At 37.0% G+C, this 144,179-nt stretch overlaps 1 protein-coding gene and 1 long non-coding RNA gene across 7 annotated transcripts; both read left to right on the plus strand.

Moving 5' to 3' along the window:
• Nucleotides 1–21,490: 21,490 nt before the first annotated feature.
• On the plus strand, nt 21,491–98,540 carry KIF20B (kinesin family member 20B). Of its 6 annotated transcripts, XM_058543510.1 has the most exons (33): nt 21,500–21,581; nt 23,692–23,845; nt 24,208–24,355; nt 32,578–32,664; nt 32,781–32,897; nt 33,377–33,515; nt 34,122–34,306; nt 36,289–36,325; nt 36,917–37,144; nt 38,152–38,263; nt 39,716–39,787; nt 39,884–40,030; nt 40,713–40,875; nt 41,392–41,679; nt 45,129–45,268; nt 45,553–45,691; nt 46,646–46,874; nt 47,961–48,013; nt 52,435–52,585; nt 61,524–62,760; nt 63,115–63,253; nt 68,468–68,587; nt 70,308–70,368; nt 79,001–79,126; nt 79,791–79,918; nt 81,847–82,002; nt 85,677–85,853; nt 87,460–87,570; nt 89,957–90,154; nt 92,498–92,599; nt 93,006–93,156; nt 96,734–96,876; nt 98,289–98,539. In XM_058543510.1, the coding sequence occupies exons 3-33, from the start codon at nt 24,209–24,211 to the stop codon at nt 98,364–98,366; spliced, it is 5,361 nt and encodes a 1,786-aa protein (XP_058399493.1). In that variant the 5' UTR covers nt 21,500–21,581; nt 23,692–23,845; nt 24,208; the 3' UTR covers nt 98,367–98,539. The 6 variants fall into 6 exon arrangements, with proteins under 6 accessions (XP_058399492.1, XP_058399493.1, XP_058399494.1 ...); XM_058543509.1 differs by lacking the exon at nt 23,692–23,845 and having other exon boundaries at nt 21,491–21,581; XM_058543511.1 differs by lacking the exon at nt 21,500–21,581 and having other exon boundaries at nt 21,632–23,845; nt 81,916–82,002; nt 98,289–98,540.
• A 19,452-nt stretch (nt 98,541–117,992) lies between these two features.
• On the plus strand, nt 117,993–133,211 carry LOC131406799 (uncharacterized). Its single transcript, XR_009220351.1, has 3 exons — nt 117,993–118,354; nt 130,716–130,837; nt 133,139–133,211. It is a non-coding gene; the product is annotated as an uncharacterized LOC131406799 (long non-coding RNA).
• Nucleotides 133,212–144,179: the final 10,968 nt, after the last annotated feature.

Here is a 144,179-nt window from a genome sequence, read left to right on the forward strand (position 1 = left end):
TCTTTGAATCCTGACTCTGCCTCTTACTATTGTGGGGCTTTGGATCAATTGGTTACTTAATTTTTGTAGCAGGAACATTTTTTGAGAATCAGTTTTTCATATTTTCCTTACCCTGTGCTCACCACTCCCTTTCTAAGAAGATTCTTGGTATTTTCCTGCCTCAGGGTTTTTTTGCACAAGGAAAGCAGACATTTCTATGGAGCAACATTTATCTTATAAAAGTTCAAACTCTGCTAGATTCTGCTAGGTGTTCCTAGGAGAGGAGAAAGGGAGACTCTTTGAGGGCAACAAGAAGGAAGAGACAAGTACCGCTCTGTCACTAAAAAGGGGATGTCTGGAGGTGACAGAAATCCTGAGATCTGAGTACCCTCAGTGCAGTGGCCAGAGGAAGAAGCGAGTACTCAGAGAGGATGGCTGTGCAGTGAGGTGGGCCGTGAGATACTGAATCCTGGGACTGGGACCCCAACCTCTCAAAGATCCTTGACACCACAGGTCACACAGAAACCTGGAGGGCCCAATCCAGAGGAAACATTTCTTTTGTGGGCCTCTAGAAGATACTCATGCGCATAGAAGAGAGATGACAGGACAGGCCCTCTCCACGCTTTAGCACATTGAGCAAGACCCAGGATCCTGAGTCAAGTCCTGGGAGGGAAGCCCCCAAATGGCTGATGTCATTTCTTGCCATTCTAGTGAGATCATAGCAAGAGTTGGTTCTAATTAAATTTAAGAAAATAAAATAACTGGACATTCCTTACACGTTTGAATTTGAATTTGTGCACATTCCTGCCATGTCTCTCTGAGCCTCTATTTCTTCATTACATCCTAGAGATCAAAACGCTTGCCTCATAGAGTCATTGTGAGGGTTAAGCGAGGTTAACATGTGAGGCCTGGGAGAGGGCTTAGGCATATTTACTAGGTGCTCTGTTGCTGTTGATTCTCTTACTTTTTTTTTTTTTACTTCTTTCTCTCCAAGATGGGACTGCCAGAATGAATGGCAGAAGCTGGTATCAGGACCTATGGAAGGCCTTGGCCTGGGAAGATTGAGGGGCAATGTTTTTAATAGTAATAAGAATGATAGCTACCATTTATTAAGAATCTATTATAGCCCAGACACTCCCAGAGTATAAATCATGTCAGTGGTTTTAAACTGTTCTGCAGCGTTCTAAGATTCCATGGAAGATCTCAGGAGCTGCAGCAGAGAACAAAAGGGAGACCAATGAGTTCACATTCTGGGCTGCTTCCTCTGCTTCAACTAGATTGGTTTTGCTTTTACCTGTTTAATATATTGACCTTCTACATAAGATTTCGTTTGAAAAGTAGTATGTTTGTTAAAAATGTTTGAAAACTTCTATTGCAATATTGGATCAACAGGGCAGTATAAACAAACATGTTCATCCAGCTTTCCTCTCCTAATCTAAACCCTAAAGCTAACTGAAAGAACACACATATGTAAATAGATATATAGATATTTGAAGATCATGCTGACTTACAAGATGAATTGCTCTAAATGGACCAACAATTCTGGGGACCTGCTGAAAGACAGAAAGTAAAATTGGAATAACACTGAAGGAGGGAACTACTGCCCAACATTAGTGAAGAGGGCACCTGTATGTTGTAAGACAGGCTTCGGTATTGCTCCAAGCTTGGAGGAAGCGAATATGCGGAGCAGGAGGCGGTCCCAAACCAACATCCAGTGTGACTTTCGTAACATTACAGTGGTAGGAACAATCAGGCAGTTCCTCCTCTCCTCCTTCCACCCTTGCTATGCAGCAAACAGCAAAGGCAATTCCAAGGAATGGGGCCACTTGGGCATTACAAGCAGGATAGTACTCAAGAGGTGTGTGGACTCCAAAAGAAAGCGGGAGTTCCCGTGTCCAGAAGAGGAGCTACTGATCCACTCAGTCTGGTAGTGTGTCCCACCTCTGCTCTATAACCACAGGAAGTAGAAAACAATAAACAGAGGAGCACTCACAGACACACAGGCAGGCTAACAGGTAACTGAAAATGCAAGCATAAGACGCAACTATGAATCTGGTTGGAGGAAAACTGAAGAGGAGTTCCACAAGGAGAGAATGGAGGGAACGGAGGAGAGAAAATATTAAAGAAAAATACAATAGAATGAAATATCTCAACGTCAACGAAAGACATGCAACTTCCAATGAAACAGCCATGAGTGCTGCTTAGAATGAATAGAAAAACAAATTTAAAAAACCCCAGGTCACACCTACACATTTGATGGTAACATTTCAGAAAACTAAGGATAGACGACACTTTTTTATTATACCTAGATAAAGAAATTAACAGCTAGTGTAAAGCATATTATTTCGGAGAGAAAGGAGAACACTATCTATTATTAGAATTTTGTAAAAATTACAGAAAAAGCCTGATATAACAAGGGAATAGGGTGCAAAAATTCAATTACATAAGGCCAGTTCCTAGGGTCACAATACAAAGTTTAGCGTCACCTGGTGGCTGGTTGTTCACTCTGGCTAAAATATCAGCGGGGCCGACTTTTACTCATGTGCCTGGCTGCGATTTCCAGGGCAGCAGAGAGACTCCGGGTATCTCCCAGTTAGTTCAGACCTGTTTCAGTGACAGACCCTATGAGACCAGATAATACTGAAGACACAGGACTTCACATCCCCACTTACCAAGATAGATTTGCTGCTGTTTCTCTTCCCGATGAGTCTATCGCTCCCTTCTACCTCAGGCCTCTCCTGCACAACTTTCGCTCACCTTGATCCAAGAACGGTGCTGAGTGGAGAATGGAAACCAATCGCCAGTCAGGTTATATGAGTTCGCACGATGGTGAGGGTTTACTATACTTTATTAGAGCAGCTAGCAGAGAGCTGGGGCGTGAGCTAATGGGAAATAAGAGGGGCAGTTCTGATGGGGGAGCGGTGAGAACAACAGAGAAAGGCAGGCTCGTCTGGCAGAGGGGCTGCAGGATGTCTACCCAGGACCTGGCTGTAGCAAGTCCCAGAAGAAAAGAGGATAAGCTGAATGCAGTGTAGGAAATCGATTTTGTCAGATCAAACAGGATTGATATGGGAAAATGCTCCCAATATAGTGTTAACTAAAAATAATGTGGCCAAAAAACTCTTTGAGTATAGTTTGATCCCTGAGTGTGTGAGTTTTCTTTAAATCTGCTATAAGCCTGCTACTGTGAGGTGCTGAGGACAGAGTAGAGAACAGGAATGAATGCACAGGATTTCTTCTCTCATAGGGCTTACAGTTTAGCACAATAGATAGCTTTGAAAGTAAACACATGGTAAAAGTGATTATCACTGGTCGTAAGATTAAGGGTGAGTTTATTTTCTTCTCTAGAAATCATTTTGCATGTTTTCTACAATAGCTATGTATGCCTTTTATAATGAGAGAAAAGCCATAAATCTTCCATTTTAAAAGAACAAACACTACAAAGGAACCAAAACAAAGGAGACCAGGCTATAGAAAATCGATTTACATTCATCAGGCTAACAATAGCTTTATTTATAAAACAGAATGCCAATTTTATTTATTCAGCTCTGTTCAAGGTGTTACAGTAGCAGCTGAGGTTAGACACAGGGTTAAGAATAAATCCTTAATCAGAAGAAAGATTAAATTATTGTTTATGTGTAAATTATTGTTTACGGCAGAGGGAGTCAAGGGAATGGTTGGCAGACAGATAAGCAATTAATTATATTTCTTTGATGAATAAATTAAGGGCTAACTAGAGGTGTATGTATTTTATAAACATGCAATGTAGTTTGTTGTAGCATAACATTTTCTATCTTCCAATTTGGGAAATGCTTCAATCTCTTGGATGCAGATTTAGGAGGCACTCTAGTGCATATTATTATCAGCAGCACATTGCCAAAGCATCTCCTAGGGTGATAAAATTTGAAGAATTCTTATTATTACCTACACTAGGCTGATTTATTAACTTCAATGTCAAAACGACCCTGTGCTACATTTTACTCTTAAGAGTAGGGGAATGGAATAATAATAACAGCAGTTACATTTAATGAGCATTTACTTTGTGCCAGGTATTTCACATTGATTATCTCATTGGATCTTCACAACAAATCTCTAAGGTAAGTACTACAGGTCCACAATCTCTTATCCAAAACCCTGGGGACCAGATGTGTTTTGGAAATGAGAATTTTTTGGAATTTAAAAAGAAATTTGGAATATGGTACATATACTATAGACTTTGTAACACTCCAAATGGGTGTGGAACACAATATTTCTCAGAGAAATGTATGAAAATTCATACTAAGTGGAATAAAGACCATAAATAATAATTTATTTACATAAATAAATTGGCAAATTTATTGGCAAATAAAATTTGTTAGTAAATAAATTTATTGGTAAATGAATAGCAGGATAAATATAGACCATAAGCTCCTTCTTTCTTTTGTCGCTTATGATAAAGCTTCTTATGTCTAAGGAAATATTTTAGTAAAATTTTTATACTGATGAAAACTAACCCATAATACATGCAGTAAATATTCATCACTTCTGGTTGCTTGAAAATCTTGGAGAAAATGTTACAGTGGTGTTAATGAAACCAGGTTGGAGTTGGACATCTGATGATGAGCCAGAAACAGGATCCTCAAGTGATGAAGAGGCATTACCACAAAGGGCCTTTTTAAAGACTTTCCTCAGTGTCACTTGCCTCCTTAACACAGATTTCTGTCTAAGCAGTTTCTCTTTAATTGAATAAATTGCCATGATCTGTTGCTCACTGATAAATGCACATCATTCAAGGCTAGCAATTAATCCATCACACATTTTTACCATATGGTCTATGGAGACTTTTTCACTTGTGCTCATAATGTCATCATCATTACTACTACTATCTTCATACTGATCTGTACTTAACACCATCTCAGCAATTTCCCCATTAGTCAGAGAATGCACAATGGGTGCATCATTATCAATGTTCAGCATTTCTTCAATGTCAGCTTCTTCCAACTCATTTACACCTTCGGCTGATAAACTTTTGGCATAAGCAATGAGTTTTGATATCATCTTCTTCTCATTAGAGTCTCTAAATCCTTCAAAATCTTCATCAGGCAGGTCATTTTCAAACATCACGATAGCCCAAAGTCTGTGCTTACCATTAGGTAATGCTGACTTATCAACATCATTCCAAGTATTAGCAACTGTGATGACGTCCTTAAGACTAAATTCTTTAAGGAAGTCTTGGATTTTCAGGCCTCTGTTAACTGAAGCAAGCATGCTGTTCAAAAAAAGTTCTTGTTCTTCTTAAGCATAGAATTCCTTGGTCATCAGGCTGTATTATGGATGTTACATTGAGGGGAAAGTAAATGCTGAAAACATTACTTTTCACAAGAGGTTCAGAAGGGGGACGTGCAGAACAGTTGTCTACAAACAATAAAATTTTGCAGTTGTCTTCCAGTCCAGCTTGCTTGCTGAAAACATCACTTTTCACAAGAGGTTCAGAAGGGGGACGTGCAGAACAGTTGTCTACAAACAATAAAATTTTGCAGTTGTCTTCCAGTCCAGCTTGCTCGCAATGAGCTCGCACTGATGGCACAAAGCACTTCTTGAATTGATCAGAAAAGATTTCTCTTGTTATCGATGCTTTCTTGTTTGCATAATAATGCACAGGTAAATTGCATACACCTTTTAAACACCTTGGTTATAGGCTTTTTCCAATCCTGCCAATTTTAACTTGTGTGTGCCTGCAGCATTAGCACATCTAAGAACAATCAACCTTTGCTTGGCATCCTTGGAATCTATTGGTGCCCTTTCATCAAGTATCCTTAAGGCTTTTCTAGGAATGGAGCACCAGTACAGAGCTGCTTCATCAGCATTGTAAATTTGTTTGGGCCTAAGGTTTTCGTCAGATATTACCTTAGCAAATTCATCAATGTAATTTTCAGCCGTTTCATGACCAGCAGAAGCTTTTTCATCACAGATTTTAAGATACTTGATACCATGATACTTCTTAGATTTCTGCAGCCAGCCTTCTGAATATTCACACTCACTTTCAATGTTCAGTTCTTCATGGTATATTCTAGCTTGTTTCATGACCAACAAACCAGTCAGTGGAATGTCTTTACTTCTTCGTTGTCGAATCCATTCAGTCAACACACAGTCAAGATCTTCATTTTTGGCCCTATGTGATGTTTTTCTATTTTTCGTTAGTTCTTGGTTATCACTGTCACTGTAAAAGTTTAACACCTTGTCTTTTTGTCTCTTTAAGTCACATATGGTGGTGGTTCCCACACCATATTCTTCAGTAAGATGTCTCATAAACCCACCACCATCAAGCTCCTGCAATAACTCCACTTTCTAAGCTACTGATAAAGACAAATCTTCATTTTCTTGTTCTCACTATTACCCACAGGCATGTCTTTAACTCTTCCGGGCATTTTCACAGTGCACTTAACCCCCAACTCACAAAATGTCAGCCAATAGCAGAGGGTGTATCACGGATGGATATGAGTGCTGAGACATAACCGAAGCTTCGTGTTTGTCCACAGCAGGTTTTGCTGCCAAATAGTCCTGGTGCCAAACTTATAAAAACACTTTTTGGTTTTAGAGGGGTTTTTGCTTTTTTGTCTTTGTCCTGTTTTGGAAATGTGGAGTAGAGATTGTGGACCTGTATTAAAAATATCATTTTAATGGTGAAAAGACTGAGGCTCAATTAGTAACTTGCCCAAGGTTATGCAGCTATTACTTATCTTTTCTGCTTCTTTTCAGTCTCCTAAAATTTGGTCACTTTACCTGACCAAGAAATTTTTTTTTTTTTTTTTTTTTTTATTGTTTGCCAAGCTGATTTGAGTTGGCATACTTTTAGCAAAGGAACTTGATACTCTTGGCTATTTGACTGACACAGTCAGTAGTTGAGCCCCATGCCAGATAACGTGAAGATTGCCTTGGCAAGAAGAGGTTAAGATAGCTAAATTTATAGTCATTGAATATAGATGTTTCTTTTTGTACTATTGTTTGATACTTATCTGACTAGTTACTTATTGCCCCACAATTAGAAGTCAGGAAAAATGAAAGAAAATAGCTCATTTTAGATATGTTCCAAACATTCCCACAAATTTCCCCTAAATATGCACTCATTTGAAAGGTTTTGTTTGTTTTTTTAACCGTTCCACAAATTGTACATCCCAACTATGACTCAGAATTGTTGTTAACCAAGTGCAGAATTAAAACCTATTTTAGACATTCTACTAAAATGTTTCCCTCAACTTAGAATTTATTAGAATTTTGAATGACTTTTAAGCTTCTGTGGTTTGGATCCTATTTCATGTGTTATTTTATGAGTTCTTTTTGGAGAATCAGCTTTTCTTCCTCGTTCTCATCATCCCCATATTTGTTTAGATCTTCACCAAACATCTAATACGACAATTGTAAAAGACGGAAATCTGTTGACCGAGTCCCACATCTTTCTCTCTTTTCTCATTTGCTGCAAGAGCAGTTCTTAAGGCTGAGGGGTTTATAAAAATGAGTAAAGCACAGTTCCAGTAATCCCTGGAGAGCTTAAAATCTAGTATACAAACATGAGAAATGAATAAAATCCAATGAGGATTCTCTCCATCAGGACGGGAACAGATCATATTTGTTAGGTGGGGCTAGATCCCTCTCATATTATTTTTCTACATTGGTCTCTCCTATTAGATTATAATAATAACTAACATTTATTGGGTACCTTCTGTACACAAGAGAAGCTGGCATTTAAGAAGCAGCAGACTCAGAAAGGTCTGTTGACCTTGCCCAGTGTCACAAACTTCTAAGTGACCGAGCCCGGAATCCACCTGTCTGTTTGACTATAAAGACTTACTTATTTTTCCCCCTTACTTCAATATACTCTTTCCTTTGCCTTGAGCAAACATTTTGCATTCCCACCTCTCCCCTCACTATAGTCCATTCTCCTACTTATAAAAGAAAGGCATACTCTCACTTATCTGGAAGCGTCTTATAGTGTAATTGTCCCAAGGAGCAAAAATCTCCTGGTTGCCCAACAAAGGACAATTCAAATGATTGGTTTTTGAGAAGCTTCCTTGAATAATTAATCAAAGCACATGAAAACCTGCCTAACGCTTATCTTTCTGATACATATTTCTGTTAAGGGCAAAGTGCTGCTTTAGAACCAGGGTATTTTGGCCAGTATTTGGATATTCTGAATTAAATTAGAATGAGTCGTAGGGGTAGCTGTACTTTTGCCCTTTTTGGACTACTATCAAAGAACGCAATGCTCTTGAGAGAGAGTTCTAGGATAGTAAAGCAAAGGCAGCTTAAAAAAAACTTTTTAAGGGAAAGCAATTCCTTTCAGCTATTTGAACAATACTCATCCTAACGCTTGTCATCAGCTGGAAAGAAAAGCACCTCCAAATAGCCTATACAGTCCTGGTAGCAACAGTGAGGTTATTTTTTAATGTAACTGGACTCTGTTTTAGGAATACCAACTTTTTAAAGATACATTGGTTAACATCTACAGATAACATTTTTATAAGATTTCTCACAGATTAGTTGTACATCATCCTATAGGAGAGTTAAAACCTATTTTATCAAATCAGATCATGAGAGATTTATTCTGATTATAGTTCATTCCCATTTTATTTCATCTTCTGAATTATTTAATTTTTACTATCTCCTAATAACAACACATGAATTTGCTAGTTGCTGGACCACTCAGTTATTAGCTATGTGACAGAGATTGGATATACGCTTTCCAATCAGGTTTCTTCTTCCTGAGTGTGCAGGAAAACCCCCTTTCCCATTCTCCCTTGCAGTTAGATTGGGGCCACATGCCTGGGTTCCTACCAAAGGAATATGAGCAGAAGTAATGCACACCACTTCCAGGCCTGGTTATAAAACCCTCTGGCACCATTATTCAAGCTCTTTCTTTCCCTTTTGCTAGGGCTATGGAGGTCAATACTGCAGATTACCGGATGAAAAGAACCAAGCCACTGTTTTAAAGGCAGCTTCCCAGGAGAGTCACCATACATGAAATGAATGAGAAATAAAACAGTGTGGAGGGCCTGCCCCGTTACTTAGCGGTTAAGTGCACGCGCTCCGCTGCTGTTGGCCCGGGTTCAGATCCCGGACGTGCACGGTCGCACCGCTTCTCCGGCCATGCTGAGGCCGTGTCCCACATACAGCAACTAGAAGGATGTGCAGCTATGACATACAACTATCTACTGGGGCTTTGGGGGAAAAAAATAAATAAAAATAAATAAAACAGTGTGGGGTTGTTTTTTACAGCAACTAGCTTGAATTATTCTGATTAATATAAACAGTATATACCTTTATCTTTTATTAAACACGTAAGAAAAGTTTGGTTATGACGTCTAATGCAATTAATGACTTTATCCCTGATTTTTAAGCATGCTTTTTATTATATTCAGAAATTTAATATCAGAGTTCAAATCATACATGTGTACATTTCCTAAACAATATCATCTCATAGTTCTTGCTTCATAAATAACTTCTACTTTTAGCTGGATACCACGCTGCATTATTACAAATTAAGTAATGAAAAATGTATTACTTAGTTTTAATTAATTAATGTAAAATTAATTATATTAGAACTGTATCATTTTAATCTTGACTGCTTGTAGACATATATTATACAACACGGATTCTTTAACATTTCTCAGTGTTTTTGATACTACTCCTTAAAACAAAATTAACACATTAACACATTTATTTGAACTAAAAAAAAAAAATCAAACTTTTTGACAGAAAATGCTTATTTGATTAGTTTGACAATGAGGACTGGCTTTGTCAATTAGGTTATATGGCAACATTTTTCTATACATTCAATAAATAAAACCTTTAAGATTTTGACGTAAACATACTTAAAACGTGATAAAATAAGCTTTATAAAAATATTGTATTAGCACCAATATTGAAATTAATATTTCCAATTTTTACTGAGTATATTGGTTTAAATGAAGTGCCACTGGGTGACAGATGTCTGTGTAATAAAACTATTTATAAATTAAATGGTCTCTAATTCATAGCTTTCAATGAAACTAAAAAGAGGACCTAATTGAATTTTTAGCTGATAAATCTTTAAAAATAATTTTGAATAATAAATCACCATTATTTTGGCATCTAATTTGAAAGAAGTTTAAAGAATTAGGTGAGGTTGTTATAATTAAATTCTTTCTATTCCTATAATATTTTTGTGTCTAAGGTAACTTGATGCTTACATCTATCAAAATGAAAAACAGCAATAGAATAGAAATGGTACTCTGTCTCATTTTAGACATAATATTCTTCCATGAGTAAATGAACTAATGGAAAAATTAATCCCCATTAATCTCAACAAGAAGTACACTGCTGAAAATTTCTACTTAGATGTTTAGTAATTATGAAAAATATTTAATATATTTATATTGTTTTACCTACTTGTATAATAATAATAACTGTCATGATAACTACAGAAGTGTGTTTTTAACTTAGAGAGAATTAAAAAAATTAAAATCTATGTAAGGATTTTTGTTTGAGCGATGTGATAAGGTGATCAATAAAAGCCTGTTGAGTACAAACATTTCTATATTAGAAAACTTATATTAGGGTAAAATTCTAGGGGAAATGATAAAAAAAAGGAGTTCAGGAAGAAGAAAGGAACCAATGCTACTTTTCTGATTGTTAAAGAAGAGCTGGTTCATGTAATTTAAAAAAATGTGTGCTAGTCTCAAAACTGCTAATATGGGATCATACCATAGTAATTATTTATAACTTGAAATTTTTTCTTATGTATCTATTTTTTAAAAATTGGTTATGTTCTGACTATTCATATTCTGGCTCTGCCACTCACTAACGATGAGTGCTTGGGCATGTCACGATTTTTCAGGGCCCTGGTTTTCCCCCCTATAAAATGAGGAAGCTGAACCAGATCATTTGTAGGCGTCCCTAAGATTCTATATCTCTGTGACTGAAGACTCAGAAATATTCCCTTAGATGACTGAAAGCAAAAAGTACCTAAAAATGCATTGCTTTTCTTTTTCCTTCCCACTTTCCTTCTTCCCTTCTTACCTCCCTCTTGTCCTTCCTTCCTCCCAATATCACTAAGGCCCTGTTGGCATAAGCAAAGACTGTATTTTTGGAGGGATTTACTGAAATCAGTCTCATTATTTATCAATTAATTACAGTAATTCAATGGCTTCCCTTAGCCAAAAATAATCCAACTATTCATAACATCATTATTTTTCCTAGCAATTGAAATCTGAAAAGCATATAATAAAGATAATATTTTCTAAAATAAAAAGATCATATTGACATGATCCTACTTTCTCCTTCTGAGTAAGTTAGAATCTTGAAATAGCTCATCAGAAATAAAACTCTTTGGAATAAACAGATTCACCAGAAAGTCTGCAATTGTTGAAGAACATGTATGTGAGGTCCACTAGCATTGCCTTATGCTATTTTCAAAACAATGCAAGATATGATCTACAAATAGTGCCATTTTTGTTTTAAATAGTTCCATTTTGGTAACGGAATGTTGTGGTTTTTCATATTTGCTATGTTATGAGCAGTGGGAAAAGGTCTTGAAATCTTAGCGCTGAGCTTTTCTTTCTTGCCCCACTTCCATGTAGTCAGATGCATCCCATGTTGACTTGTGGAGACTGAAATTGTTGTATCAGGGATATAGAAAAAGAAACAGTTAATATTCAGTTGACTGACTTCCAAAAGAGGGCAGAGTAGGGGAGGGAGCCCAAGTGAAGAGATCGTTGCTGGAGATGGATGCTAGCCCTGAAGAGTTATTTGGAAGGCAGGCCGGTGCCTGCAGACCAGTGCCACCTTTTGAGTGAGCATGCCACTTTGTGTAGAGAAGGCAGAGGTGCTGTTGTCACCACTGTCAGGTCATTACACAGCACCCGTACTCGGTCTCTTGGATCATCTAGGTGAAGGATGTCCACTTGCGCCCTAAGACTGTGGTAGGCTCCCACTTGAACAGCTCTCTGTGGATTTCACCCTTGTCAACAGGACACTCTTTTCAAAACACCTCTTCAAAGTAGTGTGAGTTCCTTCACCACCAGAGGACACCGAAGATGAAGTAGAAAAGTAGAAGCCCCAGCTTTGGCACTTGGAAGGGTCTGGACAGTGGAAAACCCATTCCTGGTTACATGTTTATATATTTATACTGGAGAAATACTAGGGTCTTAAGACCAAATGAGATGGCATATAAGAAAGTGCACAGTATTAATTCATTCATATATTCAAGTAATAAACTTTTATTGAATACCTAATGAAAACTATATTTCTATTTAGCTTGTATTTTGAACCAGGCCCTGTGCTGGGTACAGGGATACAATCATCATCGTCCTTAAATAAATAATAGGATGCTAGAGGTCATAGGATGCTAGACATGCTTACGACACCTGCAAGACTTCATTCACTGAATGAATATTTATTGAGCACCTGCTTTGTGCCAGGCACTGTTCTAGGTACTAGAAATATGGTGGTGAACAAGACGGATGAGGTCCCTGTTGCGTAAGCTTACACTGTGGTGGGGAAGACATAGTGTAAACAAATAACTAAGGCAATTTTGATTATTATAAGTGTTATGAAGAAAGTAAAATAGGCTAATGTGATAGAAAGTGACTGGCTGGGGGGTGAAGGGAGCAACTTTAGGTAGAGTGAGCAAAGATAGCCTCATGGGGGAGAGTATGTTTAAGATGAACAATGAATAATGAGAAGGAATTAGTCGTGCAAAGACATTTGGAAAGGACAGACAGAGAGAACAGAAAGTGCAAAGGCTCTCAGGCAAGTACCAGTTTAGTGTGCTCTAGAAAGATAGCCAATGATGCAATCTCTACAGGCTCAAGAGTGGAGAGCCTCCTAAGGAGGTGATGGGGTCTTACAGCCTGACACACTAAGTGCTTAATAAAGAAATGCTTCTTTTCTTTAACACATTACATTTTTTTTTGTGTGTGAGGAAGATTGTCCCTGAGCTAACATCTGTGCCAGTCTTCCTCTATTTTGCATGTGGGATGCTGCCACAGCATGGCTTGATGAGCGATGTATAGGTGCGCACCCGGGGATCCAAACCCATGAACCCCAGATCGCCACAGCAGAGTGCGTGAACTTAACACTATGCCATCAGGCCAGCCCCAACATTTTTAAAAAAATGTTTATTACAAATTTAAAAATAGCTTATTATAAAAAGCCCCCCTTCCAGAGCTCCACTCCTGCTTCCCAGAGGCAACCACTCTTATAATTTATTTTTAGTTCTTTTGGCAGTTACTACACATATATTTGAATAACATTCTCCTAATGTTATTTCTTCATGCATCAATTATAGATATTATCTATTTATTTCCTACAAAGACAGGTAAGCATTTAGCTCAAGAGAGTTATGGTTATTTTTTCCTCCTCTACTGGCTACCTATAAAATAATATACTTAAATTTCTATGTTCTGTTCTTTCACCTCTTGACTCCCACATTGTAAGAGTGAGATATTATAGACCCAATCCTTCCTGTTGCTTGTCTTCCACCACTTTTCTCTCCATGTCTCTGCTGGGCACAACTTCCTATGCTTTATAGAATATAATTCCCACTCCTTTCAGCACTACACACAGGGCCCTTTATGATCTGGGCCCTAACTACTTTCTTCATCTCCTATCATTATCCACTTTAGCTATACTCACAGTCACATGGAACTATATACTTATGGTTTTTGGAAACTTTTGTATGCTCTTGTCTTTTTTTCTCATTGCCTCATATGTTTTCATTGCCTGGAATGGCCTCCCTCTGCAATTCACTGGCAAATCCCATGCATTCATTTTAGCCTACGTGCCACTTTAAGAAATTTTCTCTGGTAGATGTCATTTATTAAATTAAAAAATATTTATTGAATGGCTGTTACGTGCAAGGCACTGTTCTAGGCATCAGGGCTATAGTGTTCCAAGACAGACACTCATGAGCTTGCATTCTAGTGACTTAATAAACAGACAATAAAAATAACCGTTATGAAACCTACTATGTGTCAGGACTGTACTAAATGACATATATTAATCTATTGTAATCTTTGCAACTTTATGAGACTCAAAGAAGTCAAATATCCTTCCTGAGGTCACTTCCTATAAGTGGCTGAGTTTATTTTCAAACTTAAATCTGTATGATTTCACAGCTGTTATTCTTAAGCTGCACACTACTCTTATTACTCGTTGTACTCTTCTATCATAGCATTTGTCATATTGTTTTGAAATTGTGCATGGAGTTCTCCATACAAATCACAGGATATAAAAAATTATTTGTGTGACTATGTTCTCAGTTTTCTCAGGATGGTACAGAACTAGTACCATTCGAGACACACAGGAGAGAAACTAATACATTACATACAATGGGTGCCTTAAGGAATTAGGGATTAATTCTCTCTTAGAATCCCAGATTGAGAAAGGCTGCTTTAGACTGAAGGCTTCTTAAAGGTAGAGACATCTGCCACATAGTGGGTGCTTGATAAATTTTTGTTGAACTTGTTATTCAAACCTTTGTAATCAATACATGCTCAGTTTTTGGATTGAAAAACTATTTACGTTTAGTCCTGCTTTTGGAGGTAGCTTTGCAGCAGGAGCTAGGCACTCAGTCTTCTTTTACTAGAACTCCAGGGGTGTGGGTCCAAACTTTGAGAGGCAGTAGAATGCAGTGGTTAATTACACAGACTCTGGAGCCAGACTACCTAGATTCCAATTCCAATTCCATTCTGTTTATTATTTATATAAATTTAAGAAGTTATTATTTAACATGTGCCAGGCACTTTAATAAGAACTTTACAAATATTACCTGAATTAATCTTCTTAACACCTCTATGTAGTAGATACATTTACTATTTCTTAATAGTTCCATGCCTCAATTTCCCCCTCTGTTAAATGGAGGTAATAATAATAAACTACCTCATAGGGTTACTGTGAGGATTAAATGAGTATAAAGTGCTTAGAATAGTATCAGGCACAAAGAAAGTTAGCTATTACTACCAGTAGAGGCTGTGACCAGGGCATGAAATCAGCTTGATGAAACAATTTTTCCATCTTACAATAATGTTCACTTCAAGGGCACAGATAGAATTACTTAGAATGAGGACTAAATCTTAAGCACCTCCCAGTCAAGTTGGTTCTGTGTTTCTAAGAGAAGACTCAGTGGTTGGTGTTGAAATGGAAAATGTAGGAAAAAATACCTCTGAAATTCGTCCAGCTTTCTACATCTGCTCTGCCATCTCCCAAGTCCACATTATCATCAGATCTTGCTGAGATAGCTGCAGTAGCCTCCTAACTAGTTCCACAGCATCCCTCTTGGTTGCCTCTATTCTCTGTCCCAAGAGATTAACCTTTTCAAAACACAGAGGCAAATTGGATTGTACTGTGCTCATTCTTAAAACAGTCCGTTGGTTTCTCATTGTTCTTAGAAGAAAGACTCAAATCAGTAATTTAGCTGACTAAGTCGTATAGAATCTGGCCTTGGCCCATCCCTCCAAATTCACTCCTGGCCATCCCTCCCCACGGTCTCCACCCTAGCTACAACAGCCTTCATTCATTGTTCAACAAATATTTAGTTGATCACCATGTATTTATAGTCATTGAGGATGCATCCGTGACCAAGAGAAACACAGTAATTGTACTCATAGAACTTACATTTTAGGAGGTGGGGGAACAACGACAACAACAAAACCCAGACAAATATAAAATCGCTGGTTGTAATAAGTATGAAAATGGAATTGAGCCTGCAAATAAAAAAGAGGGCCTATTTGAGATAAGGTGGACAGGAAGTCTTCTCTAACAAGGTAATATTATAGACAGGATCTAAAGGAGGAAGAGAAGTAGCCATATGATGAATGAGGAAGACAGAATTCAGGTGGGGGGAAACAACTTATGCAAAGGTTCATATATGCTGGAAAGAACCTGGTGTGTTTGAGATACTGGGAGCAAATCAATTTACCGCACAAAGTAAGAGGGGAGTGAGGTTGGCTAATCCTACGTGCCAAATCCTACAGGGCCTGGTAGGCCACTGTAAAGAATTAGAAATTTTTTTCCCTCTTCTTTTTATTTTAGAAAATCTCAGTTATTTTAAAAAGTTGAAAGAGTAGCACAATGTACACTGTTATACCTCTCAATTAGATCCACCAATTACTAACTTTTTGCCACATTTGCTTTTTTTGTTCTATTCTCTCTTTCCTATTTTTTGTTTTCTCTCACATTCTATTTTGTTTTTATTTTTTGCCAAATCTTTGGAAGATAAGTTGCAGACACTGACACTTTGCTGCTAAATACCGAAGCAAGTATCTTTCAAAAACAAAGACATTCTTCTATATAGTCACAAGTTACCACATGCAAAAAATTTAATACTGATTCAGTATCATCATTTAAATATGGACTAAATATATAGTCCATATTTAAATTTCTCCAACTATCCACAAAATGTCTTTTGCTGTTACTTTTTAAAAAAAAATCTATGAACCAATCAAGATTCATGAATTTCATCTGGCAATGTTTCTTTGTCTCCTGACTAAAGCAAGCCTCCACCTTGGTTTTGTTTTTCTTTTTCCCTGACACTGACATTTTTGAAGAGCCTTGGCCTGTTTTCTTATAAAACGTTCTACGTGCTTTTTTCTTCTCTGATTGTTTCCTCGTAACTAGATTCAGGTTAAACATTTCTGGCACAAACAGTATTAGGTGATAGATAGACTGTCCCATTATTGGTGATACTGTTTCCTCACTTGGTTAAGGTATGTCTAATAAATAAACCTGACATTGTAAAATCACCTTTTCCCTTTATAATTTTTTTTTAAATTTTATTTATTTATTTATTTTTCCCCCAAAGCCCCAGTAGATAGCTGTATGTCATAGCTGCACATCCTTCCAGTTGCTGTACGTGGGACGCGGCCTCAGCATGGCCGGAGAAGCGGTGCGTCGGTGTGCGCCCAGGATCCGAACCCGGGCCGCCAGCAGCGGAGCGCGCGCACTTAACCTCTAAGCCACGGGCCCGGCTCATCCCTTTATAATTAAGAATTAATTTCTAGGGTGATTCTTTGAGATAATGTTAACGTCCTGTTCCCCAACAACCTTTCAGTCAATGGTTTTAGCATTTTTCATCCATTGTTTTAGCATTCATTGATAAGCCTTACCTTATACCAAGTTTTATACTGGGAACTGCAAAACGGGGATTTTCTATTTATTATTCTTTTTGCATCAATTAACTGGCATTCTTGTGTAAAGAAGAGCTTTTCATTTTTATTCCCTTTCCCCTTGTCTCTCATGAAAGGATTTTAAAAAAATTAAATGTTTTAATCTCTTACCACCATTATTTTTTTTGATGTTCAAATTGTTTCAAACTTGGTCAGTGGAACCCTATCTAAGCCAGGTCTAGTGTCCTTTTGAAATGACCCCATTAATCTCTAATGACTTCTCTGCTTTCTGACAAGAATGTTCCAGGCTCACTTCATAATTTTCCTCCTCCAGACCTGGAATCAGCCTTCTCTTCAAGGAGCACTGGTTCCTTTTAGTGATAAATGGTATTTAGAAACCATCTGGACAGCTTGGCAGTAGGTGTGCTCATTGTTACTGGGGTGTCAGGACTTCTAGGCCTCTAGGCCCTCTGAATGGACCCAATTAAGATAAAAAAAAAATCACGACTTCATTCTACTACCTCCAAATCAAATCCAACACTATGGAGTTCTTCCTTACCTGCTATCATTCCATATTTGTTATTTCTCTTCTCCCATAATGAGAACTCAGGTTCCAAACAACATGAATATATTTGTTCATTTGCTTTTTCCTATAACATGCATAATACTTTCAAAATTACTACACCAGTACCCCTTTCAACACAAACCTACTAAGTGATTGATTTCTACGGGCTTCTTTTTGCTCTTACACTGTATCTCACAACTCCTAACTCCAGTACATAGAGTACTGTCTTCAAGTTAATTGAACAAATAGTTTTCCTCTGTATGATTATGCTAGCAATTTGATATATAGGTAGGCTCACTTCTTTCTTTGTATTAAATTTTAGGGCTTGCTTTTATTTCCAGTGCTATAGATTTAATTTTTTCAAAAGGAAAAGCTACAATTTTTTTTTTTTTAAAAGTTTACTCACAGAAGCCAGACTCCCATCACTAATTCTTGCAAAACCTTCCCAAACCCTATAGGTAACCATTCTCAACTAATTTTCTGATTTATAGTTTTTGTATTTCTTTCTTCAAATATAAGCCAAAAATGTATATGGCATATATATGTATGTAGATTCTCATTTCTCCTTTTTTCTTACATGAAAGTTAGTATACTCTGTATATTCTTTTGCACCATTTTTCTTTACTTAACAATATAAATATGATTTTATTCTAAAAAGTCATTGAAGGGTTTTAAGCCAGGGAGTGACATGATAATTTCCAGTTGATAAGATTAGTTTGGTTGCTCTATAAAGAATGGAGGGGAGCAGGATCCGAAGCAGGGAGCCCAGTTGGGAGGATGTACTGGTCTGGGGAATGAAAAGGAAAAAAGTATTTATTTCACTTATAACACTAAAGTACAACAGGTACGTTTGTTTATGAACTGGATGAAGGTGGTGAGGGAAAAGGAGGACTCAAAGATGATTCTTTTGTCTTCTGTAACTGGGTAGATACATGGTGGTGTCACTTACTGAGATGGAAAATAGACAGGAGAGGACTTGGGTTTTGGACAGAAAAAACAAGGTCCCACATTGAATATATTAAGTTAGACATATCTGTTACATATCCAAGTAGAGATATTAAGTGGGTACTTAGATATATGCATCTGGTTGGAACTCAGAGGAGATGTCTAGGGAGGATAAGGAATTTAGGAGTCATTAGTATAAAGACATTTAAATCCAGGAGTTGATGAGGCCCTTGATGCAGGCCAAGAGGAAGACTGCTGAGGGGAGAAAAAGTGGGCTCAGGACCAAGCTCTGAGGACTCCCATAACTTAAAGCTTAGGTAGAAGAGACAGAAAAGGAGACTAAGATGTGTGGCCAGTGAGGTTAGTAGTGAACAGGGAGAGAATGACCTTTTGCTGACCCAGAAGCAAATGAAGATTGTTTCAAGGCCGAAACATTTAACTGTGCAGATGAAACATTCAATTGTGTGGAATGCTTCTGCGAGCTAGACTAATATAAGACGGAGAATCCATTGGATTTTGTATTTATCCTCCCCCTGTGCCTGGTATAAGGTTCCCTATACCTGTTATGCTAACTCCTCTTTTTTTTTTTTTAATAATTTTATTTATTTATTTTTCCCCCAAAGCCCCACTGGATAGTTGTATGTCATAGCTGCACATCCTTCTAGTTGCTGTATGTGGGACGTGGCCTCAGCATGGCCGGACAAGCGGTGCGTCGGTGGGCGCCCGGGATCCGAACCCGGGCCGCCAGTAGCGGAGCGTGCGCACTTAACCGCTAAGCCACAGGGCTGGCCCTCTTTTTTTTCTTTTAAACCTAGTTAATTCCTAATGACCCTTGGAGATTCAGATCAAACATCATTTGCTCAGGTTCCCCTGTGACACAGTCTTACAGCTCTTAAGAACATTCCCTTCTGGGGCCAGCCTGGTGGTGTAGTGGTTGGGTTCCCACGCTCGGCTTTGGCAGCCCGAGGTTTGGAGGTTCAGATCCTGGTCGCAGTGTGAATTCCGGGTGCGGACCTAGACACCGCTTGTCAAGCCATGCTGTGGCAGCGCCTCACATGCAAAGTAAAGGAAGACTGGCATAGATGTTAGCTCAGGGACCATCTTCCTCACCAAAATAAAAAAAAAAGGACATTTCCTTCAAACCACTCAGTATAGTTTTAATTTCTCAATTATTTATATTTTTTAACTTGATTGTCTCTCCCATTAGAATGTAAGCTCCTTGAGGGTTACTGTCTGTTTTGCTCACTCTCCTCCACTGTTTCCCTAACTCCTATCCTAGTGTTTGGCACATAGCAGGTTCGCAATAAATATTTGTCGAACAATAAATAAATGTAGCACCTGGAGGGCTCAAAAGCTAGGAATCAGTAACAGTTAGTAAAAGCAATAAAGGCATTATAAAGTATGACAGGAAGCCCGGATTTAGGGGTAGACCTGCCTGAAGGAGCCATGGACACTTTGACATAGAGGCCACTAAAGACTTGAGTTCCAGCCTGGACAGGAAAACCAGTTATTATTTTCTTTTTCCTCCTTTCTTCCCTTTTACATCGACTTTCCTCGTGCATTTTTACTCCTGGCCCTGCATTCTCTTCTCTACTCCAAACTGGCTCACCTCACATAAGATTATTTTGTGGGGAAAGAAGGCAAAGTGAATGAGGAGATGGTGGGAAGTTAGTGAGGGATGGGGGAGGCTATGGAAGATAGATAGAATGATAAGGAAAGGAAGACAGTAAGCTCATCAAACTAGGTATTCTAAAATGCTACTAACCCAGGAAAATACCGGAAAAGAAGACCACATGTAAGATGGTGGGTCTTGAAATCATTCAGCTGAGTTTAAAACCCCAGCTCCACCATTAATAGCTGATGCCTTTGGGCAAATTACTTGCCCATATGAACTCAGTTTCCTCGGCATCTATAAAATGAGGATAATAACAGCACCTACTTCAAACGGTTGCTCTCAGGATCAGTAAGAAAATCCATTTTATATGCTTAGCACCACGACCGGCACAAGGCAAACGCTCAATTAACGTTTGCAGTTATTTTTCTTTAAAACGAAGTACAGCCGGAGAGACGGTCTAATAGTAAATACTTGTTATATGAATGTAATAATATCACACTCAAAAGAAGAGGATCACTTTAAAACAAGCAGAGATGTACCAGCACTTAACATTTTGGGCACTGCAACGACCTTGCCTATGCACGGAAGACAGATTGTCACAGTATAGCGCCTGACAGCGGTAGCTGCTTTATATATTCAGAAAGGCAAAAGAAAAATAAAAAGAAGAGAAGTAAATGCTTACAAAAATCTGTTCCGGGAAAAATTTATTTCGTCCATGAGGGCCGCTGCAGACGACAGATCGGGTCATGCAGCGAGGGAAGTGACGCTGCGGGTGCGGCAGCGCTCGTTGTAAAGGACTGCCAGGTGCGGAGCCTGTTTCGGCCCGCAAGGACAGGACCCGGCGGTGACTAGCCCGCCGTTCCTCGGCCGGTCCCTAGGGGAGTCACGGGGCTAAGTGTGTTGGCACCGGCCTCACTTCGGAGCCTTCCCCACGCCTGTCTGTCTCCAGGATGGAATCAGATCGGCGTCCCAGCCAACATTGATTGGTGCCCATCGCAGCCGCAAGATAGCGCCCTACCTTAGGCTGCGCGCCCAACCTGGAGGAAAGCTCCGGCCCTCCGCACGCTGGCCGCCCCCCAGCCCGCCTCCCAGCCCGCCTCCCAGCCCGCCTCCGCCTATTGGTCGGCCGGCGTCCCGGGATCCGCCCCCAGGTTTGAAGGCTTCTTCCGGGAGCGGGTGGAAGGCCCACAGCGCGAGCCTGCGGTGCTCCCGGGTGTCTTTCCGGAAGCTCCGCCCACTCCCAGCGTTCAGTGCGGTGCCCCGGCCGCCATTGTTTGAATTTGAAAACTAGAACGTCGCGGTGCGCCGGACAGGTGCGGCAGACCAGGAAAAGTTTGCAGGAGAGGCGGTGGCCCAGGTGAGGGTGCGACGAAGGCGGTGAGTGACTGCGCACTTACCAGGCCTGAGGCGGGGAAACGGCTCTGGTAGTGTGAGCCCCTTCTGACGGGGCTCGTGACGCCGCTGAGGTTACTCTCAGGAACTGGGTTGCGGAGCAATGGGGGATCCTGGGGCACGGGGTGCAGTTCGGAGAGTTGAGCCCTACTGCTTGTGTTAGAGTTTAAATCTCGTCTCCACCGCATATTAGCTGAGTGACGCAAGGCAACGTATTTAATCTCTCTAGAGGAGCTTCCTCATCTGTTAAAGGGTAATAATAATGGTACCTTCCTCTTCGGACCCTTAGGAAGATAAAACGATGATAGGTAAAATTGTTTGAAACAGTGCCAGTATATAGTAGGCACTAAGTGTTTGCAATCATTAATATTTTTGTTGTTGCTGCTAGTAACAGTATTGCCATTGCCGAACCTAGTATCCTGAATTCCTAAGGTGAGCGCTTTGCTCGGCAAGAGACATGATCTCTTTTTGGGGGGAGCCCTGCTGTGGCCGTTTGTGCATTTATTTCCAGGCTGCTGCCCGTGCCTGGGGCTTGCCCTTCTTGGGCTTTGCAGTGCCAAGCGGAAGGGGGTGTGTGTGGTCAGTGCAATGAGTGCTGTCATCCCCCGTTTTAGAAGGTTTCCCCTATCTCGTTTTACTTTCTGGTTCAGCGACTCCTGCCCGGCACAGCTCGCTAACATCCTTGCTGAAGGACTAGTGGACACAAGTTCATGCCTTATGGGTTAGCTTGTTTTTAATCCCTGCTTAAGGTGATCAAATTCAGGTTTGTTTTTGTTTTTAAAACAAGGTAGCATGTTTACCCAGAAGCAGCATAGCAGTGTATATGTTTTGTTAGATCTTTAATACCTGAGACTTCAAGTTGAAAAATAATATCAAGAACTCATCAGTTAGTTGAGTAGACTTTTTGGGGGGCTATATTTTGTGGATGACATTCAGAAACCTCATTCAGTAGCAGATTTTGGTATTTTTCACCAGTTTTCAACCATGGACTCTCACTGGAGAGAAGATAAAGATGTAATTTCTCAGTCATGAGAACAGCCTTCTGAAATGAGAAAAGAGGTTTTGAACCCTGCTGTTGCTAAAGATAATATCGTTAAAAGAGTAGGACCAATTTTTTTTTTGATATAAAGAATTTTATTTATTATCATTATTTCAGTCACTAGACAGTCACCACATAAATCTCTGAATTTGTTGTAGGGAATAAGAGTCGTATAAGACAAGTTCCTTGCCCTCAAGAAGTTTATAGCCTACTTAGGGAGGCCACACAGAAGTAGAAGTTAACTAAAAGTACAGGAAGTGACAGTACATCTCAACAATTTTATGAATGTTAAGAAGCAGTTTCTTCTTTGAAAACTGAACATATGAACAAGTATAAACTACTATAACTTTTCTTAGGAGGTACAAGGTTCTTTTTAAGTAAGTAATTTTATAAAAGATTTATCAACACTTTTTTTGTGTGAGGAAGATTAGCCCTGAGCTAACACCTGTTGCCAATCCTCCTCTTTTTTGCTGAGGAAGGTGGGCCCTGGGCTAACATCGTGCCCATTTTCCTCTACTTTATGTGAGACACCTGCCACAGTGTGGCTTGATGAGGGTGCGTAGGTCTGCGCCCGGGATCCGAACCTGTGAACCTTGGGCTGCCAGAAGTGAAGCACGGGAACTTAACCACTATGCCCCCGAGTTGGCCCTAACACATTTTTTTTTTAAATAAAAAATGAATTGAAGGCAGAGAATGAAGCTTACCTTCTGGTTTCCTGGACATTTCCATAAAATCTGAGTTACGAAATGTCAAGCCAGTACTTTAATGTTTTTGTGGACTTTTCCCCCATGTTCTAGAGAAGTGGTTATTTGTTACTCTATCAGATACCCATTTTCTTAATTTTCACCCATAAATTTCATGTTTGAAATAGTGTATCAAACCGCATTTAAGTAATTTTCGCATTTTCATGACATCACTGATTATACAATAAAAACAAAAGCAATAAAGATATTAACCTTGTTTAATTGTATGGTTGGTTGATCCTGTAGTTTGCTGGGCCTTGTTGAAGATGTGTAATATCTTTCGTCTTTTTGAGATTTACGATAAATAAAAAACGAAAACAGCACTATTGTATTGAGTTGGGGAGTTTCAGGGCTGATCCAGGAAAAAGATAGGACCACAAGGTGGCAGTAGCACATAAGGAACTTGGAACTTGGTTGGGATAGGATTTTGACAAGATTGCATGGGAGGTAAGTCCCCCATAGCATGAGACCTTTACTATTTGATTTCTGAAAGGATTTCAGACAGAGATTGAATTTTTTATACTGTCTTTATGAAATCTCTTTGGATGAATCTACCATAGGTTGGATTATATGAATAGTAGTGGTAGGCTGTGTCCAATATTTGATTCAGAATCTGTAAATAATTTGATCTTTTGTCTTTTCTATGGATCATCATGTTATAGATGAAGCAGTCTAATGTTTTCTTCTCTGGAAATCTAGTTATATGGAGAGAAGTAGTGGGTTGGACTCATAGACTTTTTTTTAAACTATGGGTGGCTTACATCCTGATTTGTTAAGGTTGTCTAAAGAAGTTACTGTTATTCTTGCAGAATGGAATCTAATTCACATCAAGATGGGGTGCCTAGACCATCTTATGTTTTTAGTGCTGACCCAATTGCAAGGCCTTCGGAAATAAATTTTGATGGCATTAAGCTTGATCTCTCTCGTGAATTTTCCTTAGTTGCTTCAAGCACTGAGGTAAGTACAAAAAAAGTATTGTGTTGATTATCATGATTGAGTGGAAATGTGTGAGCACACACACACTTGGGGACAGGGATGGCTAGAACAGAGCTTTCCAAACGTGGGTATAAGGCACCCTTCTATCTCAGTAATTTTTTCTTGGTGTCCTAAATACATGATATTTCCTTTAAGTAGTAGGTCCAAACAGTAACTATGTATGCCCTAACCTAGTACCCATTGGAAAAAAACATTAAATAAAAAAAAACATTTAATTTCATTCTTTAATAACCACAGTTATTTATTAATGGGATTTGTGTGCCTTTGGGGCACTGCACAATTTCTCAAGCTTTAGCATCAGATTAGACATTGCCACTCTCATTTTCTAGTCCTCATTGTTTTGGGGCAGTACTTACTTATCACAGCAGCCACTGGAAAATCCAGCTTTGCAAAAATATGACATCATCAAAAGAAATAGTGTCATCTAATGTTGAAACTGAACTACTCGAGCTAATAGTTCATGGTATTCGGCATGTGTCAAGTACTGCTGTGATTCCTTCAAAAATGTAAAATATTCTACTATGCCCCTTGGAATTGCAAGCTGTAGTTTAAAAAATAATACATATTTTTAAAAATCAAAATAACTCAGTAGTGTTTAAGAAATAAAGGTCTTTCCACCACCCTACCTACTACCACTATAATGTTTGCTGTGTGTCTTTGTAGGTTTTTTCTTATACATTTAGTTTTCAGTCCATTTATATTCTAGTGTTAATCTTGATGCCTTAGCAAGAGGGACTAACCCATTTTATAAAGAATGATGGAAGGGGAAAGTGAGATATAGGGAACATAAATAAAAGAATAATACTTATTTAATATCCATCATGTGCCAGGCTCTTTTACTTTAGCTAAATTAAAGAAAGAAAGAAAAGGGAGGAAGGGATAAGTGCCTCTTGGTATATAAATGGAATCGTACGTTATGAAGTCTTTTGTGTCTGCCTTCTTTCACTTAACACAAGGTTTGGTAAACAATGGCCTGTTTTTGTATTGCTTACAAGGTAAGAATGGTTTTTACATTTTTAAATGGTTGAAGAAAAATAATGTTTCATGATGTGAAAATTATATGAAATTCAACCTTTGCTGTCCGTAAATAAAGTTTTGTTACATGACAGCCATGCTTATTGGCTTACTTATTTTCTAGGTCTGCCTTTTCAGTATAATGGCAGAGATGAGTAGTTGTGACAGAGACTGTAGGCCTGTAGAACCTAAAATATTAACTCTCTGGCCCTTTACAGAAAAAATTTGCTGACCCCTGACTTAGCATGATGTTTTTGAGATTCATCATGCATCGTGTATCAATAATTTGTTACTTTTTATTGCTAAGTAGTAGTCTATTCTGCAGATATGCCACCTTTCCATTTACAATTTGATGGACATTTGGATGATTTCCGTTTTTCGGCCATGGCAAGTAATGCTACTTTGAACATTCCTGTGCAAGCCTTTCTGTGAACCTGTATTTTCGTTTCTCTTGAGTAAATACTTAGGAGTAGAAATTGTGGGTCAAATGGTAAGTGCATATTTAACTTCGTAAGAAACTGCTAAACTGTTTTCCAAGGTGGCTGTATGAGCACCAGCAATGTATGCAGATTCCAGTTCTTCTACCTCTTTGCCAGCACTTGGTAATTTTGGGAGTATAGTAGTACCTTATTGTGGTTCTGGTTTGCGTTTCCCTAATGAGCACTTTTTCAAATTTGTTGGCCATTCCTATACTTTCTTTTGTAAAATGTCTCTTCAAATCATTTCTCCATTTAAAAAATTAGGTTATTTGTCTTATTATTGATTTGTGAGAGCTCTTTATATTGTGATACATATCCTTTATCAGATTAATGATGTCTTGATTAGCAGAGGTTTTTAATTTTAAAGAAGTCCAATTTAACTATTTTTTCTTTTATGATTTATTTTTTGTCCTCTCTAAGAAATCTTTGCCCAAGGTCCTGAAGATTTTTTTGTACATTTTCTTCTAGAAACAATTATAGGGCTGGCCCCGTGGCTTAGCGGTTAAGTGCGCGCACTCCGCTGCTGGCGGCCCAGGTTCGGATCCCGGGTGTGCACTGATGTACCGCTTTTCCGGCCATGCTGAGGCTGCGTCCCACATACAGCAACTAGAAGGATGTGCAACTATGACATACAACTATCTACTGGGGCTTTGGGGGAAAAATAAATAAATAAAATTATAGAAACAGTTATAGCTTTCATTTTAATGGTTATATTTGTTATCCATCTTGAATTAGTTTTTGTGTATAGTTGATGTAGGGGTCCAGCTTTTTTTTTTTAACCTCCGTATCTAATTATTTCAGCATTATGTATTGAAGAGACTTTCTTTTCCCCATTGAAATTATTTTGGTACCTTTATTGACAGTCACATGACTGGGTATCTATGTGTAGATCTGTTTCTGGATTATTCTCTTCCATTGACCTATTTGTCTGTCCTTATGCCTATACCTCACTGTCTGTTTTTTTAGCTAAAATTCTTGAAATCAGGTAGTGTGAATTCTCCAACTTTTCTTTTTTAGGAATATTTTGGCTTTTCTAGGTTTTTTGTGTATTTGTAAATTTTGGAAATGACTTAACCAGTTTCTGCAAAACAGCCTATTGGGACTTTTGGCTGGGATTGCATTAAATCTATGAATCAGTTTGGAGAGAATTGTCATTTTAATAATTTTGAGTGTTTTAATCCAGGAACATGGTATATTTCTCCATTTATTTAGGTCTTTAAAGTCTTAACAGTGTTTTGTACTTCTCAATGTAGAGGCCTTTTATGTCTTGTTAAATATGTTCGTACACATTTCATGGTATTTGATGCTATTGTAAGTTATATTTTTAACGGCTTTTTTGAAGTATTAAGATACCATAAACTGCACATATTTGAAGTATAGACTTTGACAAGTTTTGACATATGTATATACTCATGACACCATTACTACAATCAAGATAGTGAATATCTCTATCACCACTAAAAGTTTTCTTGTGCCTCCTTGTAACCCCACCCTCCCATCACACCTCCAAGTAACCACTGGTCAGGATTCTGTTAGTATACATTAGTTTGCACTGTCTGGATGGAGTTTTATGTAAATGGAATCATAAAGTGTGTACTCTTTTGGTGAGGGGATCTGGTCTCATTTGCTAAGTGTAATTATTTTGAGTTTCATGCATGTTGTGTGTATCCATAGGTCATTCCTTTTTATTGTTCATTGTTTGGATATGCCACAATTTGTTTATCCATTCACTTGCTGATGGACATTTGTGTTTATAGTTTTTGGCTATTTCAAACAAAGCTTCTAGAAACATTTGTATACAGAGCTTTTTCTGGACATATATTTCCTTTTTTTTTTCTTGGATAAATACCTAGGGATGGAATGGCTGGGTCGTTTTTAAGAAACTACCAAACTTTTCCAAAGTGGTAATAGCATTTTACATTTCCAGCAGCAGTTTGAGAGTTCTTATTTATTTGTTTTCTTTGTGAAGAAGATTAGCCCTGAGCTAACAGCCAATGCCAATCCTCCTCTTTTTTTTTTTTTTCTTTTGTGAGGAAGATCAGCCCTGAGCTAACATCTGATGCCAATCCTCCTCTTTTTGCCAAGGAAGATTGGCCCTGGGCTAACATCCATGCCCATTTTCCTCCACTTTCTATGGGATGCCACCACAGCATGGCTTGACGAGTGGTGTGTTGGTCCGCACCCGGGATCTGAACCTGTGAACTCCGGGCTGCTGAAGCGGAGCATGCGAACCCAACCCCTACACCACTGGGTCGGCCTCTAGACTTTATTTTTTAGAGCAGTTTTATGTTCACAGCAAAATTGAGCAGAAGGTACAGAGATTTCTCATATATCCTCTACCCCTACACATGCATAGCTTCCCCCATTATCAGCATCCCCCACTAGAGTGGTACATTTGTTACAGTTGATAAACCTACGTTGACACATCATTATCACCCAGAGTCCATAGTTTACATTACAGTTAGCTCTTGGTGTTGTACATTCTGTGAGTTTGGACAAATGTATAATGATATGTATCCCCTATTATGGTATTGTACAGAGTATTTTCACTGCTCTAAAAATCCTCTATGCCCCACCTGTTCATCCCTTCCCCGCCCCCACCAACCACTGATTTTTTTAACTGTCTCCATAGTTTTGCCTTTTCCAGAATGTCCCATAGTTGGAATCATACAGTTTGTAGCCTTTTCAGATTGGCTTCTTTCGCTTAGTAATATGCATTTAAGGTTCTTCCATGTCTTTTCATGGCTTGGTAGTTCATTTCTTTTTAGAACCGAATATATTCCATTGTCTGGATGTACTACAGTTTATTTATCCGTTCACCTACTGAAGGATATCTTCATTGTTTCCAGGTTTTGGCAATTGTGAATAAAGCTGCAATAAACATCTGTGTGCAGGTTTTTGTGTGGACATAACTTTTCAGTTTTTTTGGGTAAATACCAAGGAGCACAATTGCTGGATCATATGGCAAGATTATGTTTAGTTTTGTAAGAAACTGCTAAATTGTTTTCCAAAGTGGCTGTACCGTTTTGCATTCCCACCAGCAGTGAATGAGAGTTCTTATTGCTCTCCACATCCTTGCCAGCATTTGGTGTCAGTGTTCCAGATTTTGGCCATTCTGATAGGTGTGTAGTGGTATCTCATTGTTGTTTTAATTTGCATTTCCTTGATGACATGATGTGGAGCATCTTTTCATATACTTATTTGCCATCTGTATATTTTCTTTGGTGAGGTGTCTGTTAAGGTCTTTGGCCCATCTTTTTAATCAGGTTGTTTGTATTCTTATTGTTGAGTTTTAGGAGTTCTTTGTATATTTTGGATAAAAGTCCTTTATTTGATATGTCTTTTCCACCTATTTTCTCCCAGTCTGTGGCTTATCTTTTCATTCTCTTGACAGTGTCTTTTACAGAGCAGAAATTTTTAATGTTAGTGAGGTCCAGCTTATCAATTATTTCTTTCACAGATCATGCCTTTTGTGTTGAATCTAAGAAGTCATTGCCAAACCCAGGGTCATCTAGATTTTCTAGGAGCTTAATAGTTTTGCATTTTACATTTAGATTTGTATCCATTTTGAGTTAATTTTTGTGTTTAATAAGGTCTGTGTCTAGATGAATTCTTTTGCATGTGGATGTCCAGTTGTTCCAGCACCATTTGTTGAAAAGACTGTCTTTGCTCCGTTGAATGCCTTTGCTTCTTGTCAAAGGTCTGTTGACTGTATTCATGTGGATGCACTTCTGGGCTCTCTCTTCTGTTCCATTGATGGATTCTTTTCTTTTGCCAATACTACACTTTCTTTATAGTATGTCTTGAAGTTGGATTGTCAGTCCTCCAACTTTGTTCTTCTCTTTCAATTTTATATTGGCTAGTCTGCATAGTTTCTTTATTTTAGCCATTCTAATAGGTATGTGTTGGTATCAAATTGGTATTTTTATTTACCTAATGACTAAAGATGTTGAATATGTTTTCATGTGCATATTTGCCATTTGTGTATCTTCTTTGGTGAAGTGTCGATTTAAATCTTTTGCCCATTTAAAAAAAAATTGGGTTGTTTTCTTATTATTTTAAGTGTTCTTTATAGTTTTTCCAGATACATCTGTTTATCAGCTATATCCTTTGCGAATATTTTCTCCCAATCTATAGCTTGTCTTTTCATCCCTTAACAGTGTTTTTTGAAGAGAAGTTTTTAATTTTGATGAAGTCCATTTAATCAATTTGTTCTATTATGGATTGTGCTTTTGGTGTCATATAAGGAATCTTTGCCTAACTCAAGGCCACAAAGATTTTATTCTATGTTTTCTTTTAGAAGTTTTATAGTTTTAGTTTTACATTTAGGTCTGTGATCTGTTTTGAATTACTTTTTATATACAATGTGAGATGTGTATCCAAATTCTTTTTTTTGCATATAGATATCCAATTGTTCTAGCACAATTTGTTGAAAAAGCTGTCCTTTCTGTACTGCATTTCCTTTGCACTTTTGTCATAAATCAAATGTCCTTATATGTAGACGTTTATTTGTGAATATTCTGTTCTGTTTTCCTATCTATTTGTCTTTCTGCCAGTACCCCACAGTTTTGATTACTGTAGCTTTAAAGTAAGTGTTGAAATCAGGTAGTGTTTGTCCACGAAATTTCTTCTTTTTTGGAATTGTTTTGACTATTCTAGGTACTTTGCATTTATATGTGAATTTTTAAATGAGCTTATCAATTGCAACAAAAAAAAGCCTCCTGGGATTTTGATTCTAACTGCATTGAATCTGTAGATCAGTTTTCGAAGAATTGACATGTTCACAATATTGAGTCTATCGAATGATGAACAAGGTGTATTGCCATTTATTTTGAGCCCCTTTAATTTTTCTGAGCAGTGTTTTGTAGTTTTCAGTGTATAGGTCTTTTACATCTTTTGTGAGATTTATCCCTAGATATTTCATAATTTTTGATGCTATTGCAAATGGTATTGCTTTTTAAAATCAGTTTCTGGCTGTTTCTTCCCAGTATATAGGAAAATAATTGATTTTGCATATTGATCTTGTATCATGCTACATTGCTAAACTCATTTAAAAGTTCTAGTAACTTTTTTGTAGATTCTTTTGGATTTTTGTATGTAGATGTTCATGTTGTCTGTGAATAAAGGCAATTTTATTTCTTCCTTCCCAATCTGGATATCTTTTATTTTTTTCTTTTCTTTTTTTTTTTTTTTTTTTTGCCTGATTACATTGTTTAGAACTTGTAGTATAGTACAGAAGTAGTGAGAGCAGAAATTCCTGTCTTGTTACTCGTCTTAGATTTAGCCTCTCACCATTAAGTATGATGTTAGCTGTAGGTTTTTTGTAAATGCCCTTAACAGGTTAAGGAAGTTCCATTTTATTCAAGTTTGCCAAGAATTCTTATGAATGGATCTTGAATATGCATGTCATCAGTCAAATACTTTTTTTACATCTATTAGAGATAAAAGTTTCTTCTCATTTATTCTTTTAATGTAGTTAATTACCCTAATTGATTTTTGAGTGCTGAATTGACCTTGCACTCCTGGAATAAACGTTTTTTGGTCAGGATGTATGATCCTATTTTATATATTGGCTAAAATTTTTGTTAGGAAATTTTTGCATCTATCTTAATTAGGCATATTTTGTAATTTTTTCTGAGGGTCTCTCTCTCGGGTTGTGGTGTCAAGGTTATGTCAAACTCAAAATTAGTTGAGAAGTGTTCTCTCTTTCTAATTTTAAAGAGTTAATCTGTGACTTGTATGATTATATCTTTTAATGTTTGAGAGAGAGACCAATGAATTACCAGGGCTTGGATTAATTTTTTTTTTGTGTGGGATTAATTGTTTGAATGAAAGTTGAATTTCCCTAATAGATAGAGGATTATTCAGATTTTCTAGTTCTTGTGTCTTTTTTGGTAAGTTGTGTTTTTCAAGTAATTGTTTCCTTTTTAATTTTTAAAAAAATTTAAAACATTTCTTTAAAATTATTTAAAAAAAATGAACTAAGCTCATTTCTTCCCCAAAGAAGCAGCAAAAAAATTGTAAATGTGTGATTGAATTGAGTATTTGGATTAGTAGACTATTCTGGTTATTTGTGATTTATTCTAGTATGTTCTGTGTTTTAGTGACTTAGAGCCTTGTTATTTGTATTAGTTCTTTTTTTCCCCCCAGGGGAAGATTCTCCCTAAGCTAACATCTGTTGTCAATCTTCTTCCTTTTTCCTTCCTTCCCCCCCATGCAAAGCCCCAGTACATAGTTGTGTATAGTTGTAAGTTCTTCTGGTTCTTGTATGTGAGCCGCTGCCACAGCATGGCTACTGACAGACAAGTGGTGTGGTTCCACGCCCGGGAATCGAACCCGGACTGCTGAAGCAGAGTGTGCCAAACTTTAACTGCTAGGCTGTCAGGGCAGGCTCTATTTGTATTAATTTTAAAGATTAGGATTTAATGACAAAAAGGCATATTGTAAACTTCAAGTATAAATATAGAAGGTAGTGGAAATTGAATCTTTTGTGGTATATTTTGTTTTTTTAAAAATAGATTTGTTTTTCTTTAAACATATAAAATGGTTAAAAATAGAAGACTCACTGTTTGCTTAGAGGTTCTGTATAATCTCAGGTTATGTAACAATCAGCCACTTTAAAAAAAGATGATCTCTGAAAAACCGTATTTTGTATTTTTTAAATACAGTTATTTTCTTCTTCTTTTTAAGGCAAACAGTTTGGAATCCAAAGATTATCTCCAGGTTTGTCTTCGAATAAGACCATTCACACAGTCAGAAAAAGAACGTGAGTCTGAGGTTTGTGTTGAGTCTAATTGGGATTTAATATTTTACTTCCATTACATGGAGACAATACCATTGCTTTTATTTATTTATTGTGGGTTTATTTTTATTTATTTATTTGTGTGCTTTAGGGCTGTGTGTATATTCTGGACTCACAGACTGTTCTGCTGAAAGATCCTCAAAGCATCCTTGGTCGGTTAAGTGAGAAAAGCTCTGCACAGATGGCACAGAAATTCAGTTTTTCCAAAGTAAGTAGCCCTGTGAAACTGAAGATTTTCCTTTTAAGAAAAAGAGACTTGGCTTAGGCTAAATTGCTACATAATTGTATATAATGAACTGTATATACATCTTGTGCTTATTGAACTTAGATCTTAGGCACTGGTATTTTTTTCTCAAGGGTAGGACTCAAATTTCAGATCTGTAAATATATAATTGGAGATGAATAAATCACTGTATAGTGCTTAAAACTTTTTTTTTAAGAAATATTCTTTTCAAATTTTAGATGAAAACTTGATTGGCTGGGTCAGATATCTATCTTGAAGACTTTCTGACAGTAGTTACACTATTAAGTGTATTGTGGGAATCAGGGCTATGGCTCCTATTTGAAGAATGAATCTTAGAAAACAAACGTTTTTACTTTTTAAAACATGAGAGATGGAGTGGAACTCATTGTGAATATTAACTTGAATTTTCTAAAAAAAACTTGTTTTAAAAAATTCTTGTTTAGGTTTTTGGCCCAAAAACTACACAGAAAGAATTCTTCCAGGATTGCATTATGCAGCCAGTAAAAGACCTGTTGAAAGGACAAAGTCGGCTAATTTTTACTTATGGGCTAACCAATTCAGGAAAAACATATACATTTCAAGGTAAATTATTTTATTTTTGCTGGAATGGAAAAAAGCTCTAATATTCACTCATTTTCATAATACTTGCATGTAGTTATGTTTACTAATATTCACTCATTTTCATAATACTTGCATGTAGTTATGTTTTCATTACCTAGTACACTTGTTCCATTTTTAATAGTAATAGTGTATTGAATGTGTATTGCTGATGGCTTTTAATTCAGATTGATTTAATTAATTTGTGAAACTACCCATGTAATAGAGAATTAAATGATAATGAAAGTTCAGCAAAGGATTGATGTGACATGGTGAATTAAGCATGGGTAACCAGGGAAACACTTTATATTTCATTTTACTGTTATACTTTGTGATTATAAGTGATTGCAAATCTTATGGCCTGATCTGAATATAAAATTTCAGGTTTTGCCTCATAATAATAGTTGATAATATGTCGGTTATACAATGAAGACCAAAGTGATGGAAAACTGAGTAATCCTTCAACTTCTCTCACTTTTGTCTTAGCTGTTTACTCTTGTCTATTGGTAATATAAAAGGACCCTTGATAGTCCAGGAATGTTTCCGCTTTCCTAATATTCTGAGAGTATAAAACAAAAATTCTTTTCACAGGCACAGAAGAAAATGTTGGCATTCTGCCTCGAACTTTGAATGTGTTATTTGATAGTCTTCAGAAAAGACTATATACCAAGATGAACCTTAAACCACATAGATCCAGAGAATATTTACGGTTATCACCAGACCAAGAGAAAGAAGAAATTGCTAGCAAAAGTGCATTGCTTCGGCAAATTAAAGAGGTATGAAATATTTTAGTATGTAAAATATATATAAATCATGACCTTTTATAAGCTCTTTGTGTCAGCATATATTGGACTGTTTTGTCGTCGTGGTGGTGATTGTCTTCTTTTTTTGAGAAAACTAATACATTAAAAGCTTGTTTGAAGACTTCTCTTCTTATTTTATATTGTACAAATAGCAGAAATGTTTAAATATCACAAATGTAAATAGTTATGAAATCTTTTTTGGTGGTTGTAGAAGCAGCATTGTATTTTCTGTGTGATGATTTTGAAAAATTCTTTTTTTAATTGTACAAGTGATAGGTATACACAAAACCTGAACAAGGGAATGTGAAAAATAAAAAGTGGAAATTTGTTATAATTCCATTCCTGAAGAGAAAACCACCATTGACATATTGGAAGGTCTTCTTTTTAATTTTTTTCTCTTGGTACAAAATCTATATACAGAGTTTTCTATATATGTCTGTATATACACATACAAACACAGTCATGTATATGGTTGCATATATCTTCATATCTTTTTCCTTGTATGTAGGATATAGTCTTTTTTTTTAAAATGAGATTTTAATATACATATGTTCTGTAAGTTACTCTTTCATTTAACATCTCTTAAATCTCTTACTACCTTAATACACATGTCTGTTATCTGTTAGGTTATGTGTTTACCTCTTTTTCTTTTTTTTTATTAGTTTTTTCATGAATAAGTTTTTTTTTTTTAAAAGTTATACTTGCCGGGCCGGCCCCGTGGCTTAGCGGTTGAGTGTGTGTGCTCCGCTGCTGGCGGCCCGGGTTCGGATCCCGGGTGCGCACCGACGCACCGCTTCTCCGGCCATGCTGAGGCCGCATTCCACATACAGCAACTAGAAGGATGTGCAGCTATGACATACAACTATCTACTGGGGCTTTGGGGGGAAAAAATAAATAAATAAAATCTTAAAAAAAAAAAAAAAAAAGAAGTTGTCTATGTATTCCTCCTGTGCTGTCTGGATTTTGTGTTATGTTTTCAGGCATTTATCCTATTCGAGATTGTTAAAAACTATTAACGGTTTTCATAAGTATTTTCAAAATATTGATGGGGTTTTCTTTTTTAAGACATTTAGAAATCAGTGTTTCAAGGTAATAAAAAGTTGTTACTCAGTGGAGTTCAAAGTTCAGAGTCCATGATATGGTTTCTGAAAGTAAAATAGTATTTTAAACAAAAATTATGGAGATTGGTGGATAATTGCATATATAATTCATAAAGGAAATTAAAGTCATTGATAATGAAAAAATTTTTCCCTAATAAGTTATCCAGTTAAAACAAAATATTATTTTGCCTATGAAATTATTAATGTTAAAAAAATAAGATACACATTTTCATATATTGTTTATAGAACTTTCTAGAAAGCAATTTGGCAGTATTATATTAAGAGTGAGAACTTAAAAAATTTTTGTTTTCATCCACCGGTTCAGATTTAGGTATATATCCTAAGGAAATAATTAGAATGCAGAAGAAAAAATAATATATTAATATGTTTATCTTAGTATTATTTTTGCCAACAAAACTTTGCAAGAAATATAAATGTTCAATAATGGGGGAATAATTAATTCATTTCACATCTATTCAGTTATGCAGCCACCAAATGTTTACAAATAATTTTTAATTATAGAGAGAAAAGCTTACAGTGTAATAAGTGGGGAAAAGAATAGAAGGGAATATATTGAAATATTAATAGTAATTGCCTCTGAGTGGCAGGGATTATGTATAATGATATTCTTTTTAATAATCTTCTGTAGTTTCCCAAATTTCCTATTATGAGAATGTTTTATTTAACTAGGAAAAAAAATTAATAGATGAGGTCATTGAGTTGAGTTGATGAAAGGTTGTGGTTTGGTTGGTGACTTATTTGGATAGATAATCTACTGGTTATTTAACAATGGTTTTTATTAAAGATGAAAGATTTTTATTAAAGATAAAGATTAAAAACATCTTTCTTTTTTAGGTTGTTATGCATAATGACAGTTGTGATACTCTTTATGGTAAGGTTTCCTTTTTCTCTTAGCTTTAAAATGTTGGTTATATGAAATACAATGAAAAGCTTTTATTTATTTATTTACTTTTTGTGAGGAAGATCAGCCCTGAGCTAACATCCAATGCCAATCCTCCTCTTTTTGCTAAGGAGGATTGGCCCTGGGCTAACATAAAGCTTTTAATTTTTGAATGACTCCTAGTGATTTAATTTCTTTAATCATATAGTCAGTAATACTTGGTAAATTGTACATAACTACGTGAATTGTCAGTCACGTTAAGGTACTATCACAGATATCCGTTTCACTAGTTGTAACTTGCATGTTGAATTCAAGAGAGAGACAGTTTTTCTTTGTCCTTCACATTTACTTTCAATTTGGTTCATGAGCATAGTTTCAAAAAGAAAAGAAAGATAAGAAGCAGCCAAACTTTGGTTAATACAAATATTACTTACTCTGCTTTGATCCAAAAAGTGTATAACATTTTTGGTCAAAAGATTTAAGGATATTTGGTTTTTCAAGTCCAGTAGTCTTGTTCTGTACTATTGTCTCATTTTTAGTCAATTGCTTAATTTTGTGATTATCCTTTTTCATTTTTTGTAGGAAGTTTAACAAATTCTTTGAATATCCCAGAGTTTGAAGAATCCATGAAAGATTGTGAACAAGCTAGCTTGAATATGGATAATAATATAAAATTTTCTGTGTGGGTTTCTTTCTTTGAGATTTACAATGAATGTATTTATGACTTGTTTGTTCCTGTGTCATCTAAGTTCCAAAAGAGAAAGATACTACGCCTTTCCCAGGATATAAAGGGCTATTCTTTTATAAAAGGTATACTAATGAGTATTTTTTATTTTATTGCTCTCAAGTTCCTTTCTCGGCCTTGTTATGGCTATAGGAAGGCAAACTGGAAATTGAAAAGTTTTATATTAATTGTTAACATCAAGATAGGAAAAGTTTGTGCTTTGGAAGTATGTTTTAGTATGTTAATTAAACCTGAATATTAGGGGGTAGGTTAGTATTGTGTTTGCTTGAGTATTGCTCATTGGATTTTTGAGGATGGGAAAAGCTGTGTGTGTTAATATTCACATTATTCTGCTGCCTTGTGACAGTGTCCCAACTTTGGAGCTATGGAATTGTTTCTGTTCGTCCACAGTGGTGTTTTTCCAACCTTTTGAAACTGCTACTCAGAGTAGGAAATACATACATATTAATAACATCATGACCCAGTACCTGCCTATGTATACATGGATGTGTACAACTCAAAGTTTCATTAATTATGCTTAACTTTACTGTAGGGAATGCATGTTGATGTTTTCTGTAGTCTACATCATTTCTACAAAGTGCTGGTTATGACTCAATGAATTTGATCTCATGATTCACTAATGAATTGCAATCTGTAGTGTCTCACAGCTAGGTAATTTTGTAAGTTTAATCTGTACTGTATTTTGTCTTTTTCTTTTTTTCTTCTGGATGTCTAACTCTAAGGAATCTTACCTATTTTTAATTTTCTCTTTGGCAGACTTTGTTGAAGAACACTAACTTTGTGTGTTTGTGTAGCACTTAAATACTGGAAAACCATTATAATATCCTCTTGTATACCTCTTTTCTAGTGAAATACGGAATAGCTGAGTTGATTCCACTAGGAACGTGGAAAGATTATATATATTTTATAAATATATATATTTTATATATAAATATATATAATATATATAAAAAGAAAGGTTCATTATATGTCTTTGGGAAAAGAGATTACACATCTTCAAAGAGATTACATTGCACAAGAAATGCTGTGTTTTTATAAATAGATATGTGTCCTCTTTATTTTTTATTTAAAGATTTACAATGGATTCAAGTATCTGATTCCAAAGAAGCGTATAGACTTTTAAAACTAGGAATAAAGCACCAGAGTGTCGCCTTCACAAAACTGAACAATGCTTCCAGTAGAAGGTAAGGAGTAACCCTATGGTGTAAGCCTGAAGCACCCAGGGTATTCTGTGCTAATTTAAATACAACTAATTTAGATTAAAGTGGGCAGTAGGTTCTCTGATATGTTAAAGGAATTCATTCATAGGCATAAAAACATTCTGTAAAATGAAGAGCACTGAACTCATGAGATTATCAGGACTATTTCTTATTCTAACGTAAGATTTGCTAGTTTGCGTGAAGTCTCTGACGTATTTTTACTCTTTGTTTATGTGCGTATATAAGCTCAATATTTTCCGAGTTGTCTGTGATGGTAGATTTTTCTCTGTCTTTCCCACTTACCCCATGAACACAGACACTAGGTGCATACTGAGTTATGACAAGATCTCAAGGGGCTAAGGAAGGATGTTTTCGATGGAAGGGATTGAACGGGATGAGACACAAAAGGAAATAAGTTTAATCAGTGAGATATTTATTTATTTATTTATTTTGTGAGGAAGATCAGCCCTGAGCTAACATCCATGCCAATCCTCCTCTTTTTGCTGAGGAACACTGGCCCTGAGCTAACATTCGTGCCCATCTCTCCTCCACTTTATGTGGGACGCTGCCACAGCATGGCCTGACAAATGGTGTGTCGGTGGGCGCCTGGGAACCGAACCCGGGCTGCCAGCAGTGGAGCGCGTGCACTTAACTGCTATGCCACAGGGCTGGCCCCAGTGGTGAGATACTTAAAACAGGCTTTCTCTTAATGGAGAAAGAGCCCTGTCCTCTATACTCTATGGTATGAGGAAATTATATGATCTAGATAAGCCTGTATCTAGGCCAAATGTATTCTTTGCTTTAGGTATATATTCAAAGAAGATTAGCTGTACATAATACCATTTTAACTAATAATATGATCTTTGCAATCAATTTGAGACTTTATTATAAGTGATTCCATTAATAGAAGTTGGAATGTTAAGCGAAGGAATAGATTTGAGGGATTTTGGACTAAGTGGAAGATAAGATATTTGGTTTTAGGCAGTCGGGTGTGTAGGTGACAGTGGAGCACTGAATTGAAATATCTGGCAGCTAGGGGCCAGCTCGGTGGTATAGTGATTAAGTGCGTGCGCTCTGCTTTGGCGGACCAGGATTCGCAGGTTCAGATCCCAGGCGCGGACCTATACACCGCTTATCAGGCCATGCTCTGGCAGGCGTCCCACATAGAAAGTGGAGGAAGATGGGCACAGATGTTAGCCCAGGGCTTATCTTCCTCAGCAAAAAGAGGAGGATTGGCAACAGATGTTAGCTCAGGGCTAGTCTTTCTCACCAAATAAAAAAAAAGAAAGTAATATCTGGCAGCTAGTTGGAAAATACAGTGCTGGAGCTATGGCCAGTATTAGGATCTAAATAGATGTTGATTTAGATGTGTCTCCTATTTAGATTGCAGAAATTAAAAATGAAAGATAACATATGATCTTTGTATATTTCTTTTAGTCACAGCATATTCACTATTAGAATATTACAGATTGAAGATTCTGAAATACCTCGTGTAATGCGAGTCAGTGAGTAAGTTGAGCATTCCTTAAATTGTAATTATTTTGAATTGTTTTGTTTTGAAGCACTTTTTAAGTTTTTTTATTTTTTTATTTTTGGTTAATTCAGATTGTCTTTGTGTGATCTTGCTGGTTCAGAACGAAGCATGAAGACACAGAATGAAGGTGAAAGGTTAAGAGAGACTGGGAACATCAACACTTCTTTATTGACTCTGGGAAAGTGTATTAATGTTTTGAAGAACAGTGAAAAGTCAAAGTAAGTGTTACTGAAAGTGTTATTAGCATATCAAGTATTAAAATATTTAAACTTCCAACTTTGCTAGTTTTAGTTCTTTTTTGTTTTTAACCTGCTTATGTAATGACTATGCGTGGATTATGGTTAAATAGTTAAGAGATCTTGGATTAAAAAAAATGCTAGAAATAAAAAACAATGTCATTGATGCGAGTGACTCGTCAAGTAAGCATAATATTTTCCATAGCAAATATATATCAACAGACACTGTAGATAATAACTTTCTCGTGATGCTGTGTAGCATCTAAAACCAGTTTATTCTTACTAATGCATTGTATTCTTCTAGATGTGATAGGTTTCCATGTTAATTAGCATTTTAGGCTGAGTAAATTATAAATCAGCCTTCATTATTTCTAGTTAAGGTGCTTCATGGCACATTTTATAATTGCTTTACACTAGAGAACACAACCCAGTTCAATGTGATTTTCTTTACATTTTGCCTAGTGGGTTATTGTTATTATTAGTATTATTATTAGCAGTGGTAGTATTTAAAGAAAACTATATTAATAGACAATGACTATTTCAGGTGGAACTAATCACTAACCTAGAATTTAAGTCCATGATAGCTAGATTAATTATTTCTTTGTAAGATTTATCAGCATTCTGACTTACTGAGATTTGTTTTAACCTAAAATTTTTTCCATAGGTTTCAACAGCATGTGCCTTTCCGGGAAAGTAAACTGACCCACTATTTTCAAAGTTTTTTTAATGGTAAAGGGAAAATATGTATGATTGTCAACATCAGCCAATGTTGTTTTGCCTATGATGAGACACTCAATGTGTTGAAGTTCTCAGCCATTGCACAAAAAGTAAATATATTCCTTAAGCCTCTTATTATTAGAATATTAACAGTTTTTTTTCTTGGAGTAGATAATTCATTTTGCACTTATAACTGTAAACCTAAGAAATAATTGAAAATTAAAAATGTAAATATTTGGCCAAATAGGAGGACATGGGAAAAGTATGAAAGTTACCCCTGCTAGGATTAAATTGATCTCAGTAATAAGTGTTATTAATAAACACTCATTACAGATTACAAGCATTCTTACAACAAATTGTCTGCTCTGCCATCCGTTTCATTTAGTGGCTAATCTGGAAGCCACCTGCTAGGAATAGTACCAAGAACTTAACCTGAAGTATACATGTGTAATTAGCTTTTTTCTTATCAGAATGTTCATTTAAGGATGCTAATTCCTTCTTGTATGTTTGTATAGGATTTTTTTTAAAAGTCTTGAATTGTCTTTTGACTTAAATTTATAAGATCATTTTTTAGTGGACGGTTCTTGCCTTTCCTGTTTTTCAAATTACATTGGATATTTTAACAGGTTTGTGTTCCAGACGCTTTAAATTCCTCTCAAGAGAAATCATTTGGACCTGTCAAGTCTTCTCAAGATGTATCACTAGACGTTAATAATTCAGATGATAAAATATTAAATGTAAAAAGAGCCACAATTTCATGGGAAAGTGGTCTAGAAGATCTAGTGGAAGATGAAGATTTGGTTGAGGATCTAGAAGAAGCTGAAGAAAACCAAAATGTGGAAACTGAACATACTGATGAACATCTAGATAAAACAGAGGAAGATAAGGCTTTCATTAGCCACGAGGAGAAGAGAGTATGTATTAAGAACTCATACTTCTAAGCTCGGTTTATTAGTATTCTTAAGTTAGAGTTAACAATTCTTAAGGCTTCCTCTCTTCCATTTTTTTCAGCAATATACTAGATTTTTTATATCTTTTTTTTTTTTTTGTGAGGAAGATCAGCCCTGAGCTAACATCCATGCCAATCCTCCTCTTTTTGCTGAGAAGACCAGCTCTGAGCTAACATCCATTGCCAATCCTCCTCCTCTTTTTTCCCCAAAGCCCCAGTAGACAGTTGTATGTCATAGTTGCACATCCTTCTAGTTGCTGTATGTGGGACGTGGCCTCAGCATGGCTGGAGAAGCGGTGCATCGGTGCGCACCCGGGATCCGAACCTGGGCCGCCAGTAGTGGAGCATGCTCACTTAACTGCTAAGCCATGGGGCCGGCCCTAGATTTTTTATATCTTAACTTAGTATTTTGAAAAATTTCAAAGCTACAGAAAGAATAATACAGTGAACACCCATTTACACTTCACCTGGATTTGCTAGTTGTTAATATTTTACCGTGTTTACTTTAATTCTCCATGAGTTTGTGAATACACATTTTTTTTTGCCTGTACCATTTGAAAACAAGATGCAGACATAATGACACCTTACAGCTAACTACAGCATATATTTCCTAAGAATGTGGACATTTTCCTCATGATCAATCACAAGACCATTTTCATACCTAAGCACTTTAGCATTGATACGATAATATAATCTGTTATACTGTCCATATGGAGATTTCTCCAGTGGTCCCAATATGTCCTTTATTAACACATTGCTTTTGATTGCTATGTTTCTTTAGGTCTCTCTCATCTAGCATAGATATTTTGAAAAGTTGAGGCTAGTTGTCTTGTAGAATACCCCAGTCTGGCTTTGTCTGATTATTTCCTCATGATTCAGATTTAACACTTTAGGCAATCTTAGTATTTGGGTGAAGTTGTGAATTTCCCATTGCATCGCATCAGGAGACACATGGTGTCTGCTTTCCCTGTTGTTGATGATGCTGAGTTTTGCTCACTTGGTTAAGGTATTGTCTTTCAGATCTCTCTTCATTGTAAAAACATATTGAGGCCATGTGAATATCTTGTTGCTCAGTATCCTTTCACCGAATGATTTTATTATACTCCACCAGACTTTCACTTTGCAGTCTTAAGTACAAGTGCTCAAAATGTCTTCCCAGTACCAATTATTCTGTTTCTTCAAAAACAAGAATTGCTTGGTTGTCTTATTTTTATGGTATATAAGTAAGATTTTACAGTGGTTAAATCTTTTAGCCTCTGTCCAAATACAGTTCATACGTATGTTTAAGTTGTATTAATCCTGAAATTTAAATAGTGTCCACAATACCAGTTCCCCTCATTAACTGGCCATAATTACGTATGTATACATGGAGTCTTCTTACCAGTGTTCTAAGAACATTGGTAACTGTGTGCTCATGCATGTGCTTTAATGGTGTGGACACATCTCACATCATAGTACTCTTTTGGACTGTAGAAGTCCAAGTAGATGGATAACATATTGGGTTAAATATTCTCATTTTAATAATTTACTTCAGAGTCCCTGAAAGCCATCGTTGCACCCGTGTTGTTTGGAAATGAGAATGAGTGTCAGATGCTATGAGTCCCAGTTTATCTGCTCAGTGTGTGATTGGATCTTGTTTACTTTGGGCCTCTGTAATGTAGTAATTCCATCAGTGACAGAAGAATCTATTAACAGTCCTATTTTTGTACTGATCTTCTCAGAGCTGAAGTTTACATATAATGTTGATTAAACGTGAAATGTTAGTAAAATTTCTGAATTTACTAAGGAAAAGTAATACTACAGTTTATAATGTATTACATAGTGTAAATGCATATCTTCTTATAACATTGACTAGGTACTTTAAAATAAAAAGTTTGTCCAAGTTTTTTCTAATATTTAACTTTTAAAAATGAAAATGGTTAGGCTTTGCATGCTTTATGTTAGCATTTTAATTGGAGGATTGGGAGTATTAAAAATCATTATGAAATATATTGATATTAGCATGTTTGTACTTACAATTCATTTAGCTAGAATAATCAATTAGAATTTTTTTCAGCAAAGACTTTATCAGATGCTAACAATGATAGAAAACTAATTGTTGTTGAGCATTATTAAAATAAACCAATATCCCAAGGTATTCCTACGTTCATGCAGAATTCTCTTAAGTCTCCCACATTTCTTGTTCAGTAGTTACTATTTATTGTTTTAAACAGTGGGAAAGTGTGTGGTTGTTTAAAAATATAAAAGTATTGTGTAATCATGGTGGAATCTGGAAAAAGAAAAGGAGGAAGACAATTAAATATAAAGATCTCTCTATAATCTGCCATGGATTTTTACTATACATTACTGATTTTCTTCATTTAAAAATAAATTATGAAAAGTATGTATTGTTCATTTGTCATCATTATTCCTTACAGTAGTTTACTATAAGATGGATCCATAATTGAACCAGTCTCTTATGTTTGACTTTTGAGTTGAGTTTTACTTTTTCTTTATTTACATACAGCCACTACCACAAAATAACAATGCTGTGATAACCATTCTTATAGCCAAAACACTGGGTCCTGTTATATAATTATATTCTCAGTGTAAGTTCTTAGAAGTGGAATTTCAGAGTCAGGATATGCATAGAAATATTTTCAGATATAAAATTGAGACATTGAAAGATCTGTAGCTTTGAGAGAGTTTATTGGTTAATTTATTATTGAGAAACTTTAATCAGACACCTTAGAATATCAGGTTGTTTTCTTAATGCTATAATTTATTTTATTATGAATCTATACTGACCATATCAAGTGTTAATTGCTTTATTCATTTTCCATATTATGTGATTATGTGTTTTCAAAGGCTATAGAGTTGTTGCTCACATTTGGATTGTTATAAAAGCCCAATAAGATAAGTTTATGTAACACCTCTCTTTATCATTTTGGAAAGTGTTTGAGGTTCTTAGTAATTAATCTATGTAACACTTAGGCTTTAGATTTTGATAGACTAATTTAAAGCTCAACCTTAAACATTTACCACAGACCTGGTCCTTACTTTCCCCACCTACGAAATAGGGATGCTGCTACCAAGCTCACAGAAGGTTGTGTGGATTGAATGAAATCAAATATAAATTCCGCAAAGTAGTTCCTCTTGAGTAATAGATGCTCACATTTTCTTTTTCTTTCTTAGTGTGATAGCTAAATAGCAAGACATTTGAGTTACTATAAGTCTGTTTCTAAAATGTAATGATTTTTCAGGTTAATGAATCTCTGTAAATGCATAATTTTCAGTGAGAATATTATTGCTGTTAAAAGGATGCATAATTATAATTGACTAGATGAAAAGAATTTTACTTTTGAAGACTTGGATAATATTTCTCTTGGGATATATTTGTTCTTTTATTAGAATTTTAATATTTATATGTTTTAGAAACTGTTGGATTTAATAGAAGACTTGAAAAGAAAACTGATAAATGAAAGAAAAGAAAAGTTAACATTGGAATTTAAAATTCGTGAAGAAGTTACACAGGAGTTTACTCAATATTTGGCTCAACGTGAAGCTGACTTTAAGTAAGTTATTTTTTTCATGTCCTGATAAAAATTGAGAATTTTATTTACTTATTATTTAATTTTTTTTATTTACTTATTTTATTTTAGGTGGCTTCTGAATTCTGACCTCTTCTTTATACAGTCTTGAAAATACCTGTTACTAATCCCCATGGATTCTGAATTATACATGAATGATTATTTAAATATGCTTTGAATTTATAATATACTTAATCTTAGAAATTTAAAACAAAAACATAAAATAGTGCTTTTTCTGTTTCTTAATGGGATTAATTTGTGTTATGAAGGGAAACTCTCCTTCAGGAACGAGAAATGATAGAAGAAAATGCTGAATGTCGTTTGGCTATCTTCAAGGATTTGGTTGGTAAATGTGAGACTCAGGAAGAACCAATGAATGAAGATCGTGCCATGAAAGTTGAAACCAAAGTATGTTAACTGAAATATTAAATCCAGTGAGGTTGTTGATACCAGGGTTTAGTGTTCCACATCAATGATGAGAAACATTGATATACTTTAGAATTAAAAAACACTTACTATGTAGCTTTATTACAATTAAGGATGCTTTGTTAGGAATGTAAGCACAAATAATTTAAATATAGCTTTTGGACTCGGAAAAATTTTTATCTCTGTTATATCTCTCTCTCATTTTGGTGTTGCTTGAGTCATTGTATTGATTATAGGTAGATAGATTCTTTCCTGTCTGATTATGGGATACCCCTCTCAGATTTGTCTTAAACTTAAGTTAAAAGGTCTAAGGGACCTAAGGGGTCATTTACTTACTGCTTTGATTAAAACAAAAATGTTTATAGATAAACAGGATTGCTTTTCCTGGCTGACTGACCATTCTCTACTCTTGAGAAACATTATCCTTTCCTGCTGCTATCACTGAAGCTAATATTGATCACATCTTTTTGGGATTGTTGTTTGTTTTTTAATTTCTCAATTCAGGGGCATGGGATGATGATATCCAGGCTCTTGCTGTAGAACTATCATTAGGTGTACCTGACCTGGTTTGGGTCTAGATCTGAGTTGTGAAAATGGAGGTTTGTTTGCTTGATTGTCCCAACAAAGCCTTTTAATGCTCATTATATTACTGAAAGTATACCTGAACTAGATAGTTATAATTGTTGTATAATAACTTACCACAGTTTATGACATTGTTTTTGTGGGGAAATATGTCTCATGTTTCATAAAACAGAAAATGACAAATGGAACATAACTTTTCCATAGTTGGAGATACTTTGATGTAGTTTATTTAAAAATATTTCAGTTTGTGAATTTTTTTGCTGTGTGTTTTTAAAACTGTCTAAATCAGATGGTACCACACCGTAAGAGTGAAAGCCACTGTTAACATTAGACATGTGGTTTTTACTATTTTAGGAAGCACATATTTATGTAGGAATTGAAGATATTATTGATTCTCTTCAAGATGATGTCACTGATATTAAGACACAGGCTGAAATTGCTCACTTATATATTGCATCTCTTGCTGACCCCCAGGAAGCTATTGCTTGTTTAGAACTAAAGTTTAATCAAGTTAAAGCTGAATTAGCTAAAACCAAAGAAGAATTAATCAAAACCCAGGAAGAGTTAAAAAAGAGAGAAAATGGTAAGTAGATGTATTTTACCTGTGTTTATGTTATAAATGGATAAAAGAAGGTTGGTAAGTATAAGAGATTTATGCAGTGTAGTGACCATAAAATTCTTTGATCTAGGTAACATATTTAATATTTTACCGTTTGTATGGTTTTGTAGTAATTTACTATTTATTTATTTATTTTTTTAATTTTATTTATTTATTTATTTTTTCCCCCAAAGCCCCAGTAGATAGTTGTATGTCATAGCTGCACGTCCTTCTAGTTGCTGTATGTGGGACGCGGCCTCAGCACTGCCGGAGAAGCAGTGCGTCGCTGCGCGCCCGGGATCTGAACCCGGGCCACCAGAAGCGGAGCAAGCTCACTTAACCGCTAAGCCACGGGGCTGGCCCAATATAGTAATTTACTAATAAAAATAGGTTTTTTTGCATTCATTTACTTTTAAACTAATATTGGAAAATGGACTGCTCAAAAAAAACCAAACTAGCTTTATCAGCAAATTAGCTTTATCAGCAAATTAAGAAATTTCACAGGAAATTGTAAAGCTGGAAATTTTGTTCTGTATTGTTTATGAACTCTCATAGTCTAGTACATTCTGCCATGAGCTTGCAAGTTTGGGATAGGTGACTCCTGGGGAGTGATCTTAAGCAGGCGTTAGATTGGTGCTTCATTCTTGCTCTGAGAGCAATATATGGTTGTTTGTCACATCTGGGTTTTAAGCGAGTTAGATGAAATATTCTGCCCTTTTCTGTATGAAACAAGATGGGTAGAAAATAGCAATAAGTGGTGCCTCTACATTATGAAGTGGACCAGAAAGGTACTAGCTTCTTCTCTTTGAAGTTAAGCCATAATTTTTTTGCTATTTTTAGCATATGTCATTCATTTTTACCCTGAGTGTTGAAAGTGGCTTTTTCAGAAACATTACCCTTGGTGATAGCATTAGTAGCTGAGTGCTGTGTGCTTTTAGTCCTGTCAAAATTCTTTTTCCTAAATGTAACACTAGTTAAAGTGTCTACTCTAGCAGCTTATGTTTCATGATTATTCATTGATATATTTTTTTAGATGCTTAGGTATTTACTTTCAATATTCTTATTTTTCAGAATCAGAAATTAACTTAAATTCGTTGGTTCAAGAGCTTGAGGAATCTAATAAGGTAATACTTTAGGATTTATTTTGTCTTGATCAGGGACTTAAGTAATTGAAGAAGCATGAATTATGACAAGGTATATTTATTTTAAAATAAAGAGAAAATAATAAATGAACATGATAAAAATATTGAAAAGTACAAGTGCCTTTACCCTCATACCTCTTTTCAATGATGGCCACTAGAAAGTTTCTTTAGTCCTTCCAGAAAAGATTTATGTATATAGATAGATATAGATATATAGATATGACACATAAACACATACATATACCTTTTAAAAACTTTATACAAATCAGATTATATTTCTGTGGCTTGCTTTCCTCTCTTAAAAGATATCTTGGAGATAATTCTACATTAGCACATACAGATCTATGTTATTCTATTACTAGGTGCATAGCGTCAATTAGATATATTTAAATGGTGTTTATTTTGTCTGAAATTACTGAGTGGTTTAAAATATGGAAAATGGCCTGAGCAGTGTGCAGCATTGGAGTCCTGAAAATCTCTATTACTTTGTACCCTCAGATCAGATAATCACTCCAAATGATTGTAGATAGATTTGACATTGATAGGTCTAAAAATGAAATTACAAGTATCCATGGAGGTAAAATGGATTTAGAGCTCTAAACTTACTATTTTTCCTGATAAGGGCTTATACAACTAAGACTAATTTATTAAGTAGGTTGAATTGCTTATCCTGGCATTGAATTCAATTTAGTATTGTGCAAATCTGAATTTTTGAGAACCTAAAAAAGGGCATTTGACTTCCTTGTACATAATATCCCACAAACTAAGCTGGCAGTACTTTGCAAATAAAAGGGAAAAGAATGGATAGCCCTTGGAAGTTTAAGCCTCAGCTAGTTGGAAGGGGAGCTCTGGGGTGAAAGGAACTTGGATGTGCTTAGATATCCACGGATCATAGAGATCTCTATCTATCTCTATAGAACTATGAATGAAATTCAATGGAATTAGTGGTTTGTGTGTGAGGAAGATCAGCCCTGAGCTAACATTCATCGCCAATCCTCCTCTTTTTGCTGAGGAAGATTGGCCCTGGGCTAACAACTGTGCCCATCCTCCTCTCCTTTATGTGGGACGCCGCCACAGCGTGGCTTGACAAGCGGTGCGTCAGTCCGTACCCGGGATCCGAACCTTCGAACCCCAGGCCACTGCAGCATAGTGTGCGCACTTAACCACTACGCCACGGGGTCGGCCCCGACGCTTGTTTTTATTATATACATTTTTGCTAATGTTCATATGCTTAATAGCAAGGATATTTTCTTTAAAAAATTGCATTGTGTATTGTGGCATGTTTGAGTTTTTAAGAGTTTTTAGCCTTTCATAAATACAAATTTAGGTAGTTTCATATTCAGTTAGTTTAGTCTAGGATAATCAGCCTATCTTTTAATCCTGTTTTTTAAACAATGTTTTTGGTTTTCTTTTATGTGTTTTATTGTAAACTCCTTCAAATTATTTTTTGAAGTAGAAATGGTAAAATATGTGTTACTAGGCTGAGTAAACTAATAGCCAAACCTCTCTGCTTTGTTTAGAAGAAGCAAGAGTGATATCTTGACCCTCCTTTGTATCTTGACAGTCAAGCTCTAATACCCACCAACATTCCCTGAATCATCTCAACATTAGGTGGGCTTTTGATGCTACAGGGGTAAATAAGGAGCATTCTGGAAGAGTAGCTTACCCCCTGTCTAATCTCTGGTAGCAGGCCTCTCTTTTGGTATTTATTAGATGCACTGTTCAATCTATCTGACTTTTCTGTGCCTGAACTGGGAGAAGTACCCTTGTAATAAGGTTGAGAGTAAGGATGAGAAGCATAAAATGATTTATTTCAGTCAAGAAACATTTATTGAGTGTCTACTGTGTGCCAGTTACTGTGCTAGATTCTGGGAATTAAATGGATTAATAAAAACTAGTCCCCTTAGTGAATCCTCAGTAAGAGAGAAACCACATAAACATAATGAAATGCACAGTGGGGGTCAATATGTGCAAGAAGCTCAGAATAGGTGGGGGTTTAGGGAATACTCTGGAGATGAAAGTGATTTAATTGAGCCTTAAAGGATGAGTAAAATTTAGCCAGTTGAAAGTAGGGAGAGGGGGCACTTGGTAGCCATGAGGAATAAGAAGATACATTGGCCTTCCAGGTATGGGAATCAGAATGCCCAAAGTCATGGAAATGAGAAGCCTTTAATCGGTGTAGGAAAGTACAAGCAATTTGTTGTTCAAGAAGTAAATCTGAAGCAAGGAGAGGTGGGAAATGAGGCTGGGAGCAGTAGATTGGGGTAAGATGGTAGAAGGCCTTAAACATACTCCATTAAAGAGTTGAGGTTTTATTCTCTAGGCAGTGAGGAGTCATTAATTTTAAGGAGAGTAGTAGCAAAGTTGATTTTTAGTTTGAGTAGATATTTTTGGAAAGTTGGAGGAGGGGATTGAGATGGGGTTAGACTGGAGGCAGAGATACCAGTTTGAAGCCTTTTGGGAGAATTCAAGTGATAGTTGATGAGGACATTGATTTAGGGTGGTTGGGTAGTGTTAGTAGAGATAAAGAAAAGGAAATTGATTTATGAAATAAGGGGAGGGGAGGCTTTTTGAGGTTTGGGGCTTGACTTTTTCCAGTAACTGAATTGCTGGGCCTCCAGGTTCTCAACACTTCTATTTGGTTATTCACCAGCTGCTTTTATTCTGATCACTTGATTTGGATTTTAAGTCTTTGGGTTGGTGAAGGAAAATAAAAACAAGAAAAAGAAAAGCCAGAGATTGGCGACTACAACTTCAAAGAATGTTGTTGGAAATTTAACAAGGGATTATATTTATTTCTGTAGTATGTTTGCATACCACAGTGTATTAGCAATGTTTAATAGCAAAAAAGCAATATAAAATAAGCAATATTCCATAGTTAATAGTCCTTGCCTATAAATAAGCTTTTTAGATAGGCTCTAGACCCTATTTTATCAACTAACTTAAAACAGTGTTGCTAAATTGTTCACATAAGTACACAAACTCAAAGTGATTGAAACTTATCCTGACTGTGCTGATTAGCTGCTGATCTAGGGTCACTGTTCAGAGCTTGTCTTGAAAGCAGACTTTCTAATGATGAAAAACTTTGTTTAGAATGGTGGCTCTGTATCATCCTTCCAACCAAGCGTACCCTCAGGGACAGAAAACACTCCTTTCAATAACTGTGACTTGTGGAGGATAGATTTTTTGATGAAGATTGTGTAATTTGAAGGAGGAAAAAAGTGATCAGGTCGTTGTGCTAGGTGTTAAGAGTGGGGGAGGAGACAACTTGAACCTGTCAGGGAGTGTTTGAAAACTCAAGCTCTGTCAGAGGTGTGACCCATCTATCCCAGAATTTTGTCATTTATCAGTGACACCAAAGGACTAATTGTGAGAAAGCATGGAGGTTCTTCTTCATGACATTCTCTGTTTTGGGGATAGCTAAAAAAAACTTTGCTTTTTTTAAATAGCCCATTACTTTATGACTTAAAAAAGTCGTTTTATCTATAGCTCCTAAGAATAAAACATTTGTTTGCTAATTTTATGATGTAAAATGATGTTTTGTTTTTCATATGCTTTTTTTCCCCAAAATAGATTGCTACCAGTATGTAGGGATTTAATTAATCTCTGCATTTAAAAAATCCCTGCCTTTACCATACCTTTGATTCCTTTATAGACTTGCACTGAACTGTTGAGTTCACCTGTCCTCTTTCTGGATAAGACTGTATTGTACCATTTTTCTGCTAGGCTTTTGGGAAAGCATAGTATTTTCCTTAAAAAATAAAAATCTAAATGATTTTTGTCGTTTAGATAAACTGGGAGCTCAGTTTTAAAGCTGTATGTAGACTGTATATCTTTGAATATTCGTAGACTAGAAGCTAAGGTCAAAACTATTTTTCTGGGAGCCGTTCAAGTGTAAGACAATGCTACTTATCTTTGAGAGGCTCAGCAAAACAATTGTTGAGTTTCTAGAGTGGGACCTGGAGATTTGAATTAAAAGTATCTATAAGAAACAATTTTGACATAGTGTTTTCATGTTTTTCTTTTCAAAGCACATTTTGAATGTGACTTAGGGGGTAAGTGTCTTAGGGTTCTACACATATCCCCAAACAAATCTAACCCAGCTGATCACCTAGGGAAATCTAAAGGTGAATTGGTTTGTAGGTATCAGGGTGAAACTACATGTTTAAGTGATTTCAGGGCAAGTTTTTTTTGTCCTCCTTAATGAGTGTACAAATTAGTTAATATTACTCATTTCCCAGAGCCATCAGTTATTTTAGGGTGAGACTTAAATAACTAAGAAAATGTTTGGACAAATTTGAAAATAAAATTTTTATGATACACTATTGAAACAAAATTTATATTGTTTTTACATTTCTTCTAGCTTTCTATATGTGAACTAATCTTAATTTATTTTGCTTTAGGAGAAGGCTGGTACATCTTTAATAATAAACAATAAATTGGCTTGTAATGAAACAGTTGAAATGCCTAAGGACAGCAAGATGAAAATCTATTTAGGAAGAAAAAGATTAAATGAAAATGAACTTCAACAAGATGAACCACCAGCAAAGAAAGGTACTGCTTCAGCTGCCAGCAGAAGGCTTTTAAGAAAGCTAATTCCTAAACCAGTAAACAGAAAAGTTGCAAATAGGAGGAAATTTACTTGTGTAAGGAAAAACCTTGAGGAAATCTAAATGTCACTAATTTTTATGCTAACATGTTGTAAACTGTCTAGAGAATGGGTGTATTTAAAGCTGTCTTTTAGTTTAATAAATGTATTTTTAGATTTTATGCTTTTATCACTTTTGCATGCCTATAATTCTTTTACTTCTGTGCTTATAATAGTTAAAACTTAGCACTTTCATTTTCATAATTATAGTACCTTTTTTTGCCAAAATTTCTTCACATTGTCTTCTTCCTGTGCATTCTTTATTCATTTGGAGAAAAGGACATTTGCCAGTAAGGCTTTGAGCTGAACATTACCAAAGACAAATGCGCTCTAGTTGATGTATTTGCTGTAGAATTACTAAAACAATGTGGGTGCATGCTTACTCTATACTATAGCTCCCTGTTTATGTGGAAAAACATATCAACTTTTATATTCTCTCTAAGCTATTCATTATTTCTTTTGGAAAAGTGATATATCAGGGAGGTAGGGCTTCTAAGAGAAAGCACATTAGCTTTAAAACCTGACTAGCTGCTTCACCTTGAGAAAAATGGATAAGTTAAGTCTTACTTTCCTGATTAGTAAAATAAATACTACCTGCCTCCTGAGGTTGTCAAGGATGAAAACCATTGGATAATACACCAACTTAATAAATATCTCATAGAACCTCAGTAAAATAAATATTTTCAGAAGTAGATGCCTTAAAAGATAATATAGCATTAGATACATGGTTTATAGGATGTCCAGTGCTTGTGTGAGCTGATAGATTGAGACTAATATGCATAGTCAGCCTTCTGTTATCCATTGAAGGAGGGGTGCCTTTGCTACTGGGAGGATAACTTTGCTCTGATTTCCATAGCACTGTTCCTCTCTGTTTCACTTTGGTCAGTGCCATAGAGTAGTTGAGAATGTAGGATCAATAGTTCACCAGGAAGTGAGAGTGGCCAGGAGCAAATAATGTATGTAGTGTGACTAATCCTAAAGGTAACCCATTCATGAAAAAGAAGATTATTTAAGAACTATAGTTGTTAACTATAAATAATTTGGATGTGGGTAGATTTGAGTAAGTTTAGGTAACAAAATATTTTTTTCTCCTTAAATTCACAACCAATTTGGTTATTTCTTGAGTATTCATGTTATTAGAGATTATAGGAACTACATGAGGGATCATATGAAAATCATAGCTATAACCCTCCTTCCTCTACCTGCTATTAAAAAATCTCCAGAACAAAATATGTGACTCCTATAACCACTAGGATAGGATCGAGTGTTTATAGTTTCATAGGAGGCATATTTTCTTTTTTTAAAGCTTCTTTTTTTTTTTGTGAGGAACATCAGCCCTGAGCTAACATCCATGCCAATCCTCCTCTTTTTGCTGAGGAAGCCCGGCCCTGAGCTAACATCTATTGCCAGTCCTCCTCCTTTTTTTCTCCCCAAAGCTCCAGTAGATAGTTGTATGTCATAGTTGCACGTCCTTGTAGTTGCCGTAGGTGGGACACGGCCTCAGCATGGCCGGACAAGTGGTGCGTCAGTGCACGCACGGGATCCCAACCCAGGCCGCCAGTAGTGGATCGCGCGCACTTAACCACTAAGCCACGGGGCCGGCCCCCTAGGAGGCATATTTTCTGTTCTTAAAAGGAAATGCAAAGTGATTTCCCTATGAAAATGAATATACTAGTTTGAGGTCACTGTATCTGTACTTTGAGGAAGCTGGTAACCATGCAAACAGTCCAAGAAATAAGCCTTCAGGTAGTGATAAAGGAGACAAACCGGAGATATGACACAATCGACTTACCTGTAATTTTTCAATCAAAACTGTAATTTTTATAACAAAATAGAGTAAGCAGTATAAGTATAGTTGAATGTAGTGTAAATATTGAGTTAAAGTGTTGATGGCATTCCATTCTCATTATGTTTACTTTTTATAAGTTAGCCTTAGATACTTTAGAGTCTTTTTCCCATCTTTGTTGCTGAACTGATACTTTAATCTCTCTCTGACAAGGCTGTCCTGAATATGTTCTATAAATCTTTTGATATAAAACATTTTAAAATTTCTGAAAGAATAGTATGAATACATGAAAAAGAAAATCAGGCACAAAACAAATTAGTTTGATTTACTTTATATTATGTAATTATCCTAGTTCTTAAAATACAGTAAAATTAAGAAAACAACATTGCTTGATCACAAAAGTTTTATTGAGCTTTCTATGTTCACTTCAGGGCTTAGGGACTAGATCCATATGGTATGCATGACTCAAATCTCTTCGCTCAGGATAGTCAGGATCTATTTGTGAGCTCTGAATTTCTGATTGTTGTCATTTTTAACTTGCTTAGATCCCATCTCTCTTTCCTGATAAAGGGTTCAGACATTTTTATAACTTGTCTTTTTTAAAGAGCAAGAGGATTTTTTTAAAACGTTTCTAAGTTAGGAAAAAGAAATCCAGGACTCTTAATCATCATCATTTAGTTATCTCGATTAGTCATTTCCACTGATGAAGTCATAGGTGTGAAAATAGCATCATAAGTAGAGAATTACATTAAATGGGAAGTACAACAGAAGTCTGAACCAGTGGAGTAGTCCAGGTTATTCCACTTTGAGATGACTTGCCACAACTTTATAAGATGCTAGGAGACAATCTGATGAAAAATAATATATTGGTTGAAGATTATTAAAAAAAAATCGGTAAGAGTAAGTGGGCAAGTTTGTTGTAAAAGTGAATAAGGACAAATCTTTTAAGATTCCAGAGTAGCTGGAATCCTTAGAATAAACTGAGAATCTTGAGGCAATAAATAAGGAAGATGTAACTACAAACATAAGAAAAGCTTCAAAACTAACTCAGCAGCTTTTAAGGAAGTGAGGCTATACAGCAGGGGTAATGCCATGTGTTTCCCATCCTCTTTGAGGCAGGAGAGACAATATAAGTTATAGATAATAAAACCTTGTCCAGTGAGCTTTTAAAATTAGTCTGTATTAAAGAAAAGGGATTTTGGGATCCAATAATGGGATTACACGATTATAGCTACCTAAGAGCATTTAGACAATTGGGTGAAGGAAAAGAATATGGATTGTATTTGAAAAATGAAAACTTAACTAATAAAGCTTGTTTTTGCATATACACTATGGAAAGTAAAACTAGATAAATTCTTGGATAGAGTAGGGAGGTGAGATTCCCAGATTATATAGTGATTTTTGGATAGGGGCATACTCTCAATGGGGACAAATCAGTACCTTGAGAAAGCTGGGATTTTTTTTTTTTCTAGCTTTATTGAGGTATAATTGACAAATTATATTGTAATATATTTAAAGTGTACAACATGATTTGATATACATATACATGATTCCCACCATACCATCATTAATTACCACATCCATCACCTCACGTATTTACCTTGTTTTTCTCTCTTTTTTAGTGAGAACGCTCAAGTTCTACTAATCTTTAAACAAATTTCAGTTATACAATACAGTATTATCAACTATAGTCACTGTGTTACACATTAGATCCTCAGACCTTATTTATCTTGTAACTGAAAGCTTGTACGCTTTTACCAGCCTCTCCCTATTTCCTCAACCCCCATCCTCTGGCAACCACCAGTCTACTCTCTGTTTCTCTGAATAATCTTTTTTTCACTTGCATGTGACTGATACCATGCAGTATTTGTCTTTCTCTCACTTAGTATAGTGTTCTCCGGGTTCATCCATGTTGTTGAAAATGGGTAGATTTCCTTTTTTTTTTTAAGGCTGAATAATATTCCATTGTTCCATTATACCACATTTTTTTATCCATTCATTTGTTGATGGACCCTTAGGTTGTTTCCATGTCTTGAGTATTGTGAATAATGCTGCCATGAACAGGGTGGTGCAGATACCTCTTTGAGATAGAAATTTTGTTTCCTTTGGATATATATCCAAAAGTGGGATTGTTGAGTCATATGATAGGTCTATTTTTAATTTTTTTAGGAACCTTCATACTGGTTTTCCTAGTGGCTGCACCAGTTTACATTCCCACTGTCAGTGTACAAGGATTCCCTTTTCTTCACATCCTCACGGGCATTTCTTATGTTGTCTTTTTGATAATAGACATCCTAACAGGTGTGACGTGATGTCTCGTTGTGGTTTTGATTTGCATTTCCCTGATAATTAGTGATATTGAGCACTTTTTCATATATCTGTTGGCTATTTGTTATGTGTTCTTTGGAAAAATAGAGGGCAAAGGACCTCTATTCAGGTCCTTTTTAGTAGGGTTATTTGTTTTTTTGTTATTGAGTCATATGAGTTCTTTGTACATTTTGGATATTAACCCCTTATTGGATATATGGTTTGCAAATATTTTCTCCCATTCCATAGATTGCCTTTTCGTTTTGTTGGCTTCCTTTGCTGTGCCGAAGCTTTTTGTTTTTATGTAGTCCCACCTGCTTATTTTTGCTTTTATTGCCTTTGCTTTTGGTGTCAAATCCAAAAAATCGTCTTCAAGGACCAATGTCAAGGAGCTTACCCTCTATGTTTTCTTCTAGGAATTTTAGGATTTTTTTTTCTCTTTCTGTGAAAAATGCCATTGGAATTGGAATTCAATGCCGTAGCATTGAATCTGTAGCTTGCTTTGGGTAGTATGGATATTTAACAATATTAATTCTTCTAATCCATGTTCATGGATTACTTTTACATTTATTTGTGTCTTTTTAGTGTATGGATCTTTGACTTCCTTGGTTAAATTTATTCCTAAGTATTTTATTCTTTTTGATGCTATTGTAAATGGTATTGTTTTCTTAATTTCTCTTTCTGATAGTTTGTTATCAGTGTATGGAAATGCAACAGATTTTTGTGTATTGATTTTGTATCCTGCAACTTTACTGAATTCTTTTATTAGTTCTAATAGTTTTTTTGGTGGAGTCTTTTGGATTTTCTATATGTAAGATCATGTCATCAGCAAATGGACAATTTTATTTCCCCCTTTCCAATTTGGATGCCTTTTATTTCTTTTTCTTGCCTAACTGCTCTGGCTAGGACTTCCTGCACTATGTTGAATAGAAGTGGTGAGAGTAGATATCCTTGTCTTGTTCTTGATCTTAGAGGAAACGCTTTCAGCCTTTCTCTGTTGAGTATGATGTTAGCTGTGGGCTTGTCATATATGTCCTTGCCATATACTCTGTTGAGGTATGTCCCCTCTCTACCCAGTTTGTTGAGAGTTTTTATCGTGAAAGGATGTTGAATTTTGTTAAATGCTTTTTCTACATCTATTGAGGTGATCATGTGATTTTTATCCTTCTTTTTGTTAATGTGTATCACATTGATTTGCACATGTTGAACCATTCTTGCATCATTGGGATAAATCCCACTTTTTCTTGGTGTGTGATTCTTTTAATGTACTGTTGAATTTGCTTTGCTAATATTTTGTTGAGGATTTTTGCATCTATGTTCATCAGGGATATTGGCCTGTACTATTCTTTTCTTTAGTGTCCTTATCGGGCTTTGGTATCAGAGTAATGCTGGGAGAAGGCTAGGATTTTAATTTATCAAAGGGAGTCATAGGATTAAAAATCTTAAGAACAATCACTTAAGTTTTTTCCACCGTATTGTATAATGGTATCTGAACAACCTTTTATAAATGCTTATGCTTTTCCTTTATTTTGCTCACAACTTCAACAGTGATTAGTTTATAGGAAGACAGAATAGGATGGTAGATTTCATCTCAAAGAGCTTTTTATGATTTCAAAAATGTTGCATTCTTCATTGAACAGATTCAGTACGTGTGCATCCCATGGGCTACTATCATCTCTCATCTTGGATACACAAGAGCCTGCCAGAGGCAGGGGTTAAATTTACAGGCTTGAATCTCATAACTACATGAGATTTTTGATGTGAAGCAGATTGATATGTTTAGATTCCAAATGTATTACAGAGGTGACTGTCAACTTCTTGCAGAAATTTTTAAAAATAAATACACAGAGCAGTAATTCTCAAAGTGTTGCAAGTAACAATATACTCCAGATTTACCATATCAGAATCTTGGGTGTTTGTTCCTAGGAATCTGCAGTTTAATAAACTCCCTTGGTAATTCTGCCCAATAAAGCTAGAGAATCCCTTTTATAAAAAGATGTTGTAAGGAGAGGGCCTTAAAATTTTAAACATAAAATTATGCTAAAGTAACCAAGTTAATATAACTGAGGCATGTCAGATTATGAATTTGCACATATCTAGAACCAAAATAGGTTACTGATTGCAAAAATTATATTTTTATGGTACAATGATATTCTTTAAAAAAGAAAACGTGATGCAGCTGAATTTCAGAAATATTTCATTTAGGATTATTGTTCAGGTACATAAAGATGAGTAAGACACAGTCTACAATCAGGGAGTTTGGAATCTGGTAGATGAGAGCGACAAACATTATTTCAATATAATATAATGTGCTAATTTGTAGGATAATATGCGGGCTCACTAAAAAGAAAAGAACTGTAAAATACACTTCTTATATTCATTGGACAGAAACCAACTGAAAGTAATAGGTTTCTTAATGAGGATTTCAAACCAACCCTTCCTTACATCTGTCTTCTGCTTTTATGGATTACTACTGCTTGTACTTCATATTATATCTGAGACCTTTAAGCCTGAGGAATTTGTTTCTTACGTGCTTAGTGAGGATCCAAATGTAAATATAGGTGAAATTGACAGATAAATGTCAGTAGGGGAGTGAGTGAAGGTCAAAAGGACATATGGAGTTGATTATATCAGAGCAATGATGTATAGAAAGTTCAAGTATAAACGTCAGACCATGAAGTGAAATAAAACAGGAAAAGAATTTAAAAACTTGGAGAGTCAGATTCTTAAATGTTTTGAAGTAATTTTCCTAGGATGTGAGACACTCATCGGACCCTGATTATAATAATGGAAATTTTATGAAAACATAAAAAGATAAATTTGTGTATCTAGAGAATTGAGAATTATGTTTCAAGATTTAATTATAAAATCTACGAGAATAACTTGAGCATGCAGTCATGTGCTGCATAACGACATTTTGGTCAGCCACGGACTGCATATATGACAGTGGTCCCGTAATGATTCATACTGTATAGCCTAGGTGTGTAGTAGGCTATACCATCTAGGTTTGTGTAAGTATACTCTGTGAAGTTTGCACAATGATGAAATTGCCTAACAATGCATTTCTCAGAACGCATCCTCCTCATTAAGCGATGTGTGGCTGTAATTTATACTAGACAGTTGTGGAGGTGAGTTAATTTGTCTATGTGAATGTTAAGAATTAAGTTTTAGCTAATAGTGCATCTACTCTGGGTATAGTGTAATCTATATTAACTATTATAATTGTTAAAGATTTTGTATTTATGTAACATGTACAAAATGCTTTAACATACATTATATATTAACACATTTTAGCCTCTTAACACTATCCTGCAGAGTAATAGGGCGGGTAGAAATACCCTTATTCTAGAAATGTAGATATTGAGCCTGAAGAAGGCTAACTTATTCAGTTTTTAATTAGCTGAACTCTTGTGTACAGATTTTCAGGTTCTAATAATAGCTAACTAGATCCCAAGCACAGTGTTCTAAGCTCATTTCTTGTCTTGATCTTCACGATAACTCTGAGATAGGTAGTAGTATTATTATTTCCATTTTACATTTGAAGAAAGAGTCATAGGGTTAAGCAGTTTATTGAGTTATACAGCTTGTGAGGGCTAAGGCTACATTAGACTTTCCAGAATTTCAACCATTTTTTTCCCCCAATTTTAGCTATGAAAATTTAAGGTACTCAGTTTTCAAATCACTCATTTAGTAGATCTGTAATATAATTGTATGTTAAAACTGTTCTTAAGGTGGGCCGGCCCCGTGGCTTAGCGGTTAAGTGCGCGCGCTTCGCTACTGGTGGCCTGGGTTCGTTTCCCAGGCGTGCAGTGACGCACCGCTTCTCCGGCCATGCCGAGGCCAAGTCCCACATACAGCAATTAGAGGGATGTGCAACTATGACATAAAACTATCTACTGGGGCTTTGGGGGAAAAAAAAGGAGGAATATTGGCAATAGATGTTAGCTCAGAGCCAGTCTTCCTCAGCAAAAAAAAAGAGGAAGATTAGCATGGATGTTAGCTCAGGGATGATCTTCCTCACACACACACACAAAACTGTTCTTTAGGGGTTGGCCCCGTGGCATAGCAGTTAAGTGCGCGCACTCCGCTGCTGGTGGCCTGGGTTCAGATCCCGGGTGCGCACAGATGCACCACTTGTCAGGCCATGTTGTGGCGGTGTCCCATATAAAGTGGAGGAAGATAGGCACAGATGTTAGCCCAGGACCGGTCTTCCTCCGCAAAAAGAGGAAGATTGGCATGGATGTTAGCTCAGGGCTGATCTTCCTCACAAAAAACACAAAAACATCTCAATTGTGTTTAAATGCATGAGTTCATACTGATGTAAAAAAAACAAAAAACTTCTTTAGGATATGAGATGTCTGCTTTGGAGTATCTTATGTGATCTCCCCTCTGTGGCATATTGTAACGATAATAAACATTTGTGGTAGAAACTTTAAATAATATTGAAAGTTATACAAAGAAAGTAGAAATAACTGGTAATCCTTCTCAGAGGTAGCTGTTGTCATTTTGGTGTACTTCTTTTGCTAACTCTCTCTCTCTACATTAACTTAGAAACTGTAATTTTTACATAAATGGGCTTATACTGTGTATGTTGTGCAACCTGTTTTTTCTTTTTCACTCAATAACTTATTGCTGTTTTTCATTAAAAGTTTGCTTTCATATGTTTCATATGTTTGAATATTGGCTTATATGGTAAATTTTTGGTTTTATTAAGGTTTACCAGATTAGTAACAATTTTCTTATTTTTAAAGGACCTATACATGTTAGTCCAACTGTCACTGAAGACCAAAACAAAAGTGAAGAAATGCGACAGAGCATTTCAGAAGATGAGGAAGACATTAGAGTTTTACAAGAAAATAATGAGCTGAAAACACATTTACTCATTGTTGAGAATGAACTTAAAAATGAAAAGGAAGAAAAAGCAGAATTAAATAAACAGATTGTTAGTTTGCAACAGGAACTTTCTTTTTCTGAGAAAAAGAGTTTTACTTTAAGTATAGAAGTCCAACAAATTCAGTCCAATTATGACAATGCAATTTCTGAATTACATATGCAGAGAGGTATAAATCAAGAACAGGAGGAAAAGATCATGAAATTGTCAAAGGAGCTAGAAACCACTAGAAGAAACATCACAAATAATGTTTCACAAATAAAATTAATGCAAGCAAAAATAGATGAACTACGTACACTTGATTCAGTTTCTCAGATCTCAAACATAGATTTACTCAATCTCAGGGATCTGTCAAGTGGTTCTCAAGAGAATAATTTGCCAAATACACAGTTACACCTTTTGGATAATGATTATTTGGTAAGCAAGCAGGTTAAAGAATATCATATTCAAGAACTCAGTAGGGAAAGTTCTTTCCACTCTAGTATTGAAGCCATTTGGGAAGAATGTAAGGAGATTGTAAAGGCTTCTTCCAAAAAAAGTCATCAGATCCAGGAACTGGAGCAACAAATTGAAAAATTACAGGCAGAAGTAAAAGGCTATAAGGATGAAAACAATAGACTAAAAATAGAGGAGAGGGACAATAAAAATCGAGATGACCTACTAAGAGAGAAAGAAAGTCTTATACAGCAGCTGAAAGAAGAATTGCAAGAAAAAAACATTAGTCTTGATTTGCAAGTACAGCATGTAGTTGAAGGAAAGAGAGCACTTTCAGAACTTACACAAGATGTTGCTTGGTATAAAGTGAAAGTAAAGGAACTTGAAGCAATCTTAGAAACTCAGAAAGATGAATGTAGCCGTTCAGCCAAGTTAGAGCAAGAAATTTTGGAAAAAGAAACTATCATCTTAAACCTAGAAAAAAATCTAAAGGAATTTCAAGCAAATCTTCAGGATTCTATCAAAAACACCAAAGAATTAAGTGAAAGGGAAGTTAAGTTAAAAGAAGAAATCACACATTTAACAAATAACCTGCAAGATGCAAAGCATTCACTTCAATTAAAGGAAGAAGAAAAAGAAACCAACTGGCAAGAAACAGAAAAGTAAGCTAAATGTTATTAAAATATTTTAAAATATGCAAAACATTCATTTTATTGATTTTCTTATATAGCTTTTAAATAATTTAAGTGGGCGTAACTTAATCTGGTAAATATAGCAAGTATGATGAGTGAAGAACTTTAACTTTTGTTTATGTAAACCTTTGGAACAAAATTACATGCAAAGATCTGTTTATAAAATCTCCTGAAATCCTCTCTGAAGGACTCATGGACTCATTCGTGGTTTGGACATTCCGAATTTGTGAAAAGATGCAATTTTATAGATTGTTACTAGCTCACGTGGATGATCTTAAGTGGATGGCGGTGTGTCACTATAGAAAAGTGGTTTGTATTTTTCAGGTTGAAAGAGGAGCTCTCTGCCAGCTTTGCTCTTACCCAGAATCTGAAAGCAGATCTTCAGAGGAAGGAAGAAGATTATGTTGAGCTGAAAGAGAAACTGGCTGATGCCAAAAAACAGATTGAGCAAGTACAGAAAGAGGTAGATTATTTGAAAAGTCGTGTGGCCAATTTAAATGATAAAGATTGTTTTTCTTATGTAAGTTTAGACTAGTTTTAGGATTGAACAGAACATTTGTCAACTTCATAGTTTTTCTTAAAAAGGTGAGAATGATTATTTCACCAAAGAAAATTTAGTCAGCTTAAACTAAAGAATGTCCAACATTAAGAAAAATATGTGCCTTATATAAGATTATCATCTTTATTTTCTTTTAAGGGCTGCTAAGTTCAAGTTCCCCCTAAAAAGTGAAAAGCAAACTTTTGTTTGCAGATAGTGTTTAGGAGAGTATGCAGTGCAGTTGTAACAAGTTGTTATTAAAATAGGAGATAGAGGGGCTGGCCTGGTGGCATAGTGATTAAGTGTGCGCGCTCCACTTTGGCGGCCCAGGGTTGGCGGGTTCGGATCCTGGGCGTGCACCGATGTGCTGCTTGTCAAGCCATGCTGTGGCGGCGTCCCGTATAAAATAGAGGAAGATGGGCATGGATGTTAGCTCAGGGCCAATCTTCCTCAGCTAAAAAAGAGGAGGATTGGCATCGGATGTTAGCTTGGGGCTAATCTTCCTTGCAAAAAAAAATAGAAGATACAGTCATATGATTTCAAATTCACAACATACAAAAGTAGTATATAGTGAGGAAAAAACTCCCTCCCACCCCTTCCAGCCATGAGGTTTCTCTCCAAGTCATCAAATGTTACCAAATATTTTCTTTCTCTTTACTTCTCCTGCCTTCTCTATCTTTTCTTTCTCTTCCTATAAAAACTGAAAGTATCCTGTAAACACTGTTGTGAACCTTTGTTTTTTCACTTAATAATATATCTTGGCTGTCATTTCATATCAGGATATAAAGAGTCTCCAAATAAGCTTTTTTATGACTATAAAATTTATTTACCATTAGTTAATTGCTTCACTCTTGTTGGACAATTCAGATAGTTTCCAGTCTTCTGCTGATTCAACTTATGCAGCAGTGTCATTTTGAACATTTGCAAGTCTTTCTGTGGTATAATTCCTAAAAGTGGAATTTATGAGTGACTGTTTCATTCATTTGTAATTTTGATATTTATTTTGTTCTTTAGAGATTATGCCAATTTACATGCCAGAAGTAATGTATGAGAATAAAGCAATGTCTTTTTCTCTACACCCTTATTCATAAAGTAGTATTTTATCATACTTTTTTGATATTTGCTAATTTGACAGGTGCATAGTGTATCTCACTATAATTCTAATTTGCATTTCTCTAATTATGTGTGAGCATCTTTTTGTTTAAAAGCCATTTGTATCTTTTTTTTTTTTTCTATGAACTGTGTATTCATATCCTTTGTCTTTTTAGTTTGGGTTGTTGGGCTTTTTTTTTTTTATTATTATTGCCTTATAAGAGCTTATTACATATTCAGGAAATTAGCCTTTTAAGGATATGAATTGCAGATCCCATCCCATTGCCATTTTTCTTGATTTTGATTATGGTTCTTTTTTGCCTTGGAGCAAATTTTGATTTTCATAAGTTTAAATTAATTTTTCTTTTATGACTGCTTGATTTTGTATCATACTTAGACTTTTTCTAAAAGCTGAAACAGTTTTAAAGAATTATCTTTTATTACTCTGAGTTAGTTACAAAAGAGTACTTAAGCGTGTGAGGTCCGAAGAAGTTGAGACAACAAATGCTTATGGGTCCCATCTCTATTCCATGTTTCCTACCCCCATAGAAGTTAATATACTAAATGCTTTGTCTTTATCTTTTCTTAACTTTTAAAAATATAATTTAAACCATATTTGTTATTTATCTCTAAGCAATATATTATAATCCTCTGAGACTTAGTTTTCACATCATATTGCTGAGATTCATTTATGTACAGTTGTAATTAATTACTGTCACTGCTATATAATACTCCATTGTGTGACATAACTACAATTTATTTATCCATTCTTCTGTTGACCATTTAGATTGTTTCCTTTTTGTTCTCTTAGAAACAGTGTTCTTATCTTATACATACTCATGGTACTACTGTACAAGAGTTTAGATTCCGGGGGTAGAATTACTGGGTCAGAGGATATGAAGGGGTATCTCATTGTGGTTTGAAATTGCATTCCTCTAATTACTAGTCAAGTGCAGTATCTATTCATGTTTTTATTGGCTGTTTGTCTATTCCAGTTTCCCCTCTGTAAAATCTGTTTGTTCACATTTTCTTTTAATTGTGCTATCATTTTTCATTATTGTGTAGAACTTTATTCTTGAATCTAACTCTTTGTCAGTTAAATATATTGCAAATATCTTCTAGTTTACCTTTTCTCTTTTAATGTTTGAAGTTCTTTATTTTAATAGCATTATTTTTTACCATTCTTTTGAAAATCAGACCACGTTATTCTGTGAATGTCCTCAAAACAAAAGCCAGCATCAGTTAGCACTCCACTTATTTCTGATTCTTTTCTCACATAGTTTTTTTGTCTCAGTATTTCTTACTTTTCTTGTTAGTTCCTCAGTGCGTTTAAAAAGATCACAATTTTTTTTTTTATCCAACATTTTTTGTTTTCAACAGTGGATTAGTTAGTTTCTTCTAAACTACTTAAAATTGAAGTTCTAGAACAATTTTTCATTTAACATAAGAAAACTCCCACAATAATATAGTATTATTGTTAACTAAAAATGAATCAAAAAATAAGAATGAGTATGATCTTTTTGACTAAATAAATAATTTCCATGCCTGTCAGGCCTGTAGTAGGAAAGAAGAGGTAGAGGAAGAGAAGCTCTTGCGGCTAGTACCCTCTGCATTTCTGTGAGCAGAGGTTCTTTTTTTCTCTGCCAGCTTCTTAAGCACTCTGATGGCTGGAAGCTTGGGCCCAAGTTCTGTTGCTTCATTTATAGTAGAGATGTGTAAATTGTGTTTCCCATAGCTTTATCATTGGTTAAGTTCCTATATTCATTGTCAGTATATTTAGCAGGATTCTGATTTAAGTACGATGATAAGTTCTCAGTTTTTATGATAATATGGGAAAATACTTATGTGATAATGTTTAAGTAATAGAAACTAGAGCCAATTTTATATCTCTAGGATTAAAACTGAAAAATTTGCGTAACAATATAGACTGCAAGGAAATATATCAAAATGTAATTATTTTATATTTTGATTATCTTAGGTAATGGCAGTCTAGGTAATTTTTTTAAAGTTTTACTTGTTGCATTTGTTAATTTCTTACAATGAATATGTATTCATTCATAATAAGGGAAATGTAATGAAGTTTTTAATCAGTGGAAGAAAAATATAAACAATACCACCATAGATAAAATGCAAAATTTATGTTGTTTCTGAAAATTACACACAGAAAGTTTCTAGGCCATGTGACAAACATTTAACAGGTAGATTCGATTAGAAATGTAAGACAGTAAAGATGACCTAAACTATAATTAGGCAATAGAAAAATTTTTAGTCAAATCAGCAAGTTAAAAGCAGTATGGCATCATTTGGAAAAGCCCTTGTTTGTCACTAAAAGACTTGGATTGTTTGCTTTCCAGGCATGTGACTTCTTGGTTTAAGATCCTATTTCTGGGCATCATGATTATCAGTAAGCATTATCAAGCATGGCATAATTGACTTGTGTTCACATGGAACCAGTTACTTGGTTATTAAAAAGTAGCTCCTTTTTCCAATTAAAAACTTTTTATTGTAATACATTATTAGGAAATATTTTTTAAGAAATGAAGATAGAAGTGAAAGCCCTCTTCTCAGTCTCATTTCTCTGTCCTCTTAAGTATGACCACTCTTGGCAGTCCATCTGTGTTCTTCTAGATCTTTTTATATGCCTTTAATATAATATATGTGTATAAATAATTACTGCATATACTTGTATGTTTTTATTTTTATAAATGAAATCAACTATACATAAGCATTGCTTTTAAATTTATTCTATTTTTAAGATTTTTCATACCACTATTTATGGAGTATCTCTTTTTAAGAAATGATTTATTATATAGATGACTATTTAGCATTACTCTAATGATTGGTAGTCTATTTCTCAAAATAAACAATGTGCAGTGTCAATGCTGATAATAATAGTAATAGTAACAGCTTACTCTAGGTCAGTTATTCTGAGTTTACATATATCATCTCATTTAATTCTCAGACCAATATTAGGGGTAGGCACTGTTTTTAACTTCCATTTTATGGATAAGGAAACACACACTGAAAGAAATAACTTGTCCACGTTCACTTAGCTAGTAAATAGTAGGGCCAGGATAGAAACTGAGGCAGTCCTTATGTGCATCTCAGGGCAACACACAGTCTCTATTTAATATTGGCTGACAGTTGATATCTGTAAAATCGACGAGGATGGTGTTTCTCACTGGAAGTCCCATAGTTTTTAAAAAAATAAGCAGATAAAATAAATATTATTAACATATGATTATAAGAGAAATATGTATTTATTGTAGTAAATTTGGAACATACAGAAAGCCTGACTAGAAATGTAAAATAATCTCCTGAAACCAAACCACTCAGAGCTACTATTATTATGGCATCTCCATGCTTTTTATGAGGGGGCCTTTTTTGAGTTAATTTCCTTCAGTTTTTGAGATCTCTAGCATTCTTATGATGGAAATTGGCTTAAGAGATGTACATAGATTACTTTGTTTCTTTTTTTTTTTTTTTGGTGAAGATTTGCATAGTAGTTCATAGTGCTTTTGATTTCTCTAGCAAGTTTGTAGAATTAGGTTACTAGTAACACCAAAAATCAATTGACCTTCCCTTGTATTAGTACCTTTTGATCTTGTAATTGTTCCATTTTCATCCTCTATGTGTCACTATTAGCTTTTAAAGTATTTCTTGTATTCTTGGATCACATTACTCAATAAACCTTGGAATATGAGCCAGTATTTTACCCCTAGAGTATCTAGATTGATTTTTCTGTGATAGTGATTTTGCTGTTGCATGCAAGGTGCTATGTTGATTCTTTTTTGAGAGTACTTATGGAGTTTGAGATTCTTAAAATACTGTAAGAAGAAAATGATCTCTTCATATGCATTCTCCTTTAGAGTATTAAGAAATTTTTTGATAATTTGAAGCCATATCATGTAGTATGTTAGAATCTAATTTTTCTAATGAGTTTTAAAGGACATGAATCTTTGAACCAGTGGCCATGAATTTTAAACAACAAAAAGCAATTGGTATTTTCAAAAATATTTAATTTGTTTTATAAACATTGCTTTGTAGGTGTCTGTTATGCGTGATGAGGAGAAATTACTAAGGATTAAAATTAATGAACTAGAGAAAAAGAAAAACCAGTGTTCTCAGGAAATAGAAATGAAACAGCGAACCATTCAGCAACTCAGGGTAACAGTTTTGTTTTTAAAAATGGTTTAAATAGATTGTGTTGGTATATTTTAGTGTCTAATTAAATTTATCAGTTTTTTATAACAAATTCCCTTTTGATCTTTTTTGGAATATAAAAATAAAATGCTTAAAATAAGGCCATAGTGATTTGCTTCTAATGAATAGAGTACAGAAAGGAAAAAATAGTAACTTTACAGTGGAGGAACCTGGCAGACATCACCTTAACCAAGTGTTGAAGAAGAGCATCACTAGTAGTAAGTCATATTGATACCATGTATTTCCTTATTTGATGTGACGAGAAGGGTACATCTCTGCTGTGATATTTTTCCCCCAAATCCATTACTTCAGTCTAATTGTGAGAAACATCAGACAACCCAAACTGAGGATGTTCTACAAAATATCTGACCAATAAAAAGTGTCAGGGTCCGTAAAGAAAAGGATTACTGAGGAACTGTCACAAATTGGAGGAGACTAAGGAGGCATGATGACTGAATGCAGTGTTGTGTCCTGTATGGGATCCTAGAACAGGAAAAGGACATCAGTGGAAAAACTGGTGAAATCCAAGTAAAGTATTATACCAATGCTAATTTCTTTTTTCCATACAAAGATGATTAAACTGTTCTAAATAACAGTTTCCATGTTCTAAATAGCAGAGTTTTGAGACTCAACTGCTCATTTTTCTGTGTCCAATGTTTCTTGATTTTTAAATAAATGTACCATGGTAATATAAGATGTTAACATTAAGGGAAGCTAAGTGGTGGTTATATAGGAAATCTCTGCTATCTTTGCAACTCTTTTGCAAATCTAAAATCATTTCAAAATAAAAAGTGAAAAGAAAATGAAGCTCAGGTCTTATAAAAAATTATTTTTTAAAAGGACACTTAAAAAGCAAAATCCCTTTATGAATGGTTATATTTTGCTTGACATCAATTAAATGGATAAGGCAGCAGTAAAAAAATGGATTTGTATTTTTTGGATGTTTGCTTTTAAATGACACAAACTAATGAATATTCAGGTGTAAACACATGATTTTAATTTTTAACTGAATATAATCCTAATAAAGCAATCTATACTTTAATAATAGGATTCATAGATTTCCAAGTTCTGTAATGATTCATTCTGAGACTTACAAAGTGAGGAGATAGTGCTGACGGTAGATGAGACAGGAAGTGAGTTTGGATTACCTGATAGGTTAAAACTAGACTTGGAGGATTTCCAGTGCTCTGAATTTAATCTTGCCTCTTAAGGCTCCTGTTATTTTTTTCAAACCTCCTCGCTATTTTCTACCTAGAGGGCATGGAGGGCCCTATTTTTTCTGCATTTTTGAGTTTACTGATAGGGAACTTTTTTTATTTTTGTGGTTTCTCTTGTTCTTCCTTTGTTAAATAGTGCATAGTAAATCTTCATTTCCCTGTTTCTGCTTTTTGTGGTGTGTAAGAGAACATGGTAGCTTAAAATGTTAAGTAAAATGACTGGGAAGTAACGTTTAGGTAGATTAAAGGTATAAAGTATTCTTTTAAAAAAAATTTTTTTTTATTACCACTCTCACCCTGCTCTTTTCTCCAAGGTGAAAGAAATTTGGAGGCTTGAGACTAGTAGTCAGCCTTGTAGGAGATAGATTTCAAACCTAATATCGAACCTTGTTTTCAAGTCCCACTATTAAATATTGCTGTGTGTTTAAGTTACATTTGCATTTAATTCATATTCTTTCATTTTGCAGGAGCAGTTAAGTAATCAGAAGGTGGAAGAAGCTATACAACAGTATGAGAGAGTGTGCAAAGGTCAGGAACAAGCCTCTACTTCTAGTATTAAAATGACTGCAGAATAGGTAGTTGCAGTAGTAGTTGGTTTAGCATTTTCTTTTGAAAATTCTAAAGTAAAGTAAGGGCAACGTAAGATGTAACTTTATCAAAAGAGAGAAGTGTTGATTCTAATGCGTAACTTATCAATGTAAAGTTTATTCTTGGAAAAATAAAACATTAAGAAATATTCAGTCAAAGCAACATTGATTTCTAGGTAATGGCCAGTATTTTGTGGAAAATAAAGTCAGTCGGTTACATACGTCACAGTGAATGGAATAGATTTGTAGATAAAGTCATGTAAAGAATATACTTCAAGTAAAATATCTTTAAAATTAATATATCGTATAAAGTTTTTAAAAACCATTTAATACTTCAGATTCAAATCATATGTGCTGAATTATGCTTTTTTTACTCAAGTTGTGTATTGATTTTTTTATTTGAAATATTATAAAATTACCTTTCTGTTTCACTCTTCCTCTTCACTAATTTGTGCTATTTGTACTTGGCCAACTGAAGAGAAGGGGAAAGACAAGTAGATTATTACTTATTTAGATGACTTGGGCTTTTGTGGGATTAACTTGGATCAGTAACTTGGGTGTGAAAATATATCTCTGCACACAGTCCTGTTTTCTCCTGCCTTTCTTAGGCCTTTGTCCCTGAACATCTCCTATTTCCATAATTTTTTTAGGGTTTCCCTTTACTTTGGCTCCTTTGTCATTGTTGACAAATGTGAACACATCTTAGCTATTTTGAAAAAGCATGCCCTTGGACTAAGATATAGTTTTTAGCATATTTTAGTTTTTCCTTTCTTTGCCAAATATCGAGAAGTGTGACATAGGCTCATTTTGACTACTTAATCTGACTTCCATCTTCTCCATGCTCTTGAAACTTGCCCCCAGGTCACGTGTAACCTACATATTTTCAAATCCATCAGCTTTTTGCAATCCTTACTTTTCTTTATTTTTTATATTATTTTGACATTATTGTCCACTCTTCTTTTCCTCATTTTCATCTTTTACGTAGTATTTATTGTGTGAGTGTGTTTTTCTAAATATAAAGGTAATATGTAGCTTCCGCCTGTTTGGAAACTGCCTTGCCTCAGGTTTCGTGATCTATTTTGTGATCAACTTTTGTGCCTTTTTCTCAGACTGAGCTGCAGCCACTTTGGCAACTTTTTTGATTAAGGCGTCGTCTTCATCTTTTTTCTCTTTGTTTTCTCCCCTGAGAGTTCATTCACTCCTATGATTTCAATTGTGCATGAGACATACCCCAACAAACAAAAAAGTGCTTTTTCAATTCTTGAGGCTTTCCCTGATTTCTACATTTCTGTGTAAATACGGAATGCCATTCACTTAGTTATCTTAGTAAATTCTTGTTTTTTTTTTTTTTTTTTTGGTGAGGAAGATTAGCCCTGAGCTAACATCCATGCCCATCTTCCTCTGCTTTATATGTGGGATGCCTGCCACAGCATGGCTTGATAAGTGGTGCGTAGGTCCATGCCTGGGATCGGAACCTGCGAACCCTGGGCCACTGAAGCAGAGTGTGTGAACTTACCCACTACACCACCAGGCAGGCCCCAGTAAATTCTTTTTTAAAAAAATTGGTATATAATATATATACCAGAAAATTTACCCTTTGAAAGTGTACAATTTAGTGGGTTTTAGTATATTCACAAGACTGTACAATCACTACCACTATCTAATTCCAGAACTTTTCATCACCCCCAAGAGAAACCCTGTGCCCATTAGCAATCACTCCCTAGTCCCTGTCAACCACTAATCTACTTTCTGTCTGTGAATTTGCCTGTTGTAGACATTTCATGTTAGTGAATTCATACAATATATGGCCTTTTCTGTCTAACTTCTTTCACTTAGCATAATGTTTTTAAGTTTCATCTATATTGTAGCATGAATCAGTACTTCATTCCTTTTTGTGGCGAATAATATTCCATTGTATGAATATACCATATTTTATTTAAGCATTAATCGATGGACCTTTGTATTGTTTCCACTTTTTTGGCTTCTATGAATATTTGTGTACAATTTTTTTGTACACAATCTTTTTTGTTTTGGTGAACATATGTTTTCAGTTCTCTTGGGGATATATATCGAGGAGTGGAACACTGGGTCATATGGTGACTCTATGTTTAACTTTTTGAGGAACTGTCAAAGTTTTCCACAGTGGCTATGCCATTTTACATTTTGACCAGCAGTGGATGAGGGCTCCAATTACTCTACATCATTGCCAACACTTGTTATTTTTCATTTTAAAAGTTATAACTGTCTATATTAGTTTCCTAGGGCTACTGTAGCAAACTACCACAAACGGAGTGGCTTAAAAACAACGGAAATTTATTCTCTTACAGTCCTGAAAGCTAGAAATCTGAAGTAAAGGTATTGATAGGGCTACACTCCTTCCAAAGGTTCAAGGGAAGAATCTTTCCTTGTCTCTTCCAGCTTCTAATGTTAATGGCAATCTTTGTATTCCTTGGCTTGTGGCAGCACATCTCCAGTCTGCCTCTGTTTTAACGTGGCCGTCTTCTCTCTGGGTGTGTCTCTATTGGTATCTTCTCCTTACTGTCTCTGTCCAAATTTCTGTCTTCTTATAAGGACACACCCTTCTTATTTAGGGCACACTCTAATCCAGTATGACCTCATTCTTAACTTGATTACATCTGCGAAGACCCTATTTCCAAATAAGGTCATACTCATAGTGGGCAAACATGAATTTTGGGAGAACACTATTTAACCTAACATTCTGGTGGGTATAAAGTAGTATGTCATTGTGGTTTTGATTTGCATTTCCCTAATGGCTAATAATATTGAGCGTCTTGTGCTATTGACCGTTTATATATCTTCTTTGGAGAAATGTCTGTTCAAGCCCTTTGCCCGTTTTTCAGTTGGGTTATTTGTCTTTTTATTATGGAGTTGTAAGAGTTCTTTATATATTTTGGATACTAGATCCTTATCAGATAAATGATTTACATATGTTTTCTCTCATTCTGTGGGTTGTTTTTCACTTCCTTGATAGTGTCCTTTGATGCATAAAAGTTTTTAATTTTGATTGTCTAATTTACCTATTTTGTTTTAAATGCTTGTGCTTTTAGGTGTCATGTCTAAGAAACTGTTACCTAAACTAAAGTCATCTAAGTTTTCTTCTAAGAGTTTTATAGTTTTAGCTCTTATATTTAGGTCTTTGATCCGTTTTGAGTTAATCCATTTGGGTATAATTTTGTATATTGTGTGAGGTAGGCGTCTAACTTAATTTTTTGCATATGGAGATCCAGTTGTCTTGGCACCATTTGTTGAAAAGACTGTTTTTTTCCCCTCATTGCGTTGTCTTTGCACCTTTATTGAAAATCAGTTGACCATAAATGTAAGGGTTTACTTCTGGACTCTCAATTCTGTTTCATTGATCTATATGTCTGTCCTTATGCCAGTACCACACTGTGTTGTTACTGTATCTTTATAGTAAGTTTTGAAATTGGAAAGTGTTAATTGTTCCACTTTTGTTCTTCTTTTGCAAGATGGTTTTGGCTATTTTGGTTCCTTTAATTTCCACATGAATTTTAGGATCAGCTTGTCAATTTCTGCAAAAAAGCCAGCTGGAATTTTAATGGGGATTAAATGTGAGGATCTATTTGGGAAAATTGCCAACCTAACAATGTTAATCATTAACTCAGGATATCTTTTCATTTAGTTAGGGCTTCTATAATTTTTTTCAGTGATGTTTTTAGTTTTCAGTGCGTAAGTTTTGCCTATCTTTTGTTAATTTCTTTCTAAGTATTTTATTCTTTGTGATGCTATTGAAAATGGAATTATTTCCTTAATACCATTTTTGGATTATTTATTGCTAGTATGGAAATCCATTGTTTAGAAATACAATTGTTTTAGTTATATTGGTCTTGTATCCTGTAACCTTCCTGAACTAGTTTATGAACTCTAATAAGATTTTCTTTCTTCCTTCTTCCATTCCTTCCTCCCCACCTCCTTCCCTTCCTTCTTTCCTTCCTTCCATAGGATTTTCTATATACAAGATCATGTGATCTGCAAATAGAGATAGTTTCACTTCTTTCCAATCTGTTTGCCTTTTATTTCTTGTTCTTGCCAAATTGTGCTGGCTAAGACCTCCAGAACAATGTTGAATAGCAGTGATGAGAGTGGACATCCTTATCTTGTTCCTGATCTTAGGGGGAAAGTTTTCATTCTTTCACCATCATGTATAATGTTAGATGTGAAGTTTTTGTGGATGCCTTTTATCAGATTGAGCAAGTTCCTGTCTGTTCCTAGTTTATTGAGTGTTCTTATCATGCAAGGGTGTTGGATTTTGCCAAATACCTTTTTCTGCATCTTTTGAGATGATCATGTGGTTTTGTTCTTTCTTCTGTCAATACGGTGTGTTGCATTGATTGATTTTCCCATATTGAACCAAACTTACGTTCCTGGGATAAATTCCACTTGATTACCACGGTGTATAATGCTTTATATATGTTGCAGGATTTAGTTTGCTAGTATTCTGTTGAGGTTTTGTGTATATATTCATAAGGGATATTGGTCTATAATTTTCTTTTCTTATGCTGAGTGGTTTAGTAAGACTCCAAAAGGAGTCTTACTAAATTCTGAACCTCAATGTCTCTTTCTGCCCAAACTGTCTTAACTTTCTGATCTCTGCTGTTTCTCTTGTTTAGACCAGGGGTTAGCAAATGGCAGCCTTCTGACCAAATCCAGCTCACTGCCTAATTTTGTAAATAAAATTTTATTGGAACATAGCAACACATTCTCTCTCTCTCTCTTTTTTTTTTTTGGTGAGGAAGATTAGCTCTGAACTAACATCCGATGCCAATCCTCCTCTTTTTGCTGAGGAAGATTGGCTCTGGGCTAACATCCATGCCCATCTTCCTCTATTTTATATGGGATGCCACCACAGCATGGCTTGACAAGCAGTGTGTTGGTCCGCGCCTGGGATCTGAACCTGCAAACTTTGGGCCGCCGAAGCAGAGCACACGAACTTAACTGCTACGCCACTGGGCTGGCCCCGACACATTCCCTTTTGTATTGTTTGTGGCTGCTTTCACATTACAATGACAGAGGTAAATAGTTGTGACAGACCTTAAAATAGTTACTATCCGACCCTTCACAGAAAACGTTTGCCCACCCCTGGTTTAGACTTTAAATAATATCATTTCCCCTCACCCTAATGTCTGTTACTTTTTTTTCCTAGTGACTCCTCATATTTGTCCTATCCTATTGCCAGGCTTTATGTCAAACTCACTCTTCGTATAGTCACACAGCTAGCTTAAGTTTTTCTAAAACTGTTCTTTCATTGTGTTACTTGCCTATTCAGAATTTTCGATTGTGGCATATTGCCCACATAGTAAACTTTCATCCTCTAGCTTGACATTCCAGCCTGCCTTTTTCTAGCCTAATATTGTATAACCTTTCTTTTCTCTCCAGACTAATTTGTTTTGTTCCCTAATTTTGCCCTGCTTCACTTTGCATCTATTTCTGTGATAAAGAAGGCAAATGAAAGACCCCGTTTCCTTTGGAAATGTATGATCTCAAGAAAAAGACCCCAGAAGAAATCACTAACTAAAACAATGAGTTTTTATATATTTGGAAAATTTTGAGAAATTTTTCCGTTTAATCACACACAGATCTACCTTATCTTTTTTCTCTCTTTGTAACCTCTTTCTTTTTAAAGGCTATATAGTATTCCATTTTATTGATATAGATATATCACAATTTATTTAATATGACTTTTCTTTTTTATTGGAGAAAAAACTGTTACTCTCTTGAAAGAAAGCTTTAAGTAATGTGGCAGAATTGATTAGGATAGAGGAGATAAAACTGATTCTAATATACACAGAAGAGAATGCTATGCAAGGAATGGAGTCCTTCATTTGACCAAAGATGTGGCGTTGATCGTAAATGAAACAATTTCAAAGTCCAATAGAGGGAATATTATATGCTCATTTAAGGTATAATTTCAGTTGCTTGTAAAGTTGGAATAATGCTTCCAACTTTATTATTTTTCCAAAATTTGAATTAAAAAATAAACATTTGCAAAGGAATCAGAAAGGCAGTATAAAAACCTCCTGAATACCCTTTATTAGATTCACTATTTTTTAATATTTTGCCATATTTGCATCTCTCTTTCTCTGTCTCTCTCTGTTTTTTCCTCTAATAAATATTTATACATTAAACTGAACGACTTAAAAGATATTTGCAGGCATCAATGATATCTGACACTTAAATAGTTTATCCTGAAATTTGTAAGGTAAAGATGTCTTATATAAGCACAGTATCATCATATCTAAGAAAGTTAACAACACATTTTATAATCTACTCTTTGGTAATATGACCTCTTTTAATAAAAAAAATATTTTTGGTTATGTCAGACATTATGTTTTGTTACTATAGACATTACCACGAGTATTTTTGTACAAAAGTCTTTGTGCACACGTGTAAATGTATTTGTAGGGGAAATTCCTAGCAGTGTAATTGTTGGCCCAAATGACGTATATTTAAAATTTTGATAAATATTGCCAAACTGCTCCCAAAGTGGTTATAGTAGTTTATATTCACAGTAATAGTGTATAGAATGCCCATTTCACCACATTTTTGCCAATTAAGTGTTAACAAACTTTAAACTTACTGCCAGTGTGATGAGTAAAACATGGTATCACATGGTTTCAAGCTTTTGTACTTGTTTTATATACATGTGATATACTGATATTCTGAAATAAATTTGAACTGTCACTAAGTGAATATTTCTAATCCAGGGTTTTTACATGACATTTATAGGTCATTTCTGCCCCTAGCTTGTGTGATGTCCCTTCTTTCCACTTCCTACCTGTTCTCAATTGTTAAGCTTAAGCCTTTCCTCCTTGAAGCCTTCCTAGGACACTATAGCTTTCAGTGATCCTCTCCCTTGGATGTTAAGCCCTTGATTGCTGCATCATTTGACAGTCACTTAATTTAGCTATGATAACTCAAAGCTACCTTTAGATAGCTATAATGAGATATCTATCTTATAGCTGTCTTTATGTTGCATTATTTTATGTTTTATTTGTTGCATATTTCTAGATTCTTTACTGAAATAAAATGTAAATTATTTGAGGCGGTGACTGATAAAATAATTCTCTTTTTTCCTTTACTGCTCCTGCCTTTCAAATAATAGGTAGAAATAGCCATTAGTGAAATTATCATTAGTGTCCTGGGACTTTCCTAAATGATAAGTAGATACTTAAAACCCTATTTCTAGTCCTCTAGAGCAAAATATAGAGTATAAGGGAAGGGGATTCTTTGACAAAAATTATAATTAATTAATTATATAATCTGAATATATTTACAAATCATGATTTTTGAAAGAAAGAGTTTAGATGATAATACTAAGACTCCTTTAATGCTATAAGGAATTCTGTTTTATTAGCACTCCTGGCAGCTTACATCGATAGACAGAAATACTGAAAATTACTGATGTAATTTTTTCTTATTGTTTTGTTATTTTAAAGCTTACTCTATGTGCACTTTGAGGGAGCCATCTTTTGAGATTTGTATCCTTTTTTTTTTTTCAATGAGGAAGATTAGCCCTGAGCTAACATCCGTTGCCAATCCTCTTCTTTTTGCTAAGGAAGGTTGGCCCTAGGCTAACATCTGTGCCCATCTTCCTCTACTTGATATGGGACGCCACCACAGCATGGCTTGACAAGTGGTGCGTCAGTCTGTGCCTGGGATCCAAACCTGCGAACCCCAGGTCGCCAAAGCGGAGCTCAAGAACTTAACTGCTACGCCACCGGTGTGGCCCCGAGATTTGTGTCATTTTTAATGTCACTTTCAGTGACCTGAGGTTGAGCTATGCATTTATAGGTTTATTACCTTTGACATCAGTAATAGTTGTGGTAAGAGGTGTCTGAAATGAGCCTTGCTACTATGCGGCCATCACCAGAGGCAACAAAGTAATCTTTCCTCTTTATCTCTGAAAGCAGACAGGATTAAAGTAGAATTGTTTATAAGTCATTGTTGTAATAATATTTGAAGGACCAGAAACAATTCTGGTAAGGCTAGTAGCAGTCATTACTGAAGAACTGGTTTTAAAAACACTAGAAGTAAATATTTGGCTTTGGAAATTTTTCTAGAAAAAATAATTACTTGAGATTTAAAAAAATAAGTCAGGTTGGGATTTGAGCCTTTTTTTGTTTTTAGGAGGTAAAAGTTTTAGTTTTGGTTTGAGAATATTAACACTAAAAATAAATGTTTTGCCAAATAACGTTTTTTCTAAACCCTAAGCTTTGTGTTTATTAGCGTAAATAGTTCATTATATAAAAAATTATTAATTTTATCTGAAAAGATTCCTTTTCCCTCCTCTTAACCATCCATCCATTCTTGCAATCATCCATCTGTTCATCAGATATTTATTTGATGTTTCATATGTGCCAGTACTGTTCTAGGCGTTGAGGATACAGCAGTGAACAAGACCAAGTTTCTGTCAATATGCAACTCTTATTCTGTTACAGTTAATAAAAGTATTTTAATTTTAGAAGAACTCAAGAAAAATTGGATATCTAGATGTAGATGTTACTGATTTCTAAAATGTTCTCCCCCAATTTTAGATCTAAATGTTAAAGAGAAAATAATTGAAGACATGCGAATGACACTGGAAGAACAAGAACAAACTCAGGTAGAACAAGATCAAGTGCTCGAGGCTAAATTAGAGGAAGCTGAAAGACTGGCCACAGGTAAAACAAGATTGCTTAAATATCTCCAGACATTCTCTTCCATTTTCTTTATTTTCCTAGATATCTTTCCTTTTGTAAGTAGTTTAGTATCTATAATAATCATAATGAAAAAGTATTTGGTGTATTATTGTAATGTCCTGTCACTTGCCATTTTCCAATGTGATGAAAATTGTTTTATCTAAGTAAAATTGTATGTAGTAAAGAAGGAATAAGAACGCTTTCCTAATAACTGTATGATAACTTGCAACATTCCGCAGATATTAAGAGTATTGTCAACTGAGTTTCACCTCTGTTCCGCTTAGTATCATCTTATATGTTTATCTTAAGGAATACTCTGATTCCATCCTTCAGAATACCATCACGGTTTTTTTTTTTTTTTGAGAACTACATGAATTTTCCCATATAATTAAGATTGACATACATTTATATTGTATTCTCTGAACACTGTTCAGTGGGTTCCTGAGAGGTCCTTGTAGTTCCTCTTCTCTAAGAATTTGGTAAGAACTCTCAAAAGTGCAGCTCTTGGAATAGTCTTGGTTCTATCTTGGTCAACATTCTTCTTCTGGGCTCTGCTGATTCTTCTCTGTATCCCATGCCACATATATCTCTAAATAGTATAACTTTTGCATGTGCTTTAAAAAATGATTTTATGTTTTCAAATCAGAATTGGAAAAATGGAAGGAAAAATGCAAAGATCTAGAAACCAAAAGTAATCGAAGTTCAAATAAAGAACTTGAGGATAACACAGATGTACTTAGTAAACAACTCAGTAAGCTTCAAGATGAGTTTCAGGTATGATTTTATGTGTGTGTGTATGTATGTATCTATTCATTATATTTATCATGAGAGGAAAATTCAGTAAATATTTTATAATTAATTTAGATATAGGTGAAATAATACCTTGGAAATGTTAATATATAGACACGTATAATTTTTCAGTACATTATACATTTCAGTACATTGTATATTGTACATTTCAGTACATTTAGTACGTTGTACATTTCGTTACATTGAAATGACGTAGGGAGGAAATTGCCAACATACAAACTACCAAGTGCCAATGAAAATATAGGGATTGGGTCTTCAGTTTTATATTTTATATATTTAATTATTAAATCACCACTTCTTATGTCTTTCTACCTATTTTTCTACTCCTTAAACTTCTTACTCATCAAATACTGCTGTGGAGAAGATGGCTATTTGGAAAATTATTTTGATTATTGTAAATAATCCTTTCAATGTTTACTAAGTTGGAAAAGAATAAAGTTGTATATCTGGATCCTGGAATATCTTTGAAACCATACTATATAGAAGATATTCTGTTTTGTTTATGTTTTTCCATGTTCAGCTGTAATGTGCTATGTATAGAATACAACATGTGGGGGAAATATTTTTTTAATGGAATTTACCAAATACTATTTAAAATTTTGTACATTTTATTAGAAGTTTCATTCATGACTATAGTTTTGCGATTGAAGAAAACATAATAATGATTTTGAAAAGTTGGCTGCATCTAAATGTTTTTCTTAAATTCAGGCTGCATATAATCAGATACTGAACAAATACAAAAAAATTAGTTGCTTTCTTTTGTAACGGTTAATTATATATTCTAGAATTTACCCTTTTCATTATGAAAACCCAAAAGCAGTTAGAACAAAGTAAATACTCCATTAATTATGAATTAAATACATTAACTATATTGAGAATATTCATATTAAGGAGTATTGGTATGTTTTGCATTGTTCTAAAATGATGTAATCACATATTTTAGATTATAAACTTTGTAATCTTGGAATTAACTTCCATAGTTCATCCAGCACAGTGGTTTTAGAAGGTTTTGGAACAGTGGGATCTATATATTTTAAGGTGGTATTATTGTTTTTTGTTTTTTGTTTTTTTTGTGAGGAAGATCAGCCCTGAGCTAACATTTGATGCCAATCCTCCTCTTTTTGCTGAGAAAGACTGGCCTTGAGCTAACATCCTTGCCCATCTTCCTCTACTTTATACGGGACGCCGCCACAGCATGGCTTGACAAGCAGTGCGTCGGTGCGCACCCGGGATCCGAACTGGCGAACCCCCGGCTGCAGCGGAGTGCGCGCACTTAACTGCTTGCACCACCAGGCTGGCCCCTATTGTTTTTTTTTTAATGAAGTTTTACTTGCGTTTTGAGTGCATTAATTAGATTCCTTTGAACCCAAAGCATCTATGGAATCTACTGTGAAAGTTACTAATCAACTGTATTCTCTGTTCAGCTGTTTCCAATGTTCCTTAAACTAATAAATGTTTGACCTGTTGCACAAGTTATTCTTTATTTGGCATCCTGTATACCCAGGAATATTTTATTTTTGGAACCATACATTTAGAAATGACCGCCACAAACCAAGTCTTTTTTTTCTGGCATTTGGGAAGACTTGGGTCTCTGTAACTCAGAAATTTAAATTGTTGATTTCTTCTTGAGCTCACTGATGAAGGAAAGTCCTTAAATGGACTTCATAGCAAAATAAAGTTTATAAAGGAAGTACTGTTTAAGAAAGCAAACCAGCAGTATTCTTTTTATAATCTGAAATAAACACTGATCTTGTCATTATTTAATGAAAAGCACTTATTTTTAAGTTTTTAAAAAGGTGAAAAGTGGTGGGTTGTATGAAAATGCTATAAAAATCGATTTATTGACTACTTCTCAAACATAGGATAGTTACTTGTACTATTTATATATATAGGAATCTGAACAGAAATATAAATCTGATAGACAGAAATGGGTAGAAGAAAAAATGACGCTTATTACTCAGGCAAAAGAAGCTGAGAATCTACGAAACAAAGAGATGAAAAAATATGCCGAAGACAGAGAGCGTTGTTTAAAGCAACAAAATGAAGTGGTTGGTAACAATTATGCTTTATCTTCAATATATTTCACCTGCTTTCTTTGGTTTGTTAAATTTATCCCAGGGATTCTTATCAATCTACATGGTTGCCTGTTTGTCTTTTTTTAAGGCAGTTTGTCTATTTGTAAGATGATTTTTCTTTCCCAGCTTATCTTGAAGTTCACTTATGTGCTTATTTTAATTTTTTTCAGTCCATTTAGCAAGTTGGGAAAATACCTAATTACATCTCAATATCTAGATGCCAAACTTAAAAATCTTTTCCTTTGACTGCCACAGGGTTATCTCTACTATATTGTAAAACTTTTTGCATTTTAAACTGTAGATTCACATGGTGTATTTTACTTCATGAGCCAGTTTTATCAGGACTTTTTTTTAAGTCAACTAAATAGTTTCTAGAAGACTATAGGTAGAAATAACTTTCAGTAGTTCATTGACTAGCTGTAGCTCTTAGAGCAATTCTATCTTCGCTTGTTTTTTTCCCTCTTGTTTTAAATGACAACTTAGTCTGTTTGACACCCAGTGTTGCCAATCAGAAAAAAGAAGTTAAAAAGGCATTGTAGATCCTGGGAAGACCATTGAGAAACACATTAACATTATCTTCAAATGAAAAACTGGTTCTCTATTTAGAATAATAGTAACTTTGCAGTATTGCATTGTCATCTGTTGGCATTTCCTTTGTTTATGACAGAATTTTACTGATAATTGCTAAAATTTCCTGTAGAAAGGAGGAATGTTAATTTTCAATAAGTTAAGGATGATTTTCCCACTGATCTTTAAAAATATTTTTATCTTTTCATTTTGAAATCATTGTATTTATAGAAAAGTTACAAAACCAGTACAGAGACTTCTTGTATACCCTTCACCCAACTTCTCCTGATGTTAGCATCTTATGTAACAATAGTACAATGATCAAAACCAAAAAATTAATATGATTATAGTACCATTAGCTAACTTATTAGAATTTCACTAACCTTATTAGAATTTCACCAGTTTTCCCGCTAATGTCTTTTTCTGGGTCCAGGATCAAATCCAGGCAACTACATTACATTTTGTTGTCATGTTTCCTTAGAGTCTTGCCTCTGTCATATGCCAAACCTTATGAGACTAATACTTGTCATTACTACAGCTCCAAGATGGCAGTATGTTTTATTTCATGTGCCAGCCCCACGTGATTGGAGGTACTTTCAGGAAGTGTCAGGTTGAGTAGGGTTCTGATGCTCTGTCTGTCTTAACGGGAAAGGTTGCTGCTGGTTCTCTGTTCCTGCCCCACAGCCCATCAAACCTTCCTGGGCAATAGTAAGAGGCAAGAAGTGAAATCAAAGCTGTTGGCTCTCATAGTCACTTCAATTCCAAACCATTGGGATACTTTCTTTTCCTAGTCAATGGTCCCTGTAGTGGCAATGCCACAAGAAAACCTACTTTGAGTTTTTAATCCTAGAGAAAGCCAGCTTCCTCCTTTCTCCCGTGTGTCTTTTTACAGTCATACCTAGGATGTATGTGTCTGCTATATTTAAGAAATAAATTGTTGATTTTTAAAATTCTAACATAGAGCACAGTGAGTAAACAAAACAAACATATGGTTCGTTGAATTATTGTAAAGCCAACTTACTATTGTAAAGCCACTTTACCACCCAGTTCAAGAAATAGAACATTACCAGTACCCCAGAGGCCCCCTCTTCTACTTCTTTCCCAATGCTGATAACTATTCTGCCTTTTAATGTTATACTTGAGTTTTGCCTATTTGCGAATTTTATATAAATGGAGGTATACTGAATGCATTTTTTTGTGCCTGGCTTCTTTCATTCAGTGTTAGGTTTGTCAGAGTCAGCCTCGTTGTTGCATGTAGCTGGAGTTAGTCTGTTTTCATTGCTGAATATTTCAGTGTGTGAATATACCACAGTCCATTCATTTTGATGTTGAAGATATGTGGATTATTTCCTGTTTTTGGATGTTACGAGTAAATTCTCCTATAAATATTTTTACACATTTCTCTTACTGCACATGTGCATGCATTTCTGTTGCATATATAGCCAAGAATAAAATTGCTAGACCATAGGGTATATATATGTGGAACTCTAGTAGAAGGCCAGACTCAGTTTCAAAGTAGTTGTACCCATTTATACTCTTAACTAGTATTGTAGTTGCCATATATTCCCCCCGACATAGGGTATTGTCAGTCATTTTTTATGGTTTTAATGTGGTTTTTCCTGATTACTAATGAGGTTGAAGATGTATCATTTGTTTATTGGCTCTGCCTATACAAGCTCTTTGCCTGTTTTCTACTGGACTGTCTAGCTTTTTCTTATTATTAAGTAGGCGTTCCTCATACCTTCTGGATATGTACCCTTTGTCTATAATGTGTTGCAAGTACTTTCTTTCAATCTCAAGTTTCCCTTTTCACTCTCTTATTTCCTTTTTATGAATAGGAGTTCTTAAACTTATTTTAGTTTATTTTCTCAGTCTTTTCCTTTATGAATGCCAAGGACATAAAGATGTTCTCTTACATTATTTTCTGAAAGGTTTGGGGTTTTACCTTTCATATTTAGATGCTAGAATTGATTTTTATGTTGGAGTGAGATAGGAGTCAAGGCTTTTTTGAAAATGTGGATTACCTGGTAGTGTTTGTTGAAAAAAACTATTTTCTTGCTGACTGCTCTGCCGCTTTTGTCATAAATCATTTGTCCAAAGATTAATATTTGTGTATGGTGTGAGATTAGGGTTGGGGTTCATTTTTTTTTTCCATTTGGCTCTTCACTTGTTCCAGCACTATTTGTTGAAAAGACTGTCCTTTCCTCCATTGAATTTCTTTGGCATTTTTGTAGAATGTCAACTGACCATACATTTGTGGACTCTATCTTCTGTCTGCTGATCGCTGGCCATCCTTAACATCAGTATCACACTGTCTTGGTTGTTATAGTAGGTTTGAAGTGACACAGTGTGATTGCTCCTACTTTGTTCTTCATTTTCAAAATAATTTTGACTATTCTAGATCATTTGCATTTCCATATAACTTTTAGAGTCAGCTTTTCCATTTTTACACACACATGCACATACACATGCCTGCCTGGATTTTGATTGAAATTGCCTTGACTCTATGGATCTGTTTGGGGAGAACTGAGATCTTAACAATACTGAGTCTTTTGATCTTTGAACACAGATTATCTCTCCATTTATTTAAGTGTTCTTTAATTTCTTTCAGGAATGTTTCATAGTTTTTCATGTTTAGGGCTTGCATGTATTTTCTTTAATTTACCACTAAGTATTTAATGATTTTTGAACTCATTGAAAATGGTATTTTAAATTTTTATTTCCTCTGTTGTTTGTTGCTATTAGTTTTGTCATTTGTTTTACTCTGGTTTTACTCTCTCATTTCCCAAATATGGTGGAAATGAGATTAGGTTAAAAGCTATAATTGTATATTGAAAGAAGTGACCAATAAACTGATTTTTGGAATGAGAGGGGTTAGGGATATAGCATGTGGGCATTAATATATATAAAGGCAATATGTATTTTGTTTTATAAGTAAATATTTTATCTAGACTTAACTATATAATTTGTTATACATCTTGTTCACAGTTGTATTTAGATGTTATTTGTAATAAAAATTTCAAAAAAGTCTTAGATTCATAATGTCTCAAGGTTTAACATTTTCTTTATTTTCTGATTAGGGCATACTTACAGCACAGCTGGCAGAGAAAGATAGTAACCTTCAAAAGTGGAGAGAAGAACGGGATCAACTGGTTGCAGCTTTAGAAATACAGCTGAAAGCACTGATCTCTAGTAACATACAGAAAGATAATGAAATTGACCAATTAAAAAAGATCACATCAGAGGCTTCTAAAACAGTCAGTAGCATCTTATTCTTTCTAGGCTTTGTTTTTAATTGAACATAGGAATTTTTCAAAATTATTTAACAGATTAATTCTTAAAGGATAAAGTAAGTTTCAGTAGACCAGAAAGGAATCAGAGTTTGAAATATTATTTGGATATTTCTCATGAGTTTTGAGTTTTCAGAGTTATTATTATGATTGATTTGTCAATAACTGAGAAATAGCACTTGCTCCAATATTTTGGTCATAACTTCCATGTAGAGTAATTAGAGAACTTGTGACTTAGTGTCTAATCTACCTTTAAAACGTAGAAATGTGATTCAACTTGAACTTTCGTGATATTTAAATACTTGGGCCCACACTAAGTTTATTGTATAAAGATACAAATTATTTTGAAAATAAGCACAACGATGAGGAGACATGAGTCATTCAGGAGTTATTTTTGTAATGTTACATTGGGTCTGGGAACCATGTATGAAGAGAGGATTGCATTTCACGGATAGCTGCTTCCCGGTTAAATGAATCAGAGTACATCTGAGGCTAGTCTTCTCAGAATAAATGATCTGCACTTAAAAATCTGCTGCTCTAAAGCCTTCAGACAATAGGAAAATATATGTGTGTGTGTCTGTCTCTCACATCAAAAGACTTCATGATTCTAAGAGAAGACTGCTCAAAAATGTGGTAGTACCATGTGGTATAAAGAGCACAGACTGGAAAGTTAGAAAAACTAGGTATCAGCTGCTGTCACTGTGGTTTTGGGACCTTTGGGAAAATTACTTAACATTTCTGAACTTATCAGATAATAGTGTTTTCCTAATAGAGTTGTGAAAAGCAATTGAGAGCATTTGTAAAAGAATTAGCATGGTTCTTAACCATAGTGGAAGTCAGTACATGCTAGTTGCTTTCTCCATTACGAATTCAATAGAATCTTGCTTATTTGGCATTAATGGATAGGTGACATATTTGACTTTTGATTTTGATGGTAGTGGTGAGAAGGCCCGTGTTGGAATTTATCAAATTTAAAAATGCAATCTGATATTTCTTCATAGATACCTTAAGTAGAGTTTAGGAGTAGAACATACCCTCTGACTGAGGAGGTGGCATGAAGAGTGTGCAGCAAGGAGAGGTTTAGTTATCAATGTGGTCTTTTATACTCTAATGCTATAGTTCCATTCCCAAGAAGCCTCCAGCTTTTCAAAACTGTTATCAAAAGCAGTTTTGGGGGTTCAAATTCCAACTCAGTATAGACCTTTGCTATGTCACTTAGCATCCTAGTCTCTATTGCCTCATCTGAGAGGTAGGAATAATGATTCTTGCCAAATCTCAGAGAGTTGCAGTGAAAGTAAAATAAGAGAATATATGTAAAACACCATGGAAGCTGAAAGTAATCTTTCAGATTTCTCTTTAGATCGGGCTCAGAAGAGGCTGGAAAGTTACCTAGCCTTTCCTGAGTCTTTGAGGATGAAAGAGAAGAAGGAGAGTTAAGGGGTCATTGAAGAAGTCTTTAGTTATTTCTACTATTTAGTCCACCCAAATCTTGATTTTTATGTTCTTTATGTGAAATGTTTTAATGTATTTTCAGGTTACAATGGTTTGTTGTTTTAATATTTCCTTACTTTAGGAAGAACAAACTATGGCTATTAAGCACAGACATATGAGTTCAATGGATCCTGGCAGAGTTGAAACTGAACCTCAAACAACAAGTTTTGAAATTTCCACAAACGAAGTAGAGGTGGGTATTTGGTAACACAGTCCACTTTTTTACCCTCTTTACCAGTGACCATTAATTACCAGATAATACTTTGCAAATATCATTTAATCAATTGTTTTAGGTAGCTTGCTGAGCACAATTAGCTCTATGTACTCTCAGCTGTGGGAAGGAAAACTAAAGGCTTTGAGGAGAGGTGAAATTCTTTTGGGAGATTAGATTTCCAAAAGATATTAATCTCCTCTCAAAATGATATTGATCTTAAACAACAGATCTGTTACTATAAACAAACTTGGTGGTCAGAAATAGGAAATACCATGAGAGATAAAATAAGGATGATTATTTGCCCTCATTCTTATAATAAGCATCTTATTAAGTAGTATTTTTTTGAAATTTTACCCATTTGATAATTTTGTCACCAAATCTCAATAACTGACAATGAGTTTCCTTAATTTGCAATGGGCCTAGGGTTCTGTGACTCACTTTGAATAATACAGAGATTCTCATATTGCGTATGAAATAGATAAAAATGTTATGTCATGTAAAGTTTTGAAAATAAAATTATTTTTTTAGTGTATTTTTAAAACATTTCTTGGGAGCATTCTGTGTTTGAGAGCCTTGCCTAGGCACTGAGGATAAGAAACATAAATAAAACATAATTGCCAACCTCAAGGATTGCCAGCCTCAAGGAGTAAGGAATCTAGTAAGACAGATGAATAAATCACTGCCTTGTTTGCTCTTACCTTATGGACTGAGTGTTACCGAAGAGAGTGCAAAGAAGGAACACTGCCTGAGGAGTATATGATGAAATTTGCCTGAGTGGTTGTAGATATGGATGAGGGAAGGTAACATCATACTGGGTCTTGAAGGTGAATAGAAGTTTACCAAGCAGAGAATGGCAAGAGAAGGGCATTTTTAGTCTGGGGAAATAACGGGAGCCATTCCTTTTCCCTTGGCCTTTCCTTGATAGTTTTTGGTCGAGTTTCAAATTATTAGCTTTGACCTTAGAGACTAATACAAATCATATCGTTTGTAGAAAAGTTTGAAGTTGATTCATAAACAAGATTAATTTTTGATTACACAATAATCACATATAATAAAATACTTCTTTCTCTATAAATTTATATATGCTGTCCTAAAACCTCCTGATTCCAATTTCCCATTAAGAATTCTAGCAGTTATTGTATATTCCACAGTTTGGGGGAATCATATTGTTATGCTGTTTTACATGTATACATATTTTTTGCCTTTGGTGAGGAAGATTGTCCCTGAGCTGACATCTGTTGCCAGTCTACCTCTATTTTGTGTGTGGGATGCTGCCACAGCATGGCTTGGTGAGCAGTGTACAGGTCTGTGCCCAGGATCTGAACCCACAAACCCCGGGCTGCTGAAGCGGAGTATGCGAACTTAACCACTACGCCACCGGGCTGGCCCCTGTTTTGTATATTTTTATTGCCTTCATGAAATCAATATGCTTGTCTGGGCTGAAAGTCCAAAATGATTCGTTCACATAGCTGATAGTTGATTTTGGGAGCTCAGCTGGATCTGTATGTGTTCCCCCTGTGGCTTGGGCTTCTCATAACACAGTGGCTGGATTCTGGATTTGAGGGGGAGTGTCCTGAAGGTTAGTGTTCCAAGAGGACAGGGTAGAAGTTACAAGGCTTCTTTTTTTTTTTTTAATAATTTTATTTATTTATTTATTTTTTCCCCCAAAGCCCCAATAGATAGTTGTATGTCATCGTTGCACATCCTTCTAGTTGTTGTATGTGGGACACGGCCTCAGCATGGCTGGAGAAGCGGTACGTCGGTGCGCGTCTGGGATCCGAACCCAGGCCACCAGCAGTGGAGCGCGCACACTTAACCGCTAAGCCACCAAGCCAGCCCAACACAAGGCTTCTTATGATCAAGCCTCAGAAGCACCATGAAGTTACTTCTACCACATCCTGTTGGTTGTGGAAGTCATTAAGGCCAGCCCAGATTCAAGGAGAGGGGAATGAGACTCCATCTCTCAATGGGAAGAGTAGCAAAGAATTTGCAGCAAACTTTAATCTGTCATAATTAGGGTACTTATTGAAAATCCTAGACTCTTTCCTTGGAGATTTCTGATTTAGCAGGTTTGTGGTAGGGTCCAAGAATCTTTTAAACAAATTTTCTAGATAATTCTTATGATCATACAAATTTGGGAAATACTGATCTCCAAGTTTCCCCCGATTTTAACATACCATGTGTAAACCTGAAGAGGGTAGATGGTAACTCAATCTTTCTGTCCTTGCTGTGGTGAATTTGAACCAGCACACTTGATATTTTCTAATTCATTGTCTTTAGTAGTTATTTGAGAGAGTTAATTCTTTGCAATTTATAAATTCATATTATGGATTAAGATTTGTTTTTCTTTTTAATTCTGTTGTAGGATGGATCTGTAGTCCTTGACTCTTGTGAAGTGTCAACAGAAAATAATCAAACTACTCGATTTCCCAAACCTGAGTTCGAGATTCAGTTTACACCTTTACGGCCAAACAAAATGTCAGTGATACACCCTGGTTGTACCTCACCAGTGACAGTTAAGATTTCCAAGACCCGGAAGAGGAAGAGTAATGAAATGGAGGAGGTAAAAACTTAACTGATGAGTGAATTTAACAAGCAAAGCTTATTATTAGTAAGCTCAGTTACAATATATAGTTAAACTCTGTTACACTGCCTTCTTCATAAGCACTGCTGTGAGAGACTAAAATCATAATTTGTGGTATATTTTATACTCTTTAAGAATATCATTGTAGTTTGTAGTTTAGTAGTCCTCAAACAAAAAGCTATGGATATTAAAACAGATAGCTTATCCCTTGTTTCAGTGAAGTTGTGACAGGTTGAATGATGGTGGACTTTATTGGAAAGCTATTTCAGTATACCAGTCCTGTTCAAACTTGGTCACTCTCCCTCCAATGGAAGAGAAAAAGGGTTGATAAAGAAATTAGGGAAACTGAAATGGATAACTTGCTTTGGTATAATCTGTGTCATTTAACTAAAATCTTAGGTCTCTATGGTCATAACAGGTTTTGGAAGAAAAATTCTTTTTGTATGGGCCAGTATTAAAATTTGGACCTCTATTTAGCTAAAAACTATTTACCTGTCTTATTATAGCTTTCTGATTGTAGGGGTTACCAAACCTTCTACCATATTCTAGCCATGCAAGTTTGGCAAATCACATAAACTTTCTGATCCTCAGTTTCTTCCTTTTGGAAATAAAGGATTAGATAATATGTTTAAAATGCTTAGCTTTTGCTCTACATTTGGTAGATACATAATAAATGGTAATATTTATTTTAAAAGTAACTAGTTTTAGGTTTACAACTAATTATAAACTCTCTAGCACAATAACTTTTTCTTCAGCTGTTTTTCTTACTCCTTTAAAGAGTGGTATATTTCAGGCTGGTGAAAGAGCGGAAATAATATTAACCGTCCTCCTGAGGTGCTCTGTCGGGTGACAAATTTGCTGAATAAACATTATTTAGCATATTTCCTGCTACACATAGAACACCTTTAGAGATTGTTTTGTAGAGCCTTAGTTAACTTTTATTCTATATTTATATTTAATACATTTTAGATGCCATTAAAATACTAAAATTTTAATTTCATCATAATCTATGTTAAGTTGACTTTTCCTTGATTCAATTTTTTTTGAGGAAAAAGGAGAAATTGGTTGTGTACTCTGAGGATTAAAATATAATTATTCATTTTACTGTTGGTATATACTCCTCATGTGTATTTCAGAATAGATATACAGATTATTGTAGATTAATCATGTAGAAGCTTAAAAATTTTAACTGATTTTGCTAGCTCTTCACTGCTGTAATAAACTGACTGTTGTAAGGTCCTTATGAAAATCATTTATACAGTGCTATAGTCTAATCCAGTGAAGACTCCAAAGGGCTCTTTATGGAACTCGACAAGTGTGACGGAGTTGCAGTCTTTCTTCATTTGCTTCCTATGATTACCACCAGTTTTTCCCCTTTCAGGAAGTCTCCTTCTTATGACCCTTGTGACTTCTACTTTGTAACTGGCGTTCTGAGGTTGGGTCATGATTGTTTCTCTACTTCTCTTCTTACCTTTTTTTTTTTTTTTTTTCCTTTTATGCTCATAATCTTTGGTATAATTAGGATTTGCACCAGTTCAGTTCAGTTAATATACTACAAAAGGCTTTGTCCTAAGTGAGGTTATGTGGGGAGAAGTAGAGTAAGATGTCATGACTGTTTAGTAGAGAAGACAGATTATATTTCTTAATTTTCACATTTTGCCTGTGCTTATACTGAAGATTTGTATTTGTTTTTGTTTTATTTTGTTTTTTGATGTTGCCAAATTTCAGTTAGAGGTCTTAGACATAGATGCTCTGCATGATTTGAGAATTGGGGAAAGGGTAGGTATATTGCTGTGCTGTATTTTAAAGGTGGGCTTCAAATAAAAGATTTTATCCCTTCTGATATTTTTCATGTAACTCATATAATTTTATTATTTATGATGTTTGTGAAGATTTCATACCTTTAATCATTTCACAGTATATAAGTGTATTAAATTATCACCTTATACACCTTAAACTTACATATATTATATGTCAATAATATCTCAATGAAGTTGGAAAAAAGAATTCATACCTTCAGTCAGGGTTTCTCAACTTCTGCACATTTTGGGCCAAATACGTCTTTGTTTTAGAAGGCTGTCTTGTGCTTTGTAGGAGTGTGTAGTGGCATTCCTGGCCTCTAACCACTAGTTGCCAATGAACCCTCCTTTCTCCCCAGCAATGACAACCAAAAATATCTCCAGACATTGCCAATGTCCCCTGGGGTCAAAATCACCCTTGGTAGAGAACCATTATCTTATTTATTTGTGGTTTGTATTTTTGAGCCTAGAGAAAGAAAATATTGTCAAGAAATTAACCAGTGCTGGAATTCATTATTTTTAGGACTTTGTGAAATGTGAAAATAAGAAGAATGCTACACCCAGAACTAATTTGAAGTCCCTTATTTCTGAGCATACGGATTCCTCTGTTGAAAAGGAACAAAAGGTTTGTCTTTGAATTTGTCCAAAATCGACTATTTTCATGACTTACATTTGTAAAGTAGAAGATGAAAATAAAGATGTCAAATTTGGTTAGTAATTATCTAGAAATCCAGTTTTGTCCCATTATAACTCATTTATCTTCCATTTCCTCTTCATCTAATTCAGCTTTGAATATAACCTTTAGCATCTGGCCAGTAGCAGGCACTTCTTGATCTATTCACTTCTGACTTGGCACTCTGTCTGTCGCACTTATTTTGCCATTTTCTGGCCCTTTCATTCCACTCCTCATATTCTTAATCCCGAGGTCCCTGCCTGAGAGTTCATAACCTGTGTCTGGCCTCAACTGTGGCTATAAACTATTTCCTTCTAGCATTTTTCATAAACAATAACAAAAAATTTTTGTTTGTTAGGTTTCCACACGTCCATCATCGAAGAAAACATATTCTTTACGGAGTCAGGCATCTACAATTAACACAAACTTGGCCACTAAGAAAAAAGAAGGAACGCTACAGAAATTTGGAGAATTTTTACAACATTCTCCAACAATTCTTCAAGCAAAAGGTTTGCAGAAAATTAATTAAATGACCTTTTATGTTAGGTATAGAGTGTCCTCTAATATCTGATGGGTGTATAAACTCAACAACAGTGATTATTATGTTTCAAAGAGACATTGTCCTATGTTAGGTACTGTGGGAGGGAACATGAAAGGATGATATGCCTAGGTGTTCACTGTGTAGTGGAGGAGAAAAACCCATGTTTAATTGATCCAGAGCAGAATGCTTAATGTAGTTACAGAGATACAAGCAAAGTGCTATGGTAGTATTGGAGGGAAGAGAGCTCTTCTCATTCAGGGCCTATGGGAAGATTTTATAGAAGAGATGGGGTTTAACCTGGGTACTGAAATGTTGGCAGGATTACACCCTCTAGAGATAATCACTGTTAGTATTATGGGATATATTCTTCTAGTGTTTTTTTCTATGCATAGATAAATGTTACCTATTCATATATAATATATCAAAAACATAATATTTCTATAAATATCTATTGAATTTAGTTGCTTTAAGGCTTTTTTCTTTATAATATAAACATATTAATACCTGTCTATTAATATATGCTAAGATGTGTACTCTATATACACATATACATAAACATACATGCATGTGTATACTTACACGCACATGCACGCACATCTATCAGAGGGAATAGTTAGAGTACCAGGAAAGTGTGTGCAGGCAGTTCCAGGTAGCAGTATGCGTCTGGCATGTAGAATGTGGAGAGATTACTGGGGGGAAGAGGGCAGATGGAGGAGTGGGTTTTTGTTTACCTGAGTGGTAGGAGTAGGATAAATTGGGCATTAGAGGCAGGGAGGATGAGGAGGGAAAGGGACTAAAAGCAGGGGACAGTTGAGTTGAATCAAATAGGTTGTGTAAAAACACTTTCTGTAAAAACTTACCACAGAGGTTCTCAAACTTTCTTGGTTCACGGTGCCCATAATGTCTCAGTAACTTTTTTAATTGTGTCCCTGCACTCAAAGAAATGCCTAATAGTCCCATCCATTAGTACTTAAGGCCAAACAACCAGTGAAAATTCATCTTCTGAAAATCCACGTTGCAAAGATTTGTCATCATCAGAGGGAATGCAGTGCACTATTATTTTAAATGGTGAACTGCCTTGAGCTATTGAGTGTCACTGTTTTCCTCGAAAATTTAAAATATTACGAGGTGCTTCTGTGAGTTTGCTGCGGCATGTCTCAGTGCACAGTGTGGGAGCTTCAGACTTATCAGACCCATTTGTATATATTTTTCAAAAAATATACCTTTTTTTAAAGATATAGTTTATATGTATAAGCATAGGAAATATCTGAAGGGACCAACAGCAGACTTAAATGTCTAAATTCAGAGGCAGGACTTGTTATTTTAGATTCTCATGTATTTTATTTCGATTATATTGACATCACCTATATATTAAAAGGAAATAACGTTTTTAAGGAAAGGGAGGTGCCGTATGGTAGTGACTCCCTTAGTTGGTTGACTCGGCTGCTTAACAGCTGCCCTGCCTATATGGCTGGCCTGGATTTTTTTTTAAACTTGTTTCTAGGAATATAAGATATTCCTATTTTGGATTGTAAATACAATACATGTCTGTTGTTGATCGCTTGGAAATACAGGGAAAAAAGAAGAAAATAGAGATTAGTTCTTAAAATTCTTCTGCTCTGATAACCACTGTTAATTACTCAGTATCATTGGTCTCCCAGCCTTTCCCTCTTGCCTTTCTCCTAACCATTCAGTACATGGCAGCCAGAATGATCTTTTCACAGTGCAAATTGAATTATTCAAGCTATAATTTTTTGTTTTCTTATTATCTTTTCCACTGGAGTATAAACTCCACAAGTACAAAATGTCTGTCTAGTTCACATCCTCAGCTTTAGTATAGTGGCTGGCAGGTAGCAGTGAGGAGTTTGGAGGCTCCAGGCCAAAATCCTATGTGATTTTTTTCAGGCTGACATGAGGCAATTGCAAATCTTTACCTGTTAAGCCTCATAGGGGACAGCTGCCCTCCCCACACCAAACTTGGTACACAGTCAATGCATTGCAGTCCCTGAAGGGAGTTAGAGTCAAGACTCAGGTCACCTGCCAGCCATGCTCTTATGCATGTCTGCATTCCTAGCCTAGGTGCCTTCATTCGGATCCTCTTTATTGGGGGCCTTCAGCAGAGAACTTCCTCAGGTGCTTCTGCCAAAGACCTTCTTATGACGGGGAAGGGGAGGGAAACTGGAGGACCGTTTTCTCCACTCTGACTCTACTTTTCCACTCCTGTCCCTTCCTCCTGGCCTCCAGCCCCAAGGTCCATAAAACTGCAAGTGTAAGAGCCTTTTGTTCAGGGCTCCCTCGGCAATGAGATGACCCCACTTCTGTGCTGATTCTCCTGACCTAGACCATGTACCATTCCATGGGGGAATATGGAAGTGGGGTGGGAGGAAGCACTTTCTCAGGTTTAGCCTCTTGCTTCTTCTATCGTATTAAGTGGTTAAAGGCTTGAGTGTTACTTTCATTTTGGCTTGTTGTCTTAATTAGCTGCTCTGACGTCTGGCAGCTCAGCTCTCTCAAGCTCTTGTCAGCCCTTGATAAGTAGACCCTCAATTTAGCATATTTTCTTAAATGTTTTTTCTATTTTTTAAAAAAATATAGTTGATATCTTATGTATATGTATTTTCTATCCAGGAGTTTTCTCAGATGGAAATGTACTTTTTATTAAACTCAATGTGTGTCTGTTAAGAAAATAAAAATGTACAAAGTAAGAAATTAAAAAATTCCTATTCCAGTTCCCAGAGGCAATCAACTGTTAACAATTTGGTTTCTATCTTCTACTATACGTGTGTGTGTGTGTGTGTGTGTGTTTGTGTGTGTGTGTGAGAACTATAAGTAAAGGGCTCACAATTGCAAACTACTTTCACTTAATATTCATTATGGACATCCTTACATGTGAGTACTGAACTAGATCTACCGCCTTATTGTTTTTAATGCTGCGTGGTCCACTCTATATTATCCTGTTCTTTTCCTTAAAATAGCATAAACCTCTTCCAAGCCATTAAAGATGCCTGAGTTTTAATGGTTGTGCTGTAATTTACCAGACCTTTTCACTATGTTGAATATTAGTCAAATGATATTTTATTTATGTGCTCTTTTTTTTTGTGAGGAAGATTAGCCCTGAGCTAACAACCGTTGCCAATCCTCCTCTTTTTGCTGAGGAAGACTGGCCCTGGGCTAACATCTGTGCCCACCTTCCTCTAGTTTATATGGGATGCTGCTGCAGCATGGCTTGACAAGCAGTGCATAGATCCGTGCTTGGGATCTGAACCTGCGAACCCCAGGCTGCCAAAGCAGAGTGCGCGAACTTAACCCCTGCACCACCGGGCCAGCCCCTGCTCTTTTGTTTTTACTGTTGATCCTTTTTGCATGTGTTTATTAGGAATTTAATTTTTTTCTTTGTGAATTTTCTATTAGTGTCCTTTTGCCATTTATAAATTGCAGTGCTTTACTTTTTAATTTGGTATGTTCTTTTTTTTATTAAGAATTTCAAACCTTTACAGTTAGAAAATTATTTATTTCAGGATTTAATTAATATTTTTTTTTCATAGCAAAGAAGATAATTGAAACGATGAGTTCTTCAAAGCTCTCAAATGTAGAAATAAGTAAAGAAAATGTATCTCGACCAAAACGGGCCAAACGGAAATTATACACAAGTGAAATTTCATCTCCTATTGATATATCTGGCCAAGTGGTAAGCTACTATTTCAGTTTTCTTAAAAGTAAAACTGTCGTCCCTGTTCTTTTTAATTCTGAAGTATTCATAACAATATGAACTTTAGAATGGCTTGAATTTTTATTCTTTAGATCAAATCTTAAAACATGCTTTACATTGTTGTGCTTTTGGTATCAGATGTATTAAATTTACAGTAATTAAATATATATGCTATGTTAATGTATATAAGTGTCATATGCATTTACATTTGTAAACTCATCAGAGGAATTTTAATTCCATCAATAGAATTATTACTAGTTAGTAATTTATTTGCTTCCAGCATCTGTTTTTCTCGTTATCTTTATCATGATAGTTGTACAAATCTGGGCCTAAGTATGCCTGATAAAAATATAGAATTGACATTCAGTCATTTCCTCCCACCTTTCCTCTAAGCCTTCCAGGTTCTATTGAGAAAAGACTGTAGTTTGTCACCCTGACTCTATGACTCATTCTCCTCACTCAGAACAGACTGTGCTATTACAGAGGAAGTTCTAATTTTCTGTCATGCTTGCATTTGCCTAGTGGATGAAAGTGAAGATAGAAAAGTAATTAAAGGAAAAGCCTTCAGCAGGAAGTGGCCAAGAAAAATCAGAGAGACCTTTTGCAATAGTAGCAATCAGATATAAGATAGACACTTGAAGGCAAGTGGTAAAGAATTAGGAAGTTGGAAGTATTATTTTCTTGGTCACTTTTCACCATCTGTCTGATTAGCACATCATTTCCTCCCTTGGCTGAAATTATTTCTTTTCTTAGTTGCAAAACAATACTCTGCTTTCTAAGTTTTATACTTGTTGCTGTGAAAGATCATTTCTTGAGATGAATGAGAAAATTACTTGAGACATTTGTCTGCAAATATTTCAGTAATTATTTCAAGCTATATATATCCCGAATTCAATACAGAGTATAGATTATTTTAATTCTAGAATTAGGTAGTGTTGAAAGAATCTGTTACAAAATCTATTATTTTAGGCATGCTTTTTTTGTTGTTTTTTTGCTGAAAAAGATTCACCTTGAGCTAACATCTGTTGCCAATCTTCCTCTTTTTTGCTTGAGGAAGGTTCACCCTGAGCTAACAACTGTGCCAGTCTTCCTCTATTTTGTATGTGGGTCGCCCCCACAGCATGGCTGGAGAGTGGGTAGGTCCATGCCCCGGGTCCAAACCCACGAACCCGGGCCGCCAAAGTGGAGCGCACGAACTTAACCACTAGGCCATGGGGCCGGCCTCCTAGACATGCTATTTTATAAGATAGTATATCTGCAGTCCAAAAGGACAAAAAATATTATAATGTACCTATTTCAATTATTAAGCAACAAGAACATATTGTATTAATTATGAATAAGCTTTCATTTTTTTTTCATTTATAAAAAAATTGTGAAATTGTTAATTTCAGATTTTGATGGACGATAAAGTGAAGGAAAGTGATCATCAGATTCTCAAACGACGACTTCGAACTAAAACAGCCAAATAAATCACTTATGGAGAATGTTTTAATATAAATTTTATAGTCATAATCATTGTAACTTGCATCCTGACCTTAATGATAATTGTATATGATGCATTAAATCTCTCTGTATATACATTGCTATTTTATACATAGTATAATTTTGATTCAATAAAGAATATGTCAACATAAATTTACTCGTCTACTTTTCTAAGGCTTTTTTTATAATAGCTTCTTTTCAAACTGTATGTATTTTCCTATTATCCCAGGCATGCGATCAGTGAGGATCTTAGGAAAGATGTTGTTATTTTTTTTCTACACGTAGATGTCATAGGTCAGATATTTGGTTTGCTTATATTTAACAGTGTCTTATCAATTGTTTTTACCGTATCTGTTAGGAAATACAACAGATTTTTACATATCTTTTTGGATTATAGCTAAGATCCAACGAGTAAACATGTACAGGTCTCCTAGTTGCCAAAACATATATGCACATAATTTAGAAAAGATCTCAAGTCTTGAATCAAAATATCTTTTAATCCTTAATAATCAAATAGAGTTGGCTTTTTGATTTTTCTGAGACACGGAAGATCAGAAACAGAAAGTTAGCAAGGAAGAGGAGATAGCATCTAGAGGCCAAAAGACACTGATAGCTAGAAAAGATGGAATTTTAGACCTGGAGGGACCTTAGAAATGCACTTTCTTGATGTTATGCATGAGAAAATTGAGACCCATAAAGTTTACTTTCTCAAGCTCATACGGCCCAGGTATATTGAGCGTTGGCTTACAAAAACACCAATAAGAGGCAAAAAACAAAGCAGATGCCTTAGTAATTGTTGCCAACTGGGGCTTTTTAATCCAAGAGCATACATTTATATATCTAAAATCTTGAAAGTTTCATTGGGTTTTAACATCGTTTACTTTATTGTAATGATAACCCTGAGTCAGGACAAAAGTTATCTTTGGTGTCTTATTTAGGAGACACTTAGACCACGTTTAGGGAAAATTTCCATCAAAATAGTTAATTTAAAACTTAACCTGTTTTCGCACTAAAATGTTTTTATTATGTTACCTGGTTTCATTATGCTAAAAACTATATGTACAGATGATCCTCATTATTCGCAGATTCCATATTTGCAAATTTGCTTACTTGCTAAAATTTATTTGTAACCCCAAAATCAGAACTGTAGGCACTTATGTAGTCATTCTCAGACATGCACAGAGTGGCAAAAAATTAGTCCCCAACACACATGTTCCCAGTTAAAGTTGAACAAGGTGACACTGCCCTCTTATTTCAGCTCTCATACTATAAACAAGTTTCCACATCCCAGAATATAGACTGAAATCAAGCCTCAACAAGATCCACAAGGGAGACAGTTTACCAAATTAGAAGGCTTGAAAAACACCTTGGGCTTTCCACAGATTCATACTAACAAAGCATAAAACCAAGCCTACGTTAAGTTGAAAGTAATCAGTCGGTAATCAAACTGCCTACTGGAACAAAAATCAACACCCTTCAGAGGAAGATACAACAAGGATTCTCTGCAACATATCTTTCTTTTATAATGTATGATATACAGTAAAAAATATTACTGCATATGAAAAGAAACAGGAAAATGAGTCCCATGGTAAAGAACAAAAAAGCAGTCAAGAAAAACAAACCTTGACATGGCCCAAATGTTGAGTTTTGCAAAAACTTTCAAACAGCTATTATGTGCCTGTTCAAGGATTTAAAGGAAATTTCATCTTGATGAGTGAAGACAGGGAATCTTGGCAGAGAAATGGAAAGTATAAAGAAAACCAAATGGAATTGTTACAACAGAATAGTAAGATAAATGAAATGAAAAATGTACTGGATAGATTTAATAGCAGGTTAGAGATGTCAGAAGAAAGTATCAGTGAATTTGAAAACAGATCAAATTAACCAATCTGAAGAAAAGACAGGAGTTTGAGGAAAGAAGAACAGAGCCTCAGGGTCCTATGGAACAATATCAAATGGATTAACCCACATGTAATTAGAGATCCAAGAGAATAAAAGAATGAAAATAGGGCAGAAAGATATATTTGAAGAAATAACGGCCAAATATTTTACAAGTTTTATGAAGAAACATTGACTGAAGCTCTGTAAACGCCAATTAAGATAAATCCAAAGAACACTACACCTAGGAAAATCAGTCAAACTACTGAAAACCAACAATAAAGAGAAAATTTTAAAAGCAGAAACATCAGCAAAATCTTGAGAAAAACAATACATTGCATACAAGCCACTGACTGGGAAAAAATACTGCAATACATGAAATCAGACAAAGGACTTTAATATATAAGAAACTCTTAAAATTCGGAGAACACAGCCAACCCAATAAAAATCTGGTAAAATACTTGAATAGATGCTTCACTAAGGAAGATATAGGCAGTGGTCAGTATACATATGAAAAGATACTCAAGGTCATTGGTTGTCATGGGAAGGCAAATTGAAGCCACAAGTAGAGGCAAAACTATAGTGAGACAAGGAAGATCAGTGATTGTCTTGAGGCCAGGGTCAGGAGATGAGATCAGAGGACATGAGGAAACTTCTTGGGAAAATGGCTAAGTTCTATACCTTGATTGTTGTTTATTCTGTATACAAATTGCTAAAAATAAAATTTTCTCTTTGAAATGGATGAATTTTATTGTATGCAGTTTTCACTCAGGAAAAAGCTGGAAAAATGATTTAAAAAAGAAAAACAAAACTGCGATGAGATACCATTCTGGGGGGACTAGAATAGCCAAAATTAGAAAGACTGACAATACCAAGTGAAAGATTCTGGCTTCTAGCACACATAAAAAAAAAAAAACTTTTTTTTTCCTGCTATAGAGTAACCACACTCGTTCTTTATTGTGGCAAGAGATCATATTTTGGAAAATGTTTTGGAGACATCTTTTGACAAAGAAGTATAAGGTATGGCGAGTTAAAAATAATCGAGTTATAATTGAAGCATTTTATTAAGCTTACTTTAGAATACAAGTGTTAATAATTCCACTTGATGAAGTGGTTGGTAGCAGCAGATTTGGGGGACAGTTTGAAAATCTGTAGGTGGTATTCAAAGTGAAATGTAAGACAAGTGTAAGTAGAATTAATTCTAAATGCCCCAGGGGAGATCATTAGTAAAAGGAATCCTTTGTGAAGCCTTTAATAAAGGAAATAATAAGTTTTAGTATTTGGAATAATCACTTTCTTACAGAAGGTTACACCTGATATGTGATTACAAGTCAGTTTAGCACATGCCTATCAAAAATTGATGATAAATACTATTTAAAAGCACAAGAGAAGACAGCCAATTATTGTATATCTAAAAATGGAAAGAGGATATATACTACTGAGTTCCCTTTTTGATTACAATTTTTTTGGTCTTCAATAGCGTTCAAGAGAAATCAAGACTATTAAACTCAAGGGGACAAATTCAAAGAAATTCAGGAAAATATTATTGGTAGGCATGTTAAACAAGCCTATTGTGTTTGGTTCCTATGGCCTTCAGGAGGTTTGTTCATCGCTTGGTCCAGTTGTACCAATTTTTGTAAAGTCACAGTCCAATATACTGAATGTTCTCGCTGATCGGAGTCTCTAATCTCAGCTAGAAGGAGGACCTGATGAACAGGATGTTCTGGTTACCCTAATCTACCATATCAAATTGTGCTTCTCACCCCAGCTGCCTGGCTTCCCTAATCTTGATCTTCCTCCCATCACTACTTTGGAGCAAGATAGAAGCACTACAGCTGTTTGATCTCTGCTTACAACCATCACTGCAGCTGTAATTGCTGATTGCAGTTTGATCAAGGTGGACATTTGCCTTCCCCTCCACATATTTTGTAAGGCGTAGAGGCTGTCAGCATATCTGCTTTGGCCAAATCCCAGAGAGTGAACAGACTGGGTGCTAGACTGGAATTTTATTGGCTAATTTGATTCTTCAAAGCCTTTTATTTATTATGTGACTAGCACCTTTGAACCAATATCTGAAGTCTGTCACAGAGTTTCACACACACAATAAAGTCCCTTCTTTCCTCAAACATGGAACTCACTAAGCAAATTTAAGCTTTGTTTAGACCTGTTTCATGGCCACATGGGCTAAACTTCCATAAATGGGAGCCTTCACTTTGGCTTTCTGAACCTAAGGCTTGAGCTAGCAGAGTCTAGTCTAATTAATAGTTAGCTAAAAGTGTGGTCAGTTTGGTCTTTGGTTCTAAAACTCACTTTTTATTTTCTCTGGTTATACCTTCCATGTGTGTCAAGCACATAAATTCATGTAAAGTAACAAACGGGCCTCATGGTATGGACTTGGCATGATTAGATTGGATATACAATCTAATTTCAGATATATAATTTCTGTGTGGTTTGTACACCAATTTAGCAATATGATGATTGATGGTTACTAGTAGTCCTGTGAAACTAGTGCATTTAGGCCAGTGGCCTAGCAGTGTGTAGTTCAAGAATGCAATTTCTATAGTAACACTTAGCTCCCATGTATTATCACTCCATGTATTGTTTACTTTGGGACGCTCCTTGTCCTTAGACGACCGTTTTAAAACTTATTTGGCAACGAATAACCATTCACAACACCAAAAAGTCATTCTTGATATGAAATGTGTACATGGATTATTGGTCAAAGTTAATGCTAATTTTTGAAATTTTTAGTAGAAAACAAATGAGAGATTTAAAAATTTTTTCACACTGCCGAAAGTTTAGTTGCCATCTGTCACTGTTCAAACGTGCCCCTTTACCCTTTGTCTTTGTACACATAAGGTATCAAAATCAGATTGAAACTACTTGACAGTTTTGCCCAGGGACAAGTCTGATCGTGTGTGTGTGTGTGTGTGTGTGTGTGTGTGTGTGTGTGTATTTGCTCAGCACATTCTGTTTCATCATAGGGAGAATCACACAGCAAGTAATTTAGATTTACATTTCTTATATTCTTAGCAACAACTTGTTGATTTCCACTCTGGAAGGTGGATAAGGGCCTTGGAAGATTATAGAATTTGCCTACATAGATTGCTCTTTTTTCTTTATGACATTCTAATAGGAGGAATGATTGTGCTATAGTAATCACTGATTTAGAGCTTCTTCTAACTCAGTGGTTTCTAATCCTTAATTGCACATTAAAATTACCTACATATCTTTTTAAAAAAATACTGATGCCTAAGTCCTATCTCAGACCTGATTGAATTGGTCTGGGTGTTGGTATTGCTTACAAGCATCACTGGTGATCCTAAAGTGCAGCCAGACCTGAGAACTACATTTTTTTTATTTTATTTTATTTATTTATCTTTTTCCCCCAAAGCCCCAGTAGACCGTTGTATGTCATAGCTGCACATCCTTCTAGTTGCTGTATGTGGGACGCGGCCCCAGCATGGCCAGAGAGGCAGTGCGTCGGTGCGGGCCCGGGATCCGGCCCCGGGGCCGCCAGCAGCGGAGCGCGCACTTAACCGCAAGGCCAGGGGGGCGGCCCAGAACTTCTGCTGACAGTGCAAATATAAGGTTGTCCACCAGATGGAGACAAAGCACTTCTCCATGAAAAGGGCTCCATACAAACAAAACCCATTCTCTGACTTGACAGCTGTACCAACTCCAGTTTATGTAATGTACCAAGCAGGGCAAACATGTGGGAAGTTCCAAACATTATCTTTGGAACTGTTGCTTGCCAACCAAAGATATTCTTGCCACCAGTGGGGAAAATTCCAGGAACTAATTTAAAAAATAATGTGGCTAAAAATATGTCTTATTCACCCAGTTACCTGAACTAGGACCTAGAAATATTTTCAATCCTTTTCCTAGCTCACTTTGATAAAATAGACCATATAAAAAATGAGGGTAATATTGTTCTTGTATTATAGAGTGGAAAATTTTGATATAAGATCACTCCAAGAATCATGCAAATAGAAATCAACATCAGCACAAGTAAATTAGATTAAGATATGCTCACAAGATTTTTAGGAAATATGCAGATATAATATTGTGACCTATATTTATTCTTAAGTCTGAAGTACTTGATTGGCAGCTCCCAATTTTCATTTTTCCCATCTCTTGCTAAGCTCTATCATAGCTGTAAAAGCTACAAGCTTGATCTCTGTCCCCTTGTACCTGGAGATGGTCAGTGAGATGTAGGTGAAAATCCACTGAGGAAGGCTTCCCTTCCAGATTAAAATGACAAATTTCTTTTCTCCTTCTTCCCCCATCTTGTTGGGGACATGAAACTTGGAGGTGGAGCAACCATCACTGTCCATGAGGTGACAAGTGTGAGGACAAAGCCAGTATAACTAAAGATGGCAGAGAGGAGCCTGGGTCTCGACGGGTCCCTCTGGGCAGCTACTATGCTAGTTGGGGACTGCCTGTCTCTGAACTTGTTATGGGAGAAAAAAAGCCTTCCTGTGATTTGCAGATAAATTTATTCCTAACTGATCCATCACTGAAAAGTTATAATATTGGCACATAGACATAAATACATTTATCATACTGAACTTAGACATTATCCTTTCTAGTTATTATTTTTTTAACCTTTCTAGTTAAGGAAGCCCTGTGAGCTTTAGACAAAAGCTAGGAATTTAGAAGCTTATCTTCCTTTTTCGTTTGTTATTTCTAAAAAGCATATATTAAGTGCCTAATTGTAAATACCAGGCGATCTACCAAGCTTTCCTGCCCTAACCACATTTTCTGAGCCAAAAAGCATTTTTTGACATATCACCTGGTTATTGGGTGACTATTTTCAACAGAATGTGCTCGAAAACCCAGGATGTCCCATCACCCTACCTAACATAGCCTGGGATTCCTCAGGGTATGCACCAGGTCAAAGCACACAGACTCCTGCTGTGGCCAAACACACAGACGACAGAATAGAAGCAAGAAACCAAGCAGCAATAGACAACAGGCGTTTACGTCAACACAGGCCTAATTTGGTCTAAAGGATAAATGAAAAACAAAGGTATCTAACTGGGGAAAGGAACTGGAAAGAGTAAGATTTCTACATTTTGATTAAGCAGAGTGGCAATTTGCTATCCAATGGCCAGGATATTCAGGATAATTGCTATTCTGTGGTCCAGCATGGGAGGATTTCATGGAAGAGGATTTCACAGAATTCAGGGGCTGTTTAAACAACTCAGGAGAACTGAGTTGGCAAAATGGGGGGAAGATATTACAGGCATATGATGCTGCCTTGGAAGGTCATAAAGGCATAGGTGGGCCCTCCCTGGACCACAACATAGAAATGTGTCCCCTGGAGTTGTGTCATATGCCAGCTCTGTAAGCAGCCCAGGGGACAGTGACAGTGTCCTTCTAGATGGCAAAGGTAATTGACCAAGAAGCAGGAGGAGGTAAATCCCTTTAAATGTTGAACTTCATTAGGGTCTGCTCCCGATGCTCTTCTCTCTTTCGTGCTTTTATTACATGAATTTCTAAATATTTCTCAAACCCTCTCCTTTTTCCCTTCCTCATTACCCTAGCTGAGACTATTTCCACCTTCCACAAGGACCATGCATTACTCTTTGATACCAGGCTTTGTACATTTTCCGCCTTGCCCTTCATCCCTTCCCGTACTGCTTGCAGACAACTTGATCCGAAACCTATATCTGACCATGTTGCTTTTCTGCCTAAAGCTTTTCTAGTAGTTTCCTATTTCATGTTACAAAGTCGGCTCAGATTTTTTACATCATTGTCATTTTTTTCTTCATCTTGAACTTTACACTCGAGCAACACCAAACCATTCATAGCTCCTTGAGCACACTATGGCATTTCATGCCTCTGTGCCTTTGATCGTGCTGTCCTGTCCCTCCTTCTGGTTCGCCCTCACCCTCACATCTTTGTCTAACTTCCAACTGGCTTCCATCTCACGTGCCTCTCCTGTGGTCGTAGTGGTTCATGCTTGTTTACCCTCATTATAGCACTCAGCATACTACATTATCTTCGTATGTTTCACCTTTGCCTCCCTTTCTAGGATGTGGGTCAAGGAGGGGGTCTTACTTTACTCATCTCTATGTCCAGCGGTATGCTTGGAAAATGCAGTTTGTAATGGAGCTTGTTAGGGAATGGAACTGGAAGTGAAGAGACATTAGTTTACCTGGGAAGAAATGTAATTTGATGCCTAAGACAAAGAAGCAATTGCTGATTTATGATTTGATTGTCTAATTGGCCCCAAAAGCCAGCAACACAGATGTTACAGCTCCCTTACACCGACACATATTCTCATCAATCCCAAATGGGCACATCCACTCGATCCGCTAAATTGTGAACCTGTGCTGGGCATTATCTTTAAGGTAACACCAACTAATTATGCCACTTTCAACAGGAAAGCCCTCATTTTACCCTAATGAATGGTCAGGATTGTGCTGGTAATGGCTGCTTGATCCTGACTCCGTCCATAATAGCACCCTGGAGAGTATGACTTATGGGCTGGGTTTTTATTGTTCAGACTGAGAGTTAAAGAAGAGTCTCTTGAGAGCAATACGCTGAAAGCCTAGGCGCCGCAGAAGCTTCTGAGATGGAGCATTTACGGACCCTGGTGTTTGGGCAGGTGGACACGTGCAGTGTATTTGAGATAGACTAAAATTTTTTATTTGATATTCAAATTTAATGGGCATCATCTCTCTGGCAATTCTACATGGAAGTGGCTTAAAAAAACACACCCCAAATTAGGGGTTAGGAAGGACTTTGGAAAAAGTGTCAGAATAACTGGTTTCTAGCCATAGCTCTGCATCTCCCAGCTGCTGTCTCCTTATCTTATAAAATGAGGGAGTTTCAGATTCAACGGTTTTCAGATTTTGCTTAGCTTCAAAAACTTTGCACAAATGAAATTATTTTAGAAAGCCCAAAATGTAACACAGATAAAAGCTGAGTTGCTCTGATTGAAGCTGAGTGTGGGTCACTCCCCACCCTAAGGTCATAGAATGGAGCACAACTTGAAAACCACTGGGCTTGATGATTTCTAAAATTCCTTCCACCTGTGAGTCTGAGTCCAAGAGAATTCATTTCACAGGGAGTAACATCCACTTTGTGGTTAATCATACCTGTCCTTTCCTATTTATAGTGCCAAAGGCTGGAGAGAGAAGGAAAAACAAGTATTATTATCAATAAAGGTGGCATTTAAGAAGGACAAAATAAAATTATTACCTATCTTTGTTTATTCCTTCAACAGACATCTGTTGAGCACTCATTATAGACAAAGCAATGTCTTAGGCACTTTGGAGGGAGAATACCAAGAAAACTTGAGAAGGACCTCTTAATTTGGTAGGAGAGCTAAAACTTGTGTACAAGTAATTATCTGCATTTTTTGAGATTTACTATGTAATAGGCATGTTATTGCTTCCAACTTTAAAAAACATTTCAGTGAACATTGGTCCCACTCACAATTCTTGTTCCTTTCCACTTGCTTTCATCACAACCTTATTTCCTTTCTAATTTTTTTCTAAAACTTCTAATGAGATGATTCCTCTACTTCTTGTTTTTATCTCTGAATTTGTCTAGCTGATGTAGAATATTTCTAGGTATAAGAAGCCCTGGGCCGACCCCGTGGCTTAGCGGTTAAGTGCGCGTGCTCCGCTGCTGGCAGCCCGGGTTCGGATCCCCGGCGCGTGCCGACGCACCACTTCTCCAGCCATGCTGAGCCCGCGTCCCACATACAGCAACTAGAAGGATGTGCAGCTATGGCATGCAACTATCTACTGGGGCTTTGGGGGAAAAATAAATAAATAAATAAATAAATAAATAAATAAATAAAATGATTAAAAAAAAGAAACCCTGCCTTGGCTAAGTGTAGGATGATAAAGTCATAACATGTATTTTTCCCAAAAAGGCATTCCTGAGACCCAGCCTCCTCCCACAGCATGATGTGTCCCCAGGTCCGCAGTAGGAGAGGTCATTTTGGACATCATTCTCATTGTCACTCGGCCACACACTGAGGCTGTTACCAAATCTCACATTTCTTGCTCTGCAAGATCCCCTGAATTTTCTCCTTCCTTCTTTCTCCGCCATGCCTAATTCCTCTTCTAAGCTCTGGTCATTTCACGCCTACTTCACTGCTGCTTTCTTTTCCCAAGTCTCTTTCTCCCTCTCTTTAGTATTTTGCATGACTCAGCAAAAGTTCTTCTTAGCCACCCTAAGGCTCCCGGCCAGCTGTGAACCCATTGTTTGTCCTTGTCTTTCTGCTACTGACAATTCTCAGATGCATGTTTGACAAATGTCAACATTTTGACACAGCTCTCAAAGGCCAGTTATTATTTTTTATTTCTTTTGGTTTTAAAAAAACACTTTTGTTTTTCTTCCATAGATTACAAAATAACATGTGTTGATAGAGAAAATTGAAACATATACCGATTTTAAAATAGTAAAGGAAAATCCTATGTAATTCTACCTCCCCAAGTGGGGGAAATGAACATCTAAGGTTTTGGATTTTTTGTGCCTGTATATTTTTTTCTTCAACAAAAATAGAAGCAAATGTACATCCTGCTTTGTGGCTTGCTTTTTAATTTAACAACATATAGTGAAAATCTTCTGATTTTAACTATTTTCTCTCAATGTCTTTAAAGACTGTGTAGTGTTCCATCAGATGCGTGTGCTGTGATTTATTTAGCCTGCCCCATTTTGTTAGTCATCTAGGTTTCCCAGGGTTTTTTAATTAAAAATATTGAATCTAAAGATGAACATACATCAGTGCTTTTTTTCCCCCCCTTAGGTCCATTCATAGAGAAAATATTTACACTTAACCCACTATTATAGCCATGTTTCACTTTGTGTTTTGGTCAAACTTTCTCGCGCTGCAATTAATCATCCTTTGCTTTCCTTCTTAGTCGTCTGAGACCTGCTTCATCTCCCCGTCAGTCCCACTTCTCTCACCTTTACACCACAGCTCTGCTAGCGGGTTTCACCTGAGGAACACCACCCATTTTTTCAATTCTGCAAGTGGAAAGAAAGCAGAGCCACCCTCAACTTTCTCTTTCCAATGTTACTGTTATTCTTGTCTCTTTCTTGAGAGCACAGAAGGATGAAAATGTTCTCTAATCTGAGCTTCACATAGCAGTGTGGTGGCGGAAGCCTCTCCAACTGCTCTGTGACTCATTACACACACGTGCACACACACATACACACATGTGCACACTCACACACTCACATTGCACTACTCAGACACTCACCTCAGCTCCCAGTTCTCAACGAGGCTCCCGCAGAGGAGAGTCTGGATCAGGCACCATGGGGCTAGTTTCTGTCTCTGGCTGTGAAAAGAGAGTCGGGCTCTAAGCAGTGTCATTTCAGGACCTCTCAGGGCTCAATTTATGTTATGACATAAAATTCTTAAGTGGAGGAGGGAAAAATCTGTGGTTTTTCAAGCTGGGTTCTGTGAGACCCTAGGGTTCTCCCTCAGTATCTCGGGGGTCATCGCAGGTTGGGACCAGGAAGCAAAGATGGTTGAGGGGCCCTGGGCTGGTTTGTCTTTTGCCCTGTCAGAGAGGAAGATATGAAGCGTGCGGGAGGAAGCGAGGGGCTTTCTGGAGTAAGCAGAGGTTGTGTCTTGACCCAAGGTTCCTAGTCTCTTTCTCTTTCTTCCTCTTGTGAGAGGAGGGAGCTACTGAGCCTGGGAGGGAGCCCAAGAGATTCCCCCAGGAGTTGGGAGTTGACCTGGAGATATGGGCTGGTGCTTGCTCCTCATGGGGAACCCTGTGAGTGCTGAGCAGGGAGGGCCGTGTGACAGAGCAAGGGAGAGAGGGAAAGGGGACAGCTGTGTCCCCTCTGCGTGGCATGGCCGACGTACTTGAATTTTCCTGTGGGCCCTGACTGAGCTGGAAAGTGAGTGGGGAGCAGGGACTGTTTTGTCACCTTACTACTGCGGGAGGCCTATGCTGTCGGTGGGACAAGCCAGGGCTGCTCACAGGGCTTGATGGAGGAGGAAACAGGGCTGTCTCTGTAGGGTCATCCGTGACGCCTCACTGGGTGGGAGGAAATTAGCAGAGGAATGACCAAGAACCTGAAGAGTAACTTCTTTATCACCTCCGTACATCCAGACGTTTGGATCGTCCTCTACGAGACTCAGACTTGTGCGACTGGAGTCAAGTGTGAGGCTCCCTGGACGGTGATGGGCAGACTGTTAGGGGTCAGGGGCGCTCAGTAGAGAACTTAGGACTGCATGGAGACTGATGATAATGACGTTACCAAGAAGATGACATTTTTAAACAAGAAAGGATAGAAAGGAAATTGCTGGATTGGGCAGAGTTTTCCAAATTGGCTTCAATTTAGTTTTGTCGTTGCTGAGAATGAATGAGTACTCATAAAAGAAAAATTCAAGTATTTATAAAAATAAAGTGAATTTTATGCTTGCATATAAATTATTTACGACTGTCTAAGTCACATCTGCTATTCTATTTTACAAGTGAGAAATGAGGCCTCAAGAAGGGGAGCGATTTATTTAAGGATTTAGTTGTTGAGCAGCAGAGTTGGTCCTGGAACCCATTTACTCCCTCACTCACTCTGCCAATGCTCTCCAGGGGAAAGGCACCAGGAACACACCCGTTGCCAAACAGAATTGGGCTTATTGACTTGTAATGAGGGAGAATGAATGTCATGGAGAAACATGGTAGGGGTTAGGGGAAGGGAGGTCTTAGGATGGCCATGTAGGATTTGGGCTTCTGGTAAGTGATTTAGGGGCAGGTTCAAGGAAGTGGGCCTTTGCTCTGAATTGGATGCTGTCTGAAATAAGTCATTGCTGTCCAAGAGGGAAGATGATGTATCTGAGGAAGCAATCTGTGGGTCAAGTATGCTTTGGGGCATCTTCTACTAACACAAACAAGAAGCTTGAATAAATATACTCGAGTTAAAAAGAACAGCAGATAATTTACAGCGAACACGTAATTTGATGCAATTGCTTTTCCTCAGTTTTGGAGATGGGGAGGCCAAGTTCCTTTTTAGAAATTTGAACAATGTAAGTTAATGGATAGATTAGGTTTGACATCTAGGCGCCAACCTTAATATGTCATCACAAGAGTAAGCTATCCATAAGTGAAGAGGTCAAAATACTTGTTTCTCCCCTATTTTGCAAGTAGAGATTTTTCCTGCCTTTCTTCTCCATGGCTCTCACAATATAAGAATCTGGAAATCTCTACTATACATCTGACTATAAAGCCCAAGACCTAACCCGGACAGAAAAGAAATTGTTGAAATAAAGAGCTTATATACATTTTAATTTTCTTATAACTGTGGTTATCCCTAAAATTTAATTTTCTTACATACCTGTGGGTAATAACCAGATACTCAGAGCTCCTACTGGAAATGCCATTTGCATTATGCCTCAGTTTTTTGAAGAAGAGGGAGAAGGAACATCTGAAGTGGAAATGGGACTTTTCCAGCTTCCCTAGTTGCTATTTGAGTTGGCCTCTAGAGGATGAGCTCCTTAGAGGGGATGTGAGTGAACCCTAAGTTTCAGAGTTAGTGGACAAAAGCTCTACCTTATGAAAAAGCCAGAGAAAGCTTGTGGATGTGGTGTTTTGTGGGGTTGCATAGATTAATTCCTGACTGAATTCTAGGACCCTGATGAACGATATATGGCTTGTGAACTATATATATATATATATATATATATATACATATATATACATATACATATATATACACATACATATATAGAACTATGTAGACCAAATAGCTTCTCCATACATCTGTCAATCTAGGCAGAAATGCCATTTTTTCTCAAGCCTTATAAAAAGCAGGGGCATAGTGGGTGGGAGACCCTCTACGTGAATAACCTTAGGTGCAGAGGAACCATTTTAGAATCCCCTGGAAACACCCAGCAGCTGAAACAACTAGGAGAAGTTGAGATGACTATGAGGAGACTAGGATTGGGCAAGGGGAAGATTACCCTGTGGGAAAGGCAATGTTGAGTCCCTGCCAAAGTCAGGAAACATCCGGGTCAAAAGGGCTGCTTCTTGGGAGACAAGGTTGAGAGAGCTCCTGCCTGCTGCCCTGCTGCCTAAGAATCCAGGTGCTGCTCGGAGGAAGTGAGAGATCCTGGGAGCTCCCACGGTTGAGATCTGGGGTTTAAAAAGCTTCCTTCTTGCCTGCTCCATGTTCCTTAAAGCAAACATAGGAAGGGTACAGGGACCCTGTGGGAAGAAGCAGAGCGTGCCAGGTGAAGGAGACCCTGTTGCTCGGAGAGTGCAGTTCATTTCTGCCGGTTGGATCTCCGCTCTGTAACTTCTGGCTGTGTAACCTTGACTAAATTCTCTGTGCCTTGAGTTCTACATTTGTCAAAGGGAATTGTAAATGCCTTCTTCCTACGGTAAATTTGAGGATGAAGGGAATTGGGCTTTTAAAATGGCTATGGCAGGTCCTAACACATAGATGGTTCTCAGTGACTATTGGCTCAGTTCTTCCTTCTTGAGCAGAAAATAACACTTTCCCTCTAGGCTATCTAGCAAGCCTGGGGTAGCAGGGACTGGGCTCAAGTTAGAGGGAAAGGGTTTTCACACATCACTCTCTTTCTAATTCTTGCTTTAACACGGATTACGAGGAACAGAGCAATTCTCTGCAGGAGGCCTGTTGTTTGGATCCCCTACAACCCTTCAAGCCACAGAACTGAAGACACATTACTCCTAATTATCTGGAGCCAGAAAGAGATGAATTTGATTGGGTTGACTGACAGCACTTACGAGCATGGAAACTGGTTTATTAATTATTCCCTCCACTCCAAACAGCATGAGGGTCATGGAAAAGTTGACATTTCCAAGTCTCTGCAGGCAGCCAGCAGCTAAAATTGACAAGAGAGTTCCAAATCCTAGTTAATAGCCTTGTTCTTGTTCCTGTTGCCATGAATCTAGGTGGAAGTTAGACAGGTGAAGGCAGACAAGGCTTAGAAATGGTTGGGCTAAGAAACCAATCCTGCTAGGAAGCATTAACTCCCTTTTCTTTGTCTTGACCTACTGTTCTAGCACTTCAAATGCTCAGCTGTTTATTGAAAGTCAAGCTTCTTGCTATGATGACCAACTCATCCCAGTTTATCTGGAGTTTTCCAGGACATATCCCTCAAAGTCCTGATTTCCAGTAAACCTCGCTGTCCTGGACCAACTGGGACTGTTGGTCACCCTACTGGAAAGGACCAAGACAAATCATTGAGTTCATTAAATGAACTCTGGAACTATAGGCTAGGGTCAGGAGTAAGGAAAGTCCAGGTAGGGGATTAGCTGCTTGAAGTAGGCCCCTAGAGTCACCAAGTAGAACTCTTCAATCACTGGGGAAACCCAGAAGTTGGAGAGGTCACTGAGGCGACTTTGGATAACCAATAAGCAAAATAACCAAACACCACAAAAACACAGAAACAAAGAAAATTCACTCTCCACCCGAAACTGAAATGTGGGCTAGCCTTAGACAAAGCCCTCCTTTGGGAATGGGGCAGAGGATATAAATTAGCTTTCTAGGGAACTGGTCTGCAGAGCAGGACTCATCAAAATCACCTGGAGTGTTTATTAAACAGTTTCCCGGACCCCACCCCGAACCCACCAGACATAATTACTAGGGGTAAGGACTGGGAATCTGTCCTTTTAACAAGCACTGTGAGGGCTTCTAATGTGCAGTGAGGGAATCATTTGCTCTGGGGCAACGATATTCAAATGTTTTGACCACATACCCCTAGCGGTAAAAAACTAAAAATAAATATATATCTTTAATACATATATGTGCATTTATTAATTTATTATAAATAATTAATTTATTATAAATTTCTCTCTCTCTCTCTCTCTATTACTCCTACTCATCTTTAAGTTTCCATTTCACACCTCGAGGAATGGTTAAATTGGCTTGATTTATGTTCTTTTGTACCTTGGATCTTTCTTTTCAGAACACACTCCTGTCTGCTAGCCTGGAGTTTCATGAGGGCAAAGGACTATGCCTATTTTATTCACCTTTGTTCTTGCAGCAGCACAGTGTTTGGCCCATAGTAGGTGCTCAATAAAATATGGGTTTGAATTGAATTTGGGACTCCTCCTTAAAAGAGAGAGATGGTTTGTCCGTGGAACAGTGCTGGTTAATGCTAACATTGCATGTCCAAACCACTTCATGTTTCCATGGAAACATAATCAGTAGTTCATGTAGGCACTTCCACCTGTCAGTGCCAGGTACCCAAGGAGAGTTTAAAATCCCATTTCCTGGTCTCCAGCTGGTTTTGTCCTGCAGTGGCAGAACTTCTGCTGCAGGAGAAAGGACCCTCCATTGAGAGAGCAGCAGGAGACAATAGTAAAAGTCTTTTGGTCTAGAGGAGTAAGGAGGAAAGGAGGGGAACAGCTTCACTCTTCAAACAATACCTCCCCTGAGGTGGCGTGACTCAGGGGGGAAGCCTCCTTGGACAGGGAGGCAAGAGAACAAATCCACTTCACTCTCTCAGGGGCCTTATTGTTGCGTTCCAGTGATTGCTAACATCAATTATGCTGTCACCACTTAATAGCACCTTTGAAAATAGAGATTGCTGGCTTTCAAAGATATCTAGTCAGTTTCTTCATCTACCATTGATGGGAAAGATCAACACCAAAATGAAGACTGAAAGACATGGAGCACATTTATGGTTCTATAACGGCTTCCAGGCATGGGAGGTAGATGCTGTGCACATTTAAGGTAAATTGTAAAATTGTGGAACGTTGTAGCTGGAGAGATCTTTCAGATTCTGACGCTCAATCTGTATCATTGCTGAGGCGGCTGTTGTGAAATAACCCAAACCAATTTGCTCATGTACAACCATTAGTTTCTTTTTGGCAAATGTCAGTAGTTTTTAATGATTTTGAAGCTGGTGAGGGTTATATGCTCCTGCTTACAACTTCCTACAATGATGAAAGCAAGTTTCACACCAAATCCTCTCACGTACTCACATTTAGTAGCAGGCAGGCTCCAGAATGGTCAGATCTGATCTTTGAGATCCTTTGACCATTGTTAAAGAAAAAATTATTCTTGACACTTGTTAAAACAGTAAGGCAGACTTCATTCAGGACTGTTGAGATAGATATAGGGACTAATGCAATGGGATTTTGCTGTAGGGGAGAGAAATTGGGCTCAACTCCTAAAACAACAAGGAAAAGTGGGAATTTATAGCCAAGGAACAGAATGTGAGTGTGTGGGGGTGTCAGTGGATGGAAAATTATTAAAAGGAAACATCAAAGGTAAGGGAGGGATTCTGGCTAAATTGACCTAATGGGATTCTTGCTGAAGGCAGGCTAGAATGATAAGATATCACCTGGGGGATGGTGGAGGATAAGGAACCCGATTAGCTATCCAAAGTGATCAGATGTGAAGAATGGGGGATTTGGGCTAAACTGACTTTGCAGGATTCTTGCTAAAGTTGGGCTCGGAAGGACATGCTCAAGGATGGGGCCTCGTTGAAAAAGACGTCAGAGGAGCCAGTCTAGAGTTTGGTCAAGGAGAGAACCTTTGTCACCATACCTGGTTTGAAAGCTCCACGAGAAGAAAATGCAGCAATATTCTGGAAGCTAGATTCGGCTAACTTTATAGGTGGCTATTGACACCAAGAATCCCCTGAACCAGTAGCTGTTCTGTCTGGAATCAAGCCCGGGGTACATTTCAAACGAGACAGACTACCGGACGTTCTAGATTTGTTTACCCTACTTGTGCAAGAGCAGGAAGACCCTTTACAATACTTTTAGCCAAGCCACACATCTTGAAGAGCGTACATACCAGTAAAAAACTATAGCTCCTTACCACTACCTGGAGCTGATAAAGATAGTTGATACTGTTGTAGGAGCACCTCTGCCGTGTGGCTTACCATCACAGTCTTTCAAATACTAGCTGCCACCTGTGGAGTAGTGTTCCCCTAGAGTGATGGACCACTCCAGGAGCGTAGCCTGGAACCAGCAAGCAGTTAACGCCAAAGTATTTAATGTAAATTACAGACCCGCAGGATAGTGGTACTCAGGATTTTAAAAAATCTATAATTATAACCTAAACAAAACAAAGTATTATTGTGCTTCTTAATTGTGTAGTCTACAGGTTATGGGATGATTTTAAAGAAATCCATGTCAACAACAAAGGAGTAATTTAAAAAAGCAACAGAAGTTGCTTCCAGAAACTCTCATTTTCTCTCAACTCTAAATACTCTTCCAAACCCAGATTCATTTCTCTCTTTCTCTCTCCTCTGATTATTTTCTCTCATAATTGTTTTTTCTCTTTCTTGTGGAAATCTAGGCCTTCCTGCTGATTTCTCACCATCTGCGTAATAAAGCACGGAAGTGAGAGGTGGGTGGGGAGTTATGGAGGAATGCAGGGCCCAGGTCAGAGTTGTTGGAGGAGGGGAAGAGAGTGCGAATATTTATTCTTTTTTTTCCCTGTTATATAACTTACTCAAACCCCAGGTTCATGGACAAGTATGATATATCTAGCTATGGATTATTGGATCTCTTATGTCTCTTAGTCACTCCTCTCCCATTAATATACATAATACTACTACAATTAAAATATTTTTATATTTTCTATTTACTGTAGCAATAACATATATGTCAATGGAATTATTACAAACTTCAACGGCTAATTGAATTACTATTTTTCTTGTGCTTAGAAACGATAGCAATTAATTCTCAGCTCTACCACTGCAATGTTTAAACACATAGAAAAGGATAAATAGAGCAACAGGGGGTCCTGTAACTACATAAATATTCTCCTCAGAGAGAGTTGGCTTTGGTCCCTCTCCCGGTGGGAGTGAGGTTGTTTGACCTGGTAATTAGTGGGACGTTTGAAATGAAAGATGGAGAATCCTTGGTCTCATTCTACGTCTTCACTACTCTGATAAAGAAAACAATGTCCAGAGAAGGCTGAAGGTTTTGCTAAGATTAAACCAGCCAGTTAGTGACAGAACCAGGATCAGAATCTCTCTTTCGTGCTCTTTGCCAGATTTCGGCTGGCAGAAAATGGTTTGTTTTGACTAGGAAGTAAGAGTGTAGACATGGAATCTTACTTCTATGCATACGCAGAATTGAGCTTTGGGTAACTGGGAGATTTTGGATGAAAAGAAATAAAGGAAGAGCGCATCCTCGTGCAGCATAATGCAATTTGCCATCTGTTCTCCGGTGTGGCTACTCGTGAAAAAGGAACTCAAGCACGCCTAGGCTGTTGCTGTTAGTGAAGTCGCAAAGCAGCCCCTGGGCAACTTTGCTATGACTGCGGCTTCCCTTGGCCTGCTGAGATCAGGCGGGGTGATGCCCAGAGCCTCAAGCAGAGGAGGTCTACTTTAAAGAGAAGGGCTTGTCAAAGACAAACTGCACTGAGTGGAGTTAAAAAAGTAAGGAAGACTTTATGCAAGACTATTGCAACAGAGGTCCAGACTATGCAATAGAGGAGAGTGAACTCAACTCCACTGAAACAAAGGCAGAGGACTTGAAATTCTGAGGGGAACTAGTGGAAAAGTCCTGGAGGATATTAGGGAGGAGGTTGGTCCGTAGGATTAGGCCAAGTGTGTTTGCTAATTGGTGCTTATTGAAGTTAGGCTCCTACCCTCCCACAGATCCTGGGAGATAGGGGCTCTATCTTCCATGATGATTAAATTTCAAAGGGCTGGCTCCCAGGTCCTGGAGAAAGATTCCTAGGCTGGAGAAGATTTATATCTCAAAGGGACAGAGAAAGAATTTACAATTGCACATTTTTAAGGTAAATGCTCTAAGAAAAGGGAGGTGGTCAGGGGCCTATAGTCAGAAAGCAAATAGGTCTAAAGGTTAGTCAAGCTAAGGGGCAGGTGAAGGCACTCTTTGTCAGGGGTTTGAGGCCTAGAAGCAGGTAAATGCACATGTGTCAACTGAGATAAGCTGGGTTATACTTGGAAGAGTCCCTGTTCAAAAATTCCCCACTACAGGCAAGCCACCAATACCTGAAGTCCCACTGAAAGTGATTCATTCTTCTGGTGTAGCTTTACCCTCCCAGTTCAGTCCATTCTTAAAATGAAGCAGTGAATGGACGTAAGGAAAAGTGGAGAGAGAGCCCCACCAAAGCGGCCACCTCAGGAGAACTGGAAGGCGAAATGTTTGAAGGGGTAAGGGAAGATGGCTTTTAAACATTTTTGAAGTATGATCTCACTGAAAATTTACCTTCAACTTAGAGAAATCTAGAACATTCCATTTTTGCACACCTGTGTGCATATTCAGTGTACCTCTTCCCACTCCTAGATGTAACTCCCTTGTATTTACCTTTGTACCCACAGGCCCTCGCGTGATGCTCAGCACTTGGCAGTGCAGAGTCACTGGCTGCTCCAAAGCTACTCTGGTTTCCTGGCTCTATGGTTTAGGAGCTTCAGGGGTCTGGGTCATACCACTTGTTGGGTCTAGGGAAGCCCATGGCTTGGCTTTTCGGAGACTTGGTGGCTGTGTGTGCTCCTCTGCAGGGCAGCTGTACTGCTCACCCCAGGAGCCATTCCTTGTAATGTGCTCAAGGGGGTGTTGTGTACTTAGAATACAAGGTGAACAGTGCCCCCTGGAGTTGTTCAAGGTGAAGGTTGCAGACCTTCCCCTTACCCCTTTCAAAGGCTGCTTCAACCTCCCCCTCCTCTTTGGCCAGTGGGTGTGTTTCCTGCAGAGTGACGAGTGCGTGGAAGGCAGGCCTGTGCTGTCCTGGCTCTCTCGATTTCTGAGATGAGTGGTCTTTCTGAATCCCAGAGTGACTGTCAAAAGCTGTTCCAGAGGCTGGACTGGGAAGGCTTCAAAAGGACATTTTCTGCTCAAGAAATCTCTTTCTGGAGCATCTTGTTTTCCTCCACCTGGCAACTCTTACTTATCCTTCACGACCCAGCTCAGATGTCACTTCCTCTGTGACATTTTCACCACTCCCCCAAGCAGGGTTAGGAGGTTAGCAGGGTTGGTCCCCTTCCTCTGGGCCTCCTTTGTGCTCTGCTTATCCTCTATAACAGGAAGGATCACATTTATTGAACACATCCTCTGTGTCAGGCGTCTTCCTGGGTGTTTTAAATGCTTAATCTCATTTAATCATCCCCAGAATGCACTGAGGAGATGTTATTTTTTAGGTGAGGACTGGCCTCAGGAAGGTCTTTGCCTCTTCTAAGAGTTTTATCGTATCAGGTCCTATGTTTAAGTCTTTAATTCATTTGAAGTTAATTTGATGTAAGATAGGGGTCCAATTTACTTTTTCTGCACGTGGTTATCCAGTTTTCTCAACAGCATTTGTTGGAGAGACTATCCTTTTATCATTGAGAGTTCTCAGCTCTCTTGTCAAATATTAGTTGACTGTATATGCATGGGATTATTTCTGTACTCTCAGTTCTGTTCTGTTGGTGTCTGTGTCTGTTTTTATGCCAGTTCTACACTGTTTTGATTACTATAGCTTTGTAATATAATTTGAAATCAGGAAGAGTGTTGCCTCCAGCTTTGTTTTTCTTTTCAGGATTGTTTGGGCTATTCTTGATCTTCTGTGGTTTCATACAAATTTTAGAATTGTTTTTTCTGTTTCTGTGTAACATGCCATTGGAATTTTGATGAGGATTGCATTGAATCTATAGATGGCTTTGGGTAGTATGGGCATTATAACAATATTAATTCTTCTTCTTTTTTTTTTTTCACTTTTTCAAATTCCTGTTTTATTAGTGCATTTGCCTCATGCATGCATAGATTTATTTTTTATTTATTTATTTATATTTATTTATTTTTTACATCATTGCTGGTGGGAGTGCAAACTGGTGCAGCCACTATGGAAAACAGTATGGAGATTCCTCAAAAAATCAAGGATAGAACTACCATATGATCCAGCTATTCCACTGCTGGGTATTTGTCCAAAGAACTTGAAAACATGCATAAAGATACATGCACCCCTGTGTTCATTGCAGCGTTATTCACAATCACCAAGACTTGGAAGCAACCTAAGTTCCCATCAAGGGAAGAATGGATAAAGAAGCTGTGGTATATATACACAATGGAATACTACTCAGCCATAAGAAACGATGAAATCCAGCCATTTGTGACAACATGGATGGACATTGAGGGCATTATGCAAAGTGAAATAAGTCAGAGGGAGAAAGTCAAATACCGTATGATTTCCTTCATTAAGTAGTAGACAATAACAACAATATTAATTCCTCTGATCTGTGAACCTGGGATATCTTTCCATTTATTTGTGTCTTCTTCAATGTCTTATAGTTTTCAGTGTACAGATCTTTCACCTCCTTGGTTAAATGTATTCCTAAGCATTTTATTGTTTTTGATGCTATTTTAAAAGGGATTGTTTTCTTTATTTTCTTTCTCAAGAGTTCATTGTTGTGTATAGAAATGCAACTGATTTTTATATGTTGATTTTGTATCCTGCAACTTTGCTGAACTCATTTATCTGTTCTAACAGTTTTCTTAGTGGAGTCTATAGGAATTTCTCTTTGTAAGATCATATCATCTGCAAACAGAGACAATTTTACTTCTTCCTTTTTGATTGGATGCCTTTTATTTCTTTTTCTTGCCTAATTGCTCTGGCTAGGACTTTCAGTACTATGTTGAATAGAAGTGGTGAGAGTGGACATCCTTATCTTGTTCCTGATCTTAGAGGAAAATCTTTCAATCTGGCACCATTGAGTATGACGTTAGCTATGGGCTTGTCATAAGTAGTGTATGTTATATTGAAGTACATTCCTTTTATACCAAATTTGTTCAGAGTTTTCTTTATCCTGAAAAGATGTTGAATTAGGTCAAATACTGTTTCTGCATGTATTTAGATGATCATATGATTTTTTATCTTTCATTCTGTTAATGTGGTGTATCATGTTTATTGATTTGTGTATGTTGAACCACTCTTGCATCTCAGGGATAAATCCCACTTGACTATGGTGTATGATCCTTTTAAGATGCTGTTAAATTTGGTTTGCTAGTATTTTGTTGACAACCATTGCATCTATATTCATCAGGGATATTGACCTGTAGTTTTCTTTTCCTATGGTGTCCTTATCTGGCTTTGGTATCAGTGTAACACTGGCTTCATAAAATGATTTTGAGAGTGTTCCTTCCTCTTCAATTTTTTGGAAGAGTTTGGAAAGGATTGGTGTCAATTCTTCTTTAAATGTTTGGTAGAATTCACCAAGAAAACTATCTGGTCCTGGTTTTTTCTTTTTGGGATGTTTTTGATTACTAATTCAATCTCCTTACTCTTTATTGATCTGTCTAGATTTTCTGTTTCTTCATGATTCAGTCTTGTATGTTTCTAGGTTGTATGGTTGTATGTTTCTAGGAATTTATCTATTTCTTTTAGGTTATCCCATTTGTTGGCATATAATTGTTCTTAGTAGTCTCTTATCATCCTTTGTATTTCTGTGGTATCAGTTGTAATAGCTCCTCTTTCACTTCTGATTTTGTTTATATGAGTCTTCCCTTTTTTCTTAGTTAGCCTAGCTAAAGATTTGCCAAGTTTGTTGAAAAACCAGCTCTTAGTTTTGTTGATCTTTTCTATTTTTTTCCTGGTCTTTATTTTATTTATTTCTACTCTATTCTTTGTTTTTTCCTTACTTCTGCTAACTTTGGGTTTAGTTTGTTCTTTTTCTAGTTTGTTCTTTTCCTTGAGGTGTAACGTTAGCTTGTTTATTTGAGATATTTCTTTTTTTAGTAATGTAAATGTTTATAGTTATGAACTTCTCTCTTAAAACTGCTTCTGCTGCAAAACACAAGTTTTGGTGTGTTTTGTTTCCATTTTCATTAGTTTCAAGATATTTTTCTTCTCTTTTGATTTCTTCTTTGATCTACTGGTTGTTCAGGAGTGTGTTGTTTAATTTCCACATATTTGTGCATTTCCAATTTTCCTCCTGTTATTGATTTCTAGTTTCATACTATTGTGTTCAGAAAAGATACTTAGTATGATTTCAATCTTCTTAAATTTGCTAAGACTTACTTGTTTTGTGATCTGACATATGGTCTATCCTGGAGAATGTTCCATGTGCACTTGAGAAGAATGTGTATTCTGCTGCTGTAGGATAGAATGTTCTGTACACGTCTTCTTAAGTCCATTTGGTCTAAAGTATAGTTCAAGTCCAATGTTTCCTTATTGTGTTTCTGTCTGGATGATATATCCTTTGTTGAAAGTGGGGTATTGAAATCACCTACTATTACTGTATTGTTGTCTATTTCTGCTGGCAGATCTGTTACTATTTGCTTAATATGTTTAGGTGCTCCAATGTTGGGTGCATATATATTTACATTTGTTATATTATCGTGATGAATTGACCCATTTATCATTATATAATGACCTTCTTTGTCTCTTATTACGTTTTTCGACTTAAAGTCAATTTGTCTGCTATAAGTATAGCAATCCCTACCCTCTTTTGTTTTCCATTTGCACAGAATATGCTTTTCCAACTCTTCAGCCTATGTGTGTCCTTAAAGCTGAAGTGAGTCTCTTATACGCAGTGTATCGTTGGGTCTTGGTCTTTTATTCATCCAGCCACTCTGTCTATGCATTTTGATTGGAGAATTTAATCCATTTACATTTAAAGTATTATTGATAGGTAAGGACTTACTAATGCCATCTTATTGTTTTCTGGCTGTTTTGTAGTTTCTTTCTTTTTTTCCTCTCTTGCTGCCTTCCTTTGTGAATTGATGATTTTCTGTAGTAGTGTGCCATGATTCCCTACTTTTTATCTTTTGTTTATGTACTATAGGTTTTTGCTTTGTGGTTACCATGAGGCTTACATAAAACATATATGTATAACAGTCTCTTATATGTTGATAATAGCTTAACTTTGATCACATACAAAAATTCTGCCTTTTTACTCCTTTCCTGTTTTATGTTTTTGATGTCACAATTTACCTCTTTTTATATTGTGTACTCATTAACAAATTATTGTAGCTATAGTCATTTTTAATACTTTTATCCTTTAACCTTTATACTAAAATTAAGTGGTTAACACTCCACCACATTACAGTATTAGAATATTCCAAATTTGACTATATACTTACCTTTGCCAGTGTGTTGTATATTTTCATGTTACTAGTTGTTGTCCTTTCATTTCAGTTTGAAGAACTTCTTTCAGCATTTCTTGTAAGACAGGTCTAGTGGTGATGAACTCTCTCAGCTTTTGTTTGTCTGGAAGTCTTTATCTCTTCTTAATTTCTGAAGGACACCTTTGCTGGATACAGCATTCTTGGTTGATGGAATATTTATATATATAACAGTCCATTTTATGCTGATAATAACTTAACTTTGATCACATTCAACAACTCAACTCTTTTATCCCCTCCCACTCCATTTTGTGTTTTGATGTCAAGAGTGATCTTTTTAAACATAAGTTAGATCAAGTCATTTGTCTACTCAAAATCCATTATGCTAAAAGTAAAAGTCAAAAGGCTTATAATGGCCCACTGGTACTCCCCACCCCCACTCCTTACCACCCTGACCTCATCTCCTACTATTCTTCCCATTTCTCTCCCTAGCCACACTGGCGTCTTGCTATTTCTCCAGGCCAGGAATGAGCTGGCTGTGGCTTTTTGCTTGGTTGTCTCTCTTCATCTCTTTACACCCAAGATGAATGCTTGGCCTAATCCCTCACCTTCCTTGTATCTTTACTTGAATATCACTTTATCAATAAGGTTGACTTGGACCACCCTATTTTTTTGTGTGTGAGGAAGATCGGCCCTGAGCTAACATCTGCCAATCCTCCTCTTTTTTTTCTTGCTGAGGAAGACTGGCCCTGGGCTAACATCCTTGTCCATCCTCCTCTACTTTATATAGGACACCGTCACAGCATGGCCTGACAAGTGGTGGGTCGGTGCGCACCCGGGATCCAAACCAGCGAACCCCGGGCCGCCGCAGCAGAGCAGGCACACCTAACCGCTTGCGCCACCGGGCTGGCCCCTGGACCACCCTATTTAATACTGCAAAAAAACCCTCCTTATCTCACCCTGAATCTCCTTTACTTGTTTTTTTTTTTTCCCTCTTTTTGCAGAGCACTTATAGATTTTTAACATATTGTATAATTTACTATGTTTATTATTTATTGTATGTTACCACCATCCACCACGGCATTTCCCTGAGATCAAGTATCTTTTTTTTTTTTTAATTTTTAATTTTTTTTTTTGGTGAGGAAGACCAGCCCTGAGCTAACACCCCATGCCAGTTCTTCTCTTTTGCCGAGGAAGATGGGCCCTGGGCTAACATCGGTGCCCATCTTCCTCTACTTTATATGAGACACTGCCACAGCATGGCTTGATGAGCAGTGCCTCGGTGCCCGCCGGGGATCTGAACCAGCAAACCCTGGGGCGCCAAAGCGGAGCACACACACTTAACCGCTGCACCACTGGGCCGGCCCCTCAAGTATCTTGATCTGTTTAATTTACTGATATATCTCAAGCGCCTGGCATGCAGTAGGTACTCAATAAATATTTGTTAAATGAATGGATGCGAATAGACTAAAAATACCCTAAAAGTGGTGGTTTTGATTTGAGGTGGGTAGGGGCTAGGAGCAACAAGGATAAGAAGCCATCTGGAGCCTATGCCATTTTGGGGCTATAGTGAGGGCATAGAGTAGTATTTTGGACTAAATTTGTACTCCCAAATTCATATGTTGAAGCCTTAACTCAAATGTTACTGTTTTTGGAGAGAGAGACTTTAAGGAGGTAATTAAGATTAAGTGAGGTCATAGGAGTGGGACTCTAATCCAATAGGACTGGCGTCCTTAGCAGAAGAAGAGACACTAGGGATGTGTGCACAGAGAAAAGACCACGTGAGGACACAGAGAGAAGGTGGCCATCTGCAAGCTAAGAAGAGAGGCCTCAGGAGAAACCAAATCTGCCAATGCCTTGATCTTGGACTTAAAGCCTCCAAAACTGTGAGAAATAAATTTCCGTTGTTTAAGCCACCCAGTCTGTGGTATTTTGTTATGGCAGCCCTAGCAGGCAGGTGGTATTTGGCATGAGATCCCTTGCTCCTATCTTGGGTAGCACCGTCAGGGGAAAAGGGAAGTGATATGGGCAGAAAAGTAGGGTTGGAAACTTAGTCATGTGCTAATTTAGATTTTTGCCTAGGTCTGTGCTCTTTCCACTCCTCAGGGGTGAAATACACTGAACACTTGTCAGGTCTCCTTAACAAGTCTTGCTTCCATTTCATGGCTCCCGTTTGATGTGGGGTGGTTACACTGGGGGTGGGGAAGAGTGCTGTGTGGTTTGTTTGGCCATTCATTTGTTCATTCATTCATTCATCAAATATGTGGTAGGTACCAACGATGTGCCAGGCTCCTGTGATATAGAGATGAATCAATGTGATCCCTGCCATAAATAAGCTCATGTTCTGGTAGGGGAGAAATACGTAAACAGATCATTGCATTACAGTGTGAGCAGTTTAATGATAGAAAGGCATTCTAGTTGCAGTGGAGATAGCAGAGAAGTCTCTGAACAGGATTAGGTCTTGAGTACTCAGTGAATCCTGAAGAGTTAACAAATGCCCAATTTAGCACAGGTGCAAACTGGGCCAAAGAGCATAATTTTGGTTCATGTATAATAAGAGTGTAAGTTCACATAGAACCCTCAAAGTTTCTAAAAAACAATGCATAAAGCCGCACTCCAAAGGAAGCAACATTCCTAAATGGGCACATCTTCACGCTGAAGTCTTCAGAATTTTGAAACCTCACCTACTAAATAAATACTCTTGATGAAATTTGGGTTTCAAAGATTCCATCGCATCTCAGATCTGCTGACCATCTGTTGTGTCTGAATTTCTATGGGGACAGCATTTAATCTTTGGGTTAAATGGTTCTTAAATGGCACGGTAAGGAGGATAATGTCATATCAGCACACTAAAAATTGTCTCTGTCCCTCCAGTGGCATTTTGTACCTTGTGAAACCCCAATGTACAGTTTAATGGGAATTTTTGTCACCATAGGTTGGGTAACGGTATTTTGTCCCAGATTCAGTTCTGGCTTAGAGACATGAAACAAAGTGAGTAGGTAGAAATGCACGTTTATTTGGAAGGAAAAGGGTAAACACAGTGGGGTTCCTCAGAGATTGGTCTGGGTTAGTCTTATTCAATACCTTTATAAATGATCCTCAGAAGGGCTTGCACAGCGAAATCTGCAAATCTTCAGCTAATGCTGAACTATTCTGAGTAGAGAAAAGCCAAAGCGATGAGTATCAACTGCAGGGAAAACTTAGGAGGCTGTGCTAATGGGTAGGAAAGTGGTAGATGAGGTAAAGTGTGGACATATGCAACGTAACACATTTAGAACAGAAACATTCAAAATATTATAAAAGGATGATTCTAAAATGACACAGGAAAAAGACTCTGGATTCACAGTAAATTCTTGCCAAATGACATAAGCCCAAATGCTTCTGCAGCCAAGTATGTGCCTTATCAAGACGGAAAACAAGGACAATTATTATTATAAGTATGACACTGGATTTTCTAAAGCTCAGACTCTTGGCCGTGCATTCATTTAAAGTATGTGTTTATGGAACGCCTACTATAGGAGTTGTGTTAAGCACTGTGCTGGATAGGGACAGGCCTCCGAGGGGGATGGTTGATAAGTAGGCAGACAGTGATGGGAGGTGACCGGTGAGGGCCCTTTAAGTTACCAGGAGCCTGGTGGGCAGCCTAGAGCGAGAAGCAACCGAGGACCTCAGGCATTGATGGGAGCAGCTGCCAGTGAGGAAACTCCTAGTGATGGTGTCCTAGGAAGGGTAGCCTTTACTCTTCTGTTTATTCTAAACAATAATTGTTGCCACTAAGAAGTGCCTACTGTGTGTTTTTAGTCTCTGTGCTAAATGCCTTCCATACTTTTTTTTTTTGACAATGTTGAATTGTATCTGAGCTCCATGTTCCCAGAAAGCAGCACCAGTTGAGAAATACCCCCAGTCTTTTGTGTTCTGGGAAATGGCTAACTGCAATGGACCACACTGCCTTTGCATATGCCAAAGTTGGACCGATCAGCATCCTTCCTTGTGACTCCCATAAGACTCAGGACAACTGCCTTGTTTACTAACTCTATAAAAGCCCAGAGCCCTTCACTTTCTTTGACAAAATGAACATTCTCTCTATTGCAATAACTTAAATAAAATCATCTTCTTAATTTTCTGGTGCATTTTGTCTTTCACAATTTCAAGTAATCAATTACAATCAAATATTTCTTTGACCACCTATGCTCTGTATGTTTGTTCCTCAGCCGCTGGCTAGGTTCCAGATGTATAGCACTAAGCAAGGCTGACATTGTTTCCTTCTGAATCCCCAGCTTGCAGTGTGCTAGGAGCATCAGATGATTAAACAAGGAGCTACATTAAAGTGTGATGAGTGTTGAGATAGGTGAAGTAAGTGAACTACTGATAGTAAAACAGAAAAGGATTTAATCAGCATTGAAAAATGCAATTATTTCATTCCCATTAAATGCAATGTCCATCTTAATATATGGACATTGCTTTTGCCGAGGAGCAATATGACCAATCATACATCGGCTGGTCACACCTCTGTCCTGGCTGCTCAGGGGGCTCCCAGAATGGATGGACAATGGCCAGATGGATTCCCTTTGTTCCTTCATGCTGGGGAGGACATGCACAGTTGAACAAGCAGGCCACCAAACCTCAGGTCTGCTGTGGTCCCCTGAGACAAGTTTGAAGATGGAGAAGGGGAAAATAGTATGTTTCCTTATGTGATGTATAAACCTGAGTTGATCTGGAGTTTTGATGTCTGGCGGAGGGCACCAGGAAACTTGCTAATGGTCCATTCAGGAGACAAAAAGTCCTCTGAACAAGAAAGCATTGGAAATATTTCTTTCGATCCTATTTTATTTAGTGGATTACCATGGCAATGGGCTAATTAATGAGAGGAAACAGTCAGTTACAAATTTTTTTGAATTGAAAACTTCACTCAGAATAGGATTTAGTCTAGGACTTTGCCTGACTCCTGTAGTGTGAGGAACTCAGTGTTCAGTATTTCCTAAAATTCTGGTGCCCAAATATTTTCTAAACTTTTAAAAGTTACCTCAGGACCTTGAAAGAGGCCATGGTCGGTGAAAACGTAGGTCCTGGTTGCTATGATAATTTTATAATAATAAGTACTATTGTTTATTATTATTATGACTATGAAACTGATCAATATAAGGTGATCAATTGTAAAAATTCAGGAAAATAATGAGAATGAAGTAGTATTTATTAATATTCTCTCCCCAACAAGGTAGTTATTGTTACCCTTATTTTACAAATGAATACACTAAGGCTTAAAATTGAATACCTGGATCTGTCTGGCTGCAAAACCCACACTTGGAACCGTTCTGCTATACTGTTTCTGATTTATAACTTTGTCACATGAATGCCATGGCCGTTACCTTAAAACACACTACTGTAAAAGAGAAGTTGACCCAAGCCTAGTGTGGGAAGGAATCTTTTTACATGATGTAATTTGCAACCTCCTTTCTGGGAAGAAATTAACATTCCCGATAAAATGCGTAATGTTCTGATAAACATTAGTGGAACAAAGTCTTGTTCTGGGAAACCAGTCACCTATCCACCCTGCTGACTGATACTCAACAATCTAGTGACTTTTAACGAGTGTTCTTTTCTATTTTTTATTTTCCTATAAAGAATGTATTTTTGATGGCCTTGCTAGAGGCTTTATGCCCTTGCAGCAAGATTGTAATAAACCTTGACAATGCTCATAACTAAATAGTTTGAAGGGTTTTCATGAACACTCTAGAATCGCATCTCTGCTGTGGAATCTAGCTTTATTCTAAATCCAATGGATGAGGATCCCTTCAGCTGCCTAGTGCTTACCAACCCTCTCACTCCTTCTCCATCGTCTCCTCCATCCCTCGTGATTTCTGTTCCTAATCAGTCTGCACTGGAGACACCGAGGTGGCTTAGTCCCTGCATCTGTTGAAGCCCTTGTCTTGAAGCATCTTTTCTCTTCAATGATTGTGAGCCCCATCTCAAATGCCAAGTGGAGTTTTTCAGGAAAGATGTCATGGGAGGGATGTCTCATGAGGATAAGCTTAACTGCCCAAGATGTAGCCTGGAAGGAGGTGAGGTGCACCGGCAGACAGACTCCCAGCTAATTTATAAGATCATTAACTGGCTGATCTGGGTATGAATAGAGACTGTTTCACCAAATTCTGAATACAAGAGAGAGCAGCTTCCTTTGCAGCTTAATTAAGGCATGATTAGGATACATAAAAGGAAACACTACTTCCTGTGGTGGATATAAGCCAAGAGAAATGAGATTATAAATGTTTTGATATATTCATGGATAAAAGAGCTATGATTAAAGGACCCTGAAATGCTTGGGAAATGTTGTTCCTGTTAAGATTGTAATTAGGGGCAAATTACATCCTAAATGTGTTGTTGAAGATGCTGTTGGGCTGAATTGATTGATCCAATTGATCCAATCCAGAAAAGTTATTATTTCTTGTCTTTGTTTTGGCTGGAGGGTTTTGTCGTTTATCATTTTGATGAAAATTACAGAGAAAGAGGCATATTACTTATTTAGCATTCTGCTAAATTTCCCTATGATAAAGGGAAGTGGGGCAGGTTGGCCACGAGAAGGCCAAATAGCATTGTACATCATTCCCTAAGGTCTTTATCATCAAGAAGGTTGAACAGCTCAGTGGCTCAGAGTTCAGACTTGAAAGTCTATCCCACCTATGTACCAGACATGAGCTTTCCAGCAAGTCATTTAACCTACTCAGCCTGTTTCCTCTCGCAGAAAATGGGAGATATAACAATACCTTCTCCATAGCGTTTCTGAAGTTACCTGTCCCTATTTTGTTTTTCTTTTTCTTTGTATCACTTTCTCCTTCTTTTGGTAATAATTTTCCTTTAGGAATAAACTCTCCTTAACTTTGGTCCAAATAGTTCACATAAGACTGATCTCACATTTCAGCTCCAAGGGTCTGCAGGTGACCCAGGCCCAGTACTGAAAACCCTCTACACAGTGGTTCATTCAGTGGTGGGCATGTGACCTGAACAAGGCCAACCAGAATCAATTCTGGGACTTTTGCTGAGGTTGTTGGAGAAGCCCCTTTATGGTTGTATATTAATCAGCTGGTCTGCTACGACAAAATACCACAGAATGGGTGGATTAAGTTCTGGAGGCTGTAAGTCCAAGATTAAGGTGCCAGTACAGTTGGTTTCTGATGAAGGCTCTCTTCTTGGCTCATAGGTGGCTGCCTTCTCACTGTGTCCTCATGTGGTGGCAAGAGAGAGTTTTCTGGTGTCTCCTTCTCCTCTTAAAGGACACTAATCCCATCAGATTAGGGCCTGGCCCTTATGATCTCATTTAATCTAAATTACCTCCTAAAGGCCCTATCTCCAAATAAAGTCACATTGGGGGTTAAGACTTCAATGTAGAAATTTGCGGAGGCGACACAATTCAGTCCATAGCAGGATGTTATGTTGATAGGATGTAAGAATGGAGTTAATGACCTTCATCTTCTAATGACATAGGAATAGCCTGAGAATAAAGCAATGTAGAAGAAAGTAGAGTTGCATGAAAAACAGTGTCCTGATGACATCATCGAGGCTGTGGATCCAGCCATGACTTTAGCCAACTACTCCAGGACTTCCAGGTACATGAGCCTATTCTTTTTCTTTCACCTCAAAATTTTTGAGCTGGATTTTTGCCACTTGCAACCAAAAAATTCTTGACTAATAGTGGGTTATTGGGCAGATAAAATGAGATTACATGTATAAAATGCTTAACACAGTACCTGGAGGAGAGTAAGTGTTCAGTAAATACCAGCTGTTATTATTATTATCAGCAATTGCATCAATGACAGAGTCAAATGGTTTTGGATTTTCTGAGACATCTAATGGAAACATGGAACAACTTATCATCTGAAAACCACTGCGAGGGTAATTTAAAAACTTTGAGTTTTGTAGAAACTCATTTTTGAAGGGCACAGGGCTTTTGGACAGATTGCTTTCAGCAAAATAGAGACAGCTATAGCAGCACACAATTCATAGCTTTTAGACAACATGAATTGTCTTTCCAATGAGTTAAAGGAAAGGCCAGTGGAGATATCTTAAAATAGAGAGCTGAAGTTACAGAAAGTGGTTGCTTTTGGTCTTCAAATCAATTCAACAAAGTATGATGAGTAGAAGGGAGAGGAAGAAAAATAGGAAAATATATAATGTTGCACCAAACCATTTAGCTATTTGAACAAACAGAACAAACCTAGGAGTCTGATGTTTTGGTTTTCATACTTGGTGAGATATTATACTGATGAAAAAAAAACACTTGACATCAGTTTTGTGAAATTTATGATTGACTTTTATTAACATCAGTGAATTTGCTTTGTTTTAATGGCAAAAAATAAATATTCTTACTGTTTTGCTTATGGAAATATTTTCCATCCTGATTTTTTTAAAGAAACTATATTCCATTTAAAATTTTGATTTTTTTTTTTTGTGAGGAAGATCAGCCCTGAGCTAACATCCATGTCAATCCTCCTCTTTTTTTTTTTATTGATGTTTTAATAGTTTTTAACATTGTGAAATTTTGGGTTGTACATTTTTGTTTGTCCATCATCATATATATGTCTCCCTTCACCCCTTGTGTCCACCCCCCGACCCCCATTGCCCCTGGTAACCACAATATAGTTTTCTCTGTCTGTGTGTTGGTTTATATTCCACATATGAGTGAGATCATACAGTGTTTGTCTTTCTCTTTCTGGCTTACTTCACTTAACATAATACCCTCCAGGCCCATCCATGTTGTTGCAAATGGGACGATTTTGTCTTTTTTATGGCTGAGTAGTATTCCATTGTATATATATACCACATTATCTTGATCCAATCGTCAGTCGAGGGACACTTAGGTTGCTTCCACTTCTTGGCTATAGTGAATAATGCTGCAATGAACATAGGGGTGCATAAGCCTCTTTGGATTGTTGATTTCAGGTTTGTTGGATAGATTCCCAGTAGTGGGATGGCTGGATCATAGGGCATCTCTATTTTTAATTCTTTGAGGAATCTCCACACCATTTTCCATAGAGGCTGCACCAGTTTGCATTCCCACCAGCTGTGTATGAGGGTTCCTGTTTCTCCACATCCTCTCCAACATTTCTTGTTTTTTGTCTTGGTGCTTATAGCCATTCTAATGGGCGTGAGGTGATATCTTAGTGTTGTTTTGATTTGCATTTCCCTGATGATTAATGATGTTGAACATCTTTTCATATGCCTATTGGCCATCTGTATATCTTCTTTGGACAAGTGTCTGTTCATTTCCTCTGCCCATTTTTTGATCGGGTTGTTTGTTTTTTTTGCTGTTCAGTTGCGTGAGTTCTTTATATATTATGGAAATCAACCTCTTGTCAGATGCATGTTTTGCAAATATTCTCTCCCAGCTGGTGGGTTGTCTGTTTATCTTGATTCTGGTTTCGTTTGTAGAAGCTCTTTAATCTGATAAAGTCTCATTTGCTTATTTTTTCTTTAGTTTCCCTCGTCTGGGTAGGCATGTCATCTGAAAAGATTCCTTTATGACCAAAGTCAAATAGTGTGTTGCCTATATTTTCTTCTATAAGTTTTATAGTTTCAGGTCTCAACTTCAGGTCTTTGATCCATTTTGAGTTAATTTTTGTGAATGGCGATAGCAGATGGTCCACTTTTATTCTTTTGCATGTGGCTGTCCAGTTTTCCCAGCACTATTTATTGAAGAGACTTTCCTTTCTCCATTGTATGTTCTTAGCTCCTTTGTCAAAAATTAGCTGTCTGTATATGTGTGGTTTTATTTCTGGGCTTTCAATTCTGTTCCATTGATCTGTGTGTCTGTTTTTGTACCAGTACCATGCTGTTTTTATTATTATTTCTTTGTAGTATGTTCTGAAGTCAGGAATTGTGATGCCTCCTGCTTTGTTCTTTTTTCTTAGGTCAATCCTCCTCTTTTTGCCAAGGAAGACTGGCCCTGAGCTAACATCCATGCCCATCTTCCTCCACTTTATATGGGATGCCTCCACAGCATGGCCCGACAAGCGGCGCCTGGGTGCGCGCCCGGGATCAGAACCCGGGCCGCCAGCAGCGGAGCGCGTGGACCCAACCACCACGCCACAGGGCCAGCCCTAAAATTTTGATTTTTGAACATTATATTTTAAGTTTAAAATGATTTTTCTCTCTCCCTGTCTCTCTCACTCTCTTTTTCTCTCTCGGTGTAGGGGAAAATTTTTAAAAGGATTCTAATATTTTCTTCTAGAGTTTAGATAACTCTGAAATACTTAGAGATAGTAAGAAGGTTGCAGTCTTCACCGAGAGAGGAAAACCTAACAAAATGTGTGTGTGTGTTTAAGGTGGCATAAGAAATTTTCAAAGCAGTGAAAATGATAATGGTGTGTAGGGGTGGAGAACCTGGAATTTAATTTTTAGAAGTGACTCAGCCAGCCCCAATGCTCTCTGTCAAAATGTAGGAGGACTTTAGAAGAGTCTCTGGTTTTCATAACCTCAAAAATAAGAAAATTAATACAAATTCTCAAACTCCTGCCATTTCAAGGGATGAGGAAATATAAAACATAACAATAAAATATCCAAACAGTACAGGACGTGTTATTCTGTATCTTCATTTTTTAATTATTAACATAAAGTAAAAATTCCTGTTTTGTACTAAGCACCATGTTTGACGTGATAAGAATTTTCAGCGACATGATCTGGATTTATTTTTGTTGTTGCCATCATTAAGGTCAGACTCTTTATAGAAACATACAGTTTGGAGCATCTGGAGTTTAAAAAGCCAATTGGGAATTGGGGTCACTGACATCGAGATGCCTAACTCCTTGAGAGCAGAAGTAGAATGGCCTAGATGAAATGTTTTTGTACCCTTATCACAAATTTCAAAAGTATAAATACATGATTTTACTTTCTATTTGGTCCATTAGGAGAAAACAAGTTGAAAGTTTGCTTAAAGTTTAGACTCTTGTGCTAAATTTGTTCAAAATTTGGTGCACAATAATTACCGAATGGATACTTCCCCACATGTATCTTCCTATAGTATCTTATATATATTAAAAAAAAAGAAACAAAGGAAGGAAAAGTCTACTAATAGCAGTGACAAGAGCAGTTCATTCATTGCCTTCAATCATTGGACAAGGATTTCTCCAGCACCTTAACACATCCCAAGCATATTAAGATAGAGGCGTATAATGATGTGGAAGACAGGCACATCCTTACGGTGATGGAGCTTCTAGTTTAGTAGGAGAAACAGGCCAAAGATACAAAGGCCTAGAGGACACAGAAAAGGGACCTAAGTCGGTGAAATGACATGAATTGGTGGAAACTGTGGCAAACCAAAAAAGAGGATGTACTGACTAAAATTCTTCAAGTTTAATGAAAAAAAAAAAATACTGTGTGGGCCATGGAATGCGTCTGTAGGCACTTTAGACCTATACACCATTTGAAACTTTTACATTAAAGGAACAGTTACATAAATAATTATGTAGGTGGAAACAAGGTAAGAACTATAAAGAATAGTGCAAGATGTCATGAGGAAGTGGCTCCTCACTGTAATTCTTGAGGAAGTTACAATTTATCAGTGACCTGGAAGATTAGTAGCAGTTAGTTAGGTAGTAGGGGTTGGGGAGAGATTTAAGCTGAATGAAACAGTAGACGGAACAGGATATTTGAAGCTTCAATGTGAGAGTGAGATGGGAAAGTAGCAAGGGGTGTGCTGAAGTTTTAGGAGCCAGACAATATAAGATTGAATAGGCTGCCTTGAGACTTTAAAACTTGTCCTAAAACTAATGAGAATTCATTAAAAGATTATAAACAGAGGAGTGATTTAATTACGTGTATATTTTTATAGGAATACTCTGGTTGGAGTGTATAGAATTAAATGGAGAGAGGTTAAGATTGGATGGTAGGGGAAGAGTTAGGATGCTGTTGCAGTAGTCCAGTTGAGATGGGTTGGGCTTGGATCAAGTGGTTGATGGTGGAAATGGAGAGACATTTTATCACTTGGGATTAGGAGTAGCTGTGACTGAAAACCCCATATTACAGTAGCTTGGACAGATAGATGTTTATTTCTCTCTGACATAGTTGAAGTCTGCACATAGTTAGCCTAGAATTAGACTGGTGGTTTCACAATACCAGAGACCAGATCCTTCCATCTTGTTTTTCAACATGTGACTTCCAGCTCCTGGTCCCAGATGGCTGCTCTAATTCCAGCCAGGTTGTTTCCATTACAGTCAACATGAATGAGGAAGGGAGGAAAAGGGTTTATCCACTCCCTTTAAAGGCATATCTAGAAATTACATGTGACACTTACAGCTCATTGGAGAGAACTTAGTCATATGGCCCCATGTGGTTGTAAGGAATGTTGGGAAATAAAATGGTTATTCTAGGGACAACAGGTCCAGTTGAAAACTTGGGGTTTTATGACGAAGGGCAAAGGGAACAATGAACATTCAGGCACAGCTAGCATCTTCTGCCACAGAGGTAGACAAAGCTGAGATATATTTTGAAGGTAAAATTAGCAAGATTTGATGGGGTAGGTGGGTGAGGAAAGAACGAAGAAAATGGATTTCCACTTTTCTGACATAATCAACGGCATAAGTGGTAGTACCTTCTTGAAAAGTGAACACATAAAAGGAGGGGCAAGTTTGAGGCAAAGAACAAGAATTAATTAGCTGCTGGGAGGGAGCTTGTCTACCCTGGCTTCAACATTATAGGGAAGCAATTTATGCTTTTTTGTTGTACCTTTCTATGCCCATACAGGCGTGTGGGTGTCAGTGTGTGTATGATCTGTGTGTACGCACACTCACACACACATAAACATGCACATACATCTTTTATTTTATCTTTACGAAATGGTCGTGTTCAATCACACCATTATACACCTTGAATTTTTCACTTAATATATCTTGGAGATGTTTCTATATAAGTGCATGAAGAGGTGCCTTATCATTTTTCACCATCACAGAATATTACATTGGATAGCTGTGCCATAATTTAACCAGTCCCTAAGTTGTTTCTAGTTTTTTCCTATTATGGAAATGCATCTCCTTACACATATGTCACTACCATATGATTGGATATAACCGTGGGATAAATTCCTTTAAGTGAAATTGTTGGATTCAAAGGCACATGTGTTTAAAATTTTGATTTGCCTATTTGCCTTCATGGAGGATTTAGCAATTGTTGCTCCCACCAGCGATATATTGGAGTGCCCGTTTTCCTATATTCTTGCCAACTCAATGTGTTCAACTTTCTGATCTTTGCCAAGCCTATAGATTAAAAGATTGTACCTGGATTTGGTTTCAATTTGCTTTTTTCTCACTATGAGTGAGATCGAACACTTCATATATGTTTAAAAATCAGTTTTATTTTCTTTTCTAAATATGTCTTCAATTTTGCTATTGGATTGTTAATCTTTTTCTTATTGATTTGAAGAAATTGGTGATATAGTAAAGAGATTATCTTTTGTTTTGCAAATATTTTCCTCAGTTTGTTTATTCTTTTTATTTTTTCCTCACAGCAAATTCTTTCCTGTAAATTAAATTTATTCAATTATTATTAATGGCTTCTTATTATTATGCAGGTTCAATATAGATACCTTGCTGGTAACTTCAACCTTATTTTCCTTTGCATACATAATTTTAAAAAAATGTGCTGAAAGCGTGCATATTATTTAAGAATCTACTTTTATTCTCACTTAATAATGGAAATCTTTCTAGGTCATTCAATATTTAAAAAATCGTTTTTAATGGTTGCATTATGATTTTGTCATTTGGAGGTACAATAATTTACTTAACCAACCCTCCTACTATTGGGTGTTTAGTTTTTTTCCGTTTTTTAAAAACCAATATAAACTACACATCCATAGTAATTTCATTAGCATAAAGTTCTTAAAAGAAGACTTGTAGGTCTTCGCGTCAAAGTATCTCCTGGCGCTTCAACGCCTCCCTCAGCTCCTCCCATCTCCGCCGCCTCAGTCCCGGAGCTGGGGCTCGAAGCCCCGGCCGCGAGGACATCGGGGGCGAGGCCGGCAGGTGGCTGCCTTTCGGCTCCTCGGCGCCCTGCCGCTCGCGCCCATCGCGGCGGTTAAGGACACTGATAGTTACCAAACCGCCATCTAGAAAGCCAGTCCGGATTTGGACTTCCACCAGAAACCATTCAAATATTGCAGAAGGGTTGGATCTAATTTAGGTACCTATCTTGCAAATTATTTTATGTAATACCAACTCTTTTCCTTTTTTTCCACCTTCCCATTCTCCTACTAGTGAACATAAAATGTGTTAACAGTAGTTCAGCTATCTCTCAGGCTATTAAAAGGGGAGTGTGAATTAGCAAGAAAAGGAATGGACATTCCCCAAAGATAGAGTGACATATGGGACCTCATATCCTCTTCTGGGGAGAGGGTTGGGTATTTTCCATTGTACCAGGAATAGCTGCATCATGTTAGGTGGATGCAAGATTTTGCTATTGGAAGTTAAATGTGGTTAAAAGAAGTGAATAGGATGCCAATTTGACAAGGGGTGGAAAAGTGCAGGTGTTGTATGGTGTCAGCTGGCCTAAGCTGGAACCACATTTCCTTTATGGTTCCATGTTAACAGTTGGCCAAAAGAGATACCTGTGCAAGCTCTGGAAGGTGGGAGTGAAGCAGCAGCCGTTATTCCCTGTAGCTAGTGGTTGGGTGCAGTGAGGGACGGATGCAGGTCCCCCTAGGGGGTTCTAGCTTGTTCTTGCTCTCTTCTATTTTACCACCAGCCCTTTTCCTCCCTGCCTGCCCTGATGCCCAACAGCAACCCCAAGCCCATGGTCAGATGCAGAGGCAACAGCCTTCCTTCTGTGTCCCATTCTCACAGCTAGATGAGCTGTTCCTCCAATTCCCCTGCAGGTTCTGAGCTCCACTAGGTGACTACTTCAGGAGGGCTGACAGTGGCTTTTCTCTGCTCCTCCTCCTCCTCAGTCTGGACTTTCCTTCCCCAACTCCTCCCATCCTCGTGTAAGTTCTATTTCTATACATTATTAGACCACAAACTCTGGGAAGGTGGGCATAGTGTCTGTTTTGTTCACAGCTGCAGCCCTGGTGCCTGGCACGTGGAAGACATTCAATAAATATTTGTTAAATTAGTAAAGGACCTAATACATGTGCTTGGCCCATAATAAGCACACAATAAATGATAGCTCTTATTTTTATTTATCCAGTACTCAGTTTCTCAAATATGAGGGTGTGGCCTGAGAAAAGTTATAGGGAAAACTATAAAGTTAATAGGGAAAACTATATTTTTTATATTTTGGGCAGCATTTGAGGGTCTCCTCAAAACTCATGCCAGTCCCTGGGAAGTCCAAATTTGCCTTGAGCGCTGTAGGCAGGGTGGTCTGAAAAACCTTGGCTTGTCTCTCACTGCTCGCTGATACCTTCATCATACCTCTTCTCTGCTTTTCCTGGATTTTTCTGTTCTTCAATATGCTACGGTCAGCAGAATTTTCTTTCCCTACTTCTGTAAAGTGACATGGACTTCTTTAAACACTAATTATTTTATACATAACTCAGTTTTTGATTCATGTCTGAGAGAAGAACTACTTCCTTTGATTTTGTTTTGACGAAGAGTATCTTTTCCATTTTCTCGTCTTCCTTTTTAAAATCGCACAGCTCAACCATCCACGGACGAGTGTACAGCATTGTGGTATGGACGTGTTGTTGTTGGAAAGTTGTTATGGGTTTAAAAGAATCCATTCTGAATTTTTTGGGGGGTAATTTTCTGGGAATAGATTTTCAAATATCTTCCAGGCTTTTTATATACTCGTATCCTACTTAACATATGCCATTTTAGCAGACCGTAGTAGTTATTAATAAAATATTATGGTACGTATTCTATTGTTGAGCTCTTCCCTCAGTGTCTTGTCATGGAGAGCTCATATTTATAACCTATTTTATGGTATATTCTTCCACACTGACTGTAACACATTGACTGTTTCTGGCACTTCTATTTGATTAGATTTAGCATTTTTCACTTTCCTCATTTTCGGTCCTTCTTCTCTTTCTGAAGTATTTCTGTTCATCTCCATCATTTTAGGATTTCACTTTGGCCTCATAGTCTACTCAATCTCTTTACTGTCCTATGAGCATGTCTTTTATGGTTTCTAAATGTTCTAAGATGCAATTCATGAAGTTTTACAAGTTTAATACATAAATACTTAGAAAAATAGAAAATTCTTTGTGTAAGTATACTAACATTTCACAATGCTTATAATTCCTTTAATTTTAAATTTCATTATAGTAACATATGTTCTCCTTCACGAAGTCACAAAGTTGTATGCCATAAGATGCAAGTCAGCACTCTTTGCAGTCTTCACCACCACTCATGCTCACTCTCTAAAGGCAAACACTTTCATCTCTTTTAACTGTTTCTTGTATTATTTGCCTTCACATTTCTATAAAATGTCTCTAATACTATTTCTGAATTTTTCAATATATTTCTTTTCTGCTTCCTCTCTACTATGGAAGATGAGGAGTTGGCTCTCTTACAATGAGATACATATCCCCTTCTTCCATCTCCCTAATCTAGAAATATATATTTTATCACATCAATTTTCAGTATTTATTTTGACAATATATTATTCACCCCTTAAATTTTGTTTAACTACATACATAATACATGCACATTGTAAAGAACTGAAAAACATATAGCCATAAACAGAAAGAAGAAAGTAAGGTAGCCTAAAAGCTGCACCCTAAATTAGCCACCAATATTCGGGGAGCCTAGTGGACAAGGGGGCCAGAGGGTCTCAGGGTTTGGTGTGTAGACTCTCACTTGTTCGTATTTTCAGCACAGCCTACTGCCCACAGGGGAGACTGGGGCCCAAATCCAGAGCTTTGTTGAATTAACATCTCCAGAGAGTGGACCCCCAGTCCTCTGCCAGTGGGAAGGCGCTATACGCTTCTAGCCGTTCTGTGCTCAGACTTCCAGTGACTCCCCGGATTTTTCACCACAGGGTCCCTGACGCCTCCAGTTCAGAGCTTTTGAGGGACCTGTGCCAGCAATGAGCTTGCTTACACTTCTGCCACTGCCGCCTTAGGTTTTGGCTTTCTCATGGTTGCTCAAAAGTTACTGCTCATACATCTGCGTTCTTGCTTCCAAAATTTTCCTGTTGTCTCCTTGCCACTTCTGTTTATCCCTGTGGTTTGACCTTTTAATCTAATCCCATTACTATTATTTTAGTGGAGTCATAGGAAGGAGTAGAGGTAAATGTCCACATTCATTTTTTGATGATTATTGGAAAGCATCCCATAAAATTCTTAAACACATTTTTATGCACTAAGTTTAATCCAGTGTCTAGAACCCTTGAGCAAGGTAACTGCTTAATGTGTGTGTGTCTGTGTGTATTGAGGATAAGAGGGCATCAGTGCTAGATTCAGATGCTTAGTTGAGCCTAGTTTTATGCGATTACTATATTTATTTAAATCACAAATTTAATCTTCCTTACTCATTTTCCCACATATGTTATAAATAGCTTAAGTTTTAAAATCTATTATTTCTTTCACCCACTGACATTAAATTTATGTCAAAATAAGTTCCTTTCCAGGAGAAAATAGAACTTGTCTTGCTTGGAACTTAAAAATAATTTTTCAAAATACTGCAGGACCTCTTTCTTCTTTTTGTCAAACATGCTTATGTCCCACCCACACATTAGGAAAAACTATGGAAAAATTTAAAATATAAAATTTGTCATAGCTCTAGATATGACGGTTATAAAAATAAATCTATAACATTTAAGCTTTTATTACCCTATTTACTTATGATATTAATTAAAGTTCTCTCATATAAGACCATTTATGTCTATAGGCCAAACTAATAATAACAAATGTTAAGTGCCAATAATATTTAAATACATATATTTTGTATTCTAGAATCTCTTGGGTACAAGTGACAGAAACTCATCTCAAATTAACTGAAACCCAAAAGGTAATTTATTTTTTTGAATACCTAGGAATTTCAAGAGTTTATTCAGCTCTAGTTACAGCTGGATCAAGGTGGGTGTTAAAAGATATTGTCAGGTTTCTAGTGTTTTCTCTCTCTCTCTCTTTCCACATATATATGGATATTTATATGTATATATCTATATGTGTATATAGATATATCTAGATCATACAAACATTTTTTAAATAAAAATTTTATCATGTTGTTGTCAATAATATTCAAACAAATATCCAGATGAATGTTAATTGTTTAAAGTAGTTTTTTCAGGAAGCTAAATCACTTGCTAAAAGAATGGGACATTTTTATAATTTTCCTTTTGGATTTTCCTTCTGGTAGTGTGGATTAGAGCCACAGATGGAAATCAGTCTGGTAATTTTATAACCATAGGCTATTCACTGATCCCCATCTGATATACATTTTCTTATGGACACATGACATTTTTGGTCTGCTTAGCATCTGAAATATGTTGTATGTTTGGTATTTTCCCAACCTTATTAGCCATAGTGGGATGCAAAGATTGCTTCACCCAATGGGAGATAAAAATGCCAAACTCTTGCTTTCCTAGACTCTCTTGCAGCTGGGGGATGGTCAAATGACTTATCTGACTTGGAGTCAGGAACCAGTGCTTGAAGGAGATAGGGACTGGGAGCCTCCACTCAGATTTAGTTCCTAGGGCTGCAGAGACAGCAGGGGTGCAGAGACAGCTAGGGGTGGTATGCAGGGTACGGTGCCAGAGGGGTTGGTGGTACAAGCTGTAGAGTCGTTTGCTTGCTGGTGGTGGTAGGGATGTCCACACGTGATCAGTTGTGTCATGTGGTAGTGGGCATTGATCCCGTGTTTCATAAAATCTGGCTCTCTATCCATATTGGCAATTCTCTGATCTACCTAATATCATTATCATAAATGTCTTTCTTGCTGAAATCAATCTATGTTGGTTTCTGTTGCGTGCAATTAAGACTCATGAATGGATGGCCTTCTCTCCCTCTGTGTCATCTCTCCTTCAGTTCCATCTTATTAGCTTACATCTTATGTTACTCCCTTTGGCCTCTGCTACTTGAATCTTCTGGTATTAGCTGGGAGAAGAGATTGAGAGAAGAGGATGGGAGGCCATACTGAGCCTGAGAGGCAGAGAGAGCCCTGCTGGAGGACCATCAGAAGTCAGGCCAGCTGACTGCTAATTCAGCAGGTACAAGCTGCCAGTTACAGGGACACACTCCTCTGCCTGCCTTTGCTTCCATGACCCTGGTCCAATCTACCATCGCCCCTCACCTGGATTACGGCAATATTTCCTATTTCTGCCCTTGTTCCCCTAAATGCTTTATCAAACAGGGATCCTGTTAAATCATAAGTCAGCTTATGTCAGTTCTCTGTGAAAACTCTCCAGTGTCTCCCCGTTCCTCTCAGATGAAAAGTTTTTATAGGGGCCTAAAAGCTCCGTCCTCCCCCCGCCAAATGTTCTCTTTACTATGTGTTTGATCCCTAGGAGAGACTAAGTGCAGAAGCGGATGCTGGATGGGGAGGGGCCACTTGATGGGGTCCCCTTGGCCTCACCTCCTTTGGGAACAAAGCCACACTCTTCTGGATGCCCCAGAGTATCCAGGCTGTTCCACAGGGACGGGATAGGGAGTGGAGGGAAGGGAAGCTTTTGGTCTGAGCCCCAATTTCTCAAGAACAGAGACAGCAGAGCAATAAATAGAAGGATGCAGCGGCCACCACCAGCCAGTGCCCATAACCAGCCTTTCCTACACCAGCGGTGAGGTTAGCAGGCAGGTGCTATTTTGCCCCGCCTGTCCCCCAGCCCAAAGATGGGTGACGCTGTCAGGCTAGGGAGACAGAGAGATGCGGCAGCAGGGTGGGGTGGGACAAGGTCACTGCGGTGGAACTAGCTGGTGCCCAGATCAGTGCCAACCAAGGGGAAGCAGAGGGAGGAGGATGGCGGGTAGTGGGTGCTCTCAGACAAAGGCTCTCCTAGAATGGAGGATGCTCGGTGTTCCTGTCACCAGGGAGACAGATAGCCCAGGGGACCCCAGAGGAGCCTATTGGCCCTGCAGTCCCCTCCACACTCCCAGCCCTGGAGGGCGGTGGGGGAGGTGATCGCACAGACTTGAGGAGGGGGACAAGTGCCCCTTGCACAGCACCTTGAAATGCCCAGTTTTGGAGAAGGAGGGAGGGCAGGGGGCTTAGGGTGGGAGGAGGCCGGAACCTCCCACCCTCACCTCTGCAGCCCCAGAGCAGCGCCAGCCCCACCTGCCCAGGCGCCTGAGGTCAGCGCTGGCGCTTTGCCTGGAGGGGAAGGAGGGGAGGGGGCAGAGGTGGCGGTGGGCCTGGGGAGGGCCTGATGGACCGCCACCGCCCAGCCTGAGCGGGTTCCTGCCCGAGCCGCCCTCCTGGGAAACCCACAGCTCCAGTCTCCACTGCCCCAGCGGAGCAGGGAGGAAGGTGGCCGCTGGCCAACAGCCTCGTCAGCACCCGTGGAGCCTTCCCTTCTCACTAGAAAGCTCTCCCACGCCCTGCCTGCCCGGCGTCTCTGCCAAACGCAAGTGATGGTGGCCGACTCCGCGCTCCACGAGCCCTGAGTCAACAGCCTCTGTCTGTCCTCACTGGGAGTGTGTTTGTTTATCTTACAGAGCCACCTCGCCTCCCTCCCCAGGCGGAAGAGAAGAGGGAGGCAGGCCGGCGAGAGAGCAGGGCTCGGGGAACACGCGCCGGGCTGCGGCTTGGCCCCGGCGGGCGGAGCACGGCCCGCGGCTGGAGCGGCCTCTCCCGTCCGCCGGCGGTGGTTCTCCCGGAGGCGACGCTCCCGCAGGCCGTGGAGGTGCGGGAGCCGCGTTTACGCGGACCCGGGGGGCCGCCCCGGAGTGTGCCCCCCGCCCCCCCGCCCCGCCCGAGTCCTCCTGGCCGCGCCGCCCGCGCAGCGGCGAGTCCTGCCCCAGCCGCGCTGGCGCTGCCCGCGGGGACGCCGCCGGCCCCGCGTCGTCGCCGGGCTCCGGGGAGCGGGGTC

The sequence above is a fragment of the Diceros bicornis genome, chromosome 6 (assembly GCF_020826845.1).
Source record: "Diceros bicornis minor isolate mBicDic1 chromosome 6, mDicBic1.mat.cur, whole genome shotgun sequence".
Classification (NCBI taxonomy): domain Eukaryota; kingdom Metazoa; phylum Chordata; class Mammalia; order Perissodactyla; family Rhinocerotidae; genus Diceros; species Diceros bicornis.

Bases quoted from the DNA above. Each gene is read 5' to 3' on its own strand.
- KIF20B (XM_058543509.1), top strand. From the start codon at position 24,209: ATGGAATCTAATTCACATCAAGATGGGGTGCCTAGACCATCTTATGTT. The intron at 38,264-39,715 runs GTAAGGAGTAAC...TATTTCTTTTAG, and splicing joins AACAATGCTTCCAGTAGAAG to TCACAGCATATTCACTATTA. The intron at 40,031-40,712 runs GTAAGTGTTACT...TTTTTTCCATAG, and splicing joins AAGAACAGTGAAAAGTCAAA to GTTTCAACAGCATGTGCCTT.